This window comes from Zingiber officinale, chromosome 2B (assembly GCF_018446385.1).
Source record: "Zingiber officinale cultivar Zhangliang chromosome 2B, Zo_v1.1, whole genome shotgun sequence".
Lineage (NCBI taxonomy): Eukaryota > Viridiplantae > Streptophyta > Magnoliopsida > Zingiberales > Zingiberaceae > Zingiber > Zingiber officinale.
Window position 1 is genome coordinate 87,955,406 of NC_055989.1, and position 144,179 is coordinate 88,099,584.

The 144,179-nt window shown below is 41.1% G+C and overlaps 5 protein-coding genes, 1 long non-coding RNA gene and 1 pseudogene across 7 annotated transcripts; 5 read left to right on the forward strand and 2 right to left on the reverse strand.

Annotated features, from left to right (window-relative positions):
- The first annotated feature begins 9,305 nt into the window (after positions 1–9,305).
- LOC122048431 lies at positions 9,306–77,330 on the forward strand (annotated as a pseudogene).
- LOC122049265 lies at positions 29,176–30,207 on the forward strand. The gene is made up of 3 exons (XR_006130901.1): positions 29,176–29,876; positions 29,983–30,056; positions 30,188–30,207. It is a non-coding gene; the product is annotated as an uncharacterized LOC122049265 (long non-coding RNA).
- A 15,492-nt stretch (positions 77,331–92,822) lies between the features above and the next one.
- Positions 92,823–94,610, forward strand: LOC122046229 (AAA-ATPase At3g50940-like). Its single transcript, XM_042606833.1, has one exon. It carries the CDS (start codon positions 92,870–92,872, stop codon positions 94,298–94,300), a length of 1,431 nt encoding a protein of 476 aa, XP_042462767.1. The 5' UTR covers positions 92,823–92,869; the 3' UTR covers positions 94,301–94,610.
- A 344-nt stretch (positions 94,611–94,954) lies between these two features.
- LOC122046230 (CRM-domain containing factor CFM3, chloroplastic/mitochondrial-like) lies at positions 94,955–102,214 on the reverse strand. Of its 2 annotated transcripts, XM_042606835.1 has the most exons (10): positions 100,761–102,214; positions 99,392–99,863; positions 99,174–99,304; positions 96,436–96,783; positions 96,177–96,333; positions 95,797–96,089; positions 95,649–95,708; positions 95,475–95,564; positions 95,153–95,243; positions 94,955–95,077 (listed from the first exon to the last, which is right to left on the reverse strand). In XM_042606835.1, exons 1-9 carry the CDS (start codon positions 102,156–102,158, stop codon positions 95,172–95,174), a joined length of 3,021 nt encoding a protein of 1,006 aa, XP_042462769.1. In that variant the 5' UTR covers positions 102,159–102,214; the 3' UTR covers positions 94,955–95,077; positions 95,153–95,171. The 2 variants fall into 2 exon arrangements, with proteins under 2 accessions (XP_042462769.1, XP_042462768.1); XM_042606834.1 differs by having other exon boundaries at positions 94,955–95,243.
- A 9,895-nt stretch (positions 102,215–112,109) lies between these two features.
- On the reverse strand, positions 112,110–119,761 carry LOC122046231 (glucosamine inositolphosphorylceramide transferase 1-like). The gene is made up of 4 exons (XM_042606836.1): positions 119,198–119,761; positions 118,995–119,117; positions 114,614–114,781; positions 112,110–114,176 (listed from the first exon to the last, which is right to left on the reverse strand). The coding sequence occupies exons 1-4, from the start codon at positions 119,498–119,500 to the stop codon at positions 112,521–112,523; spliced, it is 2,250 nt and encodes a 749-aa protein (XP_042462770.1). The 5' UTR covers positions 119,501–119,761; the 3' UTR covers positions 112,110–112,520.
- A 15,037-nt stretch (positions 119,762–134,798) lies between these two features.
- Positions 134,799–140,600, forward strand: LOC122046232 (glycine dehydrogenase (decarboxylating), mitochondrial). The gene is made up of 15 exons (XM_042606837.1): positions 134,799–136,203; positions 136,474–136,719; positions 136,823–136,900; positions 136,970–137,070; positions 137,357–137,552; positions 137,635–137,760; positions 137,856–138,041; positions 138,170–138,283; positions 138,842–138,994; positions 139,183–139,371; positions 139,569–139,646; positions 139,730–139,855; positions 139,937–140,035; positions 140,103–140,220; positions 140,303–140,600. Exons 1-15 carry the CDS (start codon positions 134,995–134,997, stop codon positions 140,395–140,397), a joined length of 3,114 nt encoding a protein of 1,037 aa, XP_042462771.1. The 5' UTR covers positions 134,799–134,994; the 3' UTR covers positions 140,398–140,600.
- Positions 140,601–140,719: 119 nt separating this feature from the next.
- LOC122046233 lies at positions 140,720–142,912 on the forward strand. The gene is made up of 2 exons (XM_042606839.1): positions 140,720–141,039; positions 142,396–142,912. The coding sequence occupies exons 1-2, from the start codon at positions 140,928–140,930 to the stop codon at positions 142,725–142,727; spliced, it is 444 nt and encodes a 147-aa protein (XP_042462773.1). The 5' UTR covers positions 140,720–140,927; the 3' UTR covers positions 142,728–142,912.
- The last annotated feature ends 1,267 nt before the right edge of the window (positions 142,913–144,179 follow it).

Below are 144,179 nucleotides of genomic sequence, written 5' to 3' on the forward strand. Positions count from 1 at the left end.
CAGTTTGGAGAGCGCCACGTGTCCAGCGTCCATCGACTCAGCGTTCGGACATGATCATATATATATATATATATAAAATTTGAAAAGCGGGAAAGATGGTGTACAAGATAAATCTCTTTGATTTTGACTGAGCAAAGACTCCTAACTGAAAAAAATAATTCTGAATGGTCTTACGTGTCAAAAGGAACATTAACAATCAAGGAAGGGAGGGAGTTTCCAGCGCATGTACGACCACTCAAGTCAGTAAATGCTCAAGTGGAAGATAGTAAATAGTAGTAAATGAATCGTGTAGATGTAACGTTTGCGTGTGTGCACGCGTACCTGCGCCTATAGATAGAAATCTCTTTTATAGTATTACTGTTCCTTTGTACATGAATCTTAAGACATTGCTAAAAAAGGGCAAACCATAATGATGCACTGATACCTTTTTCGAAATGAATCCGTAATTTCTGCTTAGAAGCTTTCGTCGTACAACTAGCACAAGGAATATTTTTTTTTGATTCTTTGACAGCTGTTGCACAAAACGACAATAATGAATGTTGGGTCGTTAAATATGGGGCCCTTAATATGTTTAGCTTGCAAATCGACTAAGTCTCTTTTGTAGTTTGATAGGATGTCAGTCGCAAGAGCGGCCAGATCAGATTGAGGAATGATATCAGGGATTCGATCTTCACTCGACCTCTCTGTTTGGCCAAAGAATCCGATCGGAACAAGTGGCCAGTATGTCTGATCGACATTATAGTCCGACCGGCTAGATCACTCAGCCAGAGTAGGTAATCATGTTATCCCAAATGACAAAGAGGACTTTGCTTTGAATGGTATTGGCTTACCTCGAGGCTTCATCAATACTGAGGGACTCGGGATCTGATCGGACCAAGAGTTTGCTCGGATGACCACTCGACCGAGATGACCGATTGTACTCGCCCTGACCTTGACTTTGATTGCCATGTCAGACCCCCTCCTAGACTTTAACCTGACTTCGGGGGCCCCACATCATCCGACGTATCATAAGCCTCCCCTTCAAGTCTAGTCAAAGGAGACTGTATGCCCGACTAACTAGACATTTGTGTCGCTTGTGCCTCTTCTGATCAGACGTTCAACCATCCCTCCACCATTCGGCTCAAGATGATGTCATACTTAACTTCTGGTATTTTTGCGGTCCCTTGTTTCCCTACCAGATGCTCATTTTCTGTATCGTCGCTCAACCCAAGTTGATGTCACTCTGGTGCCTTGGAAATAGGGCACATCACTTGTCATTAATGCTAAGTATGATGAGCACACCTTCTCATCATAACTTTGCTTATTATTTCACATCCCTCATAAATGCGGCTTGTAGCTTGCTACCGCATGTTGCACGCCTGTAAAAAGAATATTTGATGTGACAGACAATGGTTGAAATTTGATGTGACCCCTAGTGGTTCAAATTCAACAATCCAAAGTAAATCTCTATCATCTGTATCCTTGATTGGGTGACTATCAAAGATCATCAGTAGGTTTTTTAAGGTTCACATTTTGACGCCACTTTGTCATTCTCGCATTTTTCTCTCCATCTTCTTCATCTTTGTTTTCTACTCACTACCGCCGACGATTCTTCGAATCCTTTGCTTTCATCGTAAGTTCCTTTTCTTTCCTTCCTTTGTTCATCTTTCTCCTTTTTCTCATGGTTTCCACTCCTATTGTTGTCCATAGGCTTTGGTACACACACCTCCACTACCTTTGATTTCAACGGCAAGGAGGTAGACCAAATGAGCCTTAGTTACCACATCCCTTTTGATTACCATATCATAATCCCAACTAGGGATGATAATTTCACCCGAACTTGATGGAGGATCCGATATCCGACCCGAATGGAGGAGGGTATGGAGGGACTATCAATACTCGATATCTGACCCGAATACCCAATTAAATAATATATATACATATATTAAAGAAAATTTTCTTTTTCCAAAATCAACTTACTATTTTTGTTGATATTAGGAGGAGACTATATAGATGTTTAATCTATTTTTTTAATTATATATATATATATATTTAATAGGATATTAATTTTAATATATTTTTGTTGAATGATAATAGTTGGATAGAAAGAAGAAAAATTATAACTATGGAAGATATCTGATCCTTTAATGGATATGGGTATACCCATCGGATATCCTATACCCGATGGATATGGAGACGGAGGATATAGAATCTTGCCCGAACTCGACCCATTGTCATCCGTAATCTTGATCGGTTATAATCGTCCAAACCTTCCTCCTACTGGCTACATCACTCTCTTCAAGGACCATTTTTTCACTGACCTACGTTTCCTCTTGCATCCATTTTTCATCGATGTTTGTAATTACTTTTATATCCCCTTACAACAGTTATCCCCTAATTCCATCAGGTACTATGCGGGGTTATAATATTGTTCCATCTATACCAAATCCCACTACACCCCTGAATTTTTCATTATTTTTATTATCCAAAGAAGTCTGAGCAAAGCGTCTTCATTTTTTAGGCCCAAGTGAGCGCTATCTTTTTTGATAAAATACTCTCGTCCAACAAGCGTCGGAAGTCCTACTACTTCTACCTTCGATTGGTCCCTCTAGTAGCTTTCCTGACCAGATGGCAAATGGAATTGCCTAACCCCCCGAGTTGGGTGTGTACCGTTGGGAGCCAGTCTACCTCACAGTGCTGAATGGTGAGTCCACACTGAATGGTGTTGATCGCCATGTAGTTCAGTTGTGCCTTTTTGATCATTTGGGGAGTCCATTCTTCTGGTTATAATGTTGTTCCATCTTTCGTCGGGAGAGTGTAACCTTTCAAGATTGTGAACCAGAGCTCGATATCAGACTTCAAGTAGCACTCCATTCTATTCTTCCAATAACTGAAATTCTCTCCTTTGAATAGTGGAGGTCGAACCGTACTGTAACCTTCTTGATACGAGTTCAACGTCCTTGCAAGAAAAAAATTAAAAGACAAAATATTTCCAAGACTTTTGCCTTGGGATTAGTAGTGCTTGAAGAATAAAGAATAAAAAAATATTCTAAAAGAAAAAAATAGTTTTAAAATGCTTTGAAAAACGATTAAGAAATTCAGAGCTAACGAGGCTCTGATACCAATTGATGGATCGGAGCAAGCGATAGAGGGGGAGTGAATATCGCTCTTTTAAAACTTTTTCTTTTTCTTTTTAATCAGAATCGTGCAGTGGAAAATAAGAAAGAGGACAAAGTTGTTTACTTCGTTCAGAGTCTAGCTCGACTTCTACTCGAAGGCCCGCGGTTCTTGACCGCACCGATGGGCAAAACACTATAATCCTTCTTTCCGAGATTCTCGGAAAGAAGTAGATCGTACAGATACAAAAGTGTAAGATAGTAACACTCCTACTATCTTGCAGAAAATTAAGTGCAGTACAAAAATAAGATATACCGACAATAGTAGTTGAAGGTCGAAGCTTGGTCGACACTATCGTACGAAGTGGCTCGCAGAGTTGATGAAGACTTATAGCACGAGCAGCTTGGAGAATAGCACTTGAGTTAATCAGAAAGTAAATTTTCAGCCTCTGACTTCGAGCTCCTTTTATAGGTGCCTTGGACGTTCGGTCGACCGATCCCTCTGTTCGGTCGACTGAACCCGCTCCCTTCCTTCTGGTCGGAGTCTGACGCTGGCTCGATCTTCGGAATTAATTGCTCATTAAGGGTTCGGTCGACCGATCACGTCTTTCGGTCGACTGAACAGGATCTTTTCCTTGTTCGTCACAATTAGCTGAGATCTTCTTTTAATTCAGTATTTAATGCTGATTGGATCGGTCGACCGGTCCTCCGGTTCGGTCGACCGATCCGCTCCTTTCCATTTTGCTTCTGATCGATGGTCGTGAGTTGGTATGTGCTGAGTCACCAGAGTTCGGTCGACCGATCATTGTTTGATCAGACTTGGGCTGTGATCTGATCTGACCTGAATACTGCTTTGATTCTGCCTTGTTCGGTCGACCGATCCTACGGTTCGGTCGACCGATCCAGCCGCACCTGTAAAACAGTATTAGACAAAAATCTCCTGCAACATAGATGTTAGAACAACAATATTATAATGCAAGAGTAATATGAAAGACAGTAGAACTGTCTTGATCTCAACTTGGAAACCTTCCCAGTTTCTTCAGTTGGATCAACGACCTAAGGTTGTTCCCTTCGGGAACCCGATCTCACTGTCGCTCCTCCAGTTTGTTTACCTCAACCTACCTGTCAAACTTTGATCCTCCAGATCTAGTTTGGACTTTTCACTCAGCCTTGATTAGCTCCCCAGGACTTTTCTCTTGATCTTCGGTCCTCCAGACCTCTCGATCACACTGCCAAGCTTCGGGTCTCCTCAACCTACTCGGACTTGCACCTGGGTTCCACGATCTGCTAAGATTTCTCCTGTCTAGCCTCCAACTAGGTCTTTCGTGGTTGAGTAAACATCCTGCACACTCAGTCAACTTGTTAGATCATAACAAGACTTAACTTGAACCTTTGACAACATCAAAACTTAGGTTTGATTCTGGTGCAACTTGCACCAACAGTATGATTGTTTCGTCCATCTTCTTGATCTTTGTGCTTCAGTCGACGGTTAGTCCTTCTGAGGCGGTCGGGCCCTGATACCACTTGTTGGTGCAGCGGGGTCGGCAAGAGGGGAGGGGTGAATTGTCTGTAAAAAAAAAATACCCTCCTCAAAACTTTCAACTCAAAAATAATAGCAACAATAAAATAAAATATAAAGAAAGAAGACTCAGCGTTTTGACTTGGTTACAACCAAGAATGTTGTTAATTCAAGGCGGTTGAAAAGCGCACTAGAAAAGTCTCATTCTCTGAAGGCGGAGAAGTCTTTTACACACTAGAAGCTCAAACAGTTGTTAGGAAGTTGATACCGAATTGAATGAATAATTTCCTAGCTCTAGGGGTCTTTATATAGCTCCTGGAAAACTTATCTCGAGCCTTGAGGGGGCCTCCAACAAGGTTGAGGGTGCCTCCAGCCGAGTCAACGGATAAAACTCTATCCGAACTCGCAACAGTCATCTAGACTAGGTCGAAGGCACCTTCAATGGCCTTGAAGGCGCCCTGGACAAGGTTGATGGCGCCTTCAAGGCAATGAAGGTGCCTCCAAGACTGCAGTCAGCGCAGGCGCCTTCAACACTTTGTTGAAGGCGCCTCCAGCTAGGTTTTCCAGCTCCTTTTGATTTGTTCTCTTCTTCCGAGGCTCCGAATACATGGGTGATTGCGGCCAACCGAAATGGGGCTCACCCGAACCCAATTTTCGACCTTCTCCTCGAGCAAGCTTCCGACCCAACTTCTCATCCCTCAAACACCGCGCACGTTCTTCTCGTCTACCGGTGTACTCTTCCGCGGTTTTCTCGTCCTTCAGACGCACCGAGTCCGTCGGCTCCCTTCCCGTGCCGTCCTTTTTGCTTGCTGCATCTTCCGCTCGACTTCTTGCACTCTTAAACTCCTGCACACTTAGACACAGGGATCAAATAACAAGCAGGACCTAACATAACTTGGTTGATCACATCAAAACAACCACGGGTTCCAACACTATAAACTAGTGATGTGTAGTTCTTACACCCATAGATTTTTATATCGAGTTTTGGGTATGCTACCCTCGTTTTCCGCTGCGAAGATTTTCTAGGTGGGTTGGTTTTTTCTCATTGTAGTGGAGTAGGTATTATATATATCTGCAATGTTTTAATACCGTTTCACTTCTTTTCCTATTATGTTGTCAGCCGGAGGCTATCCTTATTAAACTGCGTGGAATGTTTTATTTACTTTATGGTATATGTTCTGACCGTGTTGGCTGAGGATTGTGAGGCCCTGAGGGCTATGATTTCCAGATTCATATTGTCACCGGTACATGGGAGATGTTGTCGGATTTTCACCGGCTGGGACCCTCGAGGGCGTCATAGGTTGGATGCATAGGTGCTTGCGGGAAGGCAGTCGGGGAAGGATGAATTGGTTGGAACTCGATCTAACCTTCTACTCAGGTCTCGCACTTTGCCTAAGGGCCGACCACAAATATAGCCAGGTCATTGGGAAGAGGACACCTAGTCATTGCTTGTTGTTGTTACACCAATCTAGTCGCTCGGGCGACTATTAACAGTTTCAAATCTTCTTGCGACAAAATTACTATAGTGAGTCGTCTAGTCTCGTTCATCTTCATGTTTTAGATGCAGGTAAAGATTCCCACAGATGACGTCAAATTTGATCCTCTCTAAAAGCAGAGAAGATGACACATTGGGCAGATGCCTCTGATTTTGATTGACGATGACGTTAGCAATCAGGTCAAGGAAGGGGTCTCCAACATAAACACTCCGACTTTCAAATTAGTGAATGCTCAAATGGAAGGCAATGAATAGTAGTAAATGAACCATGTATACGTAGCGTTTGTGTGTGTGCGCATATCTATGTCTACATATGGAGGCCCCCTTTTATAGTGTTATTGTTCCTCTGTACATAAATCTTGAGGCATTGTTAAAAAAGGATAGACTATAATGATGCTCTGACACCTTTCTCGAAATGAATTTGCATAGAAGCTTCCGTCGTACAGCTGGCACAAAGAACAATCCCTTGATTCTCTTACAGCTATTGCACAAAACAACAAGAAGTAATGTTGGGTCGTTGAATATGGGATCTTAATATGCTTAGTTGGCAATCGACTGAGTCTCTTCTGTAGTCTGATTGGTTGTCGCTCACAAGAACAGTCAGGTCGGATTGAGGAATAATATCAGGAACTTAATCTTCACTCGGCCTCTCCGTTTGGCCAAAGAATCCGGTTAGAACAAGTGACCAGTATGTCCGATCGATAGTATAGTCTGACTAACTGGATCACTCAGTCGGAGTAGGTAATCATGTTATCCCAAGTAACAAAGAGGACTTTGCTCTGAATAATACTAACTTAGCTTGAGGCTTCATCAATATTGAGAGACTCATGATCTAACCAGACTAAGAGTATGCTCAAATGGCCACTCGACCAAGACGATCAATCATATTGACCCTGATCATAACTTTGACTGTTATATAGAACCATTCCTGGACTTTGACCCGGCTTCGAAAGTCTCGTATCATCCGCGCTTACTCCACGTCAAAATATATATATAATTTTAAGTTTGAATTATCAGTTCAGTATTGAATTTCCATTTTAATTTCAAGTTTTAGAAATTTTTCTCAACTAAACCAATCAGAACCCGTCACGAGACCGTTGGACCCGCAACCCACGTGGGTTGATGTATTCTAAAAATTCTGAAAAATCACCAACTAGCTAACAAGGACATGATGTCTCCCTCTGTATATTAATGATTAGGAATGAGAACGAAGATGCTTATTAGACCAATTCTCTATAATTATCAAATAATTAGTCTACTATTTGAATAGACTTCTTTCACTGCTCATTCTCTCTTTCGCTTCTCCTTCTCTTCCATCTCCATTCTGTTTCCTCGTGGCCAACAGCCCAATGGTCAAAGCTACGAGACAACCTGAACAGTGCAAGGAAGTTGCCTGTGTGACCGACATTGAAAGCGAAATACTCTCCAGAAAATATTTTCTTTATAATAGATATTCAGTCTTTTCTTAAATTTAAAATACATTGTATTAAAAAAGTTACCTTTTAAATTATTCATTTCTAATATTTGAATCATTACAGACGTAATAGGATTCTCATAGTATCGCAGTTGGATCCTTCATTGCGGTATGTTGAGTCAGGTGTTAATGCAGCGAAATATCAATGGACGGAAAAAAATTTATAAGTTTATCTTCACGAGTAGAATACCGATTCAGCTTTGACGGTCTTATAGGGATGACAAAGACTATGAGGATGCGTTTGGTTTGAGGTTATTCTTGATAACCTTAGTTATCCATCTAAGGTTATCAACAAAAACCTTGTTTGGTTTAGGTATTCGATGATTCTCAAGTAATGTTCCATGCCCGACACGTCAGCAAAAGGATCATGCAACCCGGAATCGGAAAACCTCAGAAAACTAAGATTTTTGTTGATTCCGGGGTTAACGAATTTTTTTTACCAAAAATACCCTCCGATAAGAAAAAATATGAAAAAAAGAGAAAAAATGTAAAAAAATAAAAAATGTTTTAAAAAATTTAAAAATTTATTTATTTATTTAAATAAATAATTTAAAAAAATAAAATTTTAAAGTAAAAAATAAATTTTTTAAAAATGTTAAAAAAATTTATAAAAATTTAAAAAAAATTTAAAATTTTAAAAAAAATTTAAAAATAAAATAAATAAATAAAAATTAAAATTTAAAAATGTAAAAAAATAAAAAAAAATATAAATATAAATAATATAAAAATATAAAAACATTAAAAAATAAAAAAACACATAAAAAAGTGAAAAAATATACCAGAAAAAGAAAAGTAAAAAAATATTAAAAAAAATAAAAATAAATAAATAATAATAATAATAATAATATGTATAGTTGATTTTATAACTGAGGATAATACGGTAAAATATTAAACTAGGGTATTCATTAAAACCTTCAAACAAATAAGTTTTTGTTACATTACCTAAGTTGAACCAAACAACATTTGGTTATGTTTTATTCCCTATAACCTATTACCTGATAATCACATAACTAAAGTTATATATGATGACTTGAATCAAACGCACCCTGAGAATTATTAACAATGACTTAATCCTGCGCTTTCGTGATTTACCATTGGAGACGAATTGAAAAACCCATCATCTTCAGGATGAAACAGAATGAGACAATTTATCATCCGGTTGAAAAATCTTTAACTCAATCCATCCAAATGGATTGTACACGAATCCATCAAAAAAAAATAATAAAAAAAATCTAAAAAGTAGATTTTTTTTTTCATTTGAATTACAAACTATAGCCCACGATAGTATTAAATATTCAACTTTCATTTTTATTTATTTATTTATTATTTTCTTCTCACCTCACGGACGAATTCAAATCCACAACGGGCAGATTTGATTGACCCGATTAGGCTAATTTTTTTAAATGAATAATCCATTTGAATTATTTGACAAGGGCCCAATTTAAATTGACAACCCAATAAACAAATTGAAATTGTCCGTGAGTTTTAAGATTCCGCTTGAAAAATATTTAATTCATATAAATATTTTAAAATATTTAATTCGTATCCAGTGGCCGCCATCTTCCGAAATCAATCAGAGTCGGCAACTAGATACGTCGCCGCCCCTGCCGATTTCTTCATTGTTTTTAGTAATTATCTATGTTGATCGGATTCCCTATAAATTTACGCTGCCTCCTCGATCGACCTCAGAGATCGAGTGGAGAATTGAGGAGTTGCCAGAGCATGGCTTGGGATTGGAGCTCGATAGGCTCTGTTTTGGCCACGATCCTCTTCCTCAGAACGGCGTACCGCGACTTCCTCCCGCCGGAGCTTCACCGCTTCATCAGCTTCTCCTCCGTGGCATCGTGGTGCGCCTGAACAACGACGCCAAGATTGTCATCGACGAGTATGACGTCGCCTTCTCCGCCAACGAGCTCTACCTCGCCGCCAATGTGTACCTCGGCGCCCGCTGCCTTGATGACGCCGCCGTCATCTGCCTCACCAAGAGCCGTGAGTCCCCACTCCCCACCGCCTCCTTCCCTGGCTGCCACACCACCCGCGACTCCTTCTGAGGCATCCCACTCCAGTGGAGCTCTGTCGTCGTCGGGCAAGACAGCTCCTCCTACCATTTCCGTAGCAGTTCCTGTTGAATATAATTATCCTTATTTTATGGATTTAATTGTAAATTGTGCATATGAGTACAAACCGAACTCATTAAAATGAGGTAACTTAAGTTTATTGGATTTCAATTGTTGAATATAGATTTTATATGTGTAAAGTCTATAGTCTAATATATATTATTATCTATATAATAATAATAAATGTTCAGTGTATATATATATATATATATATATTTAGTTGTTGTGCAATATGTTTTGGTCAAGGTTAATCTGGTTGACTAAGTTTGAGTTAGCTCAAATTTGAGTTTTGATGTTTGAGTTTCGATGTTTGACAATACATGCATGGAGATTGTAGATACAATCGTCTGTTTGAGAAGATTGTTGATACAATTCCTCTCTGGTCAAGGTTGACCAGTTAGATGTGAAAAAAAGTCAAGTAGGTCAAAGAGTTAACTGGATACTTGACTGGAAACATCCTAACTGGAGGTTAGGCAGTTGGAAATCCTGGTGAGTGAAGGCAGGTGAAAGATCTAGTCAATGAAGCTAGATGAAAGTCCTGGTGAGTGAAGCCAGACAGGTGAAAGTCCCGGTGAGTGAAGTCAGGCAGTGGGAAAATCCTGATGAGTGAAGCCAGGTGAAAACTCTAGTGAGTGAAGCTAGATGAAAGTCCTGGTGAGTGAAGCTAGAGAAATGGGAAGTCCTAGTGAGTGAAGATAGACAGATGGAAAAACCTGGTGAGTGAAGCCAGACACATGGAAATCCAGATGGATCAAGGTTGACTGGACATCTGATTTTGGAAAGTCCAAATATGTTAAAGGGTTGACCGAATACTTGGCACGAGGAAATCCAGATGGGTCAAGGGTGACCGGACATCTGGTTGAAATCCAAGTGGGTCAAAGGGATTGACTGGTCACTTGATGAAGAAGCCCTAGTAGGTCAAGGGTGACCGGATGCTAGGCATGATATTCCAACAGATTACGGTTGATCGGATGTTGGAATTGGAGACCTTGGACTTGGTTTTAGGCAAGTTAAAGGTGGTTCAATCAATCAATCAATCGATCGATTGAACCAAAGTCCAATCGATCAGTTGATTAATTGGAGGTGTGTTATAAAGAAAGATGGCCCAATCGATCGGTCGATCGATTGGGAGCTTATGTCGCGCACACAGAAGCTTTCCCAATCGATCAGCCGATCGATTGGGAACCTCCAATCGATCGGCCGATCGATTGGGGAAAGGCTGGATTTCTTGTGCGATCGCGAGAAAGCCTGAATTGATTGGCGCTCTGAATTGATCGACTGATCAATTCAAAGTCTCCCTAATCGATTGAGAACCATTCAATCGATTGGGGTCCGATCGTTGCGCAGGTTATAGCCGTTGGCGAGCGTTTTCCTCCGTAGCTTTTCGACTCCACTCTCAGTGATTTTTCTCCACCGAGCTTAGTGACACACGCCAATTCTTGAAGGGTCTTGGAGTGAAGTGCAGTTGCATTCCCAAGTATCAAGAGGCATTCCCAAACAAGAAGAGAGCATAAGTGTTGTAAACCTTGTAAGGTTTGTGTTTGTATTTCTTCTTGTTTTGAGTTGTATGCCGAGAAGGAGTATTTTATTAGTGGAGTGAGTGTTGTGTGAATCCTTGGATTAGTCACCTCTTCTTGAGGTGGATACTAAGTAAATCTACGTTATTAGTATTAGAGCTTGCTTTGAGTATTTTCCGCTGCATATCATCACCAAGAAGCAAGCTACGAGAAGCACGACGAGCTATTCATCCCCCCTCCTCTAGGACATTTCGACCCTAACAAGTGGTATCAGAGCAAGGTCGCTCTTCATTGGAATCATCGCCGGAAGGGGCAACAAGGCTAGAGGGTGAAGAAGTTGGAGCAAAATTCATTAAGTCAAAGAATTCATCAATAGCTCAACTTCAAGATGGAATTCCAAGATAGAGTTGAATTCTACACAAGGGTGTCTCCAACATTCGCATCCACAAGCTTCGATTCTTGGAAATCAAGGATCGAAAATTTTTTTATGATAGAGATAGAGCAATGATTTGCTCTAATGGAAGGCTTTGAAGCTCCAACAAATTCAAAGGGCAAAATTCTCAAGAGGAGCAAGTGGAGTCAAGAGCAAATCCAAATATGTGAGGCCAATGATAAAGTGACCAAACTATTGGTCAATCTATTGTCGAGCAACATCTTGGAGCAAATTGAAGAATTTAAATATGCCAAAGAACTATGGAGCAAATTGGCCAAGCTTCATGAAGAACCTTTCACTGACCAAATCAAGACAAATCCAAAGAGGGTAACTCATTGGAGCAAGACAAAGCGGAGGAGGATTTCGAGGTTGAGAGATGCTCAACATCGGAAGAAGAGATTCTAGAAGCTTCATCCTTAAAGGAGTGCAACAAAAAGAGCAATGAGGGAGCATATTCCTTATTTTATGTACAAGAGGATGAAGAAGAGAAGAAGCCTCCATCTCCGGATCAAGAAGGGATGAAGATGAAGAAGCTTCCACCTCCAAAAGTCAAGACAAATCAATTGGAGGATCATCATTGTCGGATCAAGAAGAAGTCTCTACATCTTAATCAAAAGGAGAAGATACCACCGCTACAAGCAAAGGTATAACAATTTCGATTGTTAACAATAAAGATCATATCATTTGCTTTAAGTGTAGGGAAAAGAGGCACTATAAGAGTAAGTGTCCTAAATTGGCCAAGAAGAAGGGTCAAGTGACACCTAAGGGTAAGGAGAAGCCCAACGAGATCGTCTCCACAAAAAAGAAGAGCAAGGAGCACATTGTGTGCTTCTTGTGTATTAAAAAATAACATTACCGGAGCCAATGTCCAAAGGGGAAGAAAGCGGTCAAAGCTAAAGGAGGAAGCACAAGTCAAGGGGGAGCTTCCAAGGTAAAACCCAAGGTATCATTTGTTAAGCCTATTCCCTTAAATCATGGTAAAAAATATGCTAATTCTATGTTATATCATTTTAATGCTATTTACCATAAGAATAGGAGGCATGATAACATTAATGAAAATCAAATGGGTTTTCATGCTAAAACTACCACACCTAGGGGTAGGAAGGTAAATAAAAACCTAAGCAAGAACACTAAGGATCGTAGTTATTGTTGGAACCCCAAGGTTGTTTTGGTGTGATCAACAAGTTAAGTTAGGTCCTGCGTTGTTTCTAACATTGTGTCTAAGTGTGCAGGAGCTTAGGAGCACAGGTAGCCGAGCGGAAGACGCAGCTAGTGAGAAGGACGGCACGCTGTGCCTCCGAGGGACGAGGCGCTGCGGAAGAGTACACCGGCGGGCGAGAAGGAAGCGCGCGGTGGTTCCGAGGGATGAAAGCCGGGGTGGAAGATTGCTTGGGGAGCAAGAGACGCAGCTAGCGAGAAGGTCGACGACCTGGCAATTCCGAGGGACGAGAAGCACGCTCGAGAAGACCGGAAGTTGGGTTCGGGTGAGCCCTTTTCCGGATTGCCGAGATCACCCAAGCGAGTGGATCCTGAGCGGAAGAACCGGACCGAGGCGGGACTGAACCAGAGAAGAGGTCCCGCACGAAAAAGTCAACGTCTGTTGACTTTGGGCTCTGGGGCGCCCAGAGCCCTCCGGGGCGCCCGGAACACTTCCGGGCGCCCGGACCTTGAATATTGACCAGATCGAGCTTTAACTCGATCTGAACGTTGGGGGATAAAATTTATCCCCCCCCAGGGCGCCCGGAACCCTTCCAGGCGCCCCGACCAAGGCTATAAATATAGCCTTGGTCCAAAAGCTTCAAATTCAACTGAGAACTCAAGCATTCTTTCTACACTTGTACGCTTTTCTGTTTTAAGCTTCTGTTGTGCGCTTCATTGCTGTAAAAGGCTTCTCCGCCTGAAGGAGATACTAGTGCTACGCTTTCTTGGATTAACAACCTTCCTGATTGTAACCAAGTAAATCTCGGTGTGCCTTTTACTTTTATGCTTTTATTTATTTCTCTTATTTTATGCAAGTGTCAGTCTAAGAGTTCGAGAAGGTTTGGTTTGTTTTTGAGTTTTACAGGCTATCCAACCCCCCTTCTAGCCGGCCGCAACGATCCTACAGTTATAAGCCTAGAAAGGGTAGGAAGGTTGATAAAAACCTAGGTAAGAACACTAAGGACCGTAGTTATAAGCTTAGAAATATAAATGCTCAAGGACAAAATGAAAAATCTAAATCTAGGGATTTATAGAAAGAAAATCAAGTCTTGAGGTCAAGACTTGATAAAATGAAAAAGACCTTAAAAAGGATGGAAAATATCCTAAAAGGGAAAAATGAACATAACCTAGGTCTAGGAGTGCAAAAGTCATCCAATGACCAAAGAGATTTGGGATACAAACCTAAGGCTAAGAAGGATGTAAATTCTTACCATAGGGTTCCATATAGCTATGGGACAAACTCTAGGTCTAGGGGTCAAGTCAAGGATACAAGGGAAGTTATCCCTAGGAGTATCTTTGCAACGACAAAAGTGACTAAGACTTATAAGAAGACTAATAAAGTCACTAAGAAGGTCACAAGGGAAGTTATCCCTAGAGTTGACCTAGAGAAGGTGACTAAGGCTTCTAAGAAGCCTAACAAGGTCATTAGGAAGGTATCTAGGGAATTCATCCCTAGTGAGTACCTAGAGCATCTAAGGAGCACCAATAGATTTTGGGTTCCTAGGAGCATTTTCTCTACCCCTTAGATGAGTTAGATGTTCGGTATATATATGGACTTATAGTCTCGCATATAATAATAGATGTTCAGTATATATATGAACTTATAGTCCCGCATCTATTATTATCTATGAGCTGATAATAGATGTCCACTATATAAGGTTGGCCCCTAAGAGTTTAAGGTGAAATCTTAACATAGTTTCTTGTTCCCTATTGACAAGAAGCTTTATGATGTCGTCTGTTGGAGTGTATACTAAAAACCTAGCTTTTATAAATATTTATTTTTAAAATAAAAGAATCACATTGGTCAATATCTGTATTTATTTGTTAAATGTAATTGTTCAATTAATTTATTTAGTAGATAACATGGAGTGTGGTGTCATACTCAGAAGATCATGTTGTCGGTTCTTTATAAATTATAAATAGTTGCTCGCGATTAAGATGGAAAGGAACAAACCATTAGAATAGTTGTAGTGTAATTAAGTATTAGTTTATCTTGACTAATAAATTACACTGATACACTCTAAGTATATTGAGTAGGACCATTTAGATAAGTTCTTTTTGTACTGACTTAGTAAAAGAACTAGATCTTAGTTATTATGGAAGTGTGTGCTCTTAATTCTAATATAATAACAAACACATATATTTAATATCTATTTCTTTAATTTATCAATGGGTGAGATTTAGTTCGATAAATCAATAGGCCCGATAAGTTAAGAAATAATATTACTTATAGTGTATATTGTTGATTATAGAAGGAAACTGTGTCCTAGAGAGTTAGGTTGATGATGTCCCCAAGAGGAGCTCATAAGAATTGTCATGTTAAACCCTGCAGGTGGACTTAGTTCGACATGACGATAAAGTTGAGTGGTACTACTCTTGGAACTAGATATTAATTAAGTGAGTTGTCAGTAACTCATTTGAATTAATGGACATTCGATATCTTAAACACAGAGAGACTAACACACTCATAATAAGGAGCCCAAAATGTAATTTGAGATTGGTGCGGTAGTTCAATAATAGTTCTTTAGTGGAATGAATTATTATTGATGAAATTAAGTTATGTGTTCGGGGTGAACACGGGATGCTTAATTTCATCGGGAGGCCAAAATCAATTCCTCCTCTCGGTCCCTATCGTAGCCTCTTAATTATAGAGTATTATACTCACCTATACCCACCTTCTTACCCATCCTATAGGGTCTGACCAAGCTAGCTTGGAGTCCAAGCTAGGGCCGGCCAAAGGCATGGTTCATGGGTTCATGAGGTGGCCGGCCCTAGCTTGAACCCAAGCTTAGGTGGCCGACCCTATTAAAGTAAAAAGTAATTTTAAAATTTAAAATTTTCTTATGTGGATTCCATGATTTTAAAAGAAAGTTTAAAATTTAAATCTTTCCTTTTATAGCTTTCTATAAAAGATTAAGAAAAGATTTGAAATCTTTCCTTATTTGTAGATTGAAAGGTAGATTTTAATTTTGAGAAAACTTTCCTTTTTTAACCATGTTCATGATTTAAAAGAGAGTTTAAAAATTAAATATTCTCTTTTATTAGTTTCTACAAAAGATTAAGAAAAGATTTGATATCTTTCCTTATTTGTAGATTAAAAGGAGATTTTAATTTTTAGAGATAACTTTCCTTTTTGGAAATCATCCACATGTTTAAAAGAAAATTTTTAATTTATAAAATTTCCTTTTTACAAACCACCATGAAGGGAAAAATTATTGGAGAAATTTTTTATAAATTTCCGGAAACAAATTAGGAAGTTTTAATTCTTGTGTGAATTAAATTTTCCTTGATTGGGATTAGAATAGTGGTCGGCCATATAGTTTGAGAAAAGGAAATTGATTTTTAAATCAATTAAATTTTATTTTTCATGGCAAAGGAATTAAGGAAGTTTTTATTAAAATTTCTTTATTTGCCAAGACCAAGGAATATAAAAGAAGGGGAAGAGGTGCCTTCATGGGTGATAACCTCTATTCTATTTTTCTCCTCTCTTTTTCTCCTTGGGTGTGGCCGGCCCCTCCTCTTTCTTTCTTCCCTTTCTTGTGGCCAAAACCTCTTCATTGGTGGAGTTGCTTTGGTGGCCGGATTAAGCAAGGAGAAGAAGGAGAGAAAGGAAGCCTAGTCTCTAGCATCCCTTGGGCATTGGTGGTGGCCGAACCTATCCATCAAGAAGGACTCTTGGTGGCCGAAACCTAGAAGGAAGAAGAAGGTGATTGGTGGTTCTCATCTCGGAAGATCGTTACCCACACAACGTCTGAGGTTAGAAGAGGAATACGGTAGAAGATCAAGAGGTCATTAAAGTTCACAAAGAAATGTATTACAAGTATTTATTTCCCGCATCATGCTAGTTTATTTTTCTTTGTATGAATTCCAAACACAAGAGGCATTAGATCTGGTTTTTCGAATTTATTTTTCGAGTTTGTGTTTTCTTTATTTTTGAATTTGTGGTTCGATTGTTCTTTTTAGTTAACCTAGAGTTATTTAAGGAAATTAAATATTAGCTTTTCTTAAAAGGCTTTGTCTAGGCGGTGGTGGTTGCTCCCATATCCAAGAAGGTCATGTGCCTCGCCATGTAGTCCTGGAAGCCAATTTTGGAAATTAACATTTAATGGAATTAATAACATAGGTGGATTTGAATCAATAGTGTTAAGTTCCGCTTGCGATTCAAATCTAAATCAATAAGAACAGATAAGTTAAATTTAGAATCAATGATGTTAAGTTCTGTCTGCGATTCCTAATTTAACTTCTAAAGAACACAATAGGTTATTTAAGAAAAGGTTTGACACTTGTACAAAAATTTTTGTACAGTGGAACCGGTACGATTTTCCTAGGACTAACCAACAGTCGTCATCCCTTAAGCCTCTTGAAAGACCTTCCTTTCCGCTGCATCTTCTTCCATAGAAATCAAGCTGACGACGCTAAAGACAAGAATATGACTCTTTAATCTGGTTCCTTGTCTATTATGTTTATGTATTTATTTTTTCTTATGTCATGTTTAATTAATGAAACAAATTTCAGAACTTCCTATATGTGAATTCTTATACGGTTCTTAAAATCCATGCGGTTTAAGTTTTACAAGAACTATCAATTGGAATCAAAGACAAGTTTCTATTTTGTCGTTTTCATGGTAATAAAGTTTAAATTTTTCATCGATTTGTTGTTTGTATGCTAGATTAAGTTTCCTAGTATAATATAATTTTTTTAATCATCAAAAATCATATAAGAGAAAGCTAGGATAGACTTGTTTTTTTAGTTTTTCGTGTTTTCATGAAGAATACGAAGAACAACGAAAATCGTCACTGGTTAACCTAATTTTAAGTAAAATTATGATGATTCAATCGATTACTTTAGTCAAGCAATCGATTGCCGAGTCTAAAATTTTTAATAGAAATGATTAAAAAAGTTAATCGATAAACAACTTTAAACTCGTGATTACGTCAATTATCAATCGATTAGAATTATTTTTAATCGATTGAGTTTATTATTATTTTCAATTAAATTTATTATTTCAACACTATCGAAAAAAACAAGTAATAAACAAAAGACTATTTTGAAACAACGACTTCATTAAAAGAGTAATTCTGTTTCATTGAAGAGAAATGATATATGTCTCGAACTCCCATCTCGACCCAAGTGGCTTCCTGCGTGGATATTTCCACTTCATCATCAAATAAAAAAGCCACTTTTCCCTTTAGTCTTTTTCTCTCCGCCTCTGCTCCATCTCGCCGTCACATTTCTCTCCGCCTCCCTAAACCCTAAATCTCTTCGCTCTCGCCACCCATAGAATCTCTCCACTCTTTGCGCCCCATCAAACACCCTCTCTTCGCTCTTCGCTCTCCGCTCTCCGCTCTCCGCTCTCCGCTCTCCGCTCTCCGCGCCCATCTCGAACGCTCGGCCAAGCCAACCTGGATTCTTCCCCCAGCCCTCCCCTGCCCTAAATCTGTCCTGAATCCAAGTATGAGGAATTACTTAGCTGATTTTATAATTTTTGTGATTTTTTTTTGTCCAAATCAACTTTCTTCGGTTTTGATCTTAATTTTACTCAGTTTTCTTCTATTTTGTTGCTTGGCTCACCCCAGGGTAACTGCTGGGTTTGACTCTCCTTACAAACAAGACTAGACTGTGGACTTCCAAAGCAGGTAACTCTGGCAGACTGAATAATAATCTTTTGTGTGTGGTTTTACAGTAGTTGGGGAGGGAGAGCGATGGAGAGACGATAATGTTTGGGAGAGGCCTCTTTTACCATTGTCCTCAGTGTCACTTTACAGATGAACTAGAAGATCTAGGATTGAGTTGTCGGGGTTCTCCTTTGAATAAGACTCTTTTCCTTATTTGATTTCAACTCCCTCCTTCATTCTTTTATGGAAGAGAATTCCTTGCTTTTTATTTGGATACTTCACTTTTTGAATCTGATTTCTATTTTTTTTATAAAAAAATGTAGTTGAATACTTACTTGCCTTCTATTTTGAATAAATGTAGGTGAAAAATAGTCATGGAACATGGAAAAAGTGATTCAAATGAGGTAAATGATAACAATGAGAATGTGCATCAAGACCTATCTCCATCTAGTTTAAATGAAGTCATGATTCCTAAGATTGGAATGACTTTTTTATCTGAACATGAAGTTCGTAATTTTTATAAATCCTATGCTCAGAATGTTGGTTTCGGTATTTCCAAATTAGGTGGTAAGAAGGGAGATGATGGAAAGCAAAAATATTTTTATTTTGGATGTGCCAAAAGTGGTAAAACAGTATCTCAAGCAAAAAATGCTTTGTACCCTAGACCTTCTACTAAGACGAATTGCAAAGCTAAGATTACTGTTGTTATTCAGAATGATGATAACTTTGTGATAAGTAGTGTATCTCTTGAACGTAATCATGTCTTGAGCTCGGGAAAGTCATGGCATTTTAGATGTAATAAATTATTAGATTCAACTACAAAGAGGAAACTTGAATTAAATGATCAAGCAGGAATAACTTTAAGTAAAAGTTTTCATTTATTGGTAGTTGAGGCTGGAGGCTATGAGAATTTGTCATTTGATGAGAGAAAGTGTAGGAATTATATTTCAGAAGCTAGAAGGTTGAGGTTAGGGGATGGAGATGCTGAAGCCTTGAGTAATTATTTTTGCCGCATGCAAAGTCGGAACTCAAACTTCTTTTATGTGCTTGATTTAGATGAAGAGTCTCGAATAAGAAATGTTTTATGGGCAGATGCAAGATGTATGGCTACATATAATTACTTTTCTGACGTCGTGACTTTTGATACAACTTATTTAACTAATAGTTATGACATGCCATTTGCTCCTTTTGTCGGGGTGAATCATCATTGTCAATCCATTTTGCTTGGATGTGGATTATTATCAAGAGGAGATTCAGAAATATTCATATGGCTGTTCAAATCTTGGCTGACATGTATGCTTGGGCATGCTCCAAAGGCCATAATCACAGACCAGTGCCACGCCATGACAATTGCTATTGAAGAGATATTTCCAAATTCTCATCATCGTTTGTGTCTTTGGAATATAATGAAAAAATTACCAGCAAAGTTAGGTGGTCATGCTTAATATAAAATGATAAAGAAATAATTGAATAATATTATTTACAACTCGCTTACTATTGATGAATGTGATGAGAGATGGATGAAAATGATTGAGGATTTTAATTTGGAGAACAATGACTGGTTGAAATTTTTGTATGAACAACGGAATAGATGGATACTTGTGTACGTCAAAGATATGTTTTGGGCAGGTATGCCCACATCTCAAAGGAGTGAAAGTATGAATGTTTTTTTTTGATGAATATGTTCATTCCAAAACTTCTTTGAAGCAATTTGTTGAATAGTATGATAATGCTCTGAAGAAGAAGATTGAAAAAGAAAAACATTTGGATTTTGGTTCTTTTAATTCTATGATACCAGTAATTACTGGTTATCCTATTGAAAGACAATTTCAAAGTTTCTACACTAACAACTTATTTAAGTTGTTCCAAGATGAGATAAGAGGGTTGATATTTTGCAATACCTCACTAGTAAGGCAAGAAGGGGTTGCTTTTTATATTTGAAGTGGTAGAAACTTTGTTGGAAAAAAATGGAGACCCTATACTGAGTTAGATTGTCAAGTTAAGTGTCTATGCCATCTTTTTGAGTTTAAGGGAATTTTATGTAGACATGTGATCTCTGTATTGATACGAATGAAGGTGATTGAGGTTCCTATGAATTATATTATGGATCGATGGCGCAAAGATATTAAGCGTGGTTATCAAAGTATCACTAATATTTATGATGCATATGTTTGTGATGGAGAAAGACATCAGTATAATATTCTTACTCCATTGATACAAGAGGTTAAACAACTTGGGACAAATAATGACGGCAGTTGTTCTGTTTTGGTTGAAATCTTAAAAGATGCGAAGGAAAAATTGATTGATATTCAGATAGATCATTCAAGGGTGGACCAATTGAAAGAAGCATCTACATCGAGTTCAACAACAATACTCTCTCCATTAAAAGTACGATCTCGAGGTCGTCCACCCACAAAGAGGAAACAATCTAAGATTGAACAAATTGTGAAGAAATCAGTTGCAAAAGGTATGATTTATTATGTTTTAAGTGATAGAGGATTGTTGCTCGGTATCTATGAGATAACTTTTGCTTTATATACTTTGTTGTAGTCAAATTTCTCTATTTACTATTTATAGGGTTCTTTGTTGGATACTATTTCAGGTGATTCATTCTGTGACAACCAACCAATGAACAACATAATATGCTTTTCTTAAAATATGATGTTAAAGCAAAGGTTAGTCCCTATAATTTGTCCAAATTGTTAATAGCGTTTGTATAATATTAAGTAGTGCGATTCACTTCATCTATCATTAGTAAATTAGGTTATTTTCTTGAGATGTTGCCAGTACACTGCTATGTTGTCACAGATAATATTGAAAGTTAATAGGAGGATTCTCTCTATCATTTTTTGTGCTATTCCTTTTTGCCATTTTGGTTTACATGAATGACATTCCATCCCCAGTGAGTTTCTTATGGAATCTATTTTCATGTTTGGCACAAAAAATAAACTCAAAATATCACATGGATGGATATTAATATCATGGATCTTCTTCCTATCAATTACTTATGTTATTCTATAACTATGAAGTGAGAGCAATTTCTGATTGAGAGGCAAGAGGTTCCAGCCATCACTAAGATGAAATTTCACTAGAATGCAGACAAAGGCATTCCTTACAACTATGAGAATTTAAATTCCATTCTTTTGCATGTTGGCACACAGCATTTTCAGCTACCAAGAATGGTTGTTTCTCTTTTAGCTTGGGCATTCCTCTCAATTGGATATCTTCTAACTAATAACAAAATTCTCTGGATAACAAATTAACTGGATCAATTGAAATTGATGAAGAAATGATAAAGTCTTTGGTCACGCTTGGACATTGCAAAGATAAAACTACAACAACTAAAACAGTCAAAACTATCAAGTTGGTGGTTCCCACCTTTTTTTAGTTAATTTCTCTATAATTATTTGATGATCCATCATGCTAAGATGATTTGGTTTTCACTGATTTGCTTGCAGGTCATCGAGGGCCCAACGGTGAGTGTAGAAGAGCTCAACAACATGGAGAATGGCAAGCATGATTCCCTTGTACATTCTGATGGTGAAAAATGATTTGAAGACTGATCTGGAGACTAAGCATAAGCTCTGAGAGACTTTACTTTCTGCTTACATTCTCTCTTATTTTGTTTCTAAGGAACTCAGTAAAGAGACTTTACTTTGTGATTCACCCTTTTTTTTGTTGGTTACTGGAGACGAAATTTTTTTTTTGAGAAATATGATTTGAAGTTTTGTTTTGATTGAGCAGATTTTTATGATAATTGATGCTTATTCTCTAAAGTTTATAAGGCCATGTAATGGATCTTGATAACTATTTCAGTAGTTATCAATTGTTACACAAGTTGTTGAGCATCAACTCTACTTGAGATTCTGGAATCAAATCATAGTTCTATTACAACAATGAACTTCACATAAGTTAGGCAGTCTAAACCTCATTTATTAATGTGGCTAAACCCATAATGATTATATAAGAATTTCATTACAAATAGAACATAAGTAATGTGTTGAAAACCCACTTGTACAACCACTATCATCAGCTGCATTGGCATTAAATGTCTGCAATTTTTTCTCTACCGAATTTGATTCTAAGCCTTCTTTGCCTTCAATTTGACTTTTATCGTGAAACAAATCATGTTCTAGAACAATGGAATCTGGAACCTCACGTACCCCTTTGAATTGGAATCTAGCAACTCCGCGGCATGCTCAACATCGGCTTCCAGCTAATAATCACAATCGGCATCGTCGTCACAAACCTGATCGATTACGACACCAACAAGATAAAGAGCAGGTGGGGGTGGCGCGTCAGCCTTGCGCTCGTCGCCGTCCCAGCGGCCATCATTACTGCCTGTTCCTTGAACAAACAAATCAAGGACGTTTTTATTTTTCATTGCCTCTGTTGAAGTTTTTTAACAAAGTCCAAAAAAGAAAAAAAAAACTGAAGTCATGTAATTGCGACCAAACCATCAACTAACCGTCTTTAAGTTTTGGAAGGAGATATAACTATTCTTGCTTGGATTTAACATAACACATAATACTGCCATATAATTTCACATTCTTGCTTGGCTAAAGAAGTATCAGAGATGAGAACTAAGTCCCGAAGAAGAACAACGCAAAATAAATCATTACAAAATGTTCAAACCATTATATAACATGTTCCGCATCATCCATCTTAACTAAAAACTAATTATCCTATCACATTACAACACCAACATTAGTCAACATTAATTAACCACCTAAACTAATAAACCAATTAGCCTTCAGCTGGTTCTTACAAACATTTAATCTATCATATTACAATAATAACATTACTCAACACTAATTAACAAGACCGAACTAACAGAGTAATAAGGTATATGGCCAAAAGAGTCAAATTCACTATAACTAATATCCAGACCACTGATGGTACATTCCAATTTCCTAGAATATGTCCACGAGAAGCAATATCTTCACTTCCTAACCCTGACTCTATTCTTCCTAACCTTCCATGACATCTTTCACTGCTATCTTTATCAGACAAAGTATCGGCTACCACCCACTTTTGCCAGCCATGTTGACCACATCCATAATACCTCCTTCCGAGATTTTTGGTCGATCTAGAAACACATACCAATGTTCTTCATCCGCAGTCTCTGCATGATACATGTTCAAATTTCGTATTGTCGATGGAGCTATAACTTGATGATGACATGAAATACCACCCTATTAAGCAAACGAGAATTACTTGTTGGTTGCTACTCGGAAAACCTAATGGTTCCACTGTACAAAAATTTTGTACAAAGGTCTGAACCTTTTCCTAGCTACCATGTGTTCTTTTAAATTAAACTTGGATCGCCTGCGGAACTTAACACGTTTGATCCAAATTTAATCTATTTGTTCTTTTAGGTTTTGACTTGGATCTCCTGCGGAACTTAACACGTTCGATCCAAATCACCTAGGTTATTAATTTCATTAAATATTAATTTCCAAAATTGGTTTCCAGTACCGACGTGGTGAGGCACATGGCCTTCTTGGATATGGGAGCAACCACCACCGACTAGACAAAACCTTTTAAGGAAAGCTAATATTTAATTTCCTAAAATAACTTTAGGTTAACCAAAAGGAACAATCAAATCACAAGGAAAAGAAAAAAAAACAAAGAACACAACATCGAAAACAAATTCGAAATACTAGAATCGCATGCCTCTTGTATTTGATATTATTTCCAAAAATAACTAGTATGATGCGGAAAGGAAAAATACTAGTTATACCTTTTAGAAAGACCTCTTGATCTTCTATCGTATTCCTCTTCTAACCTCGGACGTTGTGTGGGCAACGATCTTCCGAGATGAGAAACCACCAAAGCACCTTCTTCTCCTCCTTGCTAGGTTCGGCCAAAACAAAAGCTTCACCAAGGATGAAGAAAAAACACCAACCAAACTCCAAAGGATGAAAGCTTTCTCTCCTTCTTCTTCTTCTTCTCCAAGTAGTATCCGGCCACCACAAAAGCTCCAAGCAATGAAGAGTTTCGGCCACCACAAAGAGGAAGAGAGGGAAAGAAGATGGCCGGCCACAACACCAAGGAAAAAGAGGGAGAGAATAATAGAGGTTGTGTCTCATGAAGGCACCCCAACCCCCTCTTTTATATTCCTTAGCTTTGGTAAATAAGGAAATTTAATTATAATAAAATTTCCTTAACTTTCCTTGATAACAATTAATTAAGAAAAATTAAATAAAATTTCCTAATCAATTGTATATGACCGACCATCCCATGGAGAGCAAATAAGATAATTTTTAATCAACAATTAAAAATTCCTTATTTGTCTTCGAAAATTTTAAAAATAAAATTTCCCTTTAAAATCCCTTCATGGTTGATAAAAAGAAATTTCTATAATTTTAATTTTTCAACATATGAATAATTTACATAGAGAAAAAATAAAATATCTTTCCTATCTACAAATAAGGAAAGAGATCTAATCTCTTTTCTTAATCTTTTGTAGAAGAGATATTTTAATTTTAATTCTCTCCAATAAATTATATCTTCCACATAAGAAAATTTTAAAATTAAAATTCTTTTAAATTTAATGGAGGTCGGCCACCTAAGCTTGGGTTCAAGCTAGGGCCGGCCACCCATGAACCAAGGCTTGGCCGGCCCTAGCTTGAACCACAAGCTAGCTTGGCTGGCACCTATATCATGGGTACGAAGGTGGGTATAGGTGGGTATAGTACTCTATAAATAAGAGGCTACGATAGGGACCGAGAGGAGGAATTGATTTTGGTCTCCCGATAAAATTAAGCATCCCGTGTTCGCCCCGAACACACAACTTAATTTTATCAATAATAATTCATTCCACTAGAGAACTATTATTGAACTACCGCACCAATCCCAAATTATATTTTTGGGCTCCTTCTTATTATGAGTGTGTTAGTCTCCCTGTGTTTAAGATGTCAAATGCCCACTAATTAAGTGAGTTACTGACAACTCATTTAATTAATATCTTCATCCAAGAATAGTACCACTCAACCTTATCGTCATGTCGGACTAAGTCCACTTGCAGGGTTTAACATGACAATCTTTATGAGCTCATCTTGGGGACATTATCAACCTAGATTACTAGGACACAGTTCCCTTCTATAATCAACAACACACACTATAAGTGATATCATTTTCCAACTTATCGGGCTTATTGATTCATCGAACTAAATCTCACCCATTGATAAATTAAAGAAATAAATATCAAATATATGTGCTTGTTATTATATTAGGATTAAGAGCACACACTTCCATAATAACTAAGGTATTTGTTTCTTTATAAAGTCAGTATAAAAGAAACGACCTCTAATGGTCCTACTCAATACACTTTAAGTGTACTAGTGTAATTATATAGTCAAGATAAACTAATTCCTAATTACACTACGACCTTCCAATGGTTTGTTCCTTTCCATTTTGGTCGTAAGCTACTGTTTATAATTTATAAGGTATTGATAACGTCATCTTCTGTATGTGGCACCACATACTATGTTATCTACAATATAAATTAATTGAACAACTACAACTAAATGTAGACAATTTGACCAAATGTGATTCTTTATTCAAAATAAATATTTACAAAAGCTTAGGCTTTCAGTATACACTCTAACAATCTCCCACTTATACTAATGACTAAGCTGCCATATCTTCTGCCATACATCTGATTCCCATTCCCTCCACATGTCGATCGAAAGCTTTTGCTGGAAGGGCCTTAGTGAAAGGATCTGCCAGGTTATCTGCTAATGCAATCTTGGCGATGACAACTTCTCCTCGCTTCACGATATCTCGTATCAGGTGGTACTTGCGCTCTATATGTTTACTTGCCTTATGGGCTCGTAGTTCCTTCGAGTTTGCAATTGCACCGCTATTATCACAATAAATTGTGATGATTTTGGGCAAACCAGGAATCACATCTAAGTCCATTAGAAAGTTCCTGAGCCATACTGCTTCTTCAGCTGCCTCAGAGACTGCTACATACTCAGCTTCCATGGTTGAGTCTGAAACGCATTTCTGCTTAACACTCCTCCATGCAATGACTCCTCCTCCTAAAGTAAACACACAGCCTGATGTAGACTTACTGTTGTCCCTATCTGATTGGAAATCTGAACCCGTGTAACCCAGAGGAAGCAAATCGTCTGCTTGGTAAACTAGCATATAATCTCTAGTCCTTCTCAGGTACTTTAATATATGCTTTACTGATAAAGCGAATCTGTCACATATCTGCTAACCATGCCCACGGCAAAACAGATATCAGGTCTCGTACATAGCATTGCATACATTAGACTTCCTACAGCTGAAGCATAAGGAGCTGCTCTCATGTCCTCTATCTCCTTTGATGTCTTCGGAGACATCTCTTTAGATAGAGCTACTCCATGCCTAAAAGGTAAGAAACCCTTTTTGGAATCCTGCATGCTAAAATGAGCAAGGATTGTATCTATATATGAAGCTTGGGACAGACACAACATTCTTTTCTTGCGATCCCTTATAACTTTGATCCCAAGAATGTGTGCACAATCTCCTAAGTCCTTCATATCAAATTGTTTGGACAACCATACCCTTACATCTGATAATACCTTGACATTGTTGCCAATTAACAAAATATCATCTACGTATAGTACAAGAAATACCACCACGTTTCCGTTACACTTCTTGCACTACAACAAAAACCCTCATAGACATCGGTGGAACAACAACAGTTTTAAGCAAAAACCGATGTCTTTGAGTATTTTACATCGATTTTTCCAAAAACCGGTGTCTATGAGCGCAAATTTTCTCTCATAGACATCGGTTTTTTAGGCGATGTCTATGAGCGTCTTTTTTTTCGTTAATAGACACCGATTTTAACAGCGGTTCTTAAAATCTGATGTCTATGATAAAATAAAATAATTTAATTTTTCCACCCATACCTAGCCGAAATTTGCAACACTTCACTCTTCCCTCCAAACCTAAATCTATATCGCGCCGTCCACCCATACTTAGCCCTAAACCTATATCGTCGCTACGGCACCACCACTTTCCTCCGGCCATCTCTCTCAGCCCCTCATCTCCCTCTTCTCCTTCTAGCGTACCTGCCTCTCCCGATCAGGATCAAAACCACCTGCTCCGGTCCTAAGCAAAACCGCAGCATAAATGATAGATGCAATTCCCCCCTTCGAAGAGCACACCGGCCTTCCCGTCGGTGACCCTCTGCACGATCCCACTATACATGTGGAAAGGGTTCTTGGGGTTCTTCACAATCACGATCATCCCGGGCAGGAAAAGGGGAAGCTCGGGGAGCTTCGGCTTCGCCCGCGCCAGCAACACCGCGATGCCCATAGTTGGAGATCTGTCTCGTGAAATCTTCGATCCTGTTGCAGCCCAGTTATTGGATGCTCTTCTGGGACTAACAAAGGACAAGTAGGCCATGGATCGGATCGTCGGCGGGAAGTACAAGCTAGGGCGCAAGATTGGGAGCGGATCCTTCGGAGAGATCTTTCTCGGTGGGCAAATCGAGATCTTTCTTCTGTGGTTTGTTCGTTTGTTTTCCTTTTTTATTATTCACTTACGATCTGCTTACGGGTGTTGTAGCGATGCACGTTTACATGTTTGAGATCGTCGCGGTTAAGATCGTAAGTTCTCCGATCTATCGTGATGTATTGTTTGTTTGGCTATCCGATTTTTGCTACCTGTTTGTATAGCACGATCGAGGATACTTTTGCCTTTTCTTCTTACTGAATTTGTTGAGCTTTCTCTTCGAAGATGTATTTCTACTTTTGCCCGAACCCTAAAGTGATGCGCTTTACCGGCCTGACCTATTGAACTCTCGGAAAGTGGTATTTGTCATGGTCGACTAGCTGAATTTCTTTGGCGTTTAAAATAATTTGGAAGGTCGATCAACTTTGATGCATTCTCCTGATAGTCAGGCTTTGAATAGACGTTAATGAATTTTATTTTGTATCGCACTGTCCTGATTGAGCTAGTCGTGTTGGTTATCTGTTTTTACTATTTTCGTACATGATTGCAGGAGAACAGCAAGACCAAGCATCCACAGTTGCTTTACGAGGCCAAGCTGTATGGAATTCTTCAGGGAGGAAGTATGTCAACCAAGCCATATGGTTCGCATTTGGTCTTCGAAACAGTCTAAGTCCTACATTTCCCTTTTTTTATGATCATGCATGATGGTTGTGGATTGTTTTGTTTGGCTTCTTGGGTGGACTGTTTGATCGCAAGGAATTCAGTTAGTTTTCTAACAATTTTTTTGCTGGTTTTGGATCGAGCAGTTGAGTTGAAGAAGCAGAGCTCGTGTTCCCTGGAGCTAATTAACAAGACAGATCAATACCTTGCCTTTAAGATATTTCTTTTCTCCTTTTTATTGCATTATTACTTACATCTGTATCATTTAACATCAAAACAGTGTTGTAAATACAGAAATTGATTTTCCTCATTATTATTCTTCTATGAACTTGGGATAAAAGCTACTGAGGTTCCTACACAATTGGGAGACTTTGCAAAACCAAAGTAGCTAATTTATTTGGTTAAAATGATAGATAGATGAGTGATCTCAGTCTTGGCATGGCTAACATTTTTTTATTTTTATTTTTTTATGTTCGAAACCTTTCATTTTGTTTTGTATGATTCTCTCTAAGAGCATGGACCTAGATTCATCTAAAGGTGATCAAACCCATGCAAATAAGTCTACTATGCATGTTAGCAATTGTAGACAGCATGCAAATTGATGCATCTGATAGCCAGAACCCTTTTTTACTAACTGACCAAGTAGGTGACGAAGCAAATGGAAGCCTGGCTTCTACTATACCAGTCCAGGATGCATCGACAATCAGTTATTTTCATCAGCCGCATATAGCCTCTGTACCTTTTACCCATCTCCACAATGATCAAGATGTGTATAGGTCATTCTTCAACTCATCCACATTTCCAAGTCTTATTGTTTCTACCTTGCTACAAAATCAATGTACCTCATACAACCTCTGTACCTCAGCATGCCTCTTCTAAATCAATGTCATCGTCTTCTTCTGGCTCTGATGATTGTGATGGAAGAGATGAGGTTTCTAAGGAACTTAAAGACACTGGATCCAGCAAGATAAAGACATTAGCAGCTCACAGATCTTCTGATTTAGATAAGGCTATGAATCAGAAGAAAGTGGATCGCTCTTCTTGTGGATCCAATACGGCATCAAGTAGTGAAGTAGAAACATACACCATGGAGAAGAAACATGAAAAAGTGAATGATGAGGGGAAAAAAGACTACGACAATTTTTCAAAATGTGGGTTCAACAATTACAGGCTCAGAAGTAGCGGAAGTTTAAATGAATCCTTGAAGGTCTCTTCAGAGGTTGTAATATGATAATTTCTTGTTAACCCCCATTAATGCAGAAAATACCAACCAAAGTCTTGATGAGGCTTGGAAGGTGCTAATTTTGTCAGCGCAAATGATTTATATTCAATTTGCTTGAAATGTTAACCTAACTTCTATTTCATTGGTGTTGTGAATCTTTGGAAACTTTGAACCATTAGGAGCTTCAAGAGTACTTGATTCAAACTGAAGAGAGTGGGCTACTAAGAAAAAGAATTGCTAATTTTGTAATCAGGTAACTAATCAAGCTACCTGTCATTGCTTGGGTTGGTAACTTGTGTTTACTGTCATATGTTGATGAATGGCCTAAAAACCACTTCTATTTCTACCTTGAGATATGCTGATAGTTTGTTGGGTTTTGATTAGGTTGTTGAAGTACCAAATGTGGGATGATATTGGTGGGCTGGAAAATGTCAAGAGGAAACTGCAAGAGGTAGTTTGTTGGATATATTTGAGGTTTTATGTCCACTAAGTGTGATTTTTTCTTTCTGATGGTGATATTCTAGGACTTCTACAGCATGTATATTTCTTCTATTTTTGTTCTTTGCTGTAGTTAAGTAGACCAAATGATACTTTTGTTTGACAGATTAGAACAATGGATGTTTTAACTCAGAAAACTAGGCATTTGAAGATGAAAAGTGGTGAGATTAGGGAAATGAAAGGCGCAAGAAGAATGGAGCAGTATAGCAAGTTGAACAGATTCTGATTCTCATAATTTAATGTAGCCTCAGCTTGATTTTTGACTCACGATGTTCTACCTTGATGTGTACAATATCTATTAGCTTTTGACGTAAAAAGAATATTTGTGTATTTTATGGATACTGTTGTAAGAAGAATATTTATGTAATTTGTGAATATTTGTGTATTTTATGGATACTGTTGGAAGAAGAATATTTGTGTAATTTGTGAATATTTGTGTATTTTCTTGGATACTGTCGGTTTTTCACTGTTTCGGAAATCGAATTTGTGTCGTTAAACAATACTGATATTACATCGGTTTTCCATCGCTGTAAAACCGGTGTCATTAACTAATATTACATCGGTTGTATACCGCTGCCAAAACTGGTGTTATTAATATATAATATTACATCGGTTTTACACCCGATGTCGTTAAGTGATACATCGGTTTTAACCCGATGTTTAAAATGACAGACCTTTTACATCGTCTTCATAGACATCGGTCGAAAATGTAATAGACACCGGTGGAAAACCGATGTCTATGAGGGTTTTTGTTGTAGTGTTGTATACACAAGACTCATCCGGACACTGAATAAATCCATATGACTGGATTACCTCATTAAATCGGATGTTCCAAGACCTTGAAGCTTGCTTCAGTCCATAAATGGACCGATTGAGCTTGCACACTAGATGCTCTTTGCCTTTTTCAATAAACCCTTTTGGTTGCTTCATATGAATGTTCTCTTCAAGACTTCCATTAAGGAAAGCTGTCTTGACATCCATTTGCCAAATCTCATAATCCATATGAGCAGCAATAGATAAGAGTATCCGGATAGACTTAAGCATGGCTACCGGTGAAAAGGTCTCCTCATAATCGATTCCCTCTTTCTGAGTGTACCCTTTCGCAACAAGCCTAGCTTTGAAGGTTTCTACCTTCCCGTCTGTCCCTCTTTTCCTTTTGTAGATCCACTTGCATCCAACGGCTTTTACACCATCAGGTGGTTCTACAAGCTCCCAGACCTTATTAGAGTACATAGACTCTATTTCAGAATTCATTGCCTTTTGCCAAGATGCTATATCTATATCTTGGAGTGCTTCGTCATATGTTCGGGGATCAGGTTCATGTTTACCCGGGATCAAGTCCGAAGACTCTCCCAAAAACATGAATCTTTCAGGCTGCCTTACAACCCTCCCATTACGACGAGGCACTGTCTGTGGTTGTATATCATGTGTGACATGTGTTGCAGTCTCTTGTGGTACTTCATCTTGTACTGTTGGTACTGAAGTAGACGTGCCCTCTCTAAGTTCTTCTAAAACAACTTTGCTACTGGGCTTGTGATCCATTATATAGTCTTCTTCTAAAAACTGGGCATTGGTGCTAACAATGACCTTGAAAAACTTTAGGACTATAAAATAAACCACCTTTCGTTCCTCTGGGATACCCCACAAACACACGAACTTCTGTACGAGATTCTAATTTATCAGCATCTAGTTTCAGCACATGTGCTGGACTACCCCAAATGCGAATATGTCTTAGACTGGGCTTTCACCCATTCCATAATTCTGTGGGAGTAGAAGAAACTGATTTAGAAGGTATTAAGTTCAGAATGTACACTGCTGTTTCCAGAGCGTATCCCCAAAACGAATTTGGTAATTCTGAATAACTCATCATCGATCTAACCATTTCCATAAGAGTCCTATTCCTTCGTTCTGCCACACCATTCTGTTGGGGTGTACCAGGTGCAGACAGTTGGGATTGAATCCCGGCCTCTGATAAGTAATTCCTAAACTCTCCTAAGAGGTATTCGCCACCACGATCAGATCGTAGTGTCTTGATACTTTTACCTAGTCGTTTCTCCACATCAACCTTGTACTCTTTGAACTTATCAAAGCACTCGGACTTGCGGCGCATTAGGTAAATGTATCCGTATCTTGAATAATCGTCTATAAAAGAGACAAAATATTCAAAACCACCTCTTTCCTGGACAGACATAGTGTTGGTGCGGGTAGCACTAACGGTCTAACCTAGGTTTTGATGAATGACAAATGGGTTATGTTAGTTTTGTTGTTGTCTGACACTTTGATCAAGTGTGCAGGAGAAGTCCAGACAGGTCGACGGGCTGACCGGATGTCTGGCACGAAGTCCAGCACGAAGTCCAGCTAGGTCGACGGGCTGACCGGATAGCTGGCGAGAAGTCCAAGCGGGTCGACGGGCTGACCGGACGCTTGGCAAGAAGTCCAACTAGGTCAACGGGCTGACCGGACAGCTGGCGAAAGGTCCAGACGGGTCGAAGGGCTGACCGGACGTCTGGCAGGTAAGTAAGGTAAGTCACTGGAGAGGAGTGACTGCGAGGACGCGTTCCCGGGAAGGGAACATTAGGCGTCGATCCGGCTTAGATCCATTTCGAAAATCTAAGTCGAGATCGTGACTAGATTCCGGTCTCGGAAAGACGGAATCTAAGTCATACTTTTTCTGTTAATTCATACTTTATATATTGTGCTAACAATCTGTGTTGCAGGGTATATCTTGCCTCGGACTAACCTTGTTTTGCAGGAGAAGGAATCTTTGGAAAAAGGTGGTCCGGGCGCCCGGAGGCAACTTTTATCCTCTACGTCGCCTCACCACGTGGAGCATCCTGACTGGACTTACCACGTCGCACCAGGACGCCCGGAGCAGCATATAAAAGAAGCCCCAGGGGTGGAGCTTCAAACACAACTGAGAACTCTTCGACTGCTTGTCCTGCTGCTCTACGCTCCCACGACGCTCACAAAGCTCCGACAAAGTGCTCCTTCTTCTTTGGTTAATTTCCTTGTCGGTATTACTTTGTTTCATTAGCATTTCTTGTACTAATTTTGTAATCATATTCGAATTGCTAGTGATTGCCCAACGAAAGTGGTTAAGGACCACGGGCCTTCGAGTAGGAGTCGTCACAGGCTCCGAACGAAGTAAAATCAACTGTGCTCATTTACTTTTCCGCTGCGTACTTTTACACTCAAGTTTTTCGAATCGATATTCACCCCCCCTCTATCGAACGATCACGGTCCTACAAGTGGTATCAGAGCAGGTACCGCTCTGATTTGGTGCAACCACCAATCAGACAGGGGGTGAAAAATTAATTTTTTTTTGGTTTTCAATTTTACGAATTTTTTTTCCGTTGAAATTAAATCTAAATTAGTGCAACACCAATTTAGATACTTCTATAATTTTTTTTTCTTCCGCACTACTAATCCAAGACCAAGTCTTGGGATTTTTGTTTTTCTTTTCTTTCTTCTGTGCGCAGGACTAAAATGTCTCAGACAGAAGGATTCAGCACAGTACGACCTCCACTCTTCAACGGAGACGATTTTCTGTACTGGAAGAAGCGCATGGAGGTCTACCTCAAAACAGACTTCGACCAGTGGATGAGCGTAACGAGACCCTATAAAATTCCAGCGGACAACTCCGGGAATATACTGGATCCTGAAGACTGGACAGCAGATTTGAAGAAAAAGGCGTCAACAGAAAATAAAGCGATCAACACTCTACATTAACAAGAGAACCGAGTCGGTCCACAAAAAACGCTAAAGAGTTGTGGGACAAATTGATCGAGCTGCGAGGAACGAGCAATGCCAAGGTAACAAAACGAGACCTACTTTTGAATAAAATTCTTAATATAAAAATGCAGGAAGGTGAAACGGCAAATCAGCTCCACGCGAGGATAAAGGACATCCTTAACGGGCTTCATGTGATAGGCCACCAAATGGAAAATAGAGACTTAATAAGGTATGCATTAAATGCTTTTCCACGTAATAGTTTGTGGGCATCAATCGTAGATGCCTACAAAATTTCTAAAAATCTTTCTAAGTTAAAATTAGATGAGCTTTTCTGTGAATTAGAATTACATGAACAAACTAATGCTGGAGCCGAGAAAGGTATAGCTTTGTTTGCAGGTTCCTCCAAAGAAAAGAAAAGCAAGCCTGAGTTTGAAGAAGATTCCGACCAAGACTCCGAAGACGAAGAACACCTGGTAAACTTGGTAAGAAAAATGTTCACCAGGAGAAAAAGGAGCTTCAGCAAAAAGGACCTTCAAAAGATCAGTTCTCCCTCAGAACAAAGGAACGTGACTTGCTTCGGCTGCAATAAAAAGGGACACTACAAGAACGAATGCCCAAAACTGAAATTCGACAAACCAAAGTCAACCAAAAAGAATGCACTCAAAGCAACGTGGGACGACTCCTCAGACGAATCAGAGGAAGAAGAGCTGAAATTGTTTGGCGGGCGGGCCAACCAGACGGGCCCAAGTCAAAATGACGGCTCTAGAAACAAGCCACGAGTCCGTACTCGTTTCCGAAGGCCCGAATGAGGTATATTTTAATTTAAACAATTTTTTTTTTAGAATTATTTCCTGTTTAAATAGTAAATTAATTAAAATAGAAAATGAAAACAAATCACTTCTTGAGGAAAATCAAAATCTCAAGGAACAAATCAAAAATTCAAATCCAACTCAAGATTTAACACTTGAGGAGGAGAATTTATCATTAAAAAATGAGATTAACAATTTAAAAGAAATGTTAGAAAAATTCACAACAAGATCAAAAAATCTAGACTTAATCCTAAATAATCAAAAAGCATGCTATAATAAAACCGGACTAGGATATAAGTTGAATTCAAATAAAACCTTCAAATCATTAATAACCCAATACAAATCAACCAATCTAGCTTGGGTTCCGAAAACATGCTTAACCACGCAAATAGGACTTAATCAATATTATATACCTAAAGAAAAAATACATTATATAAAATCGAATAAACCAAACCAAAATCCAAAATACAAACCTAAATCAAATTCAAAATCTAAACACTTTAAAAATCAACAAAATTATCACCAAGTTAACCATAACTATAGAAGGAATCGGCACAAACCTAAAACCAAAATTTAAATTAATGGCCAATAATTCAGGGGGAGGCTCCAGAATAGCTGGCACCTCCAAAACTAACTTACCCGACAGGGTAACCTAAAACAAACTAACCCGGCAGGGTAATTAGGATTAGAGACCAAGTTTAACTTGAATCATGGTACTGGTGAAGTTTTTGGATGATAGTACGTTAGGAAAACTTGGGCATCGCATGTCTAGGAAGATATGGTTTCGATCTGGTGCATTTGGCCAAGTGGAACTGACCGAAGCTACTCTTGAATGAATCCTAACCAGTTAGACCAAGATTTAGTACTAAGCTCCGTAGATAGGACTATTCGGAAAACCTCGAAAGGTTGGTTACTTCTAATGACGTCCATGTGACTCACCAAGCTTAGAAGTTTATCCGAAGATTGCCTATTTGTGGAAACCAAAGCTAAATCTGAATCTAACACAAGTTAAACCAAAACTCCATAATTAACAATCCAATTTCATCTCAAAAAATCATAGGATTCCCTGATTGATAATATAGATCGGGTGAGATGAATAAGGCTTAAATTTTAATTTTAAACTTAAAAATTAATTTCAAAATTTTAATTTTAAACTTAAAAATTAATTTCAAAATTTTAATTTTAAACTTAAAAATTAATTTCAAAATTTTAATTTTAAACTTCAAAATTAACTTCAAAATTTTAATTTTAAACTTAAAAATTAATTTCAAAATTTTAATTTTAAACTTCAAAATTAACTTCAAAATTTTAATTTTAAACTTGAAAATTAATTTCAAAATTTTAATTTTAAACTTAAAAATTAATTTCAAAATTTTAATTTTAAACTTAAAAATTAATTTCAAAATTTTAATTTTAAACTTAAAAATCAATTTCAAAATCTTAATTTTAAACTTAACCACTTCTTCCATTAAGTGCTATTTTACACAAAAAGAAAAAACATGGTTATGGCATAGAAGAATGTCTCACACCAACTTTAGAAATATAAGCAAATTAAATGGACTAGTGAGAGGCTTACCAAAATTACCTAACATAGATTCAACCATATGTAATGCTTGTCAACAAGGTAAACAAACTAAATCCACTCACAAACCGATGAATCAGCCACAAACCAACTCAATATTAGAACTTCTACACTTAGATCTTTTTGACTCCCATGGAGTCAAATCCATAAATGGAAACCTATACTGTTTAGTCATAATAGATGATTATTCTAGGTTTACTTGGGTAAAATTCTTAAAACATAAAGACGAAACTTTTGAAATCTTTACAAACTTTTGCAAACAAATTGAAAATGAAAAAGATCTTAAAATTAAAAGAATTAAGAGTGACAATGGGGGAGAATTTAAAAATCATAATTTTAACAAATTCTGTCTTGAAAATGGCTACCATCACAAATTTTCATGTCCTAAAACCCCCCAACAAAATGGAATTGTAGAAAGAAAAAATAGAACCTTACTAGAAGCCTCTAGAACTATGTTAAATGAATATAACCTACCTAAATATTTCTGGGCAGAAGCTGTTAGCACAGCCTGCTATGTGCAAAATAGAACAACATTAAATAAAAGACATAATAAAACCTTCTTTGAAATATTTTATAACAAACAACCTAACATAAAATATTTTAAAGTATTTGGGTGTCCAGCCTTCATCCTAAATACTAGAGAACATTTAGGAAAATTTTCCTCTAAAATTGAAAATGGAATTTTTGTAGGATATTCTCTAAATAGTAGAGGCTATAGAATTTATAATAAGGTTACCTTAAAAATTGAAGAAACTACTAATGTAAAATTTGAAGAAACTAAACAAAACTTAGAACTTACACAACCACTTGAATTTGTTCCAGAAACCAACCAAACTCTAAGTCATGAAGAAGAGGAACAACATCAAGAGAGTCAACCCCTAGAACAATAAGGGTTAACCCAAATCACCCAACTGATCAAATAATTGGTGACCCAGACTTGAGAGTTCAAACCAGATCATCCTTTAGAAACCTAAGTCAAATTTCTCTAATTTCAAAAATTGAACCCAAAACTGTAGATGAATCCCTACTAGACCCAGACTGGATTATAGCTATGCAAGAAGAACTAGCCCAATTTGAGCGTAATGAAGTTTGGGACCTAGTACCACCACCTAAGAATAAGAAAATAATAGAAACAAAATGGGTATTCAGAAACAAATTAAGTGAAACTGGGGAAATTACTAGAAATAAGGCTAGGCTAGTTGCCAAAGGGTTTAGTCAGGTTGAAGGACTTGACTATGATGAGACCTATGCCCCAGTAGCCAGATTAGAATCCATTAGAATGTTACTAAGTTATGCAGCCCATAAGGGATTCAAACTATACCAAATGGATGTTAAGTCTGCCTTTCTTAATGGACTAATTAAAGAAGAAGTTTATGTAGGTCAGCCTCCTGGGTTTGAAAGTCTAGAACACCCTGATTATGTTTTTAAGTTAAAGAAAGCATTATATGGACTTAAACAAGCACCCAGGGCATGGTATGAAAGGCTAACATCTTACTTAACATCTAAAGGATTCAACCAAGGTCAAATTGACCCAACCTTGTTTGTTAAATCATTAAATACAGACATATTTATTGCACAAATATATGTAGATGATATAATATTTGGTTCAACAAATTCAGATTTTTTAGAAGAATTTATTAATCTAATGAAAAAAGAATTTGAAATGAGCTTAGTAGGAAAATTAACTTATTTCTTAGGATTATAAATCAAACAAACAAATGAAGGAAATTATATTTATCAACACAAATACACTAAAGAATTACTTAAAAAATTCAGAATGGAAAATACAAAAGAAATAAAAGCACCTATGGCAGTAAACACAATCTTAGATAATGACCCAAATGGAAAACCAGTTGATTTAAAATATTATAGGAGTGCAATAGGTAGCCTACAAGCCGACCTGATATTTTATTTGCAATTAGTATGTGTGCTAGATACCAAACCTGTGCTAAGGAATCCCATTTGACACAAGTTAAAAGAATTTTTAGATATCTTAAGGGAACAACAAATGTAGGAATTTGGTATCCTAGGACAAATAATTTCGAACTAATAGGGTATTCTGACTCAGATTATACTGGATGTAAATTAGACCGCAAAAGCACAAGTGGTGGATGCCAATTATTAGGTTCATCACTTGTTAGCTGGTTTAGTAGAAAGCAACATTGTGTTACTCTATCTACAACTGAGTCAGAATACATAGCTATAGGCGAATGTGTTGCACAGTTATTATGGATGGTGCATACTCTAAAAGATTTCAACTTAAATATCACAAATGTAAAAGTATTAATTGACAATATAAGTTCAATTAACTTAACCAAGAACCCTGTGCATCATTCAAGAACCAAACATATTGAAATTAGACACCACTTTATCAGGGATCATGTTACTAAAGGTGATATTGAACTCAATTACATTGAGTCCAAATCAAATTTAGCTGACATTTTCTCAAAACCACTCCCTGAAAGTGAATTTAGCAACTTACGTCGAAAATTAGGGATGTGCTTAATAGACTAGGATTTTTCAAAATTATTTTCAAAAATAATTGTTTTCAAATTATAAGTTAAACTTGTTTGTTTTCAAAACTTTCCATTTTTAGATTTTCAAAAATAGTTTTGGCCTTAGACTAGTTTTGAATCCTTAGAAAGCATGTACCCATAGGACTAGTTTTTGAGCATCTCACCAACACCTTAGGTTTACCTTGCTTGTGTTTGACAAACATAGAAAGGGGTGAGATGCATAGGCAAATTATCTGGACTTAAGATGCTTATTCCAGTGCATTGGCATAAGTCTGGACGTTAAATACAAATCAGACATTAATCAGATTAAGTTCATCAGTCAAGTCAAACACTGACTGCTTATAATCAACTTAATCTGACTAACCAAGTGAAAGCTACTATCTTCTGATAGTTAGTTAGTACCTAATTGGTTAGACAGCTGTTTAATTTTAAGTGTCAAGTTCAGGGGGAGAAATTAATTAAAATTTTATATTTTTTTACATCTATTTTAAAACTAACTTATTTTTGAACACTAGTTTTCAAAAAATTAAAACTAACTGAGTGTTTGAAAAATTAGAAGTTTAAAAATCCCACCAAATTTTTAAAACTTGATTTTAAAGTTGAAAATCATTACAAACTTAATCTAATTTTTTTTGATAAATCAAATTTGAAAACTTGATTAACTTTAAACATATATTTTTTCCAACTTAAATCCCCCAAGTCAACTTGACTATCTTTTTAACTTGATTTTAAAATTGTACTTTTATCAGTATCTTTGAATTTTGAATCAAACTTAAATATTTTCCAAAATTAGTTGTTTCTTAACAGTAACTCTACATTATGCTTGTTTACCCTTGCCTATTTTTGCTGAATGCCAAAGGGGGAGGGTTAGGTGGTTAAGTTAGCTAAATCAAATTGAAAACACCAAAACTAACTTTAAAAAACCATGTACCTGTTTTATTTATTTTTTGCGTCTTTTCACTAACTTAACCAGGTTGTCATTCCATCAAAAAGGGGGAGATTGTTGGTGCGGGTAGCACTAACGGTCTAACCTAGGTTTTGATGAATGACAAATGGGTTAAGTTAGTTTTGTTATTGTCTGACACTTTGATCGAGTGTGCAGGAGAAGTCCAGACAGGTCGACGGGCTGACCGGATGTCTGGCACGAAGTCCAGCTAGGTCGACGGGCTGACCGGATAGCTGGCGAGAAGTCCAAGCGGGTCGACGGGCTGACCGGACGCTTGGCACGAAAGGCAGACCGGACAGCTGGCGAAAGGTCCAGACGGGTCGAAGGGCTGACCGGACGTCTGGCAGGTAAGTAAGGTAAGTCACTGGAGAGGAGTGACTGCGAGGACGCGTTCCCGGGAAGGGAACATTAGGCGTCGATACAGCTTAGATCCATTTCGGAAATCTAAGTCGAGATCGTGACTAGATTCCGGTCTCGGAAAGACGGAATCTAAGTCATACTTTTTCTGTTAATTCATACTTTATATATTGTGCTAACAATCTGTGTTGCAGGGTATATCTTGCCTCGGACTAACCTTGTTTTGCAGGAGAAGGAATCTCTGGAAAAAGGTGGTCCGGGCGCCCGGAGGGGATCCGGGCGCTCGGAGGCAACTTTTATCCTCTGCGTCGCCTCACCACGTGGAGCATCCTGACTGGACTTACCACGTCACACCAAGGCGCCCGGAAGGGATCCAGGCGCCCGGAGCAGCATATAAAAGAAGCCCCAGGGGTGGAGCTTCAAACACAACTGAGAACTCTTCGACTGCTTGTCCTGCTGCTCTACGCTCCCACGACGCTCACAAAGCTCCGACAAAGTGCTCCTTCTTCTTTGGTTAATTTCCTTGTCGGTATTACTTTGTTTCATTAGCATTTCTTGTACTAATTTTGTAATCATATTCGAATTGCTAGTGATTGCCCAACGAAAGTGGTCAAGGACCACGGGCCTTCGAGTAGGAGTCGTCACAGGCTCCGAACGAAGTAAAATCAACTGTGTTCATTTACTTTTCCGCTGCGTACTTTTACACTCAAGTTTTTCGAATCGATATTCACCCCCCCTCTATCGAACGATCACGGTCCTACACATAGGACCACACAAAACAGAATGAACCAATTCTAACACTTCTTTGGCTCTATACCCCTTGGCCTTAAAAGGCCTCTTGGTCATTTTATCTTCCAAGCAAGATTCACAAGTCAGAAAATTTTCCAACTCTAATGAACCCAAAAGTCCATCGGCTATAAGCCTCTGAATCCTACTTAAGTTAATATGACCAAGCCTTAGATGCCAAAGATATGCTTGGTTCATTTCTGAAGGTCCTTTTCTTTTATTTGAGTTAGAAGATGAGTTATAAATTTCTATGTTTTGCTTTGTGGGAGAAAATGGATTTAAAGTATACAAATTGCCAACTAATGCACCAGAACAGATAATCACTTTATTTCTCTTAATAACTACATCATTACTAAAAGAAACTGAATATCCATCCAAAAACAGTTTAGAAACTGAAATTAAATTCTTTCTAAAATTGGGTACATAAAGACAATTTCTTAAAACCAAATTTCTATTTCTATTAAAAGATAAGTAGACATCTCCCACTGCAACAACCGCTACCTTAGTAGCATTGCCCATGTAGACGGTAATCTCTCCTTCAGTTAGTCGTCGGGTTTCCTGGAACCCCTGCAAGGAATTGCAGACATGATCAGTGGCTCCTGTATCTACACACCAGGTGCTGGTAGATAACACCGCTAAACATGTTTCAACAACTAGAGCATGAGATATACCTTTGTTGTTCTGATTCCTATGAGGACAGTCCGCCTTCCAATGTCCTGACTGCTTGCAGATGAAGCACTTGCCCTTTGGCTTCTTCATTCCAGCTTTAGGTCTTGTACTCTGAGATTTATTCACTTTCTTTGCTGAACCAACTTGTTTCTTCTTCTTCTTTCCTTTCAGTTTAGAAGTAGAACCATTTTTAGCATAGTGAATATGAGAATTGTGACGAAATAATCCTTCTGCTGCCTGAAGTTCTGTCAGTAGTTCCGCCAATAAATATACCCTTTTGTTCATATTGTAATTCAGGCGAAATTGCTCAAAACTTCTAGGTAGTGTTTGGAGGATCATATCGATTTGGGTTTCTCCATCAATTTCTCCACCAAGGATCTGTATTTCGTTCAGATAAGCCATCATCTTTAGGATATGATCCCTCACAGGAGTACCCTCTTGCATGGTGGCTGTCATTATCTTTCTTATGGCTTCTTGTCTAGAAGCCTGATCCTGATGACCAAAGAGTTCCTTGAGATTGTTCATAATATCATAAGATGTTGGTAAATCTTGATGCTGATGTTGCAATACATTTAACATTGAAGCCAAAATGTAACACCGCGCCATCTCATCTGCCTTTACCCATTTCCTATGATATTCAATCTCCTCTTGGGTAGATTCACCAGTGGGTGCATCAGGACAAACTTATAACTTTCAGCAGTAAGAACAATGTCCAGGTTCCTTTTCCAATCTATGTAGTTAGGACCAGTAAGTCTATTCTGCTGTAGTATGATGGACAGTGGGTTGAAAGTCATCCTAAGAATCACAAATAACTTTTGGTCAGAACTCTAAATTTAGAATAATATTGATTCCTCAAATAATACTATTTTAAATTAACCAACACCTCGAAACGCCGTGAATTTTGTATGCCATGATAGTGTGGACGTATACAAATTCAACATTTGTAAAAGGAGGGTTTTAACCCATTAATTTTATTATCTTGTCAACCTAACTTTTTGACAAATAAAATTAATAGTTGGTATCCTTTGGTCACACGAATAATAGCAGTGACTCCGATGGGGAGGATACTGTAACGACCCGCCTCCTACTAACTAGGCTGTGAGGCCGATCGTTACATTAATCTGTGCTAACTATTCCATGACCATCATTAAATCTAAGTGCGGAAGCTGTACTAATCAAAATTTTGCTAAACTATTATCATTTCTTTATTCTATATGTGCTAGAGGGTGTAATCTAAGCTATTCATAATATGTTTTACATCCCTCATGGTCAAGGAGCTGGACTAAAGGTTTCCCGACTGATTTTAGGCCTCCCAATCGATCCACAGATCGATTAGAATGGTTGAATCGATCCAGTGATCGATTCAGCCGGCTACTGTATGCGAGACTTGGGTTGGATCGATCCAGTGATCGATCCAGCACGCTACTGTGCTCGGGGCAATATTCTGGATCGATCGGCTGATCGATCCAGACTGGCCAATCGATCCAGTGATCGATCCCAGAGTCTTCTGTTCGCGAGGCCTACTGTTCGCGAGACGAGTTGCCCAGTCGATCCTTCGATCGATTGGAAACTCTCGAATCGATCAGCTGATCGATTCGAGTTTCTGATTTCGTGCCAAAGGTCTGATTTCAACACTTGTTCGTGCCAAAATTACTTATAACAGTTCTAAACTAAATGCCAAACATTCTAACATCACAAAAATAGCGTTCTAAACATGATAGGATGCATGATTAACTAATTCATAACACTTAACATACGAAGGTGTAAAATAAAAAAATGTTAAAAGGTTCTAATACTTAAAACAAGCTTGCTGAAATTCCCTAAGATCTCTATTCCAAGTTCCATCCACACACATCTTCATCGCATTGCCCTCCAGCCTCCGCTAGTCCATCTTTCCTTTACCTTTATCTGCAGTATAAGGAAAAGTATCTGTAAGCTTTCGCTTAGTAAGAAACCATCCACCTCACAAAAATATGCATTCGATGCAATATGCTTTTAAAACATGCTATTTAAAATATGTACTGATTAGACTAAAACATGGCATGCTATCATACATAAAAATCAAAGCTAGTCATGACATACTATCATCTAAAGATGTGTAACAAAAGCTTAGCATAAAGCTATCATACATAATCATAGGAGAAAGAGCTGAGCTGAAACATGAACTGAGCTAATTCTAACAAATGCTAAAGCTGTACTGATTTCACCTAACTATTTTGTGAGAGTTTAAAAATACATATATAATAGATGAAAATATTAATCATGCTGCTGATGGGCCCGACATCTGTACGTGCTATGCGCGCATCCCTAACTAGACCCGGGTTTGCAAGTCCCGAATTTAGTAGGGTTGCTAGGTTATCTAAACCTAGGGACGACTGTGGGAGCCCAACCTAATGGATATCTAATCCAGTATAGTGCCACTGAGAAAGTAAAATACTGAATATAAGCTAATAAATCCTTGTCTTGCTTTTACTAGGTTGTCTAAACCTAGAACTAGGTTATCTAAACCTAGAGGCGACTGTGGGAGCCCACCCATTGGTCATCTAGTCCTATAAAAGCTAGAGCAAGGCTAAATAGGCTATAAAATGCTTCTATTGAATTTATCTCAGCTACTAAAATGCCTAAGTGACATTTTTCTGTGCTAAACAATTTAATCGAACACTTGTTATGCGCTAATTCGCATCCTTTGTGTCGGTATTCTACATATTACTAAACTAATACATAAAAATCCACACGGAAGCTACTTATACTGCAGGTGAGGGGTTTCTTACCTCGTGCTCGGATTTTCTTACGGTTCTAACCGCTAGATCTCCGGAGGAGACGATCCCTTTCGATGATCTTCTCGCGTCTACGCGTTCCTCTCGCGGAGGGGAGCGTCCTCGTGTAGGAGTCGTCGCCGGAAGGTGCTCCTAGCCTAGGGGACGGAACCCTAGTCTTTGCTTGTGGTTGGCGCCGAGAGAAGAAGAGGAAGGGAGAGGGGTCGGCGGGATTAGGTTGAGGAGAAGAGAAGTCTCGTTAAAAATTATCTCCTCACTAATTAATTCCTTATTTATATTAAGTGGTTATTTCGGCCCAACTTACATATAAATATTATTGGTTCCCTTTCCTTTCAGCACGGCCCTGCTGGGTTCACTTGGTTACCATGGTTCACCATAAGTCATAGGACCCAATAGGTCTCGTGTTCAATTCCCGCCTAGACTATTTTCGTTTTCTATTTATTTTTGCTACTTCCGCTATTCTAAAAATTTCATAAAAATATCCTAAAATTCTAGAAAAATCATAGAATATTTCTAAAATGGTTTTGAGAATTTTCGGGTCCTCTTGGGTAGATTCACCAGTGGGTGCATCAGGACAAGGCTCAGTCAGTACAAACTTATAACTTTCAGCAGTAAGAACAATGTCCAGGTTCCTTTTCTAATCTATGTAGTTAGGACCAGTAAGTCTATTCTGCTGTAGTATGATGGACAGTGGGTTGAAAGTCATCCTAAGAATCACAAATAAATTTTGGTCAGAACTCTAAATTTAGAATAATATTAATTTCTCAAACAATACTATTTTAAATTAACCAACACCTCGAAACACCGTGAATTTTGTATGCCACAATAGTGTGGACGTATACAAATTCAATATTTGTAAAAGGAGGGTTTTAACCCATTAATTTTATTATCTTGTCAACCTAACTTTTTGACAAATAAAATTAATAGTTGGTATCCTTTGGTCACACGAATAATAGCAGTGACTCCGATGGGGAGGATACTATTAAACGTGCCTAAGTGTATTACTTGATACTAAGTCCATTAATAAGATTGTGCCCCTTCCGATGGGAAAGATCACACGCTCTTAATTAACTTCCTATAGTCATCCAAAATGGAAGTTTGTTTTAGTGATCCACAAACAAGCTCATCCGATATAGAGGAAGGCACTCAGAGCCAACGCGCAAGCTTGTTTACATCACTTATAAACCAGTAATGGAGACCGTTGAATTTATTTAAAATCCCTCTCCCACTTATTTATTTATAAATGAGGAATTTTAACTATGCTAGCCTACTAAACATATATACTAACATGCACACACAGCACAATATAAAAGCAATAAATAAAAAATCTAATTTTCAACTATTATGGCTTTTATCTATGGTTGTCCTCCGTGTGTTGTCATCCCAAGATGCTGCCATATTTGGCCACCGCCACCGGGTCTTGCTGTCGCATCCATCTTGCTCCTTGTTCCGCTGCGCCTCTGGTCCTCAAAAGGTTCCACGCCTTGCAAGATTCGATCCGCGACATAAATAGAATTTTATATTTTTCGATCATATATTCCTCGAAGGAATGTACATGTAAACTAGATCGAACATAAAATAAAAATTTACATACATCGATCCTATATTCCATAAAAGGAATGTACATGTAACTAGATCAAAAATAAAATCCTAATAAAAACTAAATACAGCTCCTGCTGTATTTTATAATACAATCATGCACACACATATAATTGCCCTTGACATGTCCAAGGGTCTAATCACACACATAAAGAAAACTATAAGCCATAATAGTTGGATCCTGCATCCACAAAGTTAGCACATCCTACTATTAACTTGCCTAAATTATGTATGACATGTGCATAATTAAACTAATACTAAATACACAGAGGTAAAACCCTAGCTCTGATACCAATTGTTGGTTGCTACTCGAAAAACCTAATGGTTCCACTGTACAAAATTTTTTTACAAAGGTCTGAACCTTTTCTTAGCTACCATGTGTTCTTTTAAATTAAACTTGGATCGCCTGCGGAACTTAACACGTTTGATCCAAATTTAATCTATTTGTTCTTTTAGGTTTTGACTTGGATCTCCTGCGGAACTTAACACGTTCGATCCAAATCACCTAGGTTATTAATTCCATTAAATATTAATTTCCAAAATTGGTTTCCAGTACCGACGTGGCGAGGCACATGACCTTCTTGGATATGAGAGCAACCACCACCGATTAGACAAAACCTTTTAAGGAAAGCTAATATTTAATTTCCTAAAATAACTTTAGGTTAACCAAAAGGAACAATCAAATCACAAGGAAAAGAAAAAAAACAAAGAACACAACATCGAAAAAAAATTCGAAATACTAGAATCGCATGCCTCTTGTATTTGATATTATTTCCAAAAATAACTAGTATGATGCGGAAAGGAAAAATACTAGTTATACCTTTTAGAAAGACCTCTTGATCTTCTATCGTATTCCTCTTCTAACCTCGGACGTTGTGTGGGCAACGATCTTCCGAGATGAGAAACCACCAAAGCACCTTCTTCTCCTCCTTGCTAGGTTCGGCCAAAACAAAAGCTTCACCAAGGATGAAGAAAAAACACCAACCAAACTCCAAGGGATGAAAGCTTTCTCTCCTTCTTCTTCTTCTTCTCCAAGTAGTATCCGGCCACCACAAAAGCTCCAAGCAATGAAGAGTTTCGGCCACCACAAAGAGGAAGAGAGGGAAAGAAGATGGCCGACCACAACACCAAGGAAAAAGAGGGAGAGAATAATAGAGGTTGTGTCTCATGAAGGCACCCCAACCCCCTCTTTTATATTCTTTAGCTTTGGTAAATAAGGAAATTTAATTACAATAAAATTTCCTTAACTTTCCTTGATAACAATTAATTAAGAAAAATTAAATAAAATTTCCTAATCAATTGTATATGGTCGGCCACCCCATGGAGAGCAAATAAGATAATTTTTAATCAACAATTAAAAATTCCTTATTTGTCTTCGGAAATTTTAAAAATAAAATTTCCCTTTAAAATCCCTTCATGGTTGATAAAAAGAAATTTTTATAATTTTAATTTTTCAACATGTGAATAATTTACATAGAGAAAAAATAAAATATCTTTCCTATCTACAAATAAGGAAAGAGATCTAATCTCTTTTCTTAATCTTTTGTAGAAGAGATATTTTAATTTTAATTCTCACCAATAAATTATATCTTCCACATAAGAAAATTTTAAAATTAAAATTCTTTTAAATTTAATGGGGGTCGGCCACCTAAGCTTGGGTTCAAGATAGGGCCAGCCACCCATGAACCAAGGCTTGACCGGCCCCTACATCATGGGTACGAAGGTGGGTATAGGTGGGTATAGTACTCTATAAATAAGAGGCTACGATAGAGACCGAGAGAAGGAATTGGTTTTGGTCTCCTGATAAAATTAAGCATCCCGTGTTCGCCCCGAACACACAACTTAATTTTATCAATAATAATTCATTCCACTAGAGAACTATTATTGAACTACCGCACCAATCCCAAATTACATTTTTTGGCTCCTTCTTATTATGAGTGTGTTAGTCTCCCTGTGTTTAAGATGTCAAATGCCCACTAATTAAGTGAGTTACTAACAACTCATTTAATTAATATCTTCATCCAAGAATAGTACCACTCAACCTTATCGTCATGTCGGACTAAGTCCACCTGCAGGGTTTAACATGGCAATCTTTATGAGCTCATCTTGGGGACATTATCAACCTAGATTACTAGGACACAGTTTCCTTCTATAATCAACAACACACACTATAAGTGATATCATTTCCCAACTTATCGGGCTTATTGATTCATCGAACTAAATCTCACCCATTGATAAATTAAAGAAATAAATATCAAATATATGTGCTTGTTATTATATTAGGATTAAGAGCACACACTGTTGGAGGATCTTGCGGCCGGCTTGAAGGGGGGTTGGATAGACGGCACCCCCAAATCGCTCGCTTGCTACGTATTTGTTAGTTGCGCAACGGAATACAAATAATACAAACACAAATACAAAAGCTAAATACAAATACAAAGAACAAGAAAGAGCAAGCAAACCAACACGCGCCGATTTAAGTGGTTCGGAGATAAAGCTCCTACTCCACGGCATGTCCGTAAGGTGGACTATCCCTATCCGTCGGTGGATTACTCCTCGGAAAACCTCCGGCTAGCTCAAACCTCCTTGTGGGTGGAGAAACCTCACCACAAACTCACCAAGACCTCTTGGATACAAGGGAAACTCTTGAGCACTTGTAGACTACTAATTAGACCTTAACCAAGTCTAATTTTGTCACCTTGGCCGGCCATACGAAGCTCCTTCTTATAGAGCTTGGAACAAATCAGAACCTGATTTGCCCGTTACCAGTCGACTGGTCCTTGCACCAGTCGAGTGGTGCCAGCCCAACGGCTCTGCTACAGTGCATCAGTCGACTGCTCCATCACCAGTCGACTGCTACAGTGCGCTACAGTAACTGCTACAGTGCCACTACAGTAAAACCCTAAAACTAGGATTTTACTCCGAGTACAATCTCTCATGCACTCGTACCCTCACCCTTAACTCATTTGACGCTTTCTTTGCAGCTTTGACCTCTTGCCTTCAAGCCTACTTCCTTTGGCTCTCATCCCTCGGATGCATCCAAGCCCGCGGCTCGTCCCCAATGTCATCCTTCGCGTATGCCTCGAAGTCGCTTCCCTCGGCCCTTGTCCTCGCTGCCTTGTCCACTGTCCCTCGGATGCTCCATCCTTCACCGGACCTAAAGCCGTCAACCTGAGTCACATGTGTCACCTGCAGTCCTGCACAACTCAAGTACACATATCAAATAACGAGGGTAATCCTAACTTAAATCCTTTGCCTAAATACCAAAACACATGGTCCCGCGGACCATTGGGATTGCTCCAACACACACTTCCATAATAACTGAGGTATTTGTTTCTTTATAAAGTCAGTATAAAAGAAACGACCTCTAATGGTCCTACTCAATACACTTTAAGTGTACTAGTGTAATTATATAGTCAAGATAAACTAATTCCTAATTACAGTACGACCTTCCAATGGTTTGTTCCTTTCCATTTTGGTCGTGAGCTACTGTTTATAATTTATAAGGTATTGATAACATCATCTTCTGTATGTGACACCACATACTATGTTATCTACAATATAAATTAATTGAACAACTACAACTAAATGTAGATAATTTGACCAAATGTGATTCTTTATTCAAAATAAATGTTTACAAAAGCTTAGGCTTTCAGTATACACTCTAACATTACTTAGATTTAAATATTTTTTAATGTTCATAGATTGTATGCTAAATCAATTCAAAAATAGAAAATAAGGGATTTTTGCATTACTGTATAAATCAGAGAAAGAACATCTCTTGAAATATTTTTGCATCTCTTGAAATACAATGAGGGTTCACTTCATGGAAAGGAAAAAATTGATAGAGAAAGAACATAGAAAAAATATATCAAAAAGACATAGACTTAGAAAAGAAGTTCACTAATAGTGATGAGTAGACCATAGTTTAATTAAGGGAAGCAAAAGGGAATGGAGTTGCTAAGCTAAATCCACATTCCAAATGGTAAAGGAGAGATGCTTAAAAAAAACTTATAAGAGATGTCTATCAGTGCAGTATTGTCCTCTATAATGTTTTATTTTAAACATTTACTAAACCAAAGCCACCACTCCAAAACAAAAACCACCACTCCAAAATAGTCAAAAAATTCACATACACGCACCAAGCAATTGTGGTTCAGTGACAAAGTGGTTCTTCAAAAATAGTTTGGTACTACATACTAAAGCAGAGTATACAAGCATCAAAATAGGATAAGAAAATCGAACAACATTCATTTCATTATTACTAGATCTTCTAGTTCATCTGTAAAGTGACAGTGAGGGCAATGGTAAAAGAGGTCTCTCCCAAACATTATCGTCTCTCCATCCCTCTCCCTCCCCAGCTACTATAAAACCACACAGAAAAGATTATTATTCAGTTTGCCAGAGTTACTTGCTTTGGAAGTCCACAGTCTAGTCTTGTCTGCAAGGAGAGTCGAACCTAGCAGTTACCCTGGGGTGAGCCGAGCAACTAAACAGAAGAAAACCGAGCAAAATTAAGATCAAAATTGAAGAAAGTTGATTTGGACAAAAAAAATCACAAAAATTGTAAAATCATCTAAGTAATACCTCATACCTGGATTCAGGACAGATTTAGGGCAGGGGAGGGCTGGGGGAAGAATCCAGGTTGGCTTGGCCGAGCGTTTGAGATGGGCGCGGAGAGCGGAAAGAGGGTGTTTGATGGGGTGCAGAGAGTGGAGAGATTCGATGGGCGACGAGAGCGAAGAGATTTAGGGTTTAGGGAGGCAGAGAGAAATGTGACGGTGAGATGGAGCAGAGGCGGAGAGAAAAAAACTAAAGAGAAAAGTGGCTTTTTTATTTGATGCTGATGTGGAAATATCCACGCAGGAAGCCACTTGGGTCGAGATGGAAATTCGAGATGGGAGTTCGAGACATATATCATTTCTCTTCATTGAAATAGTAAAAAAAAAATATATTAACTATTTCAATGCGAAACAGTGTGCTCATGCCAAAAAAAAAAACCTTCTGCATGTTTCATGTTGAAATAGTAGTATTACACGTGATTTTTTTAAAGCTGTATTAAACTAATTTAATTATAGAATTTAGGGGGAGTTTTAGAAAATTTACGGGGAGTTTTAGTTTCTTAAAAGAGGTTCTATATATGGTCATATAATCATATATAATAGACTTTCGGATTGATTGGGATAATCAATTAGATCATATCAATTAATTATCATAAGGCATCAATCAATTAATAATTCTAATTTTAAGTTGTTAAAACTGATTGAGTAATTTTAGTTCGAATTGAGTTCCTAGAATTTTCTTGAGTCTATCTACACAACGTATTATTAAGTTGAACTAATGTGTCGGTCCAAAGGAAGACATCTTAGGTATGCTTAGTGTATTTTGTGTTGGTAGATGTATATCTATGCTAAAAGTAATCGACCCAAAGGAATGTTACTTTTATGCCAGATATATGCATAAGGTAGCTTACAACTATGGAACAAAAATACTATTTTATTCAAATCATACACAAAATATGTCAGTCCAAAGGAAGACATATTATGTGGCCGATTAAAGTTGTTGTGAGCTATGGCCCAAAATATAGTTCATATAAAGTATCATATTATGTGCACAGTGGTCGACCTAAAAGAAGGCACATTATGTGGTTAATTAAAGTTTTCGACCCAAAGGAATGCTACTTTTATGCCAGATATATGCATAAGGTAGCTTACAACTATGGAACAAAAATACTATTTTGTTCAAATCATACACAAAATATGTCAGTCCAAAGGAAGACATATTATGTGGCCGATTAAAGTTGTTGTGAGCTATGGACCAAAATATAGTTCATATAAAGTATCATATTATGCGCACAGTGGTCGACCCAAAAGAAGGCACATTGTGTGGTTAATTAAAGTTTGAGTTATATTAGAGAGTATCACTAACAAATAATGTATCAGCCCAAAGGAAGGTATATTATGTTATACTTGATATCTCATAAATAGCTCATTTATATGCATTTAAAATTTTATTTTTATTTGCATAATTTTATATTACTTATATGTTCTTGGCTTTAGTTAAATCGTGATCTTAAATAAATTCCTCTCTAACTACCAGCATTAATAACATCCCAACACTAACTAGTTCGAATTTTACTGAAAGGAAAGAATACGTGACCGTAGTCTTAGGCTGCATGGACTTAAACTATGCATTAAGGAATGGTCATCCCGCATCTCTAACTAGTGCTAGCACTATAGAACAGAGGGATGAATTTCAGCTGTGGGAGAAATCAAATCGTATGTGTTTGAGTATCATGAAGCTTTCCATACCGACACCAATAAAAGGCTCAATAATAGAGGAAGGAGATGTTAAGAGTTTCCTGGACCAATTAGCAGACCGATTCACCTCAAATGAAAATGTCGAGACTACCACACTTCTTACGAAGTTGGAAACCATGCGGTATAATGGTAAAGGAAACATACGGGAGTACATTATGGAGATGTCCAATATAGCAACAAGTCTGAAAGCACTAAAACTTGATATATCTGAGGGTATGTTAGTTCATTTCGTCTTGATGTCTTTGCCTGCACGATTCACTCCTTTTAAGATATCGTATAATACTCAAAAGAAAAAGTGGGCATTGAATGAGCTCATAGCTCAATGCGTGCAAAAGGAAGGGAGACTAAAGATTGAGACATCTGAGAGTGCTCACTTAGCATCTAGTTCTCAAAGTGCGAGCAAGAAATGAAAGAGGATCAATAACAAAGGAAAAGGAAAACAAACTGCAGATTATGGGAGTTTTCTCAACTTTGCTAGTTTAGAAGTCAATCTAGCTATTGTACCCACTGACACTTAGTGGATAGATATCGGTGCTACTACTCACATAAGTGTCACTATGCAAGGTTGTCTCAGGAGTTGACTTCTGTTTGATGGTGAAGGATACATCTATACAAGAAATAGAAAGAAGACTAAAGTTGAGTGGATTGGTGTTTTTAGACTTTGTTTAGGGACCAATGTTTTTCTAGATTTAGAAAATACATTTATTGTACTGTCTTTTTGATGAAATTTAATTTCAATTTCTTGTTTGAACAAATCATGTTATTTTTGTTCATTTAGAAATGAAATTTTAAGTATTTTCTTTAATTCAGTGTTGGTTGGCAATGGTTCCTTAGTTGATAAGCTTATAAATTGAATATCTTTACTCCTATGGCTGACAACGTCATAATGCATAGTATATGTACGAAACGTAAATTGACTAACGAGATTCTTCCATATTTTGGCATAGGCGTTTAAGATATATATTCAAACAACGCCTAGAAAGGTTAATGTCACATGAAATTCTCGATTCCCTTGACATGTCAGACTTTGATGTCTGCATAGAGTGTGTCAAGGGGAAGACTGTTGAAGCAATCTAGATGCCCTAGGTTTTGATGTTTGGGCAAAGGTTTAAGTTATGTTTATTGTTGCATTTGATATGCATTGTGAGTGTGCAGGATACAGGTACAACAAGGAAAGTCCAAGGGTGAGTCTTGGCGGTGTAAGTCCAAGCATGTAGTCTTGGCAACGTAAGTCCAAGTGTGATCTTGGCAAAGGAGGATAGTCCAAGGATGAGTCTTGGCGGTGTAAGTCCAAGCATGTAGTCTTGGCAACGTAAGTCCAAGTGTGACTTGGCAATGGATGAAGTCCCGGAGGCACGACCTCTTGGCAAAGGAAGACCCGACAACAATGACAAGGCCGATGGAAGCTCCAGAAGGCAAGACGTGAAGGATGGGGAGGCATCCGAGGGACGCAAGGCTGATGGAGGAGGCTAGAAGGCTAGGTCTAGGTTGGCCGGGCGAGAACGAGTGCTGAGTGAATGTACTCGAGGTAAAATCGTAAAATTAGGGGGTACTGTAGCAGTACTGTAGTGTACTGTAGCGTTACTGTAGCAGCACTATAGCAGTCGACTGATGACTGTAGCAATCGACTGGTGCACTGTAGAGAGCCGTTGAGAGAGCCGTTGGGATGACACCAGTCGACTGGTGCAAGGACCAGTCGACTGGTAACGTGCAAATCAGCTTACTGATTTGTTCCAAGCTCTATAAGAAGGAGCTTGGGATGGTCGGCCAAGGTGACGAAATTAGACTTGGTTAAAGCCTAATTAGTAGTCACCAAAGTGCTCAAGGATCTCTTGTGTCCAAGTGTTCTTGGTTGAAGTTGTGGTGAGGTTTCTCCACCCACAAGGAGCGGTTTGAGCTAGCCGGAGTTTCCGGGGACTAATCCACCGACGGATTGAGGGATCGTCCACCTTACGGACAACCGTGGAGTAGGAGCATCATCTCCGACCCACGTTACATCGACGTGCATTGGTTTGCTTGTTCTTTTCTTTATCTTTAGCTTTCGTATTCGTAATTTGTATTGTATTATTCCGCTTGCGCACTAACGAATACGTAGGAAGCCATCGATTTGAGGTGAGACGCTATTCACCCCCCCTCTAGCGGGCACATCGGTCCCAACAAGTCGTATCAGAGCGAGGTCGCTCTTCTACGGACTAACCGCCAAGAGAGCAAGAAGCTAGAGGAAGAAGAAGATGGAGTCTGAAGGACCACTCGGATGGGATATCCGAATTCCATCTCTGTACGACAAAGAAGACTTCAATTATTGGAGGAAGCGGTTGGAGACATGGTTCCAAATGGATTGGAACCAATGGGTTGTCTTGAGTGACCTATTTGAAGCTCCTACAGACAAGAAGGGTAAACGCCTCCGACCTCGGCATTGGACCGAAGAGCAACGAGAGCAATCGGAGGCGGACAAGGAGGTAACGAGAATTTTGCATAATTTACTACCTTCTAATATTTTGTTGAGTGTAGGTGAAACCACAAATGTAAGTGATCTTTGGAAAAAGATCATTGCCTATCATGAAGACCCTATAAAAATCCAAGGAGTGGAAGAGCCCAAGGAAAATGGCTCATTGGTCCAAGAAGAGAAGGAGCAATCCGATGTTGACAAGAGGTCAACATTCGAGGAGGAAAAGGAAGAGGAGGAAGAGAAAGAGAAGGAAGAGGTGGAAGAGGAGAGATCTTCCACATCCTCAAGAGATGAAGAAGTGGAAGAGTCCACATCTTCAAGTGAAGAGGAAGAAGAGAAATCCGAGGAAGAGGAGATCTTGGAAGCTCAACCCTCTACTTCAACTACCAAGAAGAGCATAAAGGACCACATCAAATGTTTTGAGTGTGGTAAGATGGGGCACTACAAGAGTAGGTGTCCTTCGCTCAAGAAGGTAAAGAAGGTAAACCCTAAACTCACTAAAGTTAATGTAGAAACTAATGTGAGTTGTAGGAAGAAGAAGAAGGAGAAGAAGCACATTAGGTGCTTTACATATGGTGAGTGGGGTCACTACCACACAAAGTGCCCAAGGAGAGGAGAGCTCAAGAAATTGGCGCACTTGAAGAAGTGGGAGAAGAAGGGAGCTTCCAAGGTAAAAACCAAGGTATCATTTAATGAATCCATTCCGTTGACATATGATAAAAAGCATGCTAGAAATAACTCTTATCATCTTAATGCTATTTATCATGAGAATAGGAGGCATGATAACCTTAAGGATAAATATATTCCTCCTTATGCTAGATTTACCACACCTAAGGTTAGGAAGGTAAATAACAACTTAAGCAATAACACCAAGGATTTTAGATATAAGCCTAAAAATAGAAATGCTCAAAGATTAAATGAAAACCCAAAATCTAGGGATTTATGGAGTGAAAATCAAGTCTTAAGGACAAGACTTGATAATTTAGGAAGGACCTTAGCAAGAATGGAAAACATGCTTAGGGGTTAAAATGAGCATAACCTAGGAAAAGTTAGACAAGAGTCATCCAATGGCGATAGGGGTTTGGGATACAAACCTAAAGTCAAGGAGGATGTAACTTCTTTTCATAGGGTTCTATATAACTATGGGGTCAACCCTAGGTGTAGAGGTCAAGTCAAAGATACTAGGGAAGGAATCCCTAAGAGTACTTTTGACAAGACAAATGTGACTAAGACTTCTAAGAGGCCTAATAAAGTCACAAAGAAGGTTACAAGGGAAGTTGTTCCTAGAAGTGACCTAGTAGAGGTGACCAAGGCTTCTAAAAAGCATAGAAAGGTCCTTAGGAAGGTATCTAGGGAAGTCATCCCTAGTGAGTACCTAGAACATCTAAGGAGCACCAATAGGTTGTGGGTTCCTAGGAGTATATTCTCTACACCCTAGATAGGTTTAGAGAGTGACAACTCCAATTGGAAGGGTATTTAACCCAAACTTGTTAAAGTTGACACTTGAGAGCATTTTCAAGGTTATTGTTAACCTTTGAAAATGAAAAGGATTGTAGGGTTACTCTTTGAAAGAGTAATATATGTGTCAAAATTTGAGGAGTTAAATATAATTTAAATTGACACACTAGAGAGAAGCAAAAGTAATGCCAAATTTGGAATTCGACATTTTCTTATGGAATTAAGGGAAATGCAAACCTTAATCCAAATTGTCACTCTTGGAAAGAGTAACATGTGCCAAATCTTAAGGAATTATGTTTGAATTAAATTGGCACAATGTGGAAAAACATAAGAAATACCAAATTGGGGTTTTGGTATCTTCTTAGGGTAATTAAAGGAAAATCTAGGTCCTAATGTAAGATGTTTACTCTTTAGAAGAGTAAAATGTGTCAAACTTTGAGGTTTTGAACTTAATTTAAATTGACACATTTAGAAAAGGATAAGAAATGTCAAGTTGGAGTTTTGACATTTTCTTAGAAGGTTAAAGGCGAATCTAAGTTTTAATTTGATTTCATTTACTCTTGGAAAGAGTAAAATGTGCCATACTTTGAGGAATTTGTTTAACTTAAAATGACACAAATTTAGAAAGAAATTAAAGAAATGTCAAGTAGGGGTTTGACATTTTCTTGATAAAATTAGGCAATTTAGGGTTAAATTTTGAGTTAGCTAGGGTTAAGAATACTTAGATAGGTAATCTAGGTAAATTTTATTTATACTAACTTGCCATGATTGTTTGCCCATCATATGTCATGACATCATATTTAACATTCACATTTTATTATGAAAAATACAAAAATACCATGTCATGTCATACATACATCAAGTAGCTATAACATGCTTTGCTTTTGAAAATTGCTTATTTTGATGTATGTCATTAATCATCATGCAGTATGTCAATTTCCTTGTAATTAAGGACAAAAGACATTTATTATGTATGTAAATGTTCCAACAAGAGGGATAATGTCAAGTGACATCCTAGATGGATGATCATGATTTTTACAATGCCTAGATAGAGATGCATGATCCCTTAGTTTAGGGCAAGACCAAATATACATCTCACAAAGAACTATAAGGTGATTTGTATGTGTTTTAATACACGTTAGATACAAGTGAGATGTTAAGATGGTGAACAAAACTCAAGATGTTGATCTAGTGCATCTTGTTGAGTTTTAGGTTCATCAAAACACATAGTTATGTGTCTTCCAATCATTGGGAAAGCTAATGTACAAGTCATATGCATTGAGCCCAAAGAACGTGGTTGGATATTGGTTTTGAAAATGATTTCAAAATACTTTTGAAAAACCTTGGTAAAGACTATCTTTTGATAGTAATCATCATTGAAAAGTTAGATACAAATTAGGAGAAAACATTGAAGTTTTCAAGAGTTTTTAAATTTGTGTCAATCTTTGAAAATAGGAAGTAGTTTCATAGAAAACTATTTTTCCATGATAAAGTATACCCTAAATATTGTTTCCATGAGTTTTTATGATGAAAACAAGTATGGATTGGTTAAGAAAAACCAAAGTGAAGTTTCGGTTGAGGTTTAGTTTCATTATTGAATTTTGAACCTCAAAACTTCGAGTTTTAGTTTTCCTAATTATTTAGGAACCCCAAGTCATTGTTGGTGCAATGATGGAAGTTTGACCATATTTTTAGGGGGAGTTACGCTTTGGAAACATAAAAATCTTTTCCAAGACCAAAAGGAGGTCAAGTGTTAAGGTAGCACATGACATTGGTATGAGAGGTGTTACCAAGGACAAGGGAGAGTCATCCAAGGCCAATAAGAAGGAATATGCTAGGGTAGCATATAATTATAGCAAGGATGAGGTGTCCAAGATTAAGGACAAGAAGAAATTAATCAAAGACAAGGCGTCTAAGGTTAAGAAGGTGAGTCTTGTAGGCCAAGTGTCACCTGAGGTGCACCAAAATGGCCTAGTCATAGTAAATGAGTCACCTAGGGAGGTGGATAAGATTAAGAGCTCAAGGGGGAGCTCAAAGAGTCTTTGGGACATATGGTAAATGATCTTAAGTGAACCAAGATGTTCCAAAGGGATTAGAGATAGATTTGAGTCTCTACTATACTTGGTTGGCACAATTGAGTTAAGTTTTATGCATGAAAATATGAATTGGGTTCATATTGCATGAAAATTAGTTTTTGATATATAGATGCCATATAAACCCATGCTAGGAAAGTATTGTGATTTAGTATGGGCAGATACATCAAGAGGAAGCCAAAACTAGGACTTTAGGTCAAGGTTCAATTGAACAATTTAGCTAGTTTTGAATTTTTGTGTCAATCTTAGGATATGTGATAAATATATTTTTATATATATTTTTCCCAAGTAGACAAAGTTAAAATAGACCTCTCCACAAAATTTGAGTTTTTTTGGAGGTCTGTAGAATTTCTGGTGCATTTCTGAAGTTGGTCAGAAAAGGCTGATTTTTTCAGAAATAGGGTTCCAGTCGACTGGTGCAGATACCAGTCGACTGGTAACAGTGTTTTTGAGCACAGAATGTCTCTGTAAGCTCATTTTTATGAGGTCAGTCGACTGGTGCCAAGACCAGTCGACTGGTAACAGTAGATTTCGACTACAGAATGTTTTTGTAAGGTTCTGTCGAAGGGGCAGTCGACTGGCACTTAGGGCAGTTGACTGATACCAGCCTAAACGTGTTTTTCAATGTTGTTCTTGACCGTGTCAACTCGTTTAAATGTATGAGATACATGGGAGATAAATACATGAGTTTAGGGTCAATTTGGATGACATGTTTTCAACAATTGGGATATTCTTGGAGCTCTTTTTGATGTATGGCAAATGGGGAGAATTTTAGGTTTAAGTGGAAAACATATACACCTTTGCAAGAAATCCTAACTCGAGGGGGAGCATAGGTGAAGGGGGAGCGATTGTTTAGGCAAAGGGGGAGAAGTTTACCTTTGCGGGAAATCCTAGCTCAAGGGAGAGCTTAGGTGAAAGGGGAGCCTAGGGATTTAGGTTCCATTATTTATGCATGAGTTGATTTGCATATTTATTTGCATATGTATTACATTTATGTTTCCCTAACTTAAACAGGTTGCCAAACATCAAAAAGGGGGAGATTTTTGAAGCAATCTAGATGCCCTAGGTTTTGATGTTTGGGCAAAGGTTTAAGTTAGGTTTATTGTTGCATTTGATATGCATTGTGAGTGTGCAGGATACAGGTACAACAAGGAAAGTCCAAGGGTGAGTCTTGGCGGTGTAAGTCCAAGCATGTAGTCTTGGCAACGTAAGTCCAAGTGTGATCTTGGCAAAGGAGGAAAGTCCAAGGATGAGTCTTGGCGGTGTAAGTCCAAGCATGTAGTCTTGGCAACGTAAGTCCAAGTGTGACTTGGCAATGGATGAAGTCCCGGAGGCACGACCTCTTGGCAAAGGAAGACCCGACAACAATGACAAGGCCGATGGAAGCTCCAGAAGGCAAGACGTGAAGGATGGGGAGGCATCCGAGGGACGCAAGGCTGATGGAGGAGGCTAGAAGGCTAGGTCTAGGTTGGCCGGGCGAGAACGAGTGCTGAGTGAATGTACTCGAAGTAAAATCGTAAAATTAGGGTTTACTGTAGCGTACTGTAGCGTCACTGTAGCAGTCGACTGATGACTGTAGCAGTCGACTGGTGCACTGTAGAGAGCCGTTGAGAGAGCCGTTGGGATGACACCAGTCGACTGGTGCAAGGACCAGTCGACTGGTAACGTGCAAATCAGCTTACTGATTTGTTCCAAGCTCTATAAGAAGGAGCTTGGGATGGCCGGCCAAGGTGACGAAATTAGACTTGGTTAAAGCCTAATTAGTAGTCACCAAAGTGCTCAAGGATCTCTTGTGTCCAAGTGTTCTTGGTTGAAGTTGTGGTGAGGTTTCTCCACCCACAAGGAGCGGTTTGAGCTAGCCGGAGTTTCCGGGGACTAATCCACCGACGGATTGAGGGATCGTCCACCTTACGGACAACCGTGGAGTAGGAGCATCATCTCCGAACCACGTTACATCGACGTGCATTGGTTTGCTTGTTCTTTTCTTTATCTTTAGCTTTCGTATTCGTAATTTGTATTGTATTATTCCGCTTGCGCACTAACGAATACGTAGGAAGCCATCGATTTGAGGTGAGACGCTATTCACCCCCCCCCCTCTAGCGGGCACATCGGTCCCAACAAAGACCACTAACAAAAGGAATAAGGGGGCTAGCCATTGTAGTGATGTTTTGGAGGTAATAAATACGGATATTTGTAGACCATTCCCTAAGGCATCTCGGAATAGACACACATATTTTATTAGCTTCATAGATGATTATTCCAGATTTGGTTATCTGTACCTTATTCATGAGAAATTGTAATCTTGGACATGTTCAAAATTTCAAAGCTGATATTGAACTTCAACTAGGTAAGAAAATTAAAGTTGTTCGATCCGACCGTGGAGGTGAATATTACGGTCAATATGATGGATCAGGTGAACAACGTCCAAGACCTTTTGCAAATTACCTTGCTAAGTGTGGAATTATGCCTCAGTATACCATGTCTGGTACACCCAGTCATAATGGTGTAGCTGAGTGTCGCAATTGAACACTAAAATACATGGTAAGAAGCATAATGACTTTCACTTCTCTACTAGAGTCCTTGTGGGGTGAAGCACTCAAGATTGCAGTTTACCTACTCAATAAAGTACCTAGTAATGCAGTAACTAAAACCCCATTTGAGATGTGGACGGGTAAGAAGCTTAGCATTAAGCACTTACACATCAGGGGTTTGTCCAGCTGAAGTTAGGCCTTACAAGCCTAATGAAAGGAAACTAGACTCAAGAACGGTTAGCTGTAATTTTGTAGGATACTCTGAGAAGTCAAGAGGGTATAAATTTTATGATTCCTCTAATAGATCGTTCTTCGAAACCGGAAATCCTAAGTTCATTGAGGATAATTGAAGAAATAAAATCAAGGAAGTATCTTTTGAGGAAAGCATTGGCGATCCTCCTCCGGTTACTACTAATGCAATCAGTAGCGGTATGGTTACCATACCGCACATTATGGGTATCACACATCTAGTGAGCATAGTGAACCAAGATATTCTCATGATATCTGTAATACAATTGGAGGAACCTGCCACTGAAATTAAAGTACTACCTCATATTGATGAGAAATTACCTCAACCACCTCAAACACAAGTGCCTTTAAAGCAATCCACAAGGGAATGGAGAACCACAAATTCTCGTGATTATGTTTACTCCAAGAGCATGATTTTGATATAGGGTTGGAGAGCGATTATCCATTAATGTTATGCAAGAAGAGTTGAAGTCTATGGCAGACAATGATGTTTGAGAACTTGTAGAATTGCCTGAAGGAAAGAAGTTCATTGGCTATAAATGGATATTTAAAACCAAGCATGATTTAAAGAGTAATGTCGAAAAGTATAAAGTTTGTCTTATTGCCAAGGGATTCACTCAGAAAGAAGACATTGATTATAAGGAGACTTTTTCATCTGTGTCGACGAAAACTTCCTTAGGATAATCATGGCACTTGTAGCTCATTATGATTTGAAGCTACATCAAATGGACATAAAGACTGCATTCCTCAATGCAGGTATAGAGGAATCTATATATATGGTGCAACCAGAGAACTTTGAGTCTAAAGACTCAAAGCACCTAGTATGTAGATTAAAGAAGTCTATTTATGGTTTAAAACAGGTATCCCGTCAGTGGTACTAGAAATTTGATTAAGTGGTTACCTCATTTGGATTTAAAGAGAACCCCGTTGATCAGTGCATATATGTCAAGTTTAGTGGGAGCAAGTTTGTTATACTTGTTTTGTATGTGAATGATGTATTACTTACGAGCAATAATAAGGGTATGCTGCATCAAACCAAGTCATTTCTATCAGGTAATTTTGAAATGAAAGATCTTGGTAAAATATCCTTTGTTTTAGGCATACAGATTTATCGTGATCGTTCAAGAGGTATTTTTGGACTTTCACAATAGGCCTATATCGAAAAGGTACTTATAAGGTATGGTATATAGAACTGTACACCTGGTGACACACTTGTGTCAAGAGGTGACAAGTTCAGCTTGCAGCAGTGCCCACGACTTGAACTTGAAATAAAGGAGATGGAGCAATTTCCATATGCGTCAGCAGTGGAAAGTCTCATGTATCCACAAGTTTGTACTCGACCAGATGTAGCATTTATAGTGGAGATGTTAGGCAGATATATAAGTAACCTAGGACCATCGCACTGGAAAGTAGTAAATAGAGTGATGTGGTATTTGCAAAGAACTAAAAGACATATGCTCACGTATCGGAGATCAGATCATCTGAAGGTGATTGGATAGTTAGACTCCGATTTTGCTGGATGCTTGAATAGTAGGAGATCTACTTCGGGCTATATTTTCATACTTGTTGGAGGGGCTATATCTTGGAAGAGCGTCAAGTAAATGCTAGTAGCCACTTCTACTATGGAGGCAGAGTTAGTAGCATGCTACGAAGCATCTAATCACGGGATTTGGCTGCGAAACTTCATCACAGTATTACAGATCGTTGATGGCATTGACAGGTCATTGAGGATCTACTGTGATAATAAAGCCATAGAACTTTATGCCAAAAACAACCGCAGTTCGTCAAAGTCCAAGCACATCGACATCAAGTTTCTAGAGGTTAAAGAAAGAGTTCAGAGTAGTCAAATTATGATAGAGCATATCAGAACAGATTCCATGTTAGCTGGTCCACTCACTAAAGGCTTGATGCCTAAGGTGTTTCATGCGCATGTTGTGGATATAGGAGTCCTTCTTATAGAAGAAGAACTCATCTAATGAGAGTCTGTATTTATTTTATTACTCTATATTTGATAATAAAGACAAACATTTTATTTTAATTATTTTATATACTTAAAGTTCAAAACATTAATGGTAATTTATATATTTATTTGCCACTCTGATTATGATATCATCATTTATTGCTGTTGTTTAACATTTGGTGTTTGTAAATATGATATAGATTCCTTTTGGAATCATAAAGTTGATCATGATTTATTATTGCAGTTCAGCATAAAGTTTTTCACAAATATGATCTGACCTCTTTTGAGGTCATCTTGGGACCAGTTGAAAATTGACATGATCACATTTCATGTAATTTCCACTCTACATCTACATCTTGATCTATATCATTAATGACATTGGTATTGTGATTACTGTTGGACCTTATTACGATCATATACAGTAGTTATGACCTTTTTAGTCCTATACAAATGAAGTTAATGGACCAGATTGTTTGCAAGGGTATCTTATACTCATAAAGTTTGATATCGACTAAAGTTTTACTTGTATTCCACATATAACTCACATATAGCGATTGTTGGATATAATTATCCCTATTTGGTGGGCTTAATTATAAGTTGTTCATGTGAGTACAAACCGAATCCATTAAAGTGATCTAACTTAGGTTTATTGAATTTTGATTATTGGATGTAGACCTTGTATGTATAGAACCTATAGTCCCGCATCAATTATTATCTATATGATAATTGATCGGGCGATAAGAACATGGGACCCTCGTTGTAAGGGGTCTATGCCACGTGGGAATCAAAGAGTCGGGCGGTCCATCGAAGAAGGTCGGACCAGCTAGGCCGACCGGAGAAAGGGGCTGACCGACCGGGCGGTCGCCTGGTGTTTAGCCAAGGGCAAAGGGCACCCCTATTGAAGTCGAGGTTCCGGCGCTCATTGGGCAAGATCGTAGGGCCGAGCGGACAGCACGCTCGGCCGAAGACATGAAGCATACTGCTAACAGTCGCCACAAAACACATTACCGATAAGTTCCGAAGTGTACCATCATACATGACCGGTCGAACGGAAGCGGACGGGGGCCGGTCGGACGCACGGCAGGAGTTCGGGGAAAAAGACAAGGGACATCTTCTGACAGCTGGCATGCTTCGTGATATGGTCATACTCCAAATCACGCGACGTAGGGTTCTGCTGTCCCATCGAGGACATGCTTGGACTGTAGCAGTATGGGTCAGGTAATCTCACTGACAAGCCCTTACTGGGGTATGGGCCACGGACGCGTGCACACCTCGATATGTGTGCACTCGCTTCTCCGCTGCCCTATATAAAGGCCCTCATCCTTCGCCGGAGGTACGCGTTCTAATATCTCGAGAGCCACTTTTTTCATCTGCTTGCCTGACTTGAGCGTCGGAGGGTCGCCGCCGGGAACCCCTTCCCGGCCCGACTTCTGTGCAGGTTCGCCGGAGGTTCGTGCAACCAGTCGAAGATCTACATTGGCGACCCGGAGAGCGCCACGTGCCCAGCGTCCGTTGATTTAGCATTCGGACAGGATCAATTTGGCGCCGTCTGTGGAAACGCTCCTGCATCCGAACGGAAACGATGGATGAGGCTGGACGACAATACACGGTGACGCTTTCGACGGAGGAACTCGACGCTCTGATCGAGATAAGGGCCGCCAAGCTTATGGAGCAAAAACAGAAAGTCACAGCCGAGCGGCCAGAGCAGCAAGCAACGTCAGCGTCTGGTGGTCGAGCGGAAGCACCGCCGGCCACCGTCGCATTTCATCGAGCCCTATTCCGCACACCCGAAGCCACTACAGCTCATAAAGATCGGGGATCTTCTTCGGACGAAATGCCTAGACGAGATGACAGAAAAGGAAAAGCCCCCCCGAGCGGACGCATCGCCCGAGAGGATCAATCGCCAATTTTCGGAGGCTATTCTACGAGATCCTCTGCCGAAGCATTACGTGCCTCCGACAATCGACGAGTATAATGGGACAACTGACCCAGATGATCATCTGGGTAAGTTTGATAACACAGCTACGCTCCATCAATACACAGATGGAGTAAAATGCCGAGTTTTTCTTACCACTCTCTCGGGATCGGCTCAACGGTGGTTTCGGAGGCTGCCGGACGGATCCATCACAACCTTCAAGGACTTCCGAACGGCCTTCCTCCATCATTTTGCAAGTAGTCGGCGCTACCAGAAAACGAGCGTAAGCCTGTTCACCATCAAACAAGAAGCCCGTGAATCGCTCCGAGCTTACATCCAGCGGTTCAACAAAGTGGCCATGGACATCCCAACGGCCACCTCGGAGACCATGATGAATGCCTTCACACAAGGCCTAGTGAATGAGGATTTCTTCCGATCGCTCATTCGAAAGCCGCCCCGAGACTGTGATCATATGCTACACCGGGCCAACGAATACATCAATGTGGAAGAAGCGCAAGCGGCCAGAAAAAAAGAAACTCCAACCGAGCGGGCTCCTCCTGCCGAGCGGAAACAGCACGCCGCTCATCAGCCGCCCAGAGGACCGAGAGCCGAAGCAATCTGATCCCCCCATGTCAGGTCCCATGTGCAAGAAGTAGCTGCCGCTCGACCCAAGCCAAAGAAGAAATGGACCCCGATGTTCTGCTCCTTCCACCGGACAGATATGCACAACACCAGGGATTGTCGAAGTCTTCCCTTCGTGGCTCATCCCGTGCCCCGGAATGGCGGCCGACGGTCTCCCTCAGTCGACAGGCGACAGAGAGCACATGAAGCCGAGCAGACGCGAACCGATAGGCGACAGCAACAGACTCCCGATCGGCATCGTTCTCCAAGGCAGGAGAATCACCGAATGTCACGAGAGAGGTCTCGACCATCCGCTCGGGAAGAAGAGAATAGAAGTAATACTTCCCGAGGCGAGATCAACATCATTGCTGGCGGGCTGACCGGAGGAGACTCCAACCGAGCAAGAAAGGCGAGCGTCCGGCAGCTCCAAATACATGCAGTCGGCTGCAGCAGAGAGCGGGCGAGCGGACCCGAAATCAGTTTCGGACCCGGGGACTTGGAAGGAGTTGAAGTGCCCCATGACGACGCTCTGCTCATCAAAGCGGTAATAGCCAACTACACTATTCACCGCGTATTTGTTGACACAGGGAGCTCAGTCAACATCATATTCAAGAAGGCGTTCGATCAGCTGCAAATTGGTCAAGCCGAGCTGCTACCCATGACAACCCCCCTATACGGGATCACGGGTAATGAAGTTCAGCCGGTCGGACAGGTTAGGCTGGCTATCTCGCTGGGAGAAGAGCCGCTCAGGAGGACGAGGATAGCAAACTTTGTGGTGGTCGACTCTCCTTCGTCCTACAATGTCATTTTGGGACGACCGGCGCTCAGTGAGTTCCGAGCAGCCGTCTCCACCTTCTACCAGAAGATCAAGTTCCCCATGGAGGATAGAGTGGGTGAAGTACAGGGAGATCAGCTAGCAGCACGGCGATGCTACGTCGAGATGATCCGAGCAGAAGCCAATTCCGCTCGGAAAGCACCTCAGATCGAGGTAAACGCCATCACTGAAAAGCCACCCTCTTTAGTTTATGAAGAAAAAGAAGAAGTCCAGATACACCCAACCCGATCGGAGGCTACGACCTTCATTGCGTCCGATCTGGAGGTGAAGCAGAAAAAGGAACTGATCCAATGCCTCCGAAGAAACCATGATGTCTTCGTCTGGTCGACACATGAGCTGCCCGGAATTTCGCCTAGCATAGCGCAGCAGGAGTTACATGTCCGACCAGACGCTCGGCCGGTAAAGCAAAGAAAAAGAGATTTCAGCGCCGAGCAGAATGCCATCATCCGGGCGGAAGTTGAGAAGCTTCTGGAGGTCGGCCATATACGCGAGGTGCAGTTCCCGAGCTGGCTGGCTAACGTAGTGTTAGTCTCCAAGCCGGGCAACAAGTGGAGAGTATGCATAGATTTCCGGGATCTCAACAAAGCTTGCCCGAAGGACTTTTATCCTCTGCCCCGGATAGATCAACTGGTGGACTCTACGGCCGGCTGCGAATTAATATGTATGCTTGACGCTTACCAAGGATATCATCAAGTGCCACTCGCCCGCGAAGATCAAGAAAAAGTCAGCTTCGTAACGGCCAACGGCACCTATTGCTATAATGTGATGCCGTTCGGATTGAAGAATGCGGGGGCCACATATCAGCGCTTGATGAACAAAGTGTTCAGAGAGCAGATTGGGCGAAATCTGGAAGTGTACGTGGATGACATTCTCATCTAGTCCGTCCGAGCGGCTGATCTCTTCAAGGACATGGAAGAAACTTTCCGGACGCTACGCAAATATGGAGTCAAGCTAAATCCTCAAAAGTGCCAATTCGGAGCAAAAGGAGGGCGTTTCTTGGGGTACATAGTGACCGAGCGGGGCATCGAAGCAAATCCCAGCAAGGTGAAAGCTCTATAGGACATGCCGCCTCCAAGAAATACAAGGGAAGTGCAGCGCTTGACCGGTCGGATAACTGCTTTGTCCAGATTCATCTCCAAGACCGCCGACCGAAGCCTTCCTTTCTTCAAGATCTTGCGCAAGGCCACTAAATTTCACTGGGATGAAGAATGTGATCGGGCGTTTGAAGACTTGAAGACGTGTTTGAGCTCCCTCCCGGTGCTGGCCAAGCCTGTTGCGGGTGAGCCGCTCTGCATCTACCTATCTTCTACTGAACAAGCCGTCGGCTCAGCATTAGTAAGGCCGAGCGGAGAAGAGCCAGTGTATTTTCTGAGCCATATTTTAAAAGATGCTGAATGTCGCTACACCGGGCTCGAGAAACTTGCTTTTGCTTTGGTCCTAGCCGCTCAGCGCCTCCGTCCTTATTTCTTGGCTCATACTATCATCGTCCGGACGAATAGCCTACTGGGAAGAGTGTTGTTGAATCCCGAAGCGTCCGGACAGCTCATCAAATGGACAACGGAGTTAAGCGAGTTCGACATTCAATACCAGCCCCGGTCGGCGATAAAGGCGCAGTCCTTGGCGGATTTCGTCACCGAGGTACAAAGGCCAGAGCCCGAAACCGTGTGGAAGGTATTTGTAGACGGATCGTCCACTCGGCTCGGGAGCGGTATTGGTGTATTATTATTGTCTCCCCAAGAAGAGAAGATGCACTTATCCGTCCGGCTGGATTATAAAGCTACAAACAATGAAGCGGAGTATGAGGCCCTCATAGCCGGCTTGCAGGCAGCTCGGCATGTTGGCGCCGGTCGGGTAACGCTTCATTCAGATTCGCAGTTGGCCGCGCAGCAGCTCTCTGGCACTTTTGAAATTAACAACGCTCGGCTCAAGCTCTACGCTGAAGCGTTTGATAAACTTAAAGCCAATTTTAGAGAAGTTATTATCCATAAGAAACCCAGAGCAGAAAATCGAGCGGCCGATGAGTTAGCCAAACTCGCGAGCTCAATAACGCCTGTCGCTATTCATCAACCAATTGAACAAGTATTGTTGGTGGCGCACGTCGACCGGATGGAAGGCCTCACGTTTCCAAGCGACTGGCGGACACCCATCATAGAGTTCCTCCGCTCGGGCGCCACACCATCCAATGAGAATGAAGCCCAGCTGCTAAGGAGGAGAGCCGGTCGGTTCACACTCATAGGCGATCAGCTTTACAAAAAGGCTTTCTCACGCCCGCTGTTGAAATGCGTGAGCTCGGAGGATTCAACTTACATCCTCCAAGAAGTACATCAAGGATCGTGCGGAGGACATCCGGGCGGACGATCACTAGCTAAGAAGATCCTGCTAGCTGGATACTTTTGGCCAACTTTACAAGAGGACGCCGCTCGGACCGTGTCGACGTGCCTTTCGTGCCAGAAGTACCATAACTTCTACCACCGACCGGCAGAGGAAATGAAGGCATCCACAGTCTCATGTCCGTTCGATCAGTGGGGAATGGATATCGTAGGTCCATTTCCTATGGCTACCGGGCAACGGAAATTTCTGCTAGTAGCGGTAGATTATTTTTCCAAGTGGGTGGAGGCCGAGCCCCGAGCCAAGATCACAGAGAAGATGGTCAAGAAATTTATTTGGCAGAACATCATCTGTCGGTTCGGCATCCCTCGTCGACTTATTTCCGACAACGGGCGGCAGTTCACAGGAAAATTGCTCGAAGATTGGTGCAAAAGCTTCGGCATTGAACAGCACTTCACCTCCATAGCCTATCCCCAAAGCAACAGTCAAGTCGAAGTAGCCAATCGGGAAATTCTTCGCATTCTGCGCGCTCGGCTCGACCATTTGGGAGGAAGCTAGGTGGATGAAGTGTCGGGCGTCCTATGGGCCATCCGAACGGCTCCAAAGGAAGGAACGGGCGTCACGCCTTTCCATCTGGTGTACGGCGGCAAAGCGGTGATTCCTGTTGAAGTCGGCGTCGAGTCTGCTCGGATCCAGAATTATGATGAAGGCAATGCCGAGCGGAGGAACATGGAACTAGATTTGGTTGAGCCAAGGCGTCCGTTCGGCTGATGGCGTACCGGCAGCGGATGAAGCAAAACTACAATCGCCGCGTAATCCCTAGATCATTCCAGGTCGGCGATCTTGTCTGGAAGAAAGTCAAGACGGTCGGCGACGTCGGCAAGCTTGAAGCTCCGTGGACGGGTCCCTTCAAAATCATCGAAAAGCTCCGCTCGGGCGCTTACTATTTGGAGGATGAAGACGGACGACAGCTGGACCGACCTTGGAGCGTAAATCATCTCCAACCTTATCGAGCTGGGTGAAAGGTGCACTGATGTAATTCATTTTTGTGTATATTCTAGTCGCCCATGTCCTTGTACTGCAGGAAGCAAAATTAATTCAAAGGATGGCCAATGGGTTTTCCGAGCGGCTGTACTAAAGTTAGCCTTGGGAAGACCGTCGAGCCCCGACGTTAAATATCGAGAGACGAGCCGGCGTCTATAAACCCTCCGAGCGGAAGACCGTCGAGCCTCGACGTTAAATATCGAGAGACGAGCCAGCGTCTATAAACCCTCCGAGCGGAAGACCGTCGAGCTCTGACGTTAAATATCGAGAGACGAGCCGGCGTCTATAAACCCTCCGAGCGGAAGACCGTCGAGCTCCGACGTTAAATATCGAGAGACGAGGCGGCTATAAACCCTCCGAGCGGAAGACCGCCGAGCCCCGGCGTTAAATATCTAGAGACGAGCAGGCGTCTATAAACCCTCCGGCGGAAGACCGTCGAGCTCCAGCGTTAAATATCGAGAGACGAGCCGGCGTCTATAAACCCTCCGGCGGAAGACCGTCGAGCTCAGGGTTAAATATCGAGGAGCCGGCGTCTATAAACCCTCGAGCGAAGACCGTCGAGCTCCGGCGTTAAATATCGAGAGATGAGCCGTCTATAAACCCTCCGGCGAAGACCGTCGAGACCCGTAAATATCGAGAGATGAGCCGCGTCTATAAACCCTCCGAGCGGAAGACCGTCGAGCTCCGACGTTAAATATCGAGAGAGCGGCGTCTATAAACCCTCCGAAGCGGAAAACCGCCGAGCTCCGGCGTTAAATATCGAGAGCAGCCGGCGTCTATAAACCCTCGGAGCGGAAGATCGACGAGCTCCGACGTTAAATATCGAGAGACAAGCTATAAACCCTCCGAGCGGAAGACCGTCGAGCTCCGACGTTAAATATCGAGAGACGAGCCGGCGTCTATAAACCCTCCGAGCGGAAGACCGTCGAGCCCCGACGTTAAATATCGAGAGACGAGCCGGCGTCTATAAACCCTCCTAGCGGAAGACCGTCGAGCTCTGACGTTAAATATTGAGAGACGAGCCGACATCTATAAACCCTCCGAGCGGAAGACCATCGAGCTCCGACGTTAAATATCGAGAGACGAGCCGACGTCTATAAACCCTCCGAGCGGAAGACCGTCGAGCCCCGACGTTAAATATCGAGAGACGAGTCGGCGTCTATAAACCCTCCGAGCGGAAGACCGTCGAGCTCCGACGTTAAATATCGAGAGATGAGCCGGCGTCTATAAACCCTCCGAGCGGAAAATCGTCGAGCTCCGACGTTAAATATCGAGAGACGAGCCGGCGTCTATAAACCCTCCGAGCGGATAACCATCCAAGTGATACATTCCGGCGGTAAGAGCCGATAGACGATAGAGCATGTTCTTTAAAGCCAACATACGGCCGATCGGATCACTTAGCAAAAATAGATGAAAAACCCCTTTGAGGTAAGGAGCAAAGCAAAAGATGGCTGATTCGAATTAAAGATGGGAGCGCGCGAATAATGCATGCGCGCCGAGCGGCTGTGCAATCGCATTGCGAAAGGTGCCTTTTGAAAACAACCGGCTCGAGCTCATGTTAACTTACGAAGCCGAGCGGAGGAGTTTTAAAGAACACTTCAAAGATGACGAGAAAAATTTCTTGCCCAAATCCAAAGTTGCAAGAACAGAAAGATGATCTATTTACGCCAACCGCGGGGCAAACAAAGGAAACTACAACAAAAATAAGTTGTGCAGAGCGACAAGGATACAAAAAAGATTCATTGTTTGGCCGAGCGGCCAGGTTACATTGGGATTCCTACTCTAGATATTCATAAAGCGTCGAAGGGATGTTGTTGAGGAGAGTCGTTTGATCTGCGGCCGGGATAACAGCAGACTCGGGAAGATGCCCCTTCGACTTCAGATACTTGGTGGTGGCGGTCATAGCCAGGTCGAAGGCCGTGTACATCCGCTCGTAGACTTTCTCCGAGAATTCGGGCGAGCGGATGTAATTCTGTCTCAGAGCGGCGACTTGGCTCGGCTCGGCCCCTTGATATTCTTTGAAGGCCAATTGAGACGCGGCAAGGGACTCCTGCAGAGTCTTCAGCTCGTCCTGATGCCTGCTTACGTCGGCCGCACGACCCGCCTTCTCCCGGTCGAACTGCTCTGTCAACTCCTTGATCTTCAGCTCCAGGCCCCGAGCCTCCACGTTCTTTTTCTCCAGATCGGAGATAGCTGTGTTTTTCCGAGTGGTAGCCAGGGTTATTTTTGTGTCGAGCGACTTGACTTGTCGCTCGGACTCGGCTAGGGCGTGGGCCTGATCGGCTGTCTTCTTCTGCTCGGCCGCCAGCAGAGTTTGAGCTTTCTTCAGCTCCTTTTACAGCTCAGCATACGAGGGGCCTTGAGAGCCGGATGGACCGCTAGCCGCCTTCAGTTGTCTCAACTCCTCGTCCACCATGGCTAGGCGATTGGAGACGGCGATCTCCTCCACCCATCGCTGGCACAAGAAATTTGTTAGTAGCCGATCGGAAAAATGTAGGCAAAACTTCAGAGAAAACGAACTTACCCCCGTGGCCTCCTACATGTGGCTGTTAGCTAAGTTGCGAAGGGGGATCAGCGTGACGCGCTCCCGAGCGTCGGCCCACATCTCGGCTAGGGGCCCCTTCAAAGTGATGGTGTGCTCGGGCGCGGTCGGGCGGTTGGCCTCAGGCAGCAGTTCTTCAGTCGGGAGGTGAAGAGAGACTCGTATAGTACGGCCGTGGCCGGGGGTAGTCCGACCGACACTCGGAAGAGGATCAGAAGCCGGCGCAGAAAACTGCGAATGAATGGTTGAGCGTTGGACTGAGTGACGAGCAGGCAAAAGAGTGCTGAGCGGAGTAGCCTCAACTGGAGCAGCTGGCTAGTCCCAGTCAGAAGGCGTCTGGTCGGATGAAATGGTTTCGGCCTCTGGTGCCTTGCCCCGAGCAGTCACAGGGACCCGCTCGGATGGTTGGACCGCGGAGGTAGCCGACCGCAGGGGAGTCTCCACTCGGCGCCGCTTTTGTAGAGGCTGCTCCTCCTCCCGAGCGGAACCTTCCTCGGGGGCAGTTGGTTCTCCGGGGGGTGGCTCCGCTGGCCACGTTCTGTTGAGAAGCTTGAGCGGCCGACTCAGCTTGAGTCCCGCTCTCTCCTTCATGGGAGCCGACCGGCTGAATACCCAGCCCTTCCATTTCCTTGGCCGCCGCGGCCTCTAGCGCCGCCGCCTTTCTCTTCAGAACGCCGGCCATCACCGAATCCATGACGATGTCAGCTGCAGGAGAAAGAAAAGAAATCAGTTAGCAATTAAAGCAAATGCCCAAATAAAATTCTTACCGAATCCGGTCGGAAGAGGAGTCCGTATAGGACTCAGGCCGAAGATGTACATCACTCCTTCGTGAAGAAGCTTGTTGATGTCAAGTCGCAGACCGGCTAGTATATTTGCAGCGTGGAGATAGTCTGGTCGGGTCTTGAATTTTTTCAGCTCGGGAGTGGGAGGTAGGCTGACCTGCCACTGGGTCGGGAAGTTGGCCCGATCGGGCATACGGATGTAGAAAAAATAATCCTTCCAATGCTTATTGGAAGTAGGTAACTTGTTGAAGAAGACTAAGCTGGGTCGAGCTTTGAACATGAAGGTGCCCGGCTCGGCTTGCTTGGGGTAGTAGAAATAAAAGAAGACCTCCGGTCGGAGGGGGATGTTATGAATCTTGAACAAAACAACAACACCGCAGAGAAGACGAAAGGTGTTGGGTACTAGACTGCCGAGCGGCACACCAAAAAAATTACAAACATCTACGATGAAAGGATGTACAGGGAACCGCAGACCGACGGTAAATTGGTCGCGGAAGACACAGAAGGCTCCGCGCGGCGGCCTGTTCGGCCGAGCGGAAGGACCAACTAAAAGAAGTTCAAAATCGTGGGGAATATCAAAATTATCAGTCAGGATATCAAAGTCACGCCGGTCAAAGCGTGACTGCATGCTGGTGTACCATGGCCCAAGGGACTGGTCTTCCGGATGAGAAGAACTAGCCATGATCCGATCGGAAGGAATCGAAAAGGCAAAAAGGCAAAAGGAGGAAGACAGCGAACGAAAAGATATCCCGAGGATGAAAATATGGAAAAGGAATGTAAGGAAAGCACCGGAAACAGGGAAAGATGGCCTTACGGTGAGAAGGAGCGGAAAGAAGGCGCCGGAGGTCGTCGGACAGCAGAAGCGGAATCGCCGGAGCTCCAAAGTGCTGGGGGCAAGGGTCGAAGTCGCAAAGGCGAATGCGAGAGAGAAGGAAGCGAAGGATTTATAGGGTGGAGGCCGGGCGGTCTCCACCGTCGGATCCAGGTCACGGGAATCAAAGCATGCATCGGGCCGTCCATTTCGAATCGCTTCGATCACATCAAAGCACCATGCCACCGCCGTCGTACGATGATGGCGTTGCGCCATGTGGCATTCGACCATTCGAAGCATTTAATGAACGCATGCTCAGCCTTAATGTCGAAGATTGGCGCAGATTACGAGGAGATCCAATGAAGGCCACTGGTGATTCACTCAAGGCCATCTCTGCAATAGGTCGATCGGAGAATACTATCCGCCCGGCTAGACTCGCAGTCCAGTCAGTCGGACTAATCGCCTCCTTCGACTAGACTTGAAGGGGAGGCAAGTGATCCGGCGATAAGAACAGGGGACCCTCGTTGTAAGGGGTCTACGCCACGTGGGAGTCAAAGAGCCGGGCGGTCCATCGAAGAAGGTCGGACCAGCTAGGCCGACCGGAGAAAGGGGCTGACCGACCGGGCGGCCGCCCGGTGTTTAGCCAAGGGCAAAGGGCACCCCTATGGAAGTCGGGGTTCCGGCGCTCATTGGGCAAGATCGTAGGGCCGAGCGGACAGCACGCTCGGCCGAAGACATGAAGCATACTGCTAACAGTCGCCACAAAACACATTACCGATAAGTTCCGAAGTGTACCATCATACATGACCGGTCGAACGGAAGCGGACGGGGGCTGATCGGACGCACGGCAGGAGTTCGGGGAAAAAGACAAGGGACATCTTCTGACAGCTGGCATGCTTCGTGATATGGTCATACTCCAAATCACGCGACGTAGGGTTCCGTTGTCCCATCGAGGACATGCTTGGACTGTAGCAGTATGGGTCAGGTAAGCTCACTGACAAGCCCTTACTGGGGTATGGGCCACGGACGCGTGTACACCTCGATATGTGTGCACTCGCTTCTCCGCTGCCCTATATAAAGGCCCTCATCCTTCGCCGGAGGTACGCGTTCTAACATCTCGAGAGCCACTTTTTTCATCTGCTTGCCTGACTTGAGCGTCGGAGGGTCGCCGCCGGGAACCCCTTCCCGGCCCGACTTCTGTGCAGGTTCGCCGGAGGTTCGTGCAACCAGTCGAAGATCTACATCGGCGACCCGGAGAGCGCCACGTGCCTAGCGTCCGTTGATTCAGCATTCGGACAGGATCAATAATAATATATGTTCAGTATATATATGGACTTATAGTCTCACATCTATTATTGGGCTTATAATATATGTCCACTATATATAGGGTTGGTCCCCAAGGGTTTAGGGTGAAATCTTGATACAGTTTCTTTTTCCCCGTTGACAAGAAGTTTTACGGCATCGTCATCCCTTAAACCCCTTGGAAGACCTTCCTTTCCGCTACATCTTCTTCCATAGAAATCAAGGTAACGACGCTAAAGACAAGAATATGGCTCTTCAATCTGGTTCTTTGTCTATTATGTTTATATATTTATTTGTTCTTATACCATGTTTAATTGATAAAACGAAGATCAGAACTTCCTATATGTGAATTCTTATACGGTTCTTAGAATCCATGCGGCTTAGATTTTATAAGAACTATCAAGCGCGGCCAAGCATCGCTCCCTCGAGCTCACCTTCCACCGCCGCCATAGCCATGTTGTGCGCTCTGCCTACATCCCCCATGCTCTTGAGGAGGCGGAGTGCGTAGAGAGCGACTCCCGCGAGCGCCGCCTCTTTACCAACCGGGTTGAAATTTATGGCGACGGTCATCGCAGCCTCTGGTCGTCGGTTCCCTTCTCTCACCCGTCCACGTTCGACACCCTTGCCATTGAACCGACCCTCTACAACGACGTCCGCCAAGACCTCTTCCGCTTTGTTGCCCGCCGCGACTACTACGCCCGCGTCGGCCAAGCCTGGAAGCGCGGCTACCTCCTCTACGGCCCGCCGGGAACAAGGAAGACCAGCCTCATAGCCACTATCGCTAATCTCCTCGAGTTCGATGTGTACGACCTCGAGCTCATGGCGGTGCACTCCAACATCATCCTACACCGGCTCCTAGCTCCCACCACCCCTAAGTCGGTCGTCGTGATAGAGGATGTCGAGTGCTTGCTCGATTTGAGCGATCAAAAGAAGAAGAAGAACAAGCAGGGCGAAGAAGATCTCAGGTCGAAAGAGGAAGAGGAGGATCAGACGCCGACGAGCGACAGGTTTGGGTGGTCGACGGTGAGCCTCTCTGGCTTGCTCAACTTCATGGACGGGATCTGGTCGTCGTGCGTGGGGGAGAAACTCATGATCTTCACCACGAACCACCCCGAGCGGCTCAATGAGACGCTGCTTCAGACGGGAAGGATGCATTGGAAGATCCACCTCTCGTATTGTGGACCATTGGCATTCCGAATCCTAACAGGGAACTATCTAGAGGTAGGGCAGCAGCACCAACGGATGCATGAGGTAGAGGCGGTACCGGCGGAGATGGAGATGACACCTGCCGATATTGCAGAGGTATTCATGAGATGCGACACGGAGGAAGAGGGTACTGATGCCCCAATGGACGAAGTGGTAGAGGAGATGCAAAGTCGCTATGGTTGCGATAGATATAGAATGCGTAGATAAATTAAAATTGAAGGATGTTTTATAAATTATGTTTGAGAAAAAGGTAAATGATGTGGCATGTTAGAGACCGTAAGTAATCAAGGATAACTTTGTTTGGTTTAAGTAATCAGTGATTTCCGGTAATACAACATCCCCGCCATGTCAGCAATCAGGGAATATAACCCGGAATAAAAAAACCTTGGAAACCTTAGGTTTTTAACGATTCCGGGGTTAACAACAATTTTCTTCCAAAATTATCCTCAGCCAACAACGATGGCGAGCAGGGCACAGCGAGTAGGCGGGCACTGCGGAGTAAACGCGGCTGAGGCTGGCCATCATCGGGACTGAGCAACGACGACGGCTCACGGAGGAGAGAGGAGCAGTCATAAGCTCAAGATTTTCCTCTGAATAGTTCGTGAAGGAGGGAGCAGCGACCCAAGGCACACAGTGTCGACGGTTCACGGAGGAGGTGCCAGCAATTTGCGGAGGAAGGAGACGGAGATAGCGTCGGCGGTTCGTGGAGCAGGTGGCACGCCGCGGAGGGAGCAGCGGCCCAAGGTGCACGGTGCCGGCGGCTTGCGGAGGAGGCAGCGGTGGCCCAAGGCGAACGATACTGATGGTTAGCGGAGGTGGCACCGGTGGTTCACGGAGGAGGGAGACGGTGCCACTGGTTCGCTTCGCAGAGGAGGCGGCACACCGACGACGGGAGCAGTAGGCCTAGGTGCATGGTGTCGATGGTTCGCAGATGAGGGAGCAGCAATCCAAGGAGGACGGTGTCGGCGGTTCGTGGAGGGCGCGCTAGCGATTCGTAGAGGAGGAGGCATTAGCGATGGGAGAGAAGGAGGCATTAGCGCAGAGGAGGAGGCATTAGCGATGGGAGAGAAGCACAGTAAAATGAGAAAGATATAAATTTTTTAATAAATATTTAACTTTATTTTAATTATATATGATCCTGTCCGAACCAGGAGTCAACGGACACTGGGCACGTGGCGCTTCCCTGCTGGATCCTCGAGTGCTCCGGCGAACCTGCAGCAAAACCGAGCCGGGAGGAGTGTCCCGGCGACGGCCCTCCGACGCTCAAGTCAGGCGAGGAATAACAAAAAGGTGGCCTCATGATCAAGACTTGCATACCTCCGGTGAAGAAATGGAGACTTTATATAGACCTCTCGAAGGAGCCTGGGTGCGCCAATCAAAGCAATCACCTGCTTTCGACCATGCCCAGGTATGGGTCTGTCAGAAGAACCATGCCCAGGTATGGGTCTGTCAGAAAGACGTCCATAAGGCCATACCGCTACTGTATCAACCTCTCCATGATGTGACGGCGAGATCCTCCATCGTGCACTCTTGTGTACGGCGTAATCATCAGACATGCCTTTGCTGACATCCCATATCCTGAGCCGAACGAATAGGCCGCTTGGCTAACCTTCGTACCCTCGCCCTTATCCTGGCCGAACGGACCACCCGCTCGGACCTTCAGTCCCAGCCGGGCAGACGCCCCGCTCGGCCATTCGGTTCTCCCGCCTTGGCGTCGGAAACCTCAGCCCATGACTGGGTTATCTTTGGTTCCGCTCGGACCTACTCAGCTGCTCGGCGCGGCCATTAACCGCTTAGTCAGCCCTCCATCTGTCCTCAAGCTGAGACCCTTCAGGAAGTGGATCCCCCATTCTTACCGCCGGATCACTTGCCTTCCCTTCAAGTCTAGTCGAAGGAGGCAGTGAGTCCGACTGACTGGACTATGTGTCCGAGCGGGCGGTCGCCGCCTTACCGTCTCTTATAATATCCCTTGAGCCGTTCGGCCCTTATGCCCAATTCAGCCGCTCGGCTCTTCGTTTTGGTTGTCTTGTCGCTCAACGTGGATGTTTGCTTGTCTAAATCTTCTCGAAAATCACGCAAATCCTCTTCATTAAGCCGAAGCATGGGCGGTATGGGCGCCTTAATTGCGCCTGGTGACAGAGCGCCACGTGGCTCTTCTTGCGTGGCGGTGATGATCCATACGATGGGACGCCGATTACTTTGAAACGGACGGTTAGATGATGACCTCGTCTCTCGTGACCTGCATCCGACGGCGGAGGCCGACCGGCCTCGGCCGTATAAAGCCTCCGTCTTCTTCCTTCGCCGCATGTTTGCTTGCGCGTTGTCCTTCTGCTTCTTCTTCTGCTGCGGCCTCCGACGATCCAGTTCCTGTTTTTCGGCGGCTACCATCCCACCGGTGATCCTTTCCGCCCGTTTCCTTCTAAGTGAGTCTTCTCCCTTCGTTTACCAGGTCTTCCCAACTCGTTTTGCCTCTTTTGTTCCCATTCCTTCGGTTTCTTGCTATCTTTTTGCTTCTTCGATATGGCAAGCTCCTCCGAACCCGCTGTTGATGTTCATGGCCCTTGGTATCTGACCATGGAGAGTCGATTTGATGAAGAGGGCACTCGGCGCCTTGTTCGGACGTACGGGATTCCTGATGACCATGAAATAGTTATAGCCGACCCGACCGACCGACCCCATGACCCTCCGATCGGCACCGTTTGTCTTTTTCTAGACTAATTCCAGGGCGGCCTTAGATTTCCTACCCATCCCTTTATTTTAGAGGTTTGTCCGCTCGGCCAACTTGTGCCGAATTCCTTTAAGCTGCTGAGCGGGGTGGTCGTCCTCTTTAAGCTGCACAGTATCCCACTCGACCCCAAGATATTCCACTATTTCTTCTACCCCAAACAATCCGAGTTGGGCACTTTTATTTTCCAAAGTAGAATAGGCTTCAAATTTTTTGATAATATGCCGACCTCCAACAAGCACTGGAAGGAGTTCTTCTTCTATATACGACTTCCCGAGCGGCCAGCCTTTAGAACCAAATGGCAGACCGCTGTGCCGACCTAGCCAGAGCTCGGCAAATTCAGAAGCAGTCAAGCCTACCTTCATGCGGCGAACTGGTTGTCTGGTCAACGGTACAAAATCGACCAGTTGCTTCTTAAGGGGGTGTTGTACATTTTTGGATTATCTCCCGTTCGGGCCAACCTCCCCTACCGCATGGGTAAGGACTCTTTACTTCTTTCACCTTTTTTGTCTAACTGATTTTAATTTCTTCTGCTGCAGCTGAAGTCATGTGGCGCTCCAAGGCTACCGACCATCTGAAATTGAAGGCCGTGGAGATTGAGGCGGCCACCAAAAAAGAACTCGCCGAGCGGGGTCTCATCCCCAGCCGCCCGGCAGATGCAAGAGAAGGGGGGGCGCAGTCCGCCCCTCAAACAGAAGTTGCCCAAGCCGCTTCAACGGAGGTCGAGGCGGATCCTGTTTCTTCTGCTCCAGCCGAGCTGGGAATCCCCCAGACCGGGGATTCACCACTGGGAGTTCGGCGGAAATGTCGAAGAGACTCCAGCCTTCCGCCGACCAAAGAGGGCGAACCACGGGCGCCGATCGAGATTGCCTCGCCCGATCGCACGGAGTCGCAGATCGGGACCCCCGTGGCCTCGCCCATCGCACAGCACTCTGGCTCTCCTCCGCGGACTCGTCGTCGCTTACAACGGTTGGGCGAGACTTCAACCATAGGGGAGTCCTCGGGCCAGGCGACTGCGGCCGAGAAAGGGCCGGCCGGCCATCCGACCATCAAGACGACCCTCCGATTTCCTTCAGAGGAATATTTATTATCTGCCGATCGGCCATCGAGCCCCGTTCACGAAATAACCCTGACGGGTCCGCTTGCCAAGCTCTTCGAGGACGCCAGATTCAGGTGGCCCTCATGACGCCCAAGCAGCTCGGCGATAACAACATGCAGCAGGCCACTCAGGTACGTTCATTTTTCTTCCTGTGCCATGCTACCGTTTGGCTCCTGATTTTATTATTTCTCTTATAGCGTTGGGCTGAGCAAATCGCCACTAGCCATCGGCTAGCCGAGCTGGAGGATCTCTTGGAGAAACTCCAAGTGTCGGGAGGTCCATCGGCCGAGCGGGAGAAACAAGCCCTCGAGGCCGAACAGAAGAAGGCCGCCGACCTGGCTACAGAGGTGGCTCGACTCGAAGACTTGGTGAAGAAGCGCGACGGGGACGTGAAGCGTGCCAGTAGCCGGAAGAGGCGGGCGATTGCTGATCTGGATAAGATGAAGGTTGAAGTCCGAGCCCTAGATCAGCAATCTAAAAAGCTGGAGGCCCAACTGGCTGCCAAACGGGATGGGCGCTCTGCTGAACGCACCAAAGCGTAGGTGGACCAGAAAGTTCTTCAAGATTCATTGATTGCCTCCCGGACGGCGCTCAGACAATATAAGGAGGGAGAGTCGAGTCGCCTAGCAACAGCGCGCCAAGAATACCTCCGCTCGGAGCGGTTCGGCGCAAAATTCGACGGCAACGTCTCCTCAACTTTCGCCGAGGCGGTCAAGGTCACCATGGCGTACTTGAAAAAGGGTGGCCACCTTCCTGCGGGAATGCACATTCCCGCCTCCGACCTGGCGGCCATGATAGACGATATTGTAGGATCGAAAAGAATTTAGATATCTCCACAATGACATGATATTGTCCACTTTGGGCCTAAGCCCTCATGGTTTTGCTCTTGGGCTCTACCCAAAAGGCCTCATGCCAATGGAGATATCTTTTTCTTATAAACCCATGATCTTTTCCATGTGTTTTCAATATGGGACTATGTTTGCAACCTTGCAACCCCAACAATCCCCCCCTCAAACAAAGGACCATGGGCTTCCCACGTCCGATCCTCGACCCACCAGGTCTTCCTGCCCCTCGGTCTACTCGACCTACTAGGACTTCCTGCCCCTCGGTCTACCCGACCTACTAGGACTTCCTTGCCTAGCCGCAACTAGGACTTCCTGCCCCTCGGTCCACCCGACCTACTAGGACTTCCTGCCTGGTGTCTGGTCCTCTTGATCCGAACATAGGAGCCCTCACTTTCTTTGTTCGAGGTCAATATTGTACTCACATGGTTCAATCAGACCATAGCTCTTGTGCACAGTCGGCGGTTAAACCTTCTGGCAGTTCGGGCTCTGATACCAATTGTAGGATCGAAAAGAATTTAGATATCTCCACAATGACATGATATTGTCCACTTTGGGCCTAAGCCCTCATGGTTTTGCTCTTGGGCTCTACCCAAAAGGCCTCATGCCAATGGAGATATCTTTTTCTTATAAACCCATGATCTTTTCCATGTGTTTTCAATATGGGACTATGTTTGCAACCTTGCAACCCCAACAGATATCCCGGACGCCTTTTTTAATTTTGAGGACCCGGAGTGAGGCGAATTCTTCTAAGTACTTTCTGTATTTCATCCGCTTTGCGAATGTAAAACTTTTGTACGTGCCGTTCGGCATAATTGTGTACCTTTACTTGTATTTTTGTTTGCCCTTCATTGCCCCTTTTTATTCTGTTTGATGCTCATTCGTAGAATTAATTAGGTTCCACGTGTTTCTCACTAGACGACCGATCAGGTTAATCGATTGGCTCGTTTTCCTCAAAATCGTTTAGCGCTTGGCTATACTGTTCGCGTTCAGTGAATGCGAAGTATTGACAAACTGACGGCCGATCGGCCTTAATCAATTTAATACTTGCGAACGCTCGTTATTTGGCGTCCTTAGTTCCGTCCAAGAAGTTCATAGTCGTGGGTTCGGCACTAGATCTTTAACGACGGAGCTCGTCGGCGCGGGTATTTATAGCCGGTCGGCGCGGCTCTCGATCTTTAACGACGAGGCTCGTCGACCTTCCGCTCGGACGTTTATAGACGCCGGCTCGTCTCTCGATCTTTAACGTCGGAGCTCGACGGCGCGGATATTTATAGCCGGTCGGCGCGGCTCTCGATCTTTAACGACGGGGCTCGTCGACCTTCCGCTCGGACGTTTATAGACGCCGGCTCGTCTCTCGATCTTTAACGTCGGAGCTCGACGGCGCGGATATTTATAGCCGGTCGGCGCGGCTCTCGATCTTTAACGACGGGGCTCGTCGACCTTCCGCTCGGACGTTTATAGACGCCGGCTCGTCTCTCGATCTTTAACGTCGGGGCTCGTCGACCTTCCGCTCGGACGTTTATAGACGCCGGCTCGTCTCTCGATCTTTAACGTCGGAGCTCGACGGCGCGGATATTTATAGCCGGTCGGCGCGGCTCTCGATCTTTAACGACGGGGCTCGTCGACCTTCCGCTCGGACGTTTATAGACGCCTGCTCGTCTCTCGATCTTTAACGACGAAGCTCGTCGGCGCGGATATTTATAGTCGGTCGGCGCGGCTCTCGATCTTTAACGACGGGGCTCGTCGACCTTCCGCTCGGACGTTTATAGACGCCGGCTCGTCTCTCGATCTTTAACGTCGGAGCTCGACGGCGCGGATATTTATAGCCGGTCGGCGCGGCTCTCGATCTTTAACGTCGTAGCTCGACGGCCTTCCACTCGGACGTTTATAGACGCCGGCTCGTCTCTCGATCTTTAACGTCGGAGCTCGACGGTGCGGATATTTATAGCCGGTCGGCGCGGCTCTCGATCTTTAACGACGGGGCTCGTCGACCTTCCGCTCGGACGTTTATAGACGCCGGCTCGTCTCTCGATCTTTAACGTCGGAGCTCGACGGCGCGGATATTTATAGCCGATCGGCGCGGCTCTACGGTTTAACGTCTGGGCTAGACGGCCTAACCAGGCTAACTCCTTACCAGGTCAAGCGACCTTGGCCTTCATACCTTATCCCGTGCTTAAACAGTTTTTATGCTCATCCGAACGGCACGGGTCATTTGCTTACGAATTTAAATGCATACTCCTCCTCACCGATCGGCTCGGGGGCCTTCGCTATTCGAGTGCTTGGCTCGAATAATCCATATGCCCCTGCTGAACGGTAAGCCGTTCAGAGGAGAATGCTCAATGTGTTTTCATCTTTTTGCTCCCTGCATCACAAGTATATAGGCGACCAAAAAGTATATAAATTTATATTTAGCGCACCTTTCACCTAGCTGGGAGAACGTACTCCTGGCTGAACGGCTCAGGGTCTGCTTCGTCGAGCATTTTGGCTCGGATAATTTACCTCCGTCTGAACGGTACGGGGCCTTCGATTTTTGTTGATGATGCCTTATATTTGTTCTCTTGATTCTTCATTTCTGCATTTCAAGTATTCAGTCGAAAAAAGTACACAGGATGATTTACATTGATACACCTTTCACCCCGCCCGGTAAGGCTGGAGGTGGTTCGCGCTCCACGGTCTATCTAACTGCCGACCGTCCTCATCCTCAAAATAATACGCGCCCGAGCGGAGCTTTTCGATGATTTTGAAGGGACCTGCCCACGGAGCTTCAAGCTTGCCGACGTCGTCGACCGGCTTGACTTTCTTCCAGACCAGGTCGCCGACCTGGAATGATCTGGGAATGACGCGCCGGTTGTAGTTTTACTTCATCCGCTGACGGTATGCCATCAGCCGAACGCATGCCTTGGCTCGCTCCTCGTCAACCAAATCCAGCTCCATGTTCCTTCGCTCGGCGTTGCCTTCATCGTAACATTGTACCCGGACGGACTCGACGCCGACTTCAACCGGAATGACCGCTTCGCCGCCGTACACCAGATGAAAAGGTGTGACGCCCGTTCCTTCTTTAGGAGTCGTTCGTATGGCCCACAAAACGCCCGGCACTTCATCCGGCCAACTTCCTCCCACGTGGTCGAGCCGAGCGCGCAGAATACGGAGAATTTCCCGGTTGCTTTGGGGGTAAGCCACGGACGTGAAGTGTTGCTCGATGCCGTAGCTCTTGCACCAATCTTCTAGCACCTTCCCTGTGAATTGCCGCCCATTGTCGGAAACCAATCGGCGAGGGATACCGAACCTACAGATGATGTGTTGCCAGATGAATTTTTTGACCATCTGTTCGGTGATCCTGGCTAGTGGCTCGGCCTCCACCCACTTGGAGAAATAATCGACCGCCACTAGCAAAAATTTCCTCTGCCCGGTCACCATCGGAAATGGACCCACAATATCCATTCCCCATTGATCGAACGGACATGAAACGGTTGATACTTTCATCTCCTCTGCCGGTCGGTGAGAGAAGTTGTGATACTTCTGGCATGAAAGGCATGTAGAAACTGTCCGAGCGGCGTCTATTTGTAAGGTTGGCCAAAAGTATCCAGCTAGCAGTATCTTCTTAGCTAGTGATCGTCCGCCCGGATGTCCTCCGCAAGATCCTTGATGTACCTCTTGGAGGATGTAAGCCGAGTCTTCCGAGCTCACACACTTCAACAGCGGGCGAGAGAAAGCCTTCTTGTAGAGCTGATCGCCGATGAGTGTGAACCGACCGGCCCTCCTCCTGAGCAGCTGGGTTTCTTCCCGATCGGCCGGTGTGACACCCGAACGCAAAAACTCTGTGATGGGAGTCCTCCAGTCGTCCGGACACATGAGGCCTTCCATCCGGTCAACGTGTGTCACCAAAGATACTTGTTCAATTGGCCTCGGTACAATGACCGGCGTTATAGAACTTGCTAGTTTGGCCAACTCATCGGCGGCTTGGTTCTCCGTTCGGGGGATCTTCCGAATAAGGACCTCTCGGAAAGTAGCTTTGAGTTTTTCAAAGGCCTCAGCGTAGAGTCTAAGCCGAACGCTGTTGATTTCAAAGGTGCCAGAAAGTTGCTGAGCGGCCAACTGTGAATCCGAATAAAGTGTCACCCGACCGACTCCTACATGCCGTGCTGCCTGCAGTCCAGCTATGAGGGCCTCATACTCCGCTTCATTGTTGGTTGCTTTGTAATCCAGCCGTACGGATAGGTGCATCTTTTCTTCTTGAGGTGAGAACAGCAATATTCCAATCCCACTTCCGAGCCGAGTGGAAGACCCATCCACATATATTCTCCATATAGCTTCCGGCTCTGGCCTTTGCACTTCGGTCACAAAATCAGCCAAGGATTGCACTTTGATCGCCAAGCGGGGCTGGTATTGGATGTCAAATTCACTTAGTTCTGTCGTCCACTTGATGAGCCGTCCGGACGCTTCTGGATTCAACAGTACTCTTCCTAGTGGACTGTTCGTCCGGACAATGATGGTGTGAGCCAAGAAATATGGTCAAAGGCGCCGAGCGGCTAGAACCAAAGCAAAGGCCAACTTCTCGAGCCCGGTGTAACGAGATTCAGCATCTTTTAAAATGTGGCTCAGAAAATACACCGGCTGCTCTTCGCCGCTCGCCCTCACAAGTGCTGAGCCTACAGCATGCTCAGTTGACGACAAATAAATATAAAGTGACTCACCCCCGATCAGCTTGGCAAGTACAGGCAGAGAGTTAAGATATGTTTTCAATTCTTCGAATGCTCGGTCACATTCTTCATCCCACTAGAACTTAGTAGCCTTGCGCAGAATCTTGAAGAATGGTAGGCTCCGATCGACGGTTTTGGAGATGAATCTGGACAAAGCAGTTATCCGACCGGTCAACCGCTGCACTTCCCTTGTATTTCTGGGAGGCGGCATGTCTTGTAGAGCTTTCACCTTGCTGGGATTTGCCTCGATTCCCCGCTCGGTCACTATGTACCCCAAGAAATGCCCTCCTTTTGCTCCGAACAGGCACTTCTGGGGATTTAGCTTGACTTCATATTTGCGTAGCGTTCGGAAGGTTTCTTCCATGTCCTTGAAGAGATCGGCCGCTCAGACGGATTTGATAAGAATGTCGTCCACATAGACTTCCAGATTCCGCCCGATCTGCTCCCTGAACACCTTGTTCATCAAGCGTTGATAGGTGACCCCAGCATTCTTCAATCCGAACGGTGCCGTCGGCAGTCACGAAGCTGACTTTTTCTTGATCTTCACGGGCGAGCGGCACCTGATGATAGCCTTGGTAGGCGTCGAGCATACATATTAACTCGCAGCCGGCCGTAGAGTCCACCAGCTGATCTATTCGGGGCAGAGGATAAAAGTCCTTGGGGCATGCTTTGTTCAAGTCCCGAAAATCAATGCAGACTCTCCACTTGCCGCCCGGCTTGGAAACTAATACTACGTTAGCCAGCCAGCTCGGGAACTGCACCTCACGTATATGGCCGGCCTCCAGAAGTTTCTCTACTTCCGCCCGGATGATGGCATTCTGCTCGGCACTGAAATCCCTTTTTCTCTGCTTCACTGGCCGAGCGTCCGGTCAGACATGCAACTCATGCTGCGCTATGCTCGGCGAAATCCCGGGCAACTCATGTGTCGACCAGACGAATACATCATGATTTCGTCGGAGGCATTGGATCAGCTCCTCCTTCTGCTTCTCCTCCAGATCAGAGGCAATAAAAGTCGTGGCCTCCGATCGGGTTGGATGGATCTGAACCTCCTCCTTTTCATCATAAATTAAAGCAGGAGGTTTCTCGGTTATGGCGTGTACCTCGATCCGGGGCGCCTTCCGAGCGGAACAGGCTTCTGCTCGGATCATCTCTATATAGCACCGTCGAGCTGCTAGCTGATCTCCCCGTACTTCTCCCACTTTGTCCTCCACGGGGAACTTGATCTTCTGATGGAAGGTTGAGACGACTGCTCGGAATTCGCTGAGCGTCGGTCGTCCCAAAATGACGTTGTAGGACGAAGGAGAGTCGACCACCACGAAGTTTATTGTCCTAGTCCTCCTGAGCGGCTCTTCTCCCAGCGAGGTAGCCAGTCGGATCTGTCCGACCGGCTGCACTTCGTTACCCGTAGAGCGGCGTTGTCATGGGCAGCAGCTCGGCTCGATCAATTTGCAGCTGATCGAACGCCTTCTTGAATATAATGTTGACCGAGCTCCCTGTGTCAACAAATATGCGGTGAATAGTGTAATTTGCTATTACCGCTTTAACGAGCAGAGCGTCGTCGTGGGGCACTTCAACGCCTTCTAAGTCCCCAGGCCCGAAAGTGATTTCCGGTCCACTTGCCCGCTCTTGGCTGCAACCGACTGCGTGGATCTGGAGCTGCCGGACACCCACCTTTCTGGCTCAGTTGGAGTCTCCGCCGGTCGGCCTACCAACAATAACGTTGATCTCGCCCCAAGAAGTATTGCTCCTATTTTCCTCTTCCCGAGTGGACGGCCGGGACCGTTCTCTGGACGCTCGACGACTCTCCTGTCTTGGAGAGCGGTGCCGATCGGGCGTCTTTTGATGTCGTCTCTCGGTGCGGGTCCGGTCGGCTTCATGGGTCCTCTGTCTCCTGTCGTTGGGAGGAGACCGTCGTTCGGCATTCCTGGGAATGGGATTAGCCACGAAGGGAAGACTTCGACAATCCCTCGTGTTGTGCGTATCCGTCCGGTGGAAGGAGCAGAACATAGGGGTCCACCTCTTCTTTGGCTTGGGCTGAGCGGCAGCTACCTCTTGTACTTGGGACCTCACCCGAGGGGAGCGGATTGCTTCGGCCCTTGGTCCTCTCGGCGGTTGATGAGCGGCGTGTTGTTTCCGTTCGGCATGAATAGGTGCCCGCTCGGTTGGAGTTTCCTTTTTCCGAGCGGCTTGCGCTTCTTCCACGTTTATGTATTCGTTGGCTCGATGTAGCATGTGATCATAATCTCGGGGCGGCTTTCGGATGAGCGCCCGGAAGAAGTCCCCATCCACAAGGCCTTGCGTGAAGGCATTCATCATCGTCTCCGATGTGGCCGTCGGAATATCCATCGTCACTTGATTGAATCGCTGGATGTAAGCTCGAAGCGACTCTCTCGGCTCTTGCTTGATGGCGAACAAGCTGACACTTGTCTTCTGATAACGCCGACTGCTGACGAAGTGGTGGAGGAAGGCCGTTCGGAAGTCCTTGAAGCTAGTGATGGATCCGTCCGGCAGCCTCCGAAACCACCGTTGAGCCGATCCCGAGAGAGTGGTAAGAAAAACTCGGCATTTTACTCCATCTGTGTATTGATGGAGTGTAGCCGTGTTATCAAATTTACCCAGATGATCATCCGAGTCTGTTGTTCCATTGTACTCGCCGATCGTCGGAGGCACGTAGTGCTTGGGCAGAGGGTCTCGTAGAATAGCCTCCGAGAATTGGCGATTGATCCGCTCGGGAGATGAGTCCGCCCCTTTCTGTCATCTCGCCTTGGCATTTCGTCTGAAGAAGATCCTCTATCTCTCCGAGCTGGTACGGCTTCAGGGGTGCGAAATAAGGCCCGATGGAATGCGACGGTGGCTTGAGGTGCTTCCGCTCGGCCACCTGACGCAGATGTTGCTTGTTGCTCCAGCCGCTCGGCTGCTGCTTTCTGTTTTTGCTCCACAAGTTTGGCGGCCCTCATCTCGACCAGAGCGTCGAGTTCTTCTGTTGAAAGCGCCACCGTGTGTTGTCGTCCAGCCTCGTCCATTGTTCCCGTTCGGATGCAGGAGCGTTCCCACAGACGGCGCCAATTTGATCCTGTCCGAACCAGGAGTCAACGCACACTGGGCACGTGGCGCTTCCCTGCTGGATCCTCGAGTGCTCCGGCTAACCTGCAGCAAAACCGAGCCGGGAGGGGTGTCCCGACGACGGCCCTCCGACGCTCAAGTCAGGCGAGGAATAACAAAAAGGTGGCCTCAGGATCAAGACTTGCATACCTCCGGTGAAGAAATAGAGACCTTATATAGACCTCTCGAAGGAGCCTGGGCGCACCAATCAAAGCAATCACCTGCTTTCGACCATGCCCAGGTATGGGTCTGTCAGAAGGACCATGCCCAGGTATGGGTCTGTCAGAAAGACGTCCATAAGGCCATACCGCTACTGTATCAACCTCTCCATGATGTGACGGCGAGATCCTCCATCATGCACTCTTGTGTACGGCGTAATCATCAGACATGCCTTTGCTGACATCCCATATCCTGAGCCGAACGAATAGGCCGCTCGGCTAACCTTCGTACCCTCGCCCTTATCCTGGCCGAACGAACCACCCGCTCGGACCTTCAGTCCCAGCCGGGCAGACGCCCCGCTCGGCCATTCGGTTCTCCCGCCTTGGCGTCGGAAACCTCAGCCCATGACTGGGTTATCTTTGGTTCCGCTCGGACCTACTCAGCTGCTCGGCGCGGCCATTAACCGCTTAGTCAGCCCTCCATCTGTCCTCAAGCTGAGACCCTTCAGGAAGTGGATCCCCCATTCTTACCGCCGGATCAATATATATATATATAAACTTTTTAAAAAATTTATAAAACAATTATTTTTATTTATTACATACATTATCAATTTATTAATTAATAATATTATTAATTTAATTTAATTTTAAAAAATTAATTAAATATCAAATTCAATAAAGGGTAATATAGTAAATATTAAATTAGATTATAGTATTACCTAAATTAAACTAAACAAGATTAAGATTATATTTTATTCTTCATAATTTTAATTATGTAATTATTATACTAAGCACACCTTTAGAGTTTGGAAATATTGAAAGTAGACGTCGCCACTATTGACTAAGCAACCTGGACTTTACGTGGACACAAAATTCCGATCACATGTCATCGCGCGCAGGGCTACGTGGACCGTCGCGCGCGGGCCTACCATTGTGCACAGAACCCCTTTCACACAGTAATTGCAATAACGCATAAAATCTAAATATTAATATTAACAAAAATTTTAAAGATAACCTGAGAACCAAGTGAAGCTCAACTGTCTAGTGTCCGATTAATATTGAAAGTGATTAATTAACTTCACGAATATTTTTATTGACCATCAAAATAGATCAATAAATACAAATAGAAAATAGATGATGATGAATAATTTGATATTATAAATTTTTTAAATTCCTCGTATATAATGTGTCATTAGTAAAATTTGAATTATTTTGATAGAACCTACCAAAGGAAGTCGCGTTCAATGGAAGGAAACTTTCCTGTTCTTGTTGCCCTTGTTACCGGGTGCGCTCACCCATTTATCGAGAGTCAAAAAGCATCAGAGTAATGGAACATGGAACAACATATATATCTATGCACGCAAGTCAAGCATCAGATAAAGAAGATGAAAGGAAGCGACAATTGAATCCCAAGACAGAAACTAATGACTAATTAATCTTATAAGTGATCAATTCGACCCATGAATATTTTTATCAGTTACCAAGATAAATAAAAAACACAGATGAATATTCCAACGTCATAGGCTTTTTTAAATTTACACCTGTGTAATATGTGTCATGGGTAAAATTTGAATCCTTGTTATCTAGGAAATCTATCCTATTATTTATCATCGCATCATAACCTTAGGAGTTGTTATATGATTTTTTTTACAGAAAAATAAAGATCGGAATGATTAAAAGGTTCGGTCGACCGAACCAAATGATTCAATCGACTGATCCCCATTGATGAGAACAAATCAGACTCAAAGTGAGTCGAAGAAAGATATAATAGTTCAGTCAACTGAAAGAATTATCAGTCGATCGAATATTTTTTTGTAACAAGATATTAGATAAGATCGAATTATGCTTGAAAAGAAATAACAAAGTTCAGTCGACCAAGCAAGTGATCGGTCGACTAAACACATTTGATAAGCGAAGATCAGATCATATCACGTAACAAAAGGAAGTTATTGGTGTTCAGTTGACCAAACTGGGATTCGATCGACCGATCCAAGCTGATTTTGTAGAACATATGATCTAGGCACATCGTAAATCTGGACACTAAGCCAGGCAAAATTTGGAGGGAGTTCAATTGAAAAAGGGATCGACCGAATAAAAAAGTTATAAAGGAGCCTCAAAGTCAGAGGTTGAATAAAAAATTATCTCCACGTCTCATGCTCTTTTTGTTGTTCAAATCGTACAAGATCTGCTGCTACGACACTGAGAGGCTCTCTAATAATCTACACTTAATCTTCTTCTTCTTCTATTATCAATATATTGTTTTATTACATGCATTTATTTATGGTGATAATAATATGTTACTATCCATCTTCATTCATTGTGCAAGTTTACTTCGTCTCATCTTCATTCATTGTGCAAGTTTACTTCGTCTCTTATAATGGATTATTCATCGAAACGATCAAAGATCACAAGTCTTGTTTTATTTTTCATTGCCCCATTCTGTTTTCATTTAAAAAAAGGTTTTTTACTAGCAAATTTAACCTCACTTTTATCGTACTTTTCGATCCTACGGATGAATAGAAACAACTAACTATTATTGCAGCAAACATTAAGTTACCAGTGGATCAACTCGACTGATCTAATATTTTCACTATAATAACAATTGATTGATGAACAATAACAATTGTACAAAAGTTAGGAAATCGATTCAATCAACTAATGTCACGCTTTTAGAACAGAAAGTTCAAAACTCAACTGAGTTTGATCAATTGGCTGATAGCACTGTAACAGTGAAAAAAAAAAAACTTCTAAACCGATTGCAACACTCGATTGTTTGAGCATCAATCAATTGATGAACAATAATACTTGATTCTATAGGTGTAACAGTCAAATTTAATAATATAATCAATTGATGATAATGGTCACTTAACAAATAGACGATCAAGACCTAAAGACTAGTAGACTACAAAAGAATGGTTTTGAAAAAGTTTTGGCAACCGGTTTGGAAACAAATGCCGCTGTATTTCTAGACCTCGGGCGGCATTCTAAAGTAAGCACAAAGCGCTCAAAGTAAAGTTGATATTTGCATCTTTATTTTATTTTGTATTATTTGCATAACAACCGGTGTTATGAGAGATTTCTCTACTTACAGAAGATATCCGACAACGAAAGAACTAGTGGTGGTTTTACTAAGATGGTAGACCGTACAGCAAGAATCGAAAATTCCTAACCACATTAAATTACTGTATTATGTATATATTTTATTTTATATTTTGTTCTCCTCCTGGGACGTCCACGGTCCAACACTTACAAATACTAGTTTTCTGTCAATATACTCTTTGTTCCCCATACAAAAAGCACTCTCCCTGTCAATTTCTGCCGATAAAGTTGGGAATCAAGAATTATTTTGCTGTTTCTTGACATCAACAAGAAAGAGACGTATATTTCAGTAAGATTTAAAAAATTATATGCACACAATCCTACAGAGAAAAAAAAAAGGGGGGGTAAAAGACATAAATAACTCCGACGTGCAACCTTAGAACCACCTTACAGATGATAAGCACAATAATTTTTCAGGCATTTTGTGCTGATAGCAAAGTTTTGACACCTGTGAAAGATCACCAACTGTGTACTAGAATTATTAATCATTATTATCATCTTCATCTTCGAATATATGGATTTGTCCCGTCTCTATTTATATTTAGAGACCTATAGCAACCTTCAATCAAACCAGTAAATCATTCTCAGAGATTGAGTGGCGAATTGGAGAGTTGCGAGAGCATGGATTGGGATTGGAGCTCGATAGGCTCAGTTTTGGCCACGATCCTCTTCCTGAGGACGGCGTACTGCGACTTCCTCCCGCCGGAGTTTCACAGCTTCATCAGCTTCCTCTTCCGCGGGATCGTGGTGCGCTTGATCGACGACGCCAAGATACTCATCGACGAGTATGACGTCGCCACCTGCTCCGCCAACGAGCTCTACAGCGCCGCCAATGTGTACCTCGGCGCCCGCTGCCTCGATGACGCCGCCGTCGTCCGCCTCAACAAGCGCCGTGAGTCCCCGCTCCCCGCCGCCTCCCTCCCTGGCTGCCACACCACCCACGACTCTTTCCGAGGCATACCACTCCGGTGGAGCTCCGTCGTCGTCGGACAGGACAGTTCCTCCTACCCTTTCCGTAGCAGTTCAAGCGCGGCCGAGCACCGGTCGCTCGAGCTCACCTTCCACCGCCGCCATAGCCATGTCGTGCGCTCCGCCTACATCCCCCATGTTCTAGAGGAGGCGGAGCGCATAGCGAGCGCCTCCCGCGAGCGACACCTCTTCACCAACCGGGCTGAAATTTTCGGGGACGATCACCGTAGCCTCTGGTCTCCGGTCCCCTTCTCTCATCCCTCCACGTTCGACACCCTAGCCATTGATCCAGCCCTCCGCGACGACATCCGCCAAGACCTCCTCCGATTTGTTGCCCGACGCGACTACTACGCCCGCGTCGGCCGCGCCTGGAAGCGAGGCTACCTCCTCTACGGCCCGCCGGGAACAGGGAAGACCAGCCTCATAGCCGCTATCGCTAATCTCCTCGAGTTCGATGTGTACGACCTCGAGCTCACGGCGGTGCACTCCAACACTATCCTACGCCGGCTCCTAGCGTCCACCACCTCCAAGTCGGTCGTCGTGATCGAGGATGCTGATTGTTTGCTCGATTTGACCGGTCGAAATAAGAAGAAGAACAAACAGGACGAAGAAGATCCCAAATCGAAAGAGGAAGAAGAGGAGCATACGCCGGCTAGCAACGGATTCGGGTCATCGACAGTGAGCCTCTCCGGCGTGCTCAACTTCGTGGACGGGCTCTGGTCGTCGTGCGTGGGGGAGCGGCTCATGATCTTCACCACGAACCACCCTGAGCGGCTCGACGAGGCGCTGCTCCGGGCGGGGCGGATGGACCGCAAGATCCACCTATCGTACTGCGGGCCGGCGGCGTTCCATATTCTGGCGAGGAACTACCTGGAAGCAGGGCAGGAGCACCCGCGGATGCTGGAGGCGGAGGAGCTACTGGCGGAGGCGGAGATGACCCCCGCCGACATCGCGGAGGTTTTCATGAGATGCGACGCGGAGGGAGAGGGCACCGACGCCGCGATGGATGGGGTGGTGGAGGAGATGCGGCGGCGGGGCGGCGAAAGGAGCAGGCCGCCGCCACGGCGTCGCGTGGAAAATTAAAAGGATGATGAGGGTGCTTTTGTAAATTAATTAGGTTCGAGAAAGAGGAAAATGAGGTGGCGACTGCAAATTCTGGAAAGTTCTAAACGAAGATAAGCAAACCGACGACCGAGACGTCGACGTGGCTTAACCGATGAGATGGTTATCTTCTCCGAGACTTCGCTGCGAAGTTACTTTCAACCGAGCCACGTCGACTTTACGTGGACAGAAAACTTGCAGTACAGGCTACCGTGCGCAGCCATACGTGGCTGATCGAGCGAAGAACTCCTTTCCCGCAGTTATTTCAGCATAATACATGTATCTCAATATTTTTATATTAATATTAATAAAAAAATTATTAAAAATCAGAAAAATATAAATTTTTTTTTTTTTTTTTTTTTTTATGTATGAGTTACACTAAGGTGTCAGGTCAAACCGGCAAGCCGAGCCAACCTCACCTATCCTAACCTGTGGACCAGACCGAGCTCGACACTACCCGATCCCTATCGAGCCATATCGAGCACAGTCCACAAACTAAGAAGAAATGGCAAAAAGGAACTAAAAAGTAAGAATACAAACAGGATTGATGACTTATTTCAAAGAAAAGGAAAAGATAAATGATGACGGTGGGTGTTATATATATCGTAATAAAACATTTAAGGAGAACAAATAAGATATCAAAATTCGAATCCCAAAAGATCAACCTTTAAATGGGCCTAAAGCTCAGGATTTATCCGGTAAACAAAGTGAGAGGAAACACAGTTTACCTTTAAAATTAATCAAAAGAAGCTTGAGCACCTGAATTATTAAAATAATAATAATGATGGTGATTAAACAAAAGAATATAAAACTTCCTTTGATTGCTAGACTTACTATTCTAGCATTTGTTAGTTCATTGAGAAGCCTCCTCCTCCTCCTCATCTTGACTGCTGTATGTTTCAAGAAAGGCTTCTTCCCCTTCATCCTGATATGAGCAAGAGATTGGCATAAAAACATCCATCTACAATCCAATTTCCATTGGATCTATAGCATAGTTTTATTTCCCGGTTAGACTAAGTAGATTTTGACTTGTAATTGACCTAAAATTCCAAGCTACTCGAACTTCTCTGAGTTCTTGTGATTAAATAGCATGAAACAATTGTTTACATACCTTGGTTAACTGAGCTACTTATAAGACAACAATCTGCATACTTACCTCCACCTGATTCTTGTTATCGGAACATGATGTTAAGTTGACTTGCACATTCAAGACTTGATTTCCACCCTCATCGCCTTGCATATGATCCTAAGAACATAATAAGAGCTGAGATGTTCTCAAGTGATATAAACTTCAAATTAAAAATGGAATCATATAAAAGAAAGAGCATACTAATTGGGACTTTAGCATCTGAATTTGATCCTGCAGAGTGGAAATATGATGAAGCAGGGCCTGAAAGTAAGCAAATAGCGCATTAGAGGGCGGCTTAATAAGTACATATTTTATCGAGAAAAAGCAGTGCATAAGGGAATGGTGTTACCTCGCGCCTTTGGAGTTCTATAGAGCGTGCCAATGCCTGTCTCCTTGTTAATAGATTTCTGGGCTTTATAATTTGAGGTCGCTGATAATTCTTGCTGCGATAGAAGATAATTGCATAGCCCTTGGTAGTTTTATCAAGGGAAATCAGCACCCCACCACTCTCAGCCTCAAGAGAAATTGCAATGTGCTTTACTTGTTTAAAATTTTTCCCCTTCACCAGAATCTTGACGAGTTCGTTATTTTTCCAATTCAAGTGCATGTTTTCAACAGTTCCATCAAAAATCCCCCGTCTCCCTGAATATTTCAACAATAAGCATAAGATCATGTTGTAATCAGCAATATCGACAATATTTCAAATAAAATGATGAGAATAGTGATTACCCAGAAGTAGAGCACCCTTCATTTTAAGACCGATCGTTCGGAACAAAGCACGCTCCTCATCAGTAACAATCTCTAAATCAGTTGGAAGATCTGCCGGCTGTAGGAATTCCTGCACTTTCCGCAAAGCTTTCTCAGCCTTCCTGACCTTTAATTTTGCCTGAATCCGAAAAGAATATCACATTTCATGATGATTCTGAAAAAAAAAAATTATAACTTCAAAGGAAGGATATGAGAGTGTCTTTTGCATTCCAGAACTTACAAATACTAGCTTTCTCTCAAGATATCGAACTAGAGATGCATGTTTAGTCAGAACCATATTCTTCTTTGCCATTTCACTTTCCTCAGGGTTTAATGGTTTTCCCCATCGGCGTTTGGCTTCCATTGTTTCTGCAAGGGTACCTGCAACTAATGGACCCTTATCACTTTTGACATCAGCAACCAATGTTGATGCTCTCAACCGAGCTACTTCTTCGCCATCGTAGTGAATGTTCGCTAGCTTTTCTTTTTCTATAAGAACCTCTCTAATTGAAGGTGCCATGAAATCATTACCCCTATAGAGCACAATATACTCTTTATTTCTATAAAGAAGCACTCCCCCTGTCAATTTCTGCAGATAAAGTTGGGAATCAAAAATTATTTTGCTGTTTCTTGGCATCAACAAGAAAGAGACATATTTCAGTAAATTTAAAAATTATATGCACAATCATACCGAGAAAATGGTAAAATACTTAAATAACTCTGACATGCAACCTAAGCAAATTGCTAGAACAACCATACAGATGATAAGCACAATAATTCTTCAAGCAGGCATTTTGTGCTGATACTAAATCCAAACACAACCATATGGGTGTGACACCTGTGAAGGTCACAAACTGTATACTAGAATCGTTAATCATTATTATAATCTTCATCATCAAGCCAAGTTTGTCCCAACCATTTGGGGTTCTTTACTCATTTATAAGAATTTTATCCCTCTATTGAACTCTATCTAAATCTGTAGCACTATCAACCTTCAAACCAGCAAATCATTTTTTTATTGTAGTAACTAGAGTTTTCACTTATCTCCATCTACCCCTCACATCATCTTCTACAATAATTGATTCAATTTGTCTTGCTACAATTATTAAAGCCGGTGAGAAATAGATCAATTTGGTAGAGAAACATTTGTATCTTCTATCAGATCTTATTTCTTTTCCATGTACCACTGATTTTGTTTAACAATTTTTCTTCAGCAGCAGTACAGTGGGTATAATTATTGCAAAGGTAGATGGTGTTGGGACCTTGACGTCCGCTAGAGGGGGGTGAATAGCGTCTCACCCAAATCATTTACTTCTTATAATGTTAGTGCACAACGGAATACAAAACAAACTAACAAATAGAAAGTTAAACTAAAACAAGAAGAATGAAGACAAGCAAACCACAAAGACACGCTTGTTTACGTGGTTTGGAGATAAAGCTCCTACTCCACGGCTCCGTAAGGTGGGCGATCCCGATCCGTCGTGGATGATTCCCCGAAGAACTTCCGGCTAGCTCGCGTAGCTCCTTGTGGGTGGAGAAACCTCACCACAACTCACACAAGATCACTTGAGCACTTGGAGACTCTAATTAGGATTAACCACCACTAATTTCGTCAACCATGCCCAAGCACCCCGAGCTCTATTAAATAGAGCTCGGGAGGAAAACACCAAGCTGTTTTCCCGCCACCAATCGACTGGTAAAAACACCAATCGACTGGTCCTAAGTGGAATTTAACCGTTACAAGCCAACGGCTCGATACCAGTCGACTGATAAAAACACTTGTCAACTGATCCACATGGGTTGAGAGCACAAAGACATTCTGTTCCCTACCAGTCGACTGATGCTGCTACAGTACTGCTACAGCAACTGCAACAGTAAAACCAAACTGCTTTCCCGCCACCAATCGACTAGTCCTAAGTGGAATTTGACAATTACAAGCCAACGGCTCGATACCAATCGACTGATAAAAACACCAGTCAACTGATCCATATGGGTTGAGAGAACAAAGGCATTCTATTTGCTACCAGTCGACTAATACTGTTACAGTACTGCTGCAGTAAACTGCTATAGTAAAACCCTAAACCTAGGATTTTACCCTAAGTACAATTTCTCATGCACTCGTCCTTACCGGCACAACCTAAATCTAGCCTTATAGCCTCCTCCATCCCTCGCGTCTCTCGGATGCCTCCCCACCCTTCATGCCTTGTCTTCTAGAGTTTCCATCGGCCTTGTCATTGTTGTCGGGTCTTTCTTTGCCAAGAGGTCGCGCCTCTGGGACTTCATCCATTGCCAAGTCACACTTGGATTTACGTTGCCAAGACTACATGTTTGGACTTACACCGCCAAGACTCACACTTGGACTTTCCTTCTTGTACCTGTATTCTATTCTGCACACTCACAATGCATATCAAATACAACATTAAATCTAACTTAAACTTTTGCCCAAATATCAAAACCTATGGTACCCAGATTGTTCCAACAGATGGAAGTTGATCGTTTATACAAAAAAGGAAAAAAAACATAAATATTATCGAGGCATATAGTGTTGAACCAGGAGTTCATACAGGGGGACATGGAAGCCCAGTTCAATTACTCTATAAGATACACTAAAAGTATCATGACTCAAACTTAGATCCTCTGAGCATAGTTTGGGGATACTAGTGTTGAAGATGTTGATTAAACAAAATTGCCAAACTTTTAAAGGTTTTAAAGCTTCACCTTTGAATCACTACACTTAATAATTAGTGAAGCCTCTCAACTGGAGAAATAGAAGAAAGAATAAAGGCAAGTTCTTGAACAGCATCTACTAAAGAACAAGTGAAAGGAAAATTGTTGATCATAAGGTTTTGCAAAACAAAAGCATGTTTGTACAGGAATAGATAATTGACTTCGCAAATCAATCAACTAATATTCACAAGTGAAAGTAAAAAAAGAAAGAAATTTCTAATTCCTACCAATAAATCATATCATACTCTCCACCTTAATTTCTTCAGCCATTCTCTCATTAGAGGTATTTGGTATGCCACGCTTGATGGCTATCTTAGCAATAGAACTTTTCTCCCATAACTTCACGATAGCAGCAGCCAAGCCTTGGAGTTGCCTGTTTCTTCCTACACAAACGGACAAATATTGATAACTCAGTAGCGATTATGAAAGAAAGTATAATTTATTCACATGAATTTATAATCATGCCATACCTAGAACAAAGTGAGGGGGCATTGTTCCAGCAAGCCTTCTCAAAACCGTCATTTCTTTATCTCTTAGAGATCTTCTGGTCTTATAAGGGAGAAGTCTAAATGGTGGTTTGTAACCAGGAACTAGACCGGGCAGCAAGTCAGCATCAACTGGAAGTGGATTACAACCAGACCAATCTTTGCAACGTGGACCCAACCGATCCAATAAACTGTCAATATAAGCTGTAGCTGGAGATCCTTCAGAGAGGTTTTCATATGTCATAGAATCAGCTTTAGAGCTCCCTGAAATTGCACCTGAAGTTTCCGCTTGATTGTAAATAATAAGATTAGAACAATCTCCCATTGAAGGATTATGGGAAGAACTGGCATCAGAAAGCTTTGAGTAGGTCTGGATGCAAGGAAGTTGATAAGCCATTCCCCTATATAACACAACTGACCTTCCAGACCTCCAAATGACCACGCCTCCGGTTTTAATCTGTAAATATATTGAAATACAAGAAAATATCATATTAGTTGTCAGATAAAAGGACTTAAGACTTGGAGTTAGGAAATTTTGTGTTAAGAAAAACATTATTTGAGCAATGAAGACTAAATCCAGGACATTTACAACAACAAAGGGTATTACTCCAATAATGTTCTTTGCATCAATTTCAGGACCTTATTCATTTTCTTCATACCATTAATAAGAGGGACAACGAACTATAAGAATATCATGGATGACATCAAGTCCCCACGGGATGCCCAGTTGGCTAGAGGGTGGCAGACTTGTTACAATAGGGCAAGAGATCAATTCCCGACGGATACATGTCCTCGGGGAAAAAAATCCCTCCCACCCCCTAGCCAACTTGGTGGTTGGTTATAAGCTGACTGCATGATTTACCTCCCTTCACATAACATGGGATGGGTTGTGTGGGATGAGCGTAATCACCTTTTGCTATCATCATGGATGACATCAAATATGAGAGAGAGGCCGATATCTCTCTGATTCTTAAAATTCATACCTAAAAAGCCAAGAAGATATTTTTTTTTATTACTTCTTGTTGCTTCAAATGCTGCAACTTCTCAATTTATTTCTTTTTGTAATTATGACATCATGAAGAGAATTTATGATCACTTACACGAAAGTGTCATGTTAGTGTGAAATGGTGATCCTTTAAGCATGTTCTGATACTATTATCTTCATTTTTCCCTTTCTTGTCGCACTTCCTATAGCAGCAGTCAACTACCCTTTTGATAATAAAGCATAGATCTTAGTTCTCAAAACACATATCTTTAAAGGCTAATATGATATTTCTTCAATGGAATTGTGCCAAAGAACAATTATAATTATCTAACATTTTGACAAGATGGTTTAAAAAAAGGAAAAACTAACCTCTAAAATCTCATGTGTCCTCTTCATGTTCAGGTTGGCTGGGCCTTCAAACCTTAACTTAATGACTTCTACCTCCTTCCACTTCTCATGGATGCATTTCACAACAGCCTCAGTCACACCTGCTGGCCCCACAGTCATCCTCTCTTTCATTTTTAAAGAAGTGTTTCTCAGTCTCCGCAGTTCCGGCTCTGGTATAGTCCTCTCTGCTAGTTCAGTGTTACTCCTTTGCAACTGCTCACCCTCCATGGAATCAATTTCTCTTTCCCATGGTAAAGGCACTGGACTGGCTACGTCAAGGTCATCGTGCCCAGAATTAAGCACCAGTAACATGTCCAGGTTTTCAGAAGAGATGGAGACACCAATACCGACATTGGAGGAACTTGAACACTTATGGTCGTTGAACCTCTCAGCATTTTCTCTAACACAGTACTCTCTTCTTTTTTCGCTCAACTCATCATCTCTCACCGGGGACTTATCCGCAACTTTAGAATCTAAATCAGCTTCCTGAGAACTGAATATCTCTTCTCCAAATGGAACACTAACTGCTGGACAGCTTAGAGCGTCCATGTCAGAAGAAAGGACAGGAAATTCTTCCTCCAGAGAGACATTTATAGGATCACCATAGTTGAAGCTTCTACCCTTATCCACCACCAAATTCAATTCTTTCGGCTTCACATAATCTTTGCCAAAATCAATATTTTTTACCAAAGCTTCGCTGTAGTTACCATAACGGATACCATCTTCATCATGCTTAGCTGCGTGTGCCCAAGGAGCCGACTTCTTCGTCTGCATGCCAAAAGGAATGCCCACGATACGATTCGCCATAGGAGGAACTGCGTCGACAGAATTCCCAAAGGATTCATATAAAAGGTCTGAATCTGAAGACTTCCCACTCTCAGTTGCATTTAACTTCTCAATGATTAAGCGCAACCTACTCCCTCCTCGCTCTTCATCAACTTTCTCATTTGAAGCTCCAAACTCCATCACGGGAGCCCCACACTCATCCAAAGGCTGACTAAATGGAGCGTCCAAAGAAATCTGAAACTTTTGATCCAAAGCAGACCTCGAGGAGGAGACCTTCACGGGCCATCGCTCAAGGGTCTGGGCGTTGAAACTGGGCCTCGGCTTTCTTTTCCTCCTCTTTCTCGTCTTTTCCATATCTTTCTCCTTTGTTTCAAAATCAATTGGGCCGTCCTCCGGGAATTCTTCATCGGAGCATCGAAGACGCCCGGCCGAGGGACGAACTACCGAGCAACAGAAATTGGAGCTGGTAAGAATCGATCTTTGGGTCGAATGAACGACCATGATCGAGGAGGAGGAAGAAGAGGAGGGGAGGAGAGAAGGGGGCGAGAGGGGAGGGCAAGGGTTTAAGGGGAAGCAGGCAAACGCCAACGCCATGAACACGAACTGAGAGTGAGAACGATGCAGGTGCGTCTGTCGATAATATCGCGTTCGATAAGGCCCAATTAGTATGTTTGGGTTGAAACGACCCATTTAATATAAAATGGATATATTTTCGTTTTACCCTCAACTTATTTATTTATTTATTAATTAAGGTATTCACCGTTTTGAATAGGTCTCATGAAAATTTTTCATCAAATACCCAGATAAATTAGAAAGTGCTCAAATAAGCCTATCCAATTTTCTTATATTTGTGATTCTATTGAAGGAAGTTCTCTACTTCTGCTACAGTTGAGAATCGAAGCTTAAATAGTTAGTTAACCACTTTAAGGGCGGTAAGGCATATTTAGTCAAAACGTCACTTTTTAATCTAAATTGTGAATTTTACATTTTACACTATTCTTTATAGCTTTAATCTATTTTTTTCCTAGATATTCAATTCTCGAACCAATTAATCTAGGAAGTAATTAGTTCATACTCATGAAAATTTTCCATCTACTATTAGATAAATCCTGAAGTGTCGTAAGACTATGCTAGTCGGCAAACTAAGTATACTCTAGTTGGAAATTGAACCATGATACTCTAAGTTTCCCCCAAATTACCTTACCTTTGTATCGTAGCTCAGGGGCTAAGGTTGAGTATTTGGTTAAAACTGAATCGAATAAATCAAAATTTGTTGAACAAATTGAACAGATCAAATTTTTTGATGAAATCGAACAAACTTAATCAATAAAATATCAGTTAATTTGGTTTTCTATCGAATTGACCAGATTTTTTCAACAGGAAGAGGCTATTAAAAGCAATTGAAATACTGTTCCAAATAGGGGTGGGAAATAATATCGAAAATTAAGTATATCATACTCACCATATTGAAATATAACAAAATATATCAATTTTCGGTATCAGTATCGATATAAGATTTATATCAAAATTTTTGGTTTACCATATCAATACCAAAATTTTATTATAAATAGTATAGAATTGATACCAGATTGGAATTTAGGTATACCAAAATTTTGGTACGATATCAATATGAATTTTTTGATACCAAACTTTTCGTATGATAACGGTATATTAATTAATTGTTTGATATACCATATCAAACCACCCCTACTTTGAAGTTCCATCTTTCTCCTTTTTGCTTTCAATTTTTTTACCATCAATTTAATTTAGTGGGGTCTATCAAAATAACTTACTGTTTCTGAATAACTATAGGGTTCACTTTCCAACATAAAAGTGATAAAATCTATTTCATAGGATTTTTATATACGAGTTCTTTTACTTTGTCCGAGCTCAATCTCGACTGGTTCATCATCTTCTTCTTCTTGTGTTTCATATGTCTGTTTGAGAAGTTAGCTTCTTCTCATGTCTTATACGGATATATATGCTCGAAGAACGAGACATTTCTCTATTCTATTATCGAGTTTTTATATATATCCGATATTTGTGACTCATGCACAAAAAATCGATACGCACCGCTATTATGTGCATATTCAACAAATATGGAATTAATAGTTTTTGGGCATATCTTAATTATTTTCATATTAGACACCAAAACTTTAGTAAAACACCCTACATTCATAAATATTTGTAGGACGGTTGTCTTCCATTCTATAACTCATAAGGGTTTGTATCTATTTTCTTTTAGGACACCTTATTTAAAAGATAATTAGTTGTTAACACAACTTCCTCCACATGAACTCTGGCAATCCAGAGCTTAATAGAAGAGCATTCATCATTTTTTTTAGAGTGTAATTGTTTTGCTTAGCAATTCCATTTTGCATAGGAATATAAGGAGTTATTGTTTCGTGTATGATCTCATGTTTAGAACACAACTCAGTAAATGGTGATACATATTCACCTCTTCGATCACTTTGAATCACCTTAATCTTTTTATTAAGTTAGTTTTTAACTTTATTCTTATAAAGAACAAATTTCTCTATTGTTTCATCATTACTCTTAAGAAGATACACATAATAATATTTTATGTTATCATCTATAAAAATGATAAAGTATTTGTTCCCACCATGTATCAGTATTCCTTTTAGGCCACACACGTCTGTGTGAATTAGGCTGAGTGGTTCATTGCTTCTTTCAACATGTTGAAAGGAAGTCATTGTCATTTTCGCTTCAACATAAATTTCACACTTGTGTTTCGGGTCAAGAAGGAATGTAAGTGTGTTTTACATGTTAATTAATCTACGTAACACATCTTAGTTAACAAGTCTTAGTCTACCATGCCACAAATATGAAGACCCGATCACATAAGTAAAAAAACTTCTAATTTTATTAACCTTAGGAGTAATACTCATTACACTGAGCTTGAATAACTCCTCGATTACATAATATTTTCCTAAAAATATTCCATTTTTAGACAAAGTAACTCTGTCTGACTCAAAAATAATACGAAAGTCGTGCTTACTTAACAGTGATCCAGACACTAGATTCTTCCGAATCTCTGAAACTTACAACATATTATTGAGAGTTAACTTCTTGCCTGAGGTTAGCTTCAACACTACTTTTTCTTGGCCCATGATGTCCGAGGTTGCTGAGTTCTCCATGAATAAGTTTTTTCCATCTTTGATTTCTTCAAAGTTGTTGAGCAGTTCTTTGTTGTAGCGAATATGTCTAGTAACTCTAGTATCGATCCACCATTACTATGGATTTGAACCCACCAGGTTCATTTCGGAAACCACAAAACGGAGGTTGTCTATTTCTGGTTCCTCGCTCAGGTTGGTCTCCTACTTCTTCTTCGACTTTCTGCACTTCGAAGATTTGTGACTGACTCATCCACAATTGAAGCATATTCCAGAGAATTTCTTCCTTATGCCTCCTTTGAGTCCTATCTTGGAAGCTTTGGAGTTCTTCCATTTCAAATTTTGACCGTGCTTAACTACATTGGCTTTCACAGTAGGTTGAGAGAAGAGTTTTCTCTCAAAACTCTTGTTGTCTTCCTCAATTCGAAGTCTAACAATGAGTTCTTCCACGTTAATCTCCTTCCGCTTGTGTTTCAGATAGCTTTCGAAGTCCTTCTAGCCAGGAGGCAGATTCTCAATGATAGCAACCACCTAAAAGGTTTCACTCATAACCATACTTTCTGAGTGAATCTCGTGCAAGATCACCTGAAGCTCATGGACTTGGTTGATCACTGTCTTAGAGTCAACCATCTTGTAGTCCAGGAATATGCCCACAATAAATTTCTTGGCCGCCGCATCCTTTGTCTTGTACTTTTTGTCCAAGGACTTGTTAGTGTAAGTTCTAAGAGTTAATCAAAAGTTGGTTAACTTAGGACATATTATGTCATATTTCATTAATAAAAGAAAATTATTATTATTATTACTTCAGATAAATAAGTATAATAATATCCTATGATAGTAGGTTTTAGTATACAGTATATCAATTGGTTGAATTGATAGTGGAGGCTTATAGATATATATGACACTACTCTTAACTATTCTTGGTCAAGCATTAATATGCAGAGACAATATTAATACATTGAGACTAGTATGTAGGTCAATTAATGACTTAATCTCACAAGTCATAGATATGAGATATCAAGTTGACACTGTTGGAGATCTTTTATGGTAGGATAGAAGGGGGGTTAAATAGGCGGTGCTCCCAAGTCAATAGCTTCCTACACTTGTTAGTTTGCGCAGCGAAATAATACAAAACAAACAAGCTAAAGACTAAGAAAGAATGAGCAAACCAATGCACGTCGATGTAACGTGGTTCGGAGATAACTTGATCCTACTTCATAGTTGTCTGTAAGGTGGGCGATCCCTCAATCCTTCGGTGGATTAGCCTCGGCAAACTCCAACTATCTCAAGTCTCCTTGTGGGTAAAGAAACCTCGCCACAACTTCAACCAAGATCTCTTGGAACACAAAAAACTCTTGGGCACTTGTTGACTACTAATTAGGGTTAACCACCACTAATTTCGTCAACATTAATCAAGCTTCAAAGCCTTAGTTATATAGGTCACGGGTTGGAAAACCTCGTCCACAAGTCAACTGGTGAAAGTGTCAGTTGACTGTCCTCTGTGGAGATTCGACCGTTACATCCCAATGGCTCGATACCAGTCAACTGTGAAAGTACCAGTCGACTGCTCCACACTGGCTGAGAGAACAGAAATATTATGTTCGCTCCCTAGTTGACTACCCAGTCAACTGCACTAGTCGATTGATGAAACCACCAGTTGATTGGTACCCGAGTATAATCTCTCAGCACTCAGACATTCATCCTTATGACTCACTTGACTCTTCCTTGTAGACTTGACCTCTTGCCTTCAAGCTTACTTCCTTTGGTTCTCGTCCCTCGGATGAATTCAAGTCTGCGGCTCGTCCCCAATGTCATCCTTCGCGTATGCCTCGAAGTCGCTTCCCTCGGCCCTTATCCTTGTTGCCTTGTCCACTGTACCTCGGATGCTCCATCCTTCACCGAACCTGAAGCCATCAAACTGAGTCATATATGTATCCTGCAAACCTACACAACTCAAATACGTATATCAATACAAGGGTGAACCTAACTTAACTCTTTGCCCAAACATCAAAACACATGGTCGCACGGACCATTAGAATTGCTCCAACAGACACATAGGTATATATTAGAGAATATGTACTCAATTGACCCGCAATGAGATATTTCATAGATCGTTATATGAGTATCATAAACATTCTCATAGTGACTATTGGTATGAACAATCCTTAAACTTGCAATCACTACAGTTCTTTACATAAGGAGTTGTGTACTTTAGTATTATCAAATGTCACATGTAACAAAGTGGACTATAAAATTGATCACTGTATGAAATAAGTTATACAGAGAGATGTGAGTGATGTAGGTGGGATTTATCTCTTCCATATGATGGAAGTGATATCTGTGGACTCATTGATTAAGTAGGACACAATAATGTATGATCATGCTCAAATTAGTTAATTTGAGATATTGAACTTATTTAATTGAGTGTATCTACTTAGCGACTAAGAAACACAAATATTGATAAGAAAATGACACAGCCTATGACTCATTAATCAATCTATATATCGAGAATAGAAAGACCAAGTCATACATGATAATAGACACAGAAATGTTAGGTTGGATCTCGACATTCTCGTCACTTGAGTAGCAATAATGTCTTGCTAGATGTCACTCATTGCTTATGTATCTAAGTGGTTTTAGATACATTACCAATATTACGAGAGTCTATTAGGTCACATAAAGAACATATTGATTTGGAGATAAACTATTTTAGTTTAACTATAATATGATGGACCATAAGGCTATAGGATTAAGTCTAATACGAATTAGACTCATTGACTTAGACTCAAATGAATCCAATCGTTGGATTATTGAATTGAGTCTAATCCGAATCAAATTTATTAGATTAGACTTAACCACTTAACAAGGATAATGTCTATTAATAGAGATTAATGAATCATTAATCAAAAGAAGACCAAAAGTCAAAAGACCTTTGGTATTCTTGGAAGAGTACAAAAGGATATTTGATGATTTTCGTGGATGACACTTGTGTGTTGGCTTGTCTTCTCCTTCTTCTTCCTCCTTGGTCAAGACCCTCTTGCTTGGTTGCTAGCATAACCTTAGGTGGTTCTTCTTCTCTATATTTGTGAGTTTTTGAGATAGATGGAACATGTTCATGTGGATACCAAAAGAGGCATGAACACTTGATCGTGCTGAGATTCACTGAGGATAAAATTACTATTGGGAGTTCGCGTTTACGCAACAAAGGTAGAACTCTCAACTCAACTAGTATATAGTTTCCTTCGCATGAATCTTCTGGAAAGGATCTTGTTATTTATTCAGTTGTGCTGGTATTATTTTTGCACTCAAGATCCTTACAGGACTCTCATAGCTCCTTAGTCATTCTCTTTGTACTATATATTGCGTATAACAAGTTGGCAAGGTAATTGAGGATATAGTTTCAGTAAAGGAACTCAGAATGAGTTTATGCCTCCATTGCACTGATGGTTTGAACATCAGTATCCTTAGTATGCTTAGGAGGGTTCTCTATCAAGAATTGAGTTAGATTGAGTGTAATCAAGTAGAAGAACATCTTTTGCTGCCACCTCTAGAAGTTCAATCCATGAATTTTTCTAACCTTTCCTCGTGGTTGATTAGAACATTTCCAATCGGAGGGAGGGGGTCTTCATATGATGAGTCTATTGCACCTCAACACCTTCTGTGATCATCTCAACATAACCAAATCTGTTTTAAGATTATTGGACAATCTTGCCAAAGAGAGAGGGGAAGTAGTCTGAATTGAAATTATAGATCAAATCAAACTTATCTATTGAGTTGACTTGAGCTAATAATCTTAGGCTACCAAGCAGGGAAGGAAGAGCTACTTGGGACAACTGAGTTAGCTAGGCTAGCTACCTTATATGTTAGAGTGCAGACTCCCAAGTGTAGACTCCCAACTCCCGAATGCAGACTTCCGAGTGTAGACTCCCAACTCCCGAATGCAGACTCCTAACTCCCGAGTGCAGAGTTTGACTTGTAGACTCCCAACTATAGAGTTCGAGTTACAGGCTCCCGAGTACAGACTCCCAACTGCAAAGTTCGAGTTGCAGACTCCCAGCTCTCGACTCTCAAGTGTAGACTCCCGAGTCTGAGTGTAGACTCCCGACTGTAGAATCCGAGTTACAGACTTTTGAATGCAAACTCCAAACTCCCGACTCTCGAGTCTGAGTGTAGACTCTCAACTACAGAGTCTAAGTTGCAAAAAAAGAAGATGCTGAGATATGCTTTCAAGCAGTTTTCTTAAAATAAATTCATCCTTCTCCGGCTGTTCTTTGAGGTTATGATGAATGTATATTTTCTAAGATACAACGACAAAATCACATACACAATCAAGCTCTGGTTGTTCGTGTTAGGACACTCTAGGAGCTAGAGGGGGATGATTAACTCCAATTATTTCATCTTGTTAAATAGTTGCAGCAGAAAAACTTGAAGCGATGCTAAGGATTAATTTAATATTCATCTCCTTGAGGTGACTAATCTAAGGATCCACATAGTGCACATCTTACACTATGAAAATTACTTCTTTTCAGAAACAATCCAGAGATGGAGAAACCTCATACAAGATCACAAAAAGAAAAATATAATAAAAATAAGGAAATGAATATACAATATAATGAGAACCTTTCTTGCTTTCTTCTTGCTTAGAAACGCCTCTTGTAGACTCGGAAGTGTGCAACACTTCGCCCTGAATCGTCCAAAAATTGGTGGTAAAGAGTAGAGAAGAAGTGATTATTTGAATCTTCAAACACCTTTATTTTCTACGGATTAGGGTTCTCAATCGATTGACCTTACCCCCAAATAATTACCACGTCAGATCCAAGCAAATCTAGCTGTCCAAACCTCGCAACAACTCTTTTCTTCTTCTCTTAATATATTAGCCAATCAATTACAAGTCTTTTTAATTAATCACTTAATCGATTTAGAAGTCAAATATTCATTTGCGAACTTCTCCCAATCTATCACCTGATCGATTCATGTGGCACAATATATCATTTGATTGATTCAGAAGCCCACTATTTGTCATAAGTTTCTCCCAATCGATTGGGCACTTTCCCGATAGATTTAGCATAATAAAATACTATGCTTCACGAAAATCCACTTCAATTGATTACCCAATCGATTGAAGAGGGTTGAATCAATTAGCCAATTAATTTAGCGTCTCTCTGTTCTCGTGAGAACAACCCCTAATCGATCACCTGATTGATTGACTTTGGCCTAATCAATTATTCAATTGATTGTCTAACCCTAACTCACTTAAACCAAGTCTAGGGTTCCCTTACCCAACATTCGGTTAACCGTGATATGTTGAGACTTCTTCACCAAGTGCTCAGTCAACCTTTGATCCACTTAGATTTTCCATCTCATGCAAACTTCCCTTAGACTTTCGATTAACAAGTGTGGTCCTCCTTGACTCACTTGAATTTTCCTCTTGCATAACTGCAATTAGAACTTTTCTCTTACCAACGTGCAGTCCTTCTTGACTCACTTGGACTTTCCTTTGCCTAATAGTAGTTAGGACTTTCCTTTGCCAATGTGTGATCCTCCTTGACCCACTTAAACTTTCCTTTGCCTAACCGCAATTAGGACTTCCCTTTGCCAATGTACTATCCTCCTTAACCCACTTGAATTTTCCTTTGTATAACCGCAATTATGACTTCCCTTTTTGCAAACATGCAGTCCTCCTTGACCCACTTAGACTTTTCTTTGTCTAACCCTCGAGTTAGGACTTTGTCTTGCCTAATCTTCGAGTTAGGACTTTGCCTTGCCTAACCTTTGAGTTAGGACTTTGCCCTTACGTAACCTTTAGTTAGGATTTTGCCTTACTTAACATCCAATTAGGACTTTACCCTTGTCTAACCCTCTAGTTAGGACTTTGCTAGTCAAATATTCAGTTCTTCATGGCCTACTTGATTTTTCTCTCACATATCATCAAGTATTTGGTCAACCTTAACCTATTTGATTTCTTTCATATATTTTCTAAACATATTGGTCAAATATCAAAACTCAAACTCAAATTCACTTCAACGTAGTCAAACTAGTCGACCAAAAACCCAAGAACGATTGCACTAACAATCTTCCAACAGTTCGTGGCAAGCTGAGAAAGTACTCAATTGCTATTACGGACAAACCACCGAGCGGAAATGCACGGCGAAGAGAAGATTTGGAGGAACGAAGGTCGAGGAAAATCTTTGTTATTAGTTTTGTCTTACCCTTGGTTACAACCTCCTTATATAGGAACTGAGACTTTTATAGTATTCAATGGCCGAATTAAAGTCATTTATTGCCCATTAACCTGTCTAGCTCAAACATCTGGAGATTACAGATTCTTCATTAATCATCGATTAGTGCATCTATTACATTTAAGCGACAAGCAAAAATATTCAAGTGACAAAACGTTGGTTCATTCACTTGGGTAAATTTTACCTCTACCAGTCCGGCATTCAACGCACATAGATCATGCTTGAACATGAGTCAACTTCGTTCAGTGCAATCTCAGCCCTACATTTACACCACCTATGGACCTACTCGTGGAAGAAAGTCTCTCCTTATGCATTTGTTCATAACTATAATACTTGTGAAATAATACAAACTAATTAATATCCCTTGAAATTCTCACTATAGGATTAAAATCATATTTACTCCAATATATGGTTAAAAATATATTGACAATGGAGTGTCTTTTCCTCTATCACTTTTGCCTCTATCACTTTTGCATTCATATGTATCCAACAAAATGAACATATAATATAATTAGGAATTAAGCGAATTTTGTTTTATAATTAATTTTTATTATTATGGTCATTTGTGGGTTAACTTTAATTCTTATAATTAAAATCTTCAAATTATAAAATATATTTATAACATCTTAATTTATTTCTCTCATTTTATTACCTATTTTTTCCATCTTGGTTTACCATTCTATCAGATTTATCATCTAACTTTACACAAAACATATAATATCTAATGAGATTATTATTGATGGCGATATTTAAAATAAAAAATTAATAGAAAAAATATAAAATAATTTAACGGCCCACCTAAACTCGAATCATTTAAAACAGTATGTTTTTTTTAAAAAATGTCTTTAAATTTACATTTCATTCATAAAAAAAAAATCATTCAAACCAAATATAAACTAACTCATTTAAACTAAAATAAATTTAAATCATTAAAAAAATCTAAATTTAGAACATCTGTTGAAAAATTCTCAACTTTTACGTGAGAAATTGTCAAAGTAAAATCCACAGCAATTAAATAAGCACAGTTTAATAATAATGATTTGGCTGGATAATTTACAACTGCTGACGCCTTCAAGTTTAAATCACCACAATTAAAGCAGAAAAATGGTACTAAATACTACAATTATGCAATAGTTACCTAACCAGAATCAAAGGCGAGAATATTGAGTAAATGCACGCAACAACCGAGTTCTGATGTGGCTCCTCGATTTTACATTGCATTAAAAAATCATGACAATAGAGAAAAAAATAATAATGTATTTTGGCCGATAAAAAATATTACATGAGAGAAACAAAGTACGGTAGAAATACAAGCAACTTATAAGTAGAGGCTACATCTTAAACCGGAAACTTGAGCAGCTCCGGCAAGAACAAGAGAAACAAAGAGCATCATTGCAAATCAGTGCATATCTCATGTCGCAATAAGGATCTGTCTTTGAGATCAGTTAACCAACCTTCATCAGATGGTCTGCTACTCATCTTGGAAATGTGTGAGGACTTTATCGTTGCGAAATCTTTGTTCTGGAGTTGGCATGAACATAACACTAGTATCGAACCAAATATAGTAGATTCCAGAACGTTGTCTATCTATCCCAACCATCCACCCTAGTACCAAATTCCCACCTTGAGGGAAGAGAACCATACAAGGATAAGAACTTGGATAAGCAGTTTGTTCTAATGTCATAGTGCACCTGGGTGTTGCGACTAATTGCAGCAGTTGACAGCTTTGAAGTATCGATAGCCCATGCAGGATGAACATACTCCACGGTCCGCACTGCACTGGCATTAGCATACAAGAAATTCATCAACAAGTCCTCGCAGTTGAAAGAATGATCAACAAAGTTTCTTCCCTCTCTTGCTATCTCGCTCCAATATTTATTGAAAGCATACTCACTGTCCATGAAAGCAGCACCAGTGAGGATAACATTGTAACCGTTCTTCCCCCTGGCATATCTCTCGTTTCTATACTGCAATGGGCTGCCATCAATTAATCGTGGATAGAAACCAACGAGTCTCTCAGGATTCTCCCTCCACACCCTAAAGCCCTTCTCTATATCATTGCATGTCATCAATATATCATCATCTAGCTCAAGAACTGCTCTTGTTTTGATTAGAGGGTCCACCTTGAATCTGTTGTTAAGAGAATTCTGCTCTTCCACACGTATCCTCACAGGCACAGCTGAGTCAAACTCACTCTCGCTTGGGGGCTTTCCTTTATTCCATACAACTACAATTTCTCTTACTGATTCACATTGGGAGTAGTGTTTCACATAAAGCTTCAAATTCCAAAGCCGAGCTTCGTAAGTCATTGTGACCATTGTAAATTGAGAATATTGGCCCTCATAGATGTAAGCTTCTTCAGCTCCATTACCTTCCGTTAGAAAATGGACAGACATGCACACAAAAGATATGCCAAGAAGAACAAGTAAGCTGAGGACTAGCTTGCCGGTGCATGTTTTTGGATTTACCCTTGACCTGATGGAAGAACCATAGCTTTTAATGCATGTAATGTATCTTCGGGCCCTGAAGTTCAGATGCATACGAGTTCTAAGCCAAGAATATTCATGTCTTCTATTAGATGCCAAACAACAATTTGCTGCACCTACCAGGATGGACATGACCATGACCAGGAAAAACAACAGCAGGGTGTATGTGCAACCCGTGATAAAACGCCTTATGGAATCACCAGAAGGAACACGGTCTCCATCCATAACAGCAATCCAATTTCCTGAAGGAAGCTGCTGAGTATCTAAGTGGTGATGTCTGATGCCATTCCAGGCATTTCGACCTTTCTTTGATTCTTCAATCCTCAGATTGGCGGGAACTTCCTGGAATTCTTCTTTATTTAGTTTTTCAATTTTGTAAATCTGCAACCTTCTGCCATATGTCTCACTACAGTCCTGGCCCAAACGGTACAAAGAACCTTCATATATAAAGGGTCTTCCGCCATTTCGAGCTCCTAAACTTTTGTCAATTCTGTAGATCGGATTTCTGGGATGTTGCTTCCAAGGGCCAAGAGGTGAGCTACTGTACCAGATTTCAAGCTCAGCATTCTTCTCAACACCAAATCTACTAAAATCTGAACCAAAGAGCCAAAAGTTACCCTCATACTGAATCAGGGAAGCATCTATAAGAGGCTTCCTTATGATAACCTTCTCCAAAGTCCATTTAAGTGGAAATTTTACAGCTCGGTAGAGTCGAAGTTCACCCTTTTTGTTCCCCTCAGGCATCATATAAATCTGAAAGATCATTGAAGTGGAATATTAGGTACAATATATAAACACCAATAGTATTTTGGTTATGATATTAATTTCTAGAACAAGGGAATGATCTTTTTGAAGCTAACCTGAACTTCACATTTGAGAATAATCTACAACTTTGTTATGAAAAGTGCTACAATTCAAGTTAATTAAATGGTTAATATATTTTTGTTTATTGAACACGCTAGAATGAACCTAACAAAGGAACACTATCAGTAATTTCATAAAACCAATAATTTGTACTACCTTAAAATGATAAAAAAAAATACTCCTATCTTTACTTGATTAATTTAATAAAACACAATTGACAATTAATTTCATGGCAGTTGAAAATAAACATATCTTCAATTTATGATTTGTTCCTAATCCTAATAGGTCATTATTGTGAAAAAACAAAGATGACAGGTTGTATTTACTTGGTTCTGATAGCTGAAAACGAACGGATAAGACAAATGCCAAGGCTCCTCTAAAGCAATGCCCAGAAATTCCCAGGTGCCACCATGATCAAAGCTTCTTGCAACACCAATATCACCTTTCATAGCAGTGGTACTTTTCGACTCAAAGAATAAGTACAGAACAGAGTCCTGAACAAAATGAACTGCATCAAATAAAATTACATTTACATAGCATTAAAAAAACAGACATAGAACATCCAATGATACATGCATATCTGAGTTAGGCAGTAAAAGAACAATTAGAACACAATTCCCAGGACTTGTAAATCATAACACCATTCTTCAAAATCAATCACGAATAGCAGAAAATGAAATTAGCACTCTGTGGATGTCAGAGATCATCTGACATCAAAAGATAAGCACATAAATTTGCATGTGTTTGCTTCTATTGACTTATTTACATCCAGCTAAGAGTTCATATTCTGAACTATGTTGAGCCAACCAAAGGAAAACAAGGAAGCACACAGCATATAACAATGTACAGATAAATATAAAGAGAACCAAATTTGAATATATGAGAAAACAAGCAAATATACTGATACCAAGAAATAACACAGTAAAGAGTTTTGGGGAAAAAAAGAATTAGGAACTAAAATAATCCATTAAAGATTTCATTTTGAAGGCACACACATGACCTACCAGCCCAACAGTCCAAGTTCATATGGTATAGCAGTTTCTTCATGACAATTTGTTGTTCTAGGCCACTTCTATCTGTTGCACAATTGACTATGATCAAAGATTGACAAAAGCTCATTCATGAGCCGCAATCATACAATTATTTTTCAAGATGAACTTCACATCAGATGAAGGTACTCAACCAGCAATTGCTATATTGGAGTTCACATTCCATTCTGAAAAACATATCCAAGGGTTGCCCAAGAGTGCACAATTGCAATAAAAGCAAGCCTCAAAGAATATCTTCAAAGGTAAGATGGTAAATTGTGATAGGAGAGAAGAATAACCATAGTAGATGTTATAATTTAACTGGGATTAAAAATGTTTGTGCCAATCCACTGGAGTTATTCTACAAAAGGAAATGCAGGAAATAATTGGTAGATGCTCAAGCAAATACCCACCATACTGGATTTCTTACAATATGTGCTCGCAATTAAAAGGATTGCCTTAGTGAATATAGTTTTTATAAAAGGTAGAACTTAGCCCCTAAGTTGAGCTCGATTAGGCCTCTCAAGTTTAGCCAAATAAGAATAAACTTGATGCAGCACGAAAATCAAGTCATCGAACCTCATAGAGAAAGGCATAATATTAATTCAAAGAAGATAAATTTCAAGGTTCTAGACTTCTTTTATTCCAACAACAAATGCAAAAACAATAATTCTAAAAAAAAAAAAGGGCAGCCCGGTGCACGAAGCTCCCGTCATGCAGGGTAACCTTACCCTGCTTTTCACAAGAGGCTGTTTCCAGGATTCGAACCCGTGAAAATCTGATAAACTTAATTGTAATTATAATTATTCCCTATTTACTACCAAAATGGATAATGCTAATTGACTTTAAATTAATAAGCGAAAAAAAAACAAATTTAAACTCTGTTACGAACATCAATCTTGAATAATTCTTCAATTTGTTTCCTTTGATTGCAGATGTGCCAATCTCAGATTATGCTTCAATTAGACACCAATCTTGAATGATTCATCAATTTATTTTTAATTGCAGATGTGTTAATCTCATATTATTCTGCAATTAGATGCCAATCTCAAATGATTCTTCAGTTTGCTTCCTTTAATTATAGATGCGTCAATGAATCTCGTATTGTCTTTAATTTTTTTTTCTAATTTAGTTTATTTCTCCAAATTTAACTCCTTTCCTTATTGCATTAGAACTGTCTATATCTCCAATGAATCGACCGTCACTAATAAAAAATTTGAGCAATTTAGAACAGTTTTGAACAGAACAAATGACAACTTACTAGAATCTAAAATGTGGGAGCGGGAGCTAGGAGTGAGGCATTTAAGACTTCAGAGAGGCAAACTATAACAAAGTTTACTTCAAAGTAATATTCTTGATCGGAATTCGAGGTTTGTTAATCAGTCATCATTTACCAATATGCGAACATAACATTATTTTAGATTTTGGTAACTACAAAAACCAGACTGTCTGATTTTGGATAACAATTGTTCTACGTGGCATACAAGTTCAAAAACTTCAACTAGGAATAGCTTGAGAGATATGAGACCGGAGCACATGGATTTCTAATATGGAAATGCAAGACTTGTTTTTCCCATCAAACCTAGTTGTAGCTCCAACCTTAGAGATAACAAAAAAAGCCTCATTACAGTTGGCAAGGGACAGATTGATGTAGTACCAAACTAGAATAATCTTATACAAAGAATAAAACATGAAGAAAATGTTATTATGCAAAGATGAGATAACATGGGGGAATTGAGTCCCTTTTAAAGCTCCAGCCCAAACAAAACTAGGAGAAAATCTATCAAAATACCCTTGTCTAAAATTTAAAATAAATAATTCCCTAACTTGCATTACTCTCACCCACCAAGGAGACCTCGCCTTCACGCCAATTGCCAACATCTTTGTTAGTTCATTGTTTCCAAGCGCAAGGAACCATTGCATCTCTAGGTCTAGTCAATATACCTTTTTGGTCATCTTTCTTTGGTCACCTGCACAAAGAGTGAGGAACCGATATATTTTCATTCTTTTTCTTCCCTTATTCTCTTCCTTTTGGATCACCCCTTTCAATAAATAAGAAAACAACACATCTAACCATGAGGAGCAAAAGGTGTCTCATTTACACAGCTGCCACTGAGTATAAATATGATAGCATTGAGATTGATGGCACCAAGTGTGACCTTTGACAATCTCAAAACTAAATTAGTCAATTCTCTAATTTGAAAATTAAACCAATATTTCATTAAGTTCAAAATTTAAACAAATATACATTAGAATCAATTTTATCACACAATAAGTGACGGTGGGAATCAATATAAATGTTTTTTGTTGAGTCATTATGGGACTACTTAGGCTAATGAATGCATAGTTTGCATTCACATATCTTACATAGCTGTGTTTTAGTCTGCAGGGTGCATTAGCATATCTTTTACAATAACCATTAGTTAATGCAATTCTTCTAATATCAACGTGTCTCTCTTGTATATAGAGTAGAACACTCAACATGATGGATAAAGGTAGGCAAAAAACTAGATCTTTGACTCAGAATGTAACTATAATATATACATACTTGTAGATAGTTTAATAGAATTGCTCTAAGAAATTTTATCAATTGATAAAAGAGAAACTTGCATTTGTAATTTATCTGTATGTTGATCTAATTTTGTTTGTTATTTTGTGCTCTTAGGGTAATATGAGGCTACATCAGAATTAATGGCATGTTAAATGCTTATTTTATCAATTGATGAAAGAGAAACCTGTATTTCTATTTTTTTTTCCTTATGTTGATATAATTTAGGTTGCTCTTGTTGATAGTCCGAGTCTATGTCATGATTACTGAAATGTTAAATTTTCTTAAAGATGATGAACTATAAGGGGACTCTTTAGAAGACTCGAAGGATTATTAGAGGGCTCTTTAGTCAATCTCTGTGTGATGTGTGAGCGATCAACAAAAAGATTGCATTACAAGGCATGGAGAACACAAAAACAAACTAAATTCAGAACTCGACTTTACTACCAAATTGTTACAGTACAAAAAGCAAATAATCTCATATATAAATCAAAACACATTAAAAAATATTATTATGCAACCAATGAGATAACCATGGAGGGATTGATTCACTTTTAAAGGCTCTAATCCCAAAAAGAACTAGGACATAGATTAGATAACAAAATAGGAAAGAAATCCAACCTAAACTAAAATTTTACCAAAGTTATGCTACACTCCTAAGCAAGACAATTACCAATTTAAAAAAATATCTTCAGTGACTTAACCTCCTAGACAAGAGAACATACCAAAATAAACCCTTGCATGTCTAAACTTAAGCATGAAATAAACCCCCTATATATATACTCTTTCACTAATGACCAAGGCATCGAACCGTTCTTCTTTTAGATTCAAAGCACAGAAGATATATCTTAGACTTAGCAGACATACACTTTATCAGATTTGAAAAAGATGTCAAGAACTCATTTTTCTTTTAGTTTCCAACTCAGAAGCGGCATCTTATACTCAAGTATATAAAAGTAAAGTAGACTATTTAGATAATGGTATCTGAAGTATAAGGTGTGCCCTAAATTTGTATTCCCAATCAATGAGCTTTCTTTATTTGTAAATGCAAGCAACTTGATGAATCGTACCGGTGTAAACTGTTAAGACCTTTACCAATTAACAAACAGTGGAGAAAAACTGAACTCGAACCTGAAGATAAAGAAACGGATCCGCAACGAAATTGCTAGGATATCCTGCACTTGATGGCCCCGCACAAGTTAGCACGGGATTGGCAATCGGCCAAGCGGAACTGTTAGGGTTGCTGCTCCCATGCTGTAGGAAAGAAAAGCCATCATAACCGCAAGCTCGAACAAGACACCGGCTTCTAGACATAGACGAGCTTCCTTACGTACCAATTCGATGGGGGAAAGCGAGAAGGGGCTCTTTCCGTAGAAGACCCCGACGGACCAGGAGCCCTCGCTGTCCGGACGGCACCCGACGAGGGCCGGATCGGGGGTGCGTCGAGATGCAGAGACGACGAACCAGTAGAAGACGACGGCGACGAGCCCGGATGCGGTCATAGAGCCGAGGAGGAAGGCCACGGGGAAGGGGGATCGGCCGAGGAAGCTCCAGCCCCGCGTCAGCCCGATCCGCGGCGACATGGAGCCCCAAAAGCCCCTAGAGCGGACCGGTCTCACGCTCTTCTTCTCCCCCATCTGCGCAATCCAAGCCCTGACATTCCCGATCTGAGGGCGAGGCGTCTCCTCCCTCGAATGCGAGCTGAGGAAGAGGACAAGGAAGCAGGTGGGAGATATTATTCAAATGCCTGCCGAGGGAGGAGCGGGCGGCAGTCGGGGGAGGAGCGACCAAGGGGAGGCGCGGACGACAGGAAGGACAGAGAGGAGGACGAATGTTGACTCCCACACAGCTCTGAGCATCGTGAGGGGCGACATGGCCGAGGAAGCCGTTTCGCCTTTTTTTGAGTTGTGTCAGATTCGATGCGCCTAAGCGATAGAGGGGCTATATCTTAATCAGCCCGGCCCAGTAGCTTTTGCAGGCCGACGGGCCAATTCTCCTCCTGGCAAATTCGAACTCGTGGCTGCAATACGCACCTAGACCACGACCTGATCACAAGATAGTGTAAGTGGATACTGGATAAATGATAAGGGACATTTACATTAGCGTATGGATTGAACAACTATTATATTAATCTAAAAGTTGTAGGATATCCCGATTGTCTTCCAGATATTCATGGTTCGAACTCCAATTACGATGTATTTATAAGAATTTTCCCTCCAAATAAGGAGCATAATCAAAGGATACTGAACTTCTGGGCTGATCGTCGTGTGCGCTTCCCGATTTATCCTTGTGGTCGGTGGAAAACTTCCGTGGGACCGAACCGATCACTCTAAAAATAATCAATGATACTAATTGAAATTATCATTTTTTTTTATGGGTAATGCTAAATGGCCAGAATCTGGCCAGCTAGAATCAATACATGCAAGTGTACACATGGGTATTTTGATAATATCATCTGTGTATATTAATTACATGCATTACATGCATACATTTTAATTGGAGCATAAAAAATTCTAGCTGGCCAGATTACGGCCAACAAGAATTACCGTTAATGCTAAATGGCTAGAATCTAGCCATCCAAAATACATACATGCATGTGTATGTAGGGACATTTTAGTAATATCATATATATACATATTAATTACATGCATATACATGCATGCAGAGACGGATCTATGTTGGGGCTCTCCTGGGCTGTAGCCCACCCCTTCAAAAAACTATCCAGCTATCACAATGAGGAAGGAAAGAAGAAACTTGCTGCTGGAACTCATGGCTCGCAAATGAAGGATGCAGATGGAAGAAAAAACTTGCTGCTCCTCGTGAGCCGATGGAGGAAGACTTAATTATAAGAGCCGATCTCTCCTAAATCTCCTTCCCCTCAAGGCGACGGAGACAACAATCTTCTCAAATCAAGCAACGACCGATGGATGATCGATTCCCTTCTAATTCGAGCCCTACGTATAACAAATCGATAATACTTCAAATTGCCACAGTAAAAAATCTGTATTCATTACCTCTACTTTAAATAATGCATGAGATTTTGTGAACCACATAAAATATCTTATATTAATTATTCAATTAGTGAATTAGAAAGATATCTTATCACATTTTTAATAATTCTATTTTTACTTTTGTTTGAATATAGGTATCCTATGTAAATATTATTTATTTATTTTTTAATTTAAAATACTATCATTGCTAAACAAAGATGTTTTTTAAATTAATATTTTATTAATACGTAAATAAATTAATATTTTGAAACAATCATATATTATAAACCCATTTATTTTTAATTACATTTCAATAATCAATCTGAATTCAATTTGTCAAAAATAATTTTTAATAAACATAAAATATAGATAAAATAATATCAGTTTATCTCATAAGAGAATATACAAAAATAATAAAAAAGATTTAATGGATCGAAATAATCATATGTATTAAAAATAAATAGGTTGCAATCCGTTTGAGATGACGTATTTGTATATATGGTATATTGAGAAAAAGATTTTGTACTTATTACCGTATATAAAATGCATATTACCAATGCAATCTATCTTATTGTTTTAGAAAAATAAGTATTTTATAATTGTAATTTGACATCAAAGAAAAATAATTAATTTATTTTCATTTATTTTATTTTGATACTTAATTCATAATTATTTCATATTCATAGCCCAGTCCATCTATAAATCCTAGATCCGTCCCTGCATACATGCATTATGATTGGTAGATAAAAATTTCTAGCTGACCAGATTCTGACAATCAAGATTTACTCTTTTTATTAAAGGTCAGAACAAATCAAATCGGTTTTAGTCAGTATTCTGGTTATTAATTTAATGTCTTGGGAGCATCACAATAATCAAGTAATAACACGCCTAATGTTGAATTACTCGATAAAGACATTTGATGTCTCTGGTAGTGTCAGTTGCTTTTATTGTTGATGATGGTCCCTGGAAATGTGTGGCATTGGCCGCAGCCCGATAGATTTATTCCTAGGAATCTCCATCAGTTTTAATGTTTGTTTATTTATTTATTTATAGTTTTTTTTTTGCAAAAATTAAAAGAATCCTCCTATTTTTGTTATAGTTAAAAAAATATTTTATTTTATTTCATTTTTTAAAATACACCTCATTCAATTTTTCATTTTAAAAATTCTTTTATTCTAATTGCTTTTGTCAGAATTAATATAATATAAAAGTAACTTTAATTATAACTACTCCGGTTTCAAATAAATTTAGTCAATCTCTATAAATTATAATAATTTTTTGATTACAATTATTATAATAATACTGAAAATAAATAATATTTTCAGATGTCTTTTTTATGTTTTCTAAAATACAATCGTGTTATTTCACGTATTTAACTTTTTATAATACTCAAATCAGTATTCTCATAATAATCCTCTATGGCTGATGAAACTATAGAATTTCAAATCATTTAAAATTAAATCAATAAACTTCCGAAAAACCTTCTCTATAAATTTTACCTTATATATCTGAATTTTATAGTGTAAACTAAGAGTAATAAATTTTAAAATTTATAAAGATTTAATATAATTTATCACAAGTTCATTATAAAATTTAAGACCATGATGTTTACTAACCAACATTACTAGGTGGATTCTTATTACTCATTTGATTAAAAAAATATATAACTTTTGAATTTTCAAATAGTTTAGGTTCATCAGTTATTTTTAGATAAAACTAATTAATAGAATTAGTGAACTTCGAATCATTTAAAATCAAAATTAATATATTTTTGTAAATCTCTTTAGTATATTTATGTCCCCAGATCTAAATTCGATAGAATAAATTGAGAATAGTAACTTTTTTTTAACTTATAAAGGCTTGATAAAAATTTATCACAAACTCATTATCAGGCCTTGGACAATGATAGTCATTATTCAACACCATTGATCCTGTCCGGACGCTGAGTCGACGGACGCTGGGGACGTGGCGCTCTCCTCTATCTCCGACCAGCTGAACGGATCTCCGGCGAACCTGCAAGGAAGTCGAGCCGGGAAGGGGTTCCCAGTGACGACCCTCCGACGCTCAAGTCAAGCAAGAGGAAAACGATGAAGTGGCTCCAAAGATGAGAGATCGTGTACCTCCGGCGAAGTCTGAGGGCTCTTATATAGAGCCGTGAGGGGGCTTATGCACACCTACCGAGTCGTACACGTGTCCTTTACCATACCTTAGTATGGGCTTACCAGAGGAACATGCCTGACACCATACTGCTACAGTCCGAGCACCTCTCTGATGGGACAACAGAACCTTCCGTCGTAGGATTCTGCGTATGGCTTGGTCGTCGAACATGCCTGTTGTCAGAAGATGTTCCCCAATGTCCCCTTGTCCTTGCCTCTTTTTTCCCAGAGCCGAGCGTCCATCCGCTCGGCAGGCATCGGTCCGACCGAGCGTAGGTATCGGTCCGACCGGGAAGATTTCACTCCATCGCGTGCTCGGCTGAGACTGTTCCTTCACAACATTGATGCTTTACGCCTCGGCCGAGCGGGCTACCTGCTCGGCCCGGCGACCCTGTTCACCATAAGCGTCGGAAACGCGACTCCCCTTCGGGTTGTCTTTGATTCCGCCCGGACCCGTTCGGCCGGTTGACCCGACCCTTCTCCGATCGGATGGACCTCATGCTGACCCTTTTGACTTCTGACCTTCACGTGTCATTGGCTCCCCACAAAGGGGGTCCCCCATCCTTACTGCCGGATCAACCATCAAACAGGTTCCTAGGATTCCCCTGTTTCAAAAGATATCAAACTTTCAAAAAAAGGTAGATCCGCTACCTTAGCGACTCCCTAGTGTCGGCCCCACGGATATGGAGGGAGGTTCATGCAGGTACACAGGTCATAGGCGCATGGCGGGGTAAACCCCAGGTCGTCAGTTCCTAAGAATCAAACTTTCAAATTTTTGAATGATGTAGATTCATAAATCAGTTTTGTCCGAAACTAGTTGATAGGCATAAGGACTCTAAATTATTTTAAACCAAAATCAATATACTCTCGGAAACATCCTTCGTATATTTATGTGGTCTGTTTTGAATTTAATAGTGCAAATTGAGAGCAATAAATTTTTGAATGAGTAAAATAAAAATATATAAAAAAATCCCATGATTATTTCATGGAAAAAATTATTGAATTTAGGTCCATGGGCAAAATTACATTAAAGGGATTTCCAAAAGTATATTGATTTAGTTTGAAGTTATTGAGTTTTCTAGATTCATAATTAGTTTAGACAAAATTAGCTAATAGTACGAAAGAAAGTGTTACACTCTGCAAATGTACGGAAACGTCGCAAGTAATATAAAAGATTATCGTATCCACAGGGACTGGAATAAGCACTAGAAATGTCTCAATGCAAATTAGCTAAACAACTATCCAATTGTTTAAAATGCAAAGTGAAGGTAAACAAATCTAATATTAAAGATCAACAAACAAGAGTTTAGTGTTTTAGGTTATGATAAAGGGAGATTCTAGGAGTTTCGGTTTCTTTGTAAGATTTCTTGAATGTAAATGGTTCACCGATTCTTATCCCTCAATTGCCAAACACTTGTAGAAAGTTGCCGGTTCTCTCTTGCAATAGATAACCGGCTAAGGACTGAGAAATGTATCTAAATATGATCAATTAGACGTGAACCTACGTTGTCCTTACACAGAAGCACACCTATTACTATGCCTTCCTCGGATATCAACATAGAAACTCATAACTTATTAATCTATCAAGATACAAGAAACTAATCACAAGATCCATCCTACTCTCTTGAATATTCCTATTTCCTCTTCAAGATTATCTCTCAAACGTCCTTACACGGGCTTGCACCTATCACGTGGATCCCTCGGATGATCGAGTGAGAGTTTATCTTTACAAAGTCCACAAGAAATCCAAACAATCAATCAAGAATGAGAATTAAGCACAAATCATCATTAATCATTCAAGATCTAATTGATACAAGCAAGACAATGTCATTGAAACAAGAAATTGGCAAATCCATAAGAGATTACATCAATCCAACATACAAATACTCCCTTAATCCTAGAATACAAGATCTACTCCATGAATCGAGGAAGAATACCCGAAGAAATAAAGATTACAAGCATTTCTTAAATCCCCAATCCAAGAAACCAAGAAAAGGGGGAAAGAGAAAACTTATCTACGAAGAAGCCTCGCTCCCGAGTCGAAATCGTCAAGAACTCCCTCGAATCGCCTGAAATCCTCCCAAGAATGGGAGGATACCACCAAATCTTGCCTTCTCCCAAAGGGGAGATCCCTTCAATTCATGAAGGAGGGTTTAAATAGAGGAGAAATCGGGCCCATTGACCCCATGACACGGGTGTGAGATTCACCCGCCATGTCCGCCTTCCTTCTTTGCCAAGGCTGCAGTGTGACTCACACGGCCAGACCCTTCTCTCTGGAAATGCTACGCCGTGTGGTGCACACGCCACCACCGCCTCGGAATCCTCACTGCAGTAGATCTACACGCCGTGTAAGGCATCTCGCTCTAATTTCAAATCAAGACACGGCCTGTGAGATTCACCGCCATGTCCTCTTCCTCTGTTAAAAACTACAGTGTGTGGTACACTGATGCTCTCTCCTTCAATTCCTTCCAAGCTTGCCCGAGGACGCATAATCTTCACCAATTTCGACTCCTACGTAAATGCACAAAAGCAGATCTCCGAACCAAAAGAGTAAATATGCTAAAAGGAAAGTGAAGTATAAAAGTGCATAGATCAAACATGCTCAAAGTATGTAAATGTGTAAAACATGCATAAAGAGTATATAATCTACGCATCACCCCCAGACTTAAACCTTTGCTTGTCCTCAAGCAAAATGTTGCAGTCTAAATTCATATGTTCTACAACACATTCATAAAACCTAGTGCACTTTCCTAACTCTATCAAAAAGTTTCATTAACAAGCGTAATCATGGAAACAAGTAAAGTATGGTTCAAGCATAAGAATCTTGTGCACAGTGTAAAAGTAACTCAACACCCTTCAAGTTTCAATCCATGTCCTAGTCAAGTCGTCATCAAATTTGAATTCCTAGTGTTTCCAGTGAAAGACAAGTAACCAGTGATAGACACTTACTCACCATTCACTTGGTTCATATTTCTCAACTAACCCAAGGTCTCAAAGGTGTGCTCAATCTCAAGGGAAGCTAAGCAGTCATTTCCCCAGTAACCTAACTCGGTCTCAAAGGGGTGACTTGCTAGATTCCACTCATGACAACTATTTTTTATATCCCTTATTTATTTATTTTTTTTATAAGTGTTTGCATTGTGCAAAACTTATTCACAAATGTACTTTTAGCACACATGTTGAGATATTTTGATTTTTCCAAATGAGCTTTAATGATTTTAGCCTCATCCAGTAACCAAAATGAAAGTTGAGAAATCACCATGAAAACCAAGTACTAAGCAAACAAGATGAATCATGACTATTTCAATGACATCAACTATTCAAGCATCAAGTACAAGTGTAGTGAAGATAAAATCCTTAAGGTTGAACCAAAACTAAAACTCATCACCATAAGATTTTTAGCTTATTAATGCTTCCCAAGATAGAAAAAAGAACTACACAAAGTTTACTACTAGCATCATTCGAACATCATGAATCAAGACAATAATCGTGCTAACATTTTACTTGAATCCAAGAAAGCATATAAGTGAAGATTTGATGTTCTCAAAAAAAATTTTTTTTGCCATGATTATTTCAAAAACAAGAAAAATAAAGCAACAAGCAAAGAAAATAAGAACCAACATGAAAAACTAACAAAAACTAAAAACTGAAAACCAAACTAAACAGTACATGACACCCCCCCCAGACTTAAACTTTTCATCGTCCCGATGAAATCAATATGGTGGAGGAGGTGGAGGTGGACGAGGGAAAGGAGGTCTACGACGTGGTTGGCCAATAGGAAAACTAGGAAAACCTGGAATCTCACCCAAGGATCTATGATACTCATATAAAGCATCTACTTGTTGGCTAGAAAGCATCATGCTCTGCATAAAATCTCTCATCCTAGCCTGATCAGTATCATAATCCTGCACAAACTCAGCCGCTTGACCTTGAAAATTCCTCGTAAACTAAAAATGATTTTGTACCTCCCTAAATTGATCATCAGATAAAGAGAAGCGCCCCTCCAATATTTTTCGTTGGGCATTTTGCTTCTCATGAAGTGATTCTAGAGACGTACGAAAATCTGAAAAATCAAACCTAGAAGATCCCGTGCCATATGCAAAAGAATGCCTAGCAGGCTCCATAAAACTAGAAGGCTGCGGGTGTCCAGATGACGAGGGCTCATGATGTGGCTCAGTGTCTCCAGGTATAGAAGGGTTATCCTCAAAATCTAACTCAGAAATTACCCAATTAGCCGGGTTACGAATAGTAGTTCGTTCAGGAAAAGGAAGGGGTAAAGGAGAACCACTCCTCCTAGGAAACGCGAAACCATTCTCATCCTGAACGATCATTTTCATAGCAAGACATGCATCAATGTCAATCATGTCATTACCATGAATTATTTCCAACCCATCAACATCAAGATTTAAATTATAAGCTATTTGGGTAATCAAACCACCAAAAACAATTGATCCCGATGATGCCCTAGCAGATCTTAATAAGGTTTGAACAATCAAATTCAACCTTATAAAGCATAGCCCATAAAGCATAAAGCTTTATCTTTTTAACCACCCCATCACTCTCTCCCCTACCAAAAATAGTTTTACTCATGACTCTATGTAGATACCTAAAGATAGGGTTTTGCATATGGGAGGCCTTAGCTCTTGAAGGCTCATAAGGTTGATCTAACCCAGTTATTGCATTCCAAAAATGATTCCAATTAAACCTTGGATCAAACCTACGAGGGCTACCGGTGGTTAATCCAAAACAAGAATTAAAGTTACTAAATGCCCATAGAAATTCTTGATTCATTAGTCTAAATGAGATTTTTCCAAAATAATCATCTTCATTAGTAAAATGGACATCCAATGAACTTAAAAATTCCAAAACAAGACGAGGATATGTAGGCAAATGTGTGTACATAATATCACTCCAATCCAAAAACGCAATCATCAAATCTACATCTTCCCTAATTCCAAGCATATCAAGAACAGTTGGGTCCATATATCTAGTACACACTATCTTTCTATTGACAAGAATTGCAAATCTAGTTACTTGATTATCATTTCTAAACACAATATTGAATTCATTGTCATTACCTTCGTTGCGTGAAGTCCTTTTGCCTTTGCCCTTCACTGGTTGTTTTCCTTTGTCCCTTGATGGCTCCTTCTCTTTGTCTCCACTGGATCCACCACCACCTTTGCGAAGTTTCTTCAAAATGTTGGACATCTTGATGAGTTTAGATAGGGGAAGAATTATCTAGGGTTGGAAAAATGGAACTCAAAGAACAAAACTTCAAAGAGCAAAGATCTTAGGTTAGGAGAACAAAAAGTCCAAGTCTTAGAGAGGAGGAGAATCCGGATCTAAGAGATCTTGAGAGATTATAGAGGAGTTTTTAAGAGATTGGGAGAGAAAGAGATGTTTTGGAGAGTTGGGGGTGTGCGCAACACGGCCAAGATCTGGCCGTGTAAGGTAGAAAGAAGACTTTAATAACTCTCTTACACGGGCCGTGCAGATCCACACGGGCTCCCCCTCTTCCTTCTCTGGATTCTTCGCACGGCCTCTCCATCTTTCTTCTCGGAATTCTTTGCACGGCGACACGGCCTAGACCTTTTTCTCCTCGGGATTCTTTACACGGCCGTGTTTGAGACACGGCCTAGACCTTTTTCTCCTCGGGAGATCCTACACGGCCGTGTCTGGATGACACGGCCCAAGCACTTCCCTTCTTTGCAACCTTTGCCTGGCCGTGTATAGCACACGGCCGGGCTCTGTTTTGCACCTAACCTGAAAACAAAATCAAAAGAATGCATCAAACTAAAAGAAATTAAAATACAAATCAAAACTAACTAAAAAAACCCTTGGGTTGCCTCCCAAGAAGCGCTTGTTTAAGGTCTTTAGCTCGACCAAACTTGATCATTCACTTCTTTTCCTCGCCCTTGGAGGACAGATATACTTTTCGTTTTTGTTGGGAGATCTTCTCCCAACATCTTCCACCACATTGTCTCCTTCGTTTGGTGGCCTTTCATGAGGATGGAAATTCCATTCCTCAAGTTTATAAATGCTTGTCCTGCTACAAGCATTTAAAAGAGACGAGACATGGTTAGAGATATTAGATAAATCATATTCCAACTTTTCCTTACCAATTACCAAAGAAAGCTTATGATTTTTTACATCAATTATAGCTCCAGCTGTAGCAAGGAAAGGTCTTCCTAATATGATAGGAATCCTGGGGTCCTCTTCCATGTCCAACACGACAAAATCTGTGGGAATAACATTCCCATCCACCTCTACCGGCACATCCTCTATAATACCCAAAGGGTACCTGCAGGAATGATCGGCAAATTGAAGTGCCATAGTAGTAAGTTTAATATTTTTGAGACCTAATTTATTACAAATTGAATAGGGAATGAGGCTAACACTTGCCCCCAAATCACAAAAAGCTTTTTCAAAAAATTCTTTTCCTATGTTGCAAGGAATATAAAAGCTCCCTGGGTCCTTTAGTTTTGGGGAAGTGTTCTTCTCCAAAATAGCACTACATTCCTCACTAAGCGCAATGGTCTCAACCTCTCCTCTTCTTCTCTTGTTTGACATGAGATCCTTCAGGAATTTGGCAAATCTAGGCATTTGAAGAATAGCATCAATAAGAGGTACCTCTACACAAATTTCCTTAACTTTTTCTAAAAACTTGCCAAATTCTTCATCTTTCTTGAGCATTGTAAGTCTCTGAGGAAAAGGGACAGCTTTGCTTTGATGGTTCAGTGGAAGAGTCTCTTCAACCTCAATGGTACTCTCCTCATTAGCTTGAATCTGATTTGGTATAAGAGGAGAGAGCTCTTCTTCTTTTTGTATCCCTTTTGGAGCAGTCACTTGGGAGTCTCCCAAGGTCCGTCCGCTCCTAAGCTCAATTCTATTGCAATGCTCCATAGGATTCACATCAGGTTTTCCTGGAAGTTGTCCTGGTGCTCTGGATGATGAGGAAGCTAGTTGGGTAATTTGACTATCCTGGATCTTTTGATGCTTTTTAGAATTATCCATTCTCTGAATGAGCTTTGCTAAATCTTGCTTCATTTCATTCTGACTTGAGATAATTTCTTCAAGCATCTTTTCAATATTTGACTTTGGTAAGCCTTGAGAAGATAGATGCTGAAAATTTTGTTGCCCAGCTTGAAAATTTAGTCTTGCCCCCATAGATGGTCCTTGATCTTGATTATTTCTGTAAGAAAAATTGGGATGACTCTTCCATCCAGGGTTATAAGTATTTGAGTATGGGTTGTTCTGCCTTTGATTGTAACTCATGATTGCATCACATTGTTCCAGTTGATTGATTTGTGCAGTGATAGCTCCCAATGGACATGAGTCATTTGAGTGCTCTGAACTCCCACATACTTCACAAGATGTACTAATAGCATTGACCATATTGGCACTAGTCCCCATATTCTCAAATTTCTTTGTAAGAGCGTCCAATTTTACAGACAAAAGAGTGACTGCATCTACATCAAACTTCCCTAATGCTTTAATTGTTGGGTTTACAGAAGAATAGCCACCACTTCTTTCATTTGCCCATTGATGATGATTTTGTGCTACACTGTCAATAATTTCTTCAGCTTCATCTAAACTTTTATTCATAAGTGCCCCTCCAGCAGCTGAATCAAGGGAATAGTTGATACCATTATAAAAAGTGTGCAACACTAACCATCTTTCCAACCCATGATGTGGGCATTGTCTGAGCATACTATTATATCTATCCCATTCTTCAAAAAGAGATTCTGAGTCAGTTTGCTTGAAGCTTGCAATTAAATTCCTCATATGAGCTGTTTTGCTTGGTGGATAGAATTTATCAAGAAACTATTGCTCACACTGCTCCCAAGTGGTGATGCTATTAGGGGCCAAAGAATTCAGCCATTGTTTTGCCCTATCTCTTAAAGAAAACCCAAATAATAATAATCTAACTGCTTCTGAAGGAACTCCATTCATTTTCATGGTACCATATTTCATAAAAGACCTCTAAGTGTTGATTGGGGTCTTCATGAGGTCCTCCACCAAATTGGTTCTGCTGCACCATAGATATAATTGCGGGTTTGATCTCAAAGTTATTAGCTTCCACTGAAGGTCTTGAAATACTAGATCGAAAACCTCTTGCATAAAGTGTTGCATAATCATTGAGTGGTCTATTCGCCATGTTCAAATGTTCCTGTTCTTCAATTTGCCTTTGCAGAATTCTTCTTTTATGGAAAGTTCTGTCAATCTCAGGGTCAAAAAGAAAGAATTCCCCTGTAAAGTTAGATCTTCGCATACACAAGAACAAGGTAGCAAATGACAATTCAACAGAAAAAGAAAAATAAAAGAATAAAAAATGCAGAATTGAATTTGTACAAAAAAAATTAACAAGAAGTAAAAGTTATACAAGAAAGTAAAAACAGAAATCTAATGATTAGTTACAACTATGCAATATGAAAGGAAAACAAATGTTATGTTTAGTCTAACTCAATTGATACTTCCTAATGTTATAGCGCAGTCCCCGGCAACGGCGCCAAAAACTTGTTACGCTCCGCAAGTGTACGGAAATGTAGCAAGTAATATAAAAGATTATCGTATCCACAGGGACTGGAATAAGCACTAGAAATGTCTCAATGCGAATTAGCTAAACAACTATCCAATTGTTTAAAATGCAAAGTGAAGGTAAACAAATCTAATATTAAAGATCAACAAACAAGAGTTTAGTGTTTTAGGTTATGATAAAGGGAGATTCTAGGAGTTTCGGTTTCTTTGTAAGATTTCATGAATGTAAATGGTTCACCGATTCTTATCCCTCAATTGCCAAACACTTGTAGAAAGTTGCCGGTTCTCTCTTGCAATAGATAACCGGCTAAGGACTGAGAAATGTATCTAAATATGATCAATTAGACGTGAACCTACGTTGTCCTTACACAGAAGCACACCTATTACTATGCCTTCCTCGGATATCAACATAGAAACCCACAACTTATTAATCTATCAAGATACAAGAAACTAATCACAAGATCCATCCTACTCTCTTGAATATTCCTATTTCCTCTTCAAGATTATCTCTCAAACGTCCTTACACGGGCTTGCACCTGTCACGTGGATCCCTCGGATGATCGAGTGAGAGTTTATCTTTACAAAGTCCACAAGAAATCCAAACAATCAATCAAGAATGAGAATTAAGCACAAATCACCATTAATCATTCAAGATTTAATTGATACAAGCAAGACAATGTCATTGAAACAAGAAATTGGCAAATCCATAAGAGATTACATCAATCCAACATACAAATACTCCCTTAATCCTAGAATACAAGATCTACTCCATGAATCGAGGAAGAATACCCGAAGAAATAAAGATTACAAGCATTTCTTAAATCCCCAATCCAAGAAACCAAGAAAAGGGGAAAGAAAACTTATCTACGAAGAAGCCTGCCTCGTCTTCCAACGCTCCCGGAGTCGAAATCGCCAAGAACTCCCCTCGCGCCTTGAAATCCTCCCAAGAATGGGAGGATACCACCAATCTTGCCTTCTCCCAAAGGGGAGAGATCCTCTTCAATTCATGGAGGAGGGTTTAAATAGAGGAGGAAATCAAGCCACACCCCATGACACTACTGTGAGATTTACCGGCCATGTCCAGCCTTCTCGCTAGCCGCACTGCGGTGACTCACACGGCCAGACCCTTCCGTTATCCGAATGCTACACTACTGCAGGTGCACACCGCCACCACCGCTTGCCTGAAACCTCACACCCAGTGTAGATCTACACGGCCATGTAAGGCATCCGCTCTAATTTCTTCAGACACTGCCGTGTGAGATTCACACGGCCATGTCCTCTTCCTTCCTGTTAAAACTACACGGCTGTACACTACCTGATGCTCTCTCCCTTCAATTCCTTCCAAGCTTGCCCGAGGACGCATAATCTTCACCAATTTCGACTCCTGTGTACAGAAAATGCACAAAAAGCAGATCTCCGAACCAAAATAGTAAATATGCTAAAAGGAAAGCTGGAAGTATAAAAGTGCATAGATCAAGCATGCTCAAAGTATGTAAATGTGCGTAAAAACATGCATAAAAGAGTATATAATCTACGCACATCAGAAAGAGGAGAGGTATTTTGAGAATATGCTACATGATTGGGATATTATGAAAGTTAGATACATGAAAAGAGAAATTCCTAAATATGATTCAATAAGATGTCATATTTTTGGTCCCCTCGGATGGATCTAGTGGCTAGCACATGAGGTGTTGTCACAATAAGGTATGAGATTTGAATCCTTCCTTATGTGCTAGTTAATATTCTAAAGGCTAGTAGCCGCCCGTGATTTACCTCCCCTGTGTGCCAATAATAAAAATACAGTATTTTATTTTACCGCATGAGGAAGTTTTAGTATTAGCTATTTTACGTACCCCACTATCATAATTCCAAAAATATGTATCATATTTTCATTATACCCTCATTTTTTTTTCACATTCAAAATTTCCTTGCTATGTTCAAATTTTTTTCTCAACCAGGTCAAAAATTCAGTGCTCTCAATTTAGATCGTGACTTAAAGCCATTAATACATTAGTTTTGATTTGAATTAATTTAAAATTCTCTAAATCCATCAATCAATTTAGTTTGAAATTATTGATAGATAAACCTACACAATTTAAAATTTTAAACGTTTAATATTTTTTTGAACTCAGGAGAGTGCTAAGAAATCATTGGTGTTATGTAGTATGCATTATTATCCAAGACCTTATCAGGTTAAAAATTCATTGCTATTAATTTATGCTATTAAATTTATGTTAAAGGGTATGAATACATTATTGAGGCTTTCAAAAATATATTAATTTTAATTTGAAATGATTCAAATCATCTAGATCATCAATTAATTTCGGACTAGACTAGTTAACGGATCTATACAATTAAAATTTTTTAAAGTTTAATATTTTTTTATTAATAAGCATCATTGTCCTAGATTTATAATGAGTTAGTGATAAAATTTATTAAGTCTTAATAAATTTAAAAATTTACTGTTCTTAAATTTAATTTAGATACCAGGACATAGATAAATTAATAAGATTTGCAGAAGTGCATTGGTCTGGATTTGAACGGGCTAATAAAAAATTTGGTAAATAAAAAAAAATTGAAAGGAGGAGGAATATAACGATAAATGTTTTTAGAAATATGAAAGTTAGTTCACGGGCAATTAACACTGAAACGTTCTCCCAAAATAAGATAGATAGATCATTTTTATTTACGATCGTGCGCCACCACTGGATTTTGTTCGGATCTCGCTTGGGTTGGCTCCACCCAATCCAGAGATAAATAAACCATGGGAAGATTTTTCCTCCACCCAAATTTTGTGCGGCTCTCGAAATCGATAAGCCGCCTGTGATCGTTCACTCGCCGCGCCACCACCCCACTGCTCCCCCCGGCCCCCGTCCACTAGATTGGTTTTTTCCGGCTCGGCATTTTGGCAGACGGGTTCCGTGCATGGCGTTCGGCTCCCGTCGATCCTCGTCCATCCATCTCCCATCCATTCGCTCCGCCTCCCGTTCCGCACGAGGCATATCGCCTCATGCGTTCGAACGCAGCGCGCACACGCATGTCGTGATGTCGCTCTGCGTCAGCCTTCCTCGTCGCCTTCTGTCGCCAATGCCTGCCACTTGCTTTGTCCAGTGGTTGAACCCCACCACCGCTCCGCACCTACTTGCTCACCCAGATTCGAGTTAGATCTGGATCTGAAACCTCAAAAATTGTTTTTTTTTTCTTAAAAATGGCGATTTTGAGGATTTGGTGTTGCCGAAATATAAGGAGGGGCGTTGGCGAGATTGTAGCAGGCGGAGTCGGAGGAGAGGAAGAGCTCTGTGGCTGTCGCTCTTTCTTCTTTCTCACCGCTTGTCTCTTGAGTGTTATAGAAGAGCGGGACAGGGAGATTGTTGTTTATTGGGAGGAAAGATTTAATCTTGTGTGGTGTAAAAAGGAAATCTTTGTTGGTGTTTTCTAGGTTTTACGATGGAGCGCGCGCGAAAGCTGGCTGGTCGGGCGATTCTACGGGGCTTGATCTCGCAGACAAGGTCGTCGACGGGGACGCCCGCCGGCACGCGCCAGATATCTTCGCTTGCGCCGTCTTCGGTCTTTCCGGCTGGAAATTCTCTCTTCCGGCCCACCGCCGCCGAGTCCTTGCTCCGCAATGGCCAATCCCGGTCCATCTCCGTCGAAGCCCTCCGCCCCTCCGACACCTTTCCTCGCCGCCACAACTCCGCCACGCCCGAGGAGCAATCCACCATGGCGACATCTTGCGGCTTCCCCTCACTCGAAGCCTTAATCGACGCCACCGTGCCTAAATCCATCCGCCTTCCCGGAATGAAGTTCTCGAAGTTCGACGCTGGACTCACGGAGTCTGAGATGATCGATCATATGAGCCGCCTCGCCTCCAAAAACAAGGTGTTCAAGTCCTTCATCGGGATGGGCTACTACAACACCTTCGTCCCCGCCGTCATCCTCCGCAACATCATGGAGAACCCGGCGTGGTACACGCAGTACACCCCTTACCAGGCCGAGATAGCCCAGGGACGCCTCGAATCGCTTCTCAATTACCAGACCATGATTTCCGACCTCACCGCCCTCCCGATGTCCAACGCCTCCCTCCTCGACGAGGGCACCGCTGCCGCAGAGGCCATGGCGATGTGCAACAACATCCAGAAGGCTAAGAAGAAGACCTTCATAATCGCCTCGAACTGCCACCCACAGACTATCGACATCTGCAAGACCAGGGCCGACGGGTTCGACATCAAGGTCGTGGTCTCCGACCTCAAGGACTTCGATTACAGGTCAAACGATGTGTGCGGAGTCCTTGTTCAGTACCCCGGCACTGAAGGTGAGATCTTGGACTACGGGGAGTTCATCAAGAACGCGCACGCTCACGGCGTCAAGGTGGTGATGGCGACAGACCTGCTTGCACTGACCTTGCTTAAGCCCCCGGGTGAGCTCGGGGCCGACATCGTCGTTGGATCTGCACAGAGGTTTGGAGTTCCGATGGGCTACGGTGGTCCACATGCAGCGTTCCTGGCGACGTCGCAGGAGTATAAGAGGATGATGCCCGGCAGAATCATTGGAGTCAGTGTTGACTCCACCGGCAAGCCGGCACTGCGGATGGCAATGCAGACAAGGGAGCAGCATATTAGGAGAGACAAGGCCACCAGCAACATCTGCACTGCTCAGGTTTCAAATCTCTTCAAGCTACTCCCATAAATATTTGTTCCATTTCACTTAACATGATTGCAATCCTTCATTCATGAAAATAATTATTCAATGTTGTCGATAATGACAAATGAGAGCTCAGTATAGGATTCCAGTGATATAGTTTACCTAGAATTATAGAACCTCCAAATGTATTCAGATTAATTGTTTGTGGCTTTCTTTTTGTTCTTGTTTTACATGTTTCATCTATTAATATATTTATTGTAATGCAAATCTTGAACTGTGTAACAGGCATTGCTTGCAAACATGGCCGCAATGTATGCTGTCTACCATGGCCCTGAAGGCCTCAAAGCTATTGCCCAGAGGGTCCATGGTCTTGCTGGAGCCTTTGCACTTGGACTAAAGAAGCTAGGGACTGTGACTGTTCAAGACCTTCCATTCTTTGATACAGTAAAAGTCCATTCTTCTGATGCAAATGCAATTGCTGAAGAGGCACGCAAGAATGAAATTAATCTCCGGGTCGTCAACTCCAAAACGGTATGTTCTATCATCAAATCTGTTAGTTGGACATGACACTTAGATATAAGTATGCAACATACTCTATATACTGAACTCTTAAGTATTTTTTCTATATTTTCAGATAACTGTGTCCTTTGATGAGACAACAACCATTGAGGATGTTGATAAGCTTCTCAAAGTTTTTAATCGTGGCAAGCCTGTAAGTATCTACAGCGAAAATACTTTTTCCTATGTGAGTTACGTAACTAATTTTGGTTGAAATTCTCAGATCAACTTCACTGCAGAGTCACTAGCTCCAGAAATACAGACATCTATTCCAAAGGGCCTTGTCAGAGAAAGTCCATTTTTGACACACCAAATCTTTAACTTGTATGCAATTTAGTATTTCTCTAAAAGCTAGTTGCCTCATAGAGTTTAAAGGGCAGCCCGATGCACAAAGTTCCCGCTAATGCGGGGTCCCAGGGAAGGGTCGGACCATATTAGGTCAATTGTACACGGCCTTACCTTGCATTTTGCAAAAGGCTATTTACGCGACTCGAACCTGTGACCTCAAGTCAAGGTCACATGACAACAGTTTTACTATTGCACCAAGGCTCCCCTTCAATTAGTTGCCTCATATAGTTTATTCACACTTATTCTTTTCTTTATTCTTCAGGTATCACACAGAACATGAGCTACTGCGGTATCTCCACAAGCTACAATCCAAAGATCTTTCTTTATGCCACAGTATGATCCCTCTTGGATCTTGCACAATGAAACTCAATGCTACTGCAGAGATGATGCCTGTGACTTGGCCTAGCTTTGCGAATCTTCACCCTTTTGCCCCTACTGACCAGACTCAAGGATACCAAGTAATATGTATTTTATTTTCTCTATCCTGTTTGAAGTATGAGCCCAACTTTCTACTTACCCTTGTTGTTTGGTTTGTGACAGGAAATGTTTGATGATCTTGGTCAGCTTCTGTGTAAAATCACTGGATTTGATTCTTTCTCATTGCAACCAAATGCTGGTGCTGCCGGTGAATATGCTGGGCTCATGGTCATTCGTGCTTACCATTTTGTATGTCATCTGGAAGTTGAGACAACTAAGTTAAGAAATTAACTATTAAGATTTAGACTTTATCATTTATGTGCTTCCTTGGTAAAATCTTTTAGTCAAGAGGAGATAGCCATCGTAATGTCTGCATCATTCCTGTTTCTGCTCATGGGACAAATCCGGCAAGTGCAGCTATGTGTGGAATGAAGATTGTTGCTGTTGGAACAGATTCCAAGGGTAATATTAACATAGAAGAATTAAGAAAAGCAGCCGAGGCCAACAAGAACAATTTGTCTGCTCTGATGGTAAGAAAGATGTACCCTTAATTTGCATGTTGTAATATTAGGCATTAAGAGGATTTAATTCTATCATTTATCAGAAGTATTTTATTTTATTATATTTGTGCTTCACGTATTGATTTGTTTCGCTCCAGGTTACCTACCCATCTACTCATGGAGTCTATGAAGAAGGCATTGATGAAATTTGCAAGATTATCCATGACAATGGTGGACAGGTTTACATGGATGGTGCTAACATGAATGCTCAGGTCTGTCATTCAATCCTTGGATGCCCTGAAGCCAGTTGTTTGAGTTTCTATTATCTAGAAAGTAATATAACGTAGTTGTAGATAAACTGTATGCTAAATGCCTTGGCCAATGGCTTCTAGGCAAATGCACAGTTGGGATCATTGTGCATAGCTCATGGCGTGACAATGCCTTGCCCTACTTGTTATTCCAATTCAGTAATGTTTTGGAAGTCTACTTAGTTATTTTGTAAAATGAGGATTGCTAATTCTCCTTTTGTTCAATTTCTCTTAAGATAACTTTCTTCCTTGACATCTGAAAAAATGGCGATAAGTTAAAACAATATGACTATCTTAAGTTTGATCATTTTGGTCCAGTAGTTTAATTGTTTTGTAAAGCCTACTATTCTCTTCAATTAGTTAGTTTTAATGTAGTATGTTAGAAATTAAGATAAAAATTTAGCTCCGTCTCATAATGCTTAAAAAAGGATCAGTTGGGATTAACACATGCCTTCTTAGGTGTTGACAGGATGTATTTCTGGAAGTTGCAAATCTTAACGTCGATTCTTATGTTTTATTCAGGTTGGACTCACTAGTCCAGGCTTTATTGGAGCCGACGTCTGCCATCTTAACCTCCACAAGACATTTTGCATTCCACACGGCGGAGGTGGCCCAGGAATGGGACCCATTGGAGTGAAGAAGCATTTGGCTCCATTTTTACCATCACACCCCGTGGTATGCTTTTTTCAGCTCGCAACATTGGACTTTGTATTATTGTTGCACAGTTTTGTTGAGACACTGCGTTTTCTATGTCTCATCTCTGTATTCTCTTGATGACATCTGAGTAAAATAAAGGGACTTGTGCTTTGTGTTGTTTTATAATACTCGATCTTTGATTGATTCCCTCTTTTTTGTGACCTTAGGTGCCTACTGGTGGGATACCTCTCCCTGAGAAGACCCAGCCACTTGGTGCGATATCTGCAGCACCATGGGGATCTGCACTCATTCTGCCAATCTCATACACATACATAGCCATGATGGGTTCCAAGGGGTTAACCGAAGCTTCAAAGATTGCGATACTCAATGCGAACTACATGGCAAAGCGCCTAGAGGTAACTTTTGATTTACACTATTTGGTGCTAAGCCGTGTGAATGTTCATGTCCTTCAGAGAAATAATGCTGATTTTATTTGAAACTCTACAAGGAAATGTAAAGAAACTAGATGATGACTAAAAATCATTTTTTTCCAAATTATATTTGTTTCAGCCATTCTGTTTTAGGCTCTCTAACCATTTTATATTTACTGCAGAACTATTATCCTATTCTTTTCCGAGGAGTCAATGGAACCGTTGCTCATGAATTCATAGTAGACTTGAGGGGGTTCAAGGTTCTTAAAATGAATTTATCGCCATCCATACGAACTTGTAAAATACGTTTGATTCTGATGTCTATAAATTCCAACCATTGCAGACTACTGCTGGTATTGAGCCTGAAGATGTTGCCAAGCGTCTAATGGATTACGGATTCCATGCACCAACGATGTCTTGGCCAGTGCCAGGGACACTCATGATCGAACCCACAGAGAGCGAAAGCAAGGTATCAATCTACTACCATTTCTTGCTTCCTCAAATGTATCCTATAGACCATCACTTTAAGCAATGACGTTCTTACCTTCAGGCAGAGTTAGACAGGTTCTGTGACACCCTTATTTCGATCAGGGAAGAAATTGCACAGATTGAGAGTGGAAAAGCTGATATTAACATCAATGTTTTGAAGGTATTGGAGCATTTTGAGTAATCGTTTCTCCCTTGAGATTGATATTAACAACAAATGTTATCTGTAGGGTGCTCCTCATCCTCCTTCATTGCTAATGGCCGATACCTGGAGCAAACCCTACTCGAGGGAGTACGCAGCTTTCCCTGCCGCTTGGCTCCGAGGCGCCAAGTTCTGGCCGACTACAGGTACTTGATTACCCAGTCATCTCTTTGATTGGCATCAAGAGAAACAGACTGTGACCAGTGTTTGCTGTGGTTTACTTAACAGGGCGTGTCGATAATGTGTACGGCGACCGAAACCTCATCTGCACTCTTCTTCCTGTGTCGCAAATGGCTGAAGAAGATGCAGCTGCTACTGCCTAAGACATTGGCAACCATTGCACCGTCCCCTGGTCACTACTTTAGGTTGTACATATGCAATGTGGGAACACTAGTTCCTTCCATGAAACTACCAAAACACTTTCCTCTCGCTTAATATGTTGCTCTCTCTGCAACTTATTCCAAACTTAGAATTCTGTCAATTTACAAATCAATGATGAATGATATCATGTTTTAGCTCTTCTAAATGTTTTTAGGTGGGTAAATTGCGCTTTGAATTTAGGCCAAACAGATGAAGGAATTAGCCGTGATATTTGAATTATTAAAAATAAAGTAAAAAATTTAATTTAAAGATGTAATTTTTATTCAAAATCAGCAGCTGCCAATTTGCCAAAATAATAATTATTAAAAAGGAATGTTTTGTAGGGTCCTCTCCAAAAAGTCTTGCAACGGGCTCTCATACGATACGTAAACTTTACGTTTTAAAATGAAGCTAGCATTGGATAAGATCCGTCGCGGAAGAAAGCCCACCGTTAAAAGCTGCTCTTCCCATCGCGAACCCGATCGTTCACGCCATGGCCGTCACGCCGGCGCCTCCTAACCGTCCGTCGCCGCCTGGGCCAGCAGAGAAGAGATTCCTTCGCCGATCCCTGCGCTTCTTTCTCGCCGCTAATATCGCCTTCGGAGGTTTTTTCTCTATCTCAACTCTCCATCTGCAATTTAAACGTCTTCTTTTCTGCTCATTACATTATCGAGGGGAGTCGGATCCTCCTTTGGCGATCCATGGTGATGCTGGGTTTGATCTCTTAAGCGGATCTTGTTCACTGTTAGAGTGGTATTTTTTTTTTTTCGTTTTCATCGAAGAATTCGGTCTTTGGACTGGAATGGTTTGGCTGCTTTCCTCTTTTCCTCTTTCCCATGTCGAATATTTTGCGGTATGATTAAGCTTGGTTTAGTACTTCAGTGTGCCTGGTTGTATCGAAATCCTATCTAGATTTAAGCACTAGTATATTTAAAAGACTCTAAGATAAGAAATTTTTCCAATAACCGTAGATTTAGTGCATTGTTCTCAATTATTACCTTAAGCCCTAATTTGTGGTTCTTAGGTATTTTGAGTTTCATGCATAGAAATATTTACGAATTGTAGTTTGCGGCTTATGCAACAAACTCTTTCACACGGAATGCTAATGTTTAATATGAAGAATGAAAGGTGGCTTTTTTCAGCAGTTCTTCACTTCTCTCAGTAAGCATGAACTATTTACATATTCCTATCTGACTCCTTGATAAGACTTCATGTATAAGCCAGTTGATCGATGTACATCTTCTTCTCCGTTATAGTTGTTACCAAATGTCTGGTTTTTCTTTGCATTGTCGTCACTTCGTTACCAAGACTGCAAAGTGCTCATCATAGTTCAATGTAGTTGGAAGGGACAGTGAATGCAACTATGCAAGAAAAAAGATATTCACTCATTCACGCAGCATTGTGGTTTTCACTGCTAATTTTTGTTATCGACTCGTGTAACTTTGTGAGATAATTTTGGGTCTTTTGACTCCATCCTAATTGCATGTTTTTTTTATGTTTTGGAAAAATATAGATGTATGATCCTGAAAATTAAATGGTTTAGTATTTTACTTTTAAATTCCTTGGCTATTGTTAGTAACACCTTTAGGTTATCCCAGCCTAATCTTTTCTTAGTTCTAATGTGCAAAAGCTTCCATATCAAATTTTAGAGGCCTATAACTTCTTCTTCCTGGTTGATGGTCTATTTAAGGAGCTAGAGATGGTTTGGAAATGAGAATTCTAACTAAAGATGATGGAACTAAAATTTTGATAGATTCATGGTTGTTGGTGACTAAGGAGTTTTGATCCACTTGATTATTGAGCCACTCAAACTTGTCGACGGCAATGGCTGCTTGAATATATAATGTTCTATCTTTAGCGCGTCTTCTTCAATGGTGGATAAGATGTTGCCCACAGTTAGAACATCTGAAATTGTTATTCTTGCATCGTCTTCTCCAACTCAACAAATCCTTTCTGTGCAGTATATGCCCTCTTGACAACATCAAAGAAAGAGCCATCCGAGAAGGAGGGGGAAGAAGCTGCGAAAATGGTTCCTGCTGCTTCTGTCACCCTTGAACCTGCAACTCCTGATAAGAAAACGGTGTTTGCAACCGTTACACCTCCAACCGAGGTGCTGCCTCCGATCACAGAGCAGGAGCAACGAGAGCTATTTGAATGGATTCTCGAGGAAAAGAGAAAGGTCAAACCGAATACTCTGGATGAGAAGAAGAAAATTGAAGAGGAGAAGGCTCTCCTCAAGCAGCTCATCCGAGCCAAGTCTATTCCCAGCATCTATGAGCCTCATATTTCTTGAATCTATGGATTGGAGGATGTTATGCTGCAAACTCTCTCTGACTGTATTCCGACTGTCATTTTCATATTGATCGTATCCGAAAGCAGCGTGAAGTTAAAAAATTGGGAGGTAGCGACTACATTAATAGGTTGTGGATCTCGCTCCTCTCTATAAAATAATTAACGTCAGTGTCAAGTCAGGGAAGGGGTCCTCGATGTTGGCCCTCCGACGTTCAAGTCAGTCATCGAAAAATGTAGAGAAGCAGAGCAACAATAGCACTATGCACAAACAGTAGATAACGCGTACCTTCGTCGGCGATGTACCCCCTTTATATAGAGTCCTGGTAGGTAACGTGCGCGCTTCTCAAGGCATGGGCATGTTCTCCCATGTGTCCCATGAAAAGTCTTTGTCAGGAAAGTACTTTTGATATCATACCTTAACAGAGCATACTATCCCTGACATGATAGTAGAAGTTTTTGTCGTATGATTTATCTGTCGACCATGCCTCGTGTTAGCGGCACCATCTCCCAAAAAGATGTCAAGAGATACTACAGTAGTCTCGTTGCTTGGCTGAGCGAGCTAGCCGCTCGACCGGGACTCCGCTAGACCGAGACTTTGCTCGATCGGGACTTCGCTCCGTCCATGGCTAGGTCCTATTGCTAGGTCGAGCGGGGTAGCCGTTCGGCTGAGACTCTTCCGCTCTGTCGGCCTCCGTGGTTCTTCTATGCGATGACCATGTAGTAATATATTTTTCCCCGTTCAGACCAACTATGTGGTCTCCCTCAACGTTCTGCTGTTCCGTATTGAGCGTCGACTGTCTTGCATATCATCCCGAGCCGGAATGGGGGTTGGCTCGGACCCATCTTCTGTCGGTTGGGGCCTGATCGCCCGACGACCATTGTAATTATCCTTTGTTTGACCCTTTGACACCCGGGTGTTGACCACCTTAACTTTGACCTCCACCCTAGCAGTTGATCTCATGCCAGGTAGGCCTCCCTCCATCGCCGCATCACAAGACTCTCTCTCAAGTCTAGTCGAAGGAGGCTGCAAGTCCGACTGACTAGACTAGTAGAATCTTCGATGGCTTCCACGCCTTTGTCGTTCGGCTTCGCATTGCCAGATTGGGTATACAATCGCCTCGGCCCAAGTCCTTCGAAGTAAACTGTGCTTCAGCCGTTCGGCTATGTGATAATCGCTTATCTGTGCCGCTCGGGCAATGGGCGGCAACACTTGGCGAAACAATTCCTTTTCCTTTTCTTGTGCTCCTCGGTCGAGTGCCCTGACGTCATCCAGATTTCTTGAAAATCGTACAAATCTCTTATCATTATGGCTAAGCACGCGACCATACTTTTAATTAAGCCTCATTAATGTCGTCCAGTGATTGAGCGTCACGTGCCCTCCTTTTTGTCGTCGCACGTTTGACGTGAGAGTTGGATATCCGCTGGCGACGTGAGAGGCGACTTTTCGAATTCG

Excerpts from the sequence above, each read along its gene's own strand:
- LOC122046229 (XM_042606833.1), top strand. The coding sequence starts at position 92,870 with ATGGATTGGGATTGGAGCTCGATAGGCTCAGTTTTGGCCACGATCCTC.
- LOC122046230 (XM_042606835.1), bottom strand. The coding sequence starts at position 102,158 with ATGGCGTTGGCGTTTGCCTGCTTCCCCTTAAACCCTTGCCCTCCCCTC. Across the intron at positions 96,090-96,176 it reads GAAGGGTGCTCTACTTCTGG|GGAGACGGGGGATTTTTGAT; the intron begins GTAATCACTATT and ends TGAAATATTCAG. Across the intron at positions 95,709-95,796 it reads TAGAACTCCAAAGGCGCGAG|GCCCTGCTTCATCATATTTC; the intron begins GTAACACCATTC and ends GCTTACTTTCAG.
- LOC122046231 (XM_042606836.1), bottom strand. The coding sequence starts at position 119,500 with ATGGGGGAGAAGAAGAGCGTGAGACCGGTCCGCTCTAGGGGCTTTTGG. Across the intron at positions 119,118-119,197 it reads CGCTTTCCCCCATCGAATTG|CATGGGAGCAGCAACCCTAA; the intron begins GTACGTAAGGAA and ends TCTTTCCTACAG. Across the intron at positions 114,177-114,613 it reads TTTTCAGCTATCAGAACCAA|ATTTATATGATGCCTGAGGG; the intron begins GTAAATACAACC and ends ATGATCTTTCAG.
- LOC122046232 (XM_042606837.1), top strand. The coding sequence starts at position 134,995 with ATGGAGCGCGCGCGAAAGCTGGCTGGTCGGGCGATTCTACGGGGCTTG. Across the intron at positions 136,720-136,822 it reads GGGTCGTCAACTCCAAAACG|ATAACTGTGTCCTTTGATGA; the intron begins GTATGTTCTATC and ends CTATATTTTCAG. Across the intron at positions 139,647-139,729 it reads TAGACTTGAGGGGGTTCAAG|ACTACTGCTGGTATTGAGCC; the intron begins GTTCTTAAAATG and ends CAACCATTGCAG.
- LOC122046233 (XM_042606839.1), top strand. The coding sequence starts at position 140,928 with ATGGCCGTCACGCCGGCGCCTCCTAACCGTCCGTCGCCGCCTGGGCCA. Across the intron at positions 141,040-142,395 it reads CGCTAATATCGCCTTCGGAG|TATATGCCCTCTTGACAACA; the intron begins GTTTTTTCTCTA and ends CTTTCTGTGCAG.